A 144,179-nucleotide genomic window follows, 5' to 3' on the forward strand; every position below is an offset into this window, starting at 1 on the left:
CCAGTTTTGAGGTAGTTGTTGCCATGGGTCGAACAGTTATGTGGCTCGTTTCGTGTTGTTTTGCTTCATTCGCCTCCCACTTGTCATTGTTTCGTAACTTTGCCGATATGGTAGATTTCGGAGAACCTTTATCATTTAACGAGTCATCTTTGCCGGGTGCCTGATCCTGCTGCCAGGAATCGGGAGCGGTAGTTGTCCGCGAAACGGTGGGTTTAGGTTTGTTTTTGAATTTTCTTAGACGGTTCATTATCTTTGGTAAAATCCTTCCCCTACCAGGAAAGGTTTGTTTACGAACTGGCTCATTTGGCTGCTCCGTGGAACTTTTTTCACTTTGGTCAGCGTGTTTTCCCGAGTTCGTTTCCGATTTGGAGTTTGTTTGAACCGACTTTGGCTTAGCTTCGTCCGATTTATCACGAGCCAGTTTTTCATCTTTCAGTTTTTTCGGTTTGAAGGATTTCACAGATTTTGACGGATGCTTTTCAGTCTTCCCACTCTCAACTGTTTCCTGCGAAGTTGACGAGCTATAGTCACTTTCATGCTGTTCGTTCGAAGAACTTCCACAAAGCTCACACAGTTCACCACAGTCGGGATCTTCGCAGATCAGATGAAGAACGCATCGGTTGCGCGTCTCAGGCTCACTTCTATCCGGCTTTGCGGTGGTAAACAGCGGCCCTCGAGGTTTAACTTTGCGCATAGCCACTTCCGGTCCGTTCCTTAATTTCAGGTACACTTCAAACGGCTCACGGTTATCCCGATGGTCCCAGTGGTCCGTTTTCTCGTGGCTCGCGGAACCACTCTCCATACTATGCCACCACTCGCCGCTGCTATAGCAAACGTTCCACCAGAGCAAGGTTAAGGCCAGCCGCTTCCACATTATCGCACCATGAGCACTGAACGCCACCCAGCCGCTAGCTGGTTCACGCCAGTCCAAACGGCTCGAGTTTTATCGGTTTCGCCGGCATTGGTGCGCTACATACGTGATGTTTTACTGGACGCGGGTTTTGTAAACCTGCTCCAGGTCACTGTTTTTCGTGGCACAAGTTAGGCGGATTTTTGTTTTCCCAAGCGACGGAGTCATCGTCGCGTTGTTACTTAACGTTAAACCCGTTAGCATCGAATTGCATCGGAAATGTCACGCTCCACCCTACGTTACGGATGGTTCTTCCGAACTCCACCGGGTGAAACCGGCTGGTGTCTGGTGTATAAAATGAAAAAAATCCAACCTTGTAAACCACACTCCATTTGACCGTCGGAGCACTTTCTTCGCAAACCGGATGTTTTCGCGATGGCTTGCGTAATGGGCGAACCGAAGAGAAAACTTTTCCCATTTTCGATGGAAATTGGTGCAGCTGCAGATGGGACTTCCTCGGGCACACTCAACTGACACACACACACACTCGCGCACATACAGACAAACCCACACAGTTTTTCACATTTCCGTCTGGATGATGCGCAAACTGTGGCCAAATTTACGCCATGACCGCTAAAAGCTTCTGGTAAACGCAAAACTTTTGCTAAAGGAGACTAAAGGAAGTGCAACACACTAATACACAGATACGAACACGCGCTGGTGACCGGTTAGTAATTGCAGTAAATCAGAACACAATGACATCGATTGGGTTACCACGCGTGCTGGTCCATTTGGCTGACTTTCCCCGCGGGGACAGTTGGTGCCCGAAGGAAATTGTGCTATACCAATGGATTCGTCCCAAATAGATTCGATGTCTGTAAATGGAATATCAATAATAAGGATCAATTCTGTTGGGCTTCATAGAAAATTTAAACATTAAAACACGATCTAGCTAGTTCATTTATTCAGTTAAAACTTGAATCCAACTAAAGAGAAGTTCATTAAATTGAAAGTATAATACATTAAAAAAAATATTTTATCGCACCTTTAACAAAGCATTTTGCTTTACTTCCAATATTAAGTAGTAGTTAAATCCCATTGATGAATTTGTATGCGAGAAATATCGCATTGACAAAATATTTCGTATGAAACAGAGTAACGAAGCTAAAACACTTGCTGCACTACGAACGATCAACTGTTATAAAATGGAGATCGCATTTTCTAAAATAAATTATTTTGAATATTGTTGATGATTCTATCGAAAATAGTGATTTAAAAAGCCATCGGTAAGGCAGTAGACTTATAAATTTAAAAATTGTGCACCGGAGGTGAATCCCATCTGCAAAAAAACTCAAACAGGATGCAAGAACAAACTCTACGATCATACACGTAGTCTAGGAGAACTCGAAAGCAATTATTCGGAAGACAATCTCAAGAAACCCCTTTAGATCGATTTTTTTAGCGCCGTCTCGAATCACCGGACTTGAATAGCAAAGTTGTTCGAGAGCTCAGGTTTGGTACCAGATCAGGTAAGGTGCTTCAGGATTGTCATACAGCGGCGGATTTAACGGTGCGCGGACTGAGAAGCCGCGGGGGATCCCGAGCTTGCAAGGGGCCCCGAACCTTGGGCGGCCAAGTTTGTAAAATTTATACTTAAACACATACTCGATAGAATTCATTATTTTCCTCTTATAATAGACAAGTAATAAATGGTAACTGGTCAATAGTGCATTTTACTGTATCCTATAAAAGCTAATGCTAAGAACCATAATAAAATAAAGAAAGTTTGGTCCGGTATATAATCAGAGCTGAAGAGTAACAGAAGATACAATTTTTATAGTTTATTAATTGTAAACAAGCATCAATTACTATCATAGTAATTGCATCAAAACAACAAAATATTGGAATATATCAAGCATAAGAATAAAATAATGCGAATGAAAAACTTAAACAATTTCAATGTAAGCAATGCGTTTATTCTGCATACAATTGTTAATAAAAATTCTTTATCGCATAAGACTTGTTAAACAACATATAGATAGAACTTCTAGGAGCCAGCCAGAATACTTTTTGATGATAAAATAATATCTAACATTGATTTTATTGAAAAGCATATAAACAAGACGAAAATCTGTTACTTTTTACGGTAGTGCGGGGGGCCCCATTCATTTTACCGCTTGGGGCCCAAGAATGTAAATCCGCCACTGTTGTCATATCCAAGACACGGTGATCCATGGAGAAGAAAATGTAATTTCATACTGTGGAGGGTGTGACCTCATGCAAATCAATAACGGCAAATACCTACATCAACATCCTTCGGGAAAATCTTCCAGCTTGGCCAGATCAAAGCAACGTTATAGCCTCCAGTACGCTGAAGCCCCTGTAACGATCCTGGGAAGAGCTTTATACTCGCTAGAATAACATATGGCATCCGTGGCGAAAAGTATTCACATTTGGCAGGTTCTGAAAGCCAAACGAGAATAAAGAATTTACTTAAAAATTTTGTTCGTTCATTTTTTATTTAATTGAGTGATTACTTTTTTTCACATCTGATCTTTGTTTTCAAAATTCACAATTCAATTCGAATACACATTCAGTATACATGTGAAAAAGTTGGATAAAAGAAACGATGGAACTGAGGTTCCGGGCCTCGGAAAAACGAAGTTGAAAGTTTCACATACTGTTGAATAAATATACGGCACCTCTGAACTAATACATTCCAGTTGAATGAAAAATATTATACGATTTCGAAAGAATTAATTACCTTGTGGTACATTTGATTTATGTCCTTGATTATCTGTTGAAGACGCCAGAACTTGAATTCAAACTCATAAAATAATCATGTTTCCTTCCAACCTAATTAAAACAATTAGATAATAAAACATAAGCCCTCTAATCGACTTTGATACAGTTTTACTAATTGCGTGACACATTATACTCTCATAAAATACTCCTCCTGTTGTACTCCATCCCACCAGTCATTTACGCTGAAACTTTGTTTCCAAAACCGTTAAAAATCTAAGAAAAAACCTGCCAAGACCACACAACGATGCATTGCTCGATCGCCAGTTGCATGGTCGGGTATGTCACTGCTTTTCTCCGGAATGTGATGCATACGTACTCGCATCCCTTGAGCAGCCGCGCATTCCTCGGAGCAAACATGTTGCCAAAACTTTCAGAATTTATTGTCGCCAGCTTCCACGGTCGATGCGCTTCCGTTCCACGCCGTGTGCGAATGAGGTTAAAAATAGCCTCGTACAGCATGGATATACATAGGATGGAATAGGAAGCGGTGGTCGCGGACCAGCCATCGTGGCGGACCAATTATCAAAGGGTGGTATAGTGGTGATGAGTGATCTATACCGGCCCATTTCGCGTACACCCGGGATCCCACCCTCTCCACCAACCCTGGGGGAAAGAAGTCTTGTATGATGCTCCCAGCAGGACCAATTAGTTGGAACGTCGCCGTCAAAGGGCCTCACCATCGTCGGTACGATGGAAAAGAGTCAGACACTTCATATTGCCGACTTCAAAGCACGATGAACCTGCGGCGAACGGGCAGGCATATTTTCTGCGCTATTTATACAAAGTGCTGCGCATAATTCCCAAACTTATGACGGGTTCCTCACACACCCGGAGGGGACGCATCATGCCCCAAATGTGCATCGTTTTTCTCGGCCTGTGGAGGAAATGCGTCGACATTTGGATACATTTGCTCAAGGCAAACGCTAAGATCACGACGTTTCCACCCGTTTCGAGAACTTGACGAACATCGATTTAGACAGAGGCAACGTGGAACAGAGGCGAATCCAGAGTCCCATCAGAGGGTACCCCTTGCATTGAAGCAACTCTAGCCGAACCGAACGGAGGGCAGGTAATTAGCCGCGAAACAAATCATTCTGCTCCGTCAAAGTCGAGGTCAAAGTGCGCCCTGCGTACGGGCGGGTAATTAGAAGGCGCACACCTCACCGGGGTCGCCTAACGAAATGAGTCTCCCCGAGAGCTCGCTCCGCATTAAGTCGTAAGTCGCCATGCGTTCTGATGCGGTTGAGATGCACCACGGGTTCCCCGTAAAGGCGCCAAGACGGGCGGGCGTCAAACGATCAACGTTTTCGGAAAGGGCTAAATTTAGCACCACACCGCAAGCCGATTCCCCTCTCCTGGTCTCTACTTATCCCGCATTGGATGGATTGGACGTTGGAGGGAAGTTCCGGAGTCAGTCTGTTCGTTCGAAACCGGTGGGACAAGATGATGGGTACGAGTGTCACTATTTCTGGCAATGTGAGGCCGCACAGGACCGCGACAAAACAATTAAAAAGTGCACCAGTGTGTGGTCCATCTGGGCGATGTCTTTGAAGTTGACGGCGCAATGTCACGTCGGATTTCACGTGTTGACGTTCGTTTGGAGTTTAGCTGCGGTGGAGGACAAATTTCCTCACGAAACATTTTTAATCCTATAGGTTACCATTTTCTTGTGTTGATGGATTACTTCTTGGGGGTTTTGAACTATTACAAAAAATTAACAGTTCCCCGCTTTATATGTTTTATTTGAACGTTCACATTAGTGTATTTCACTTACATCGTCTCAATGTGGACAAAAGGAATAACATGCATGCAACTGATAAGTTTGTGAAATAAAAAATCATGTTGAATTCACGACTAATACTTGTATATTCGCATTGTAAAATAATTTCTTCGTCTCGATCCTTGATCCCACAAATGCAGGATAATCCTGAAACGATGGAAAGTGATCCAAACGGTTTAAACGCTTTCGAAGTAAATAACCTAATCAGGGAACCAAATGAATTATTTAACTTTAACAACCATCTAATACTCCTCACTAACTCGAGGGAACAACTGAAAACGAATCTACCGATTAAATGGCACTAATTACTGAAAGTGGAATCAACGTCACCCGTCCATCCCGACCGAACCGTACAAATGTTCGAACTTGTTGTACAGTCAACTCATAAAGCATCCGAGGCAGCCGCAGAAAGCTCCCGGAAAAGTTTTCTCTTCTCTTTCGCTACGCATCCATAAATCTCGAAGCGTCGAATTTCGCCGTGATTGGAAGTAGCCCTTTGCCAAAGTTTTTCCCAGGCAGTGTTTTATGGATGGCGGTCCTTCACAGACGTCCACGTGGCGCCAGACGCTTGCACCATGTGTGGCCCACCGCCAGTAATGGTGTGTGTGTGTGTATGAGTGAGAGAGAATGATGTGGTAACACAAAATATAAATGACGACAAGTAAAGAGTACTTTGTGGGTTTCAGTTAGTAATGATTTATCGATCAAGCGGTGGTGAATTATTATCACAAAAGTTATCAACACGAAAACTAAAACTTTATTTAACGTAGTATTTTGTTTTTATTTATACCATACTACAGCTTATGTAGATGTGCATCCAGCTTGTAAGAGTGGCATTTAATTTAAAAATAATTAGGCAACATTCATTCACTTTGTGTGAGATGGTTTAGCTCTCAAACATAATTCGAATAACACAATTAGGTGAAAGGTGAGCTGCGAAATTACTTCCAAACTGCATCATATCAGTTTCCGCGAAAAGTCGCTGATACCTCCACCGTAACATTTCGTAGGAGCGCAGTCGAACTTTGAAGCAACTACCGGATCTTTGGCTTCTGGAAGGAAGCGTATGATCCAAAACTTGTTCCATCTTCGCGATTACACAGCACCCACATGAAAACTTGCAGGCTGAGAAATAGTTGCGATGTCTTCCCGGTGAAAACTTATACCTCGCTGCGAAACGTTTGTAAAACATGAACCACATATCCGCAGCAACATAACACGAAACATGTCTTACATCGGGAGACGATTTTGTTATCCATCGAACAATTTTAATACAACCAGGTTTTGCCTTCAGTACCAAGATTTTTTTTTTATATTTTGATTCCAATCTTGTTAATGTAAAGGCAGCGATTTTGTAGAAAAACTTTTCAATGAACCAAACGAGACACAGCTCCTGTTTTTTTTAAATATTACAGTGGGTGTAAAACGGATACTAAAGATCTAAAATTGAATTGACTCAATACGTTGCAAATCTATAATGTTGAAAATTTGTGATCTTCTTAAATATTCAGAACATTAATAGTATTATAGTTTTTAACCAAATAAGTTGAAAAGACCTTCCATAGGCTAACTTCAATGCCCAATCGGATTCGTTTTACTGAAAAAATTAACGGTCTGTAATGAAAATGGAAACTATGGCCCAAAACTCATGGACTCCAAGAAGATCCACATGTGTATTCCCCTATAGTTTTGCGTAAAATTTCACCCGACACTGTAATTAATAAATTACACGCTCTGCTTAGGCGGACGGCAATAAGAGATCCCTTTTTCCATGCTCTCGTTAAAATACCGAGCTCGCCTTCCACGGACACTGACAATACGATCTATCACGGGATGGATTTGCTGGTGCTTAATTTTCCCCTTTCAACTAGAACAGAACAAGTAGGATAAAACAAGGGAGGACCACTGTTACCGCCGTTGACGTTAAGCCACAACAAGGAATGGTTTTATTTATACTGCACCGAGTGGATCCCGTACTTTTGCTACATTCACTGTGAACTGCTTTACTTAACGTGAAACAAGACCAACCTTTTTTTTATCTAAAGCATAAAACCACATTAACAAGGTTTCAGCGACTACAAAAAGTAAGTGAGTAGTAATGATTTAAAAAATTAAAGCTGACATACATCTTTTTTTCTTTGCTCTTCTTTGAACTCGGATGACGAATTGATAACGATATCATCTCTTGACTTTGTTTGAATTTACCATAACGATATGAAGAAGTCTTCAAAATAAAGTCCATCAACCAAAATTGATGCCATGTCATCGAAATTGAACAGTTAAAGTAAATTAGGGAAACATAAATAAGCAGATCTTATCTTACATATTTACATGTATCATACATACTTACGGCATCAACTAGCTCATATCATATAACTTATAAGTATCAGATCATACACTTTGTTCTTCACATTTGCGGTAGAAAAACTAATCCTACCAAATTTTATAATATTCCATTAACATCATTTTAATTCTAGTTTGCAAATGAGTTATCTTCGAAATACTTTGGAATGAACAGCTAAGTAAGGGCAAATTAATGGCAGTTTTTATCATCAAACACATAATAAAGTATGAGCTTACACAGTATTAATTTGTTAATTTTTCTCAAAACATATTATTTCGAAACCTCTAAATCCTTTTGTTTAACTATAAGTCAAAATTAACGTATGTTAGAAAATTTACTCTATAAAATTTTGAGCAAGCGACTCACTAAAGCGACTATTATCTTACTGTGTAATTAATACAGTAGCAACTTCATTATTATGAAGATTGCCAGCACTTATTTATTTTTTAAATAACTTTTTTCCGGGTTACTCCGAATTACCGGGTTGAACTAAAAACTTGATTATATTTAAGCTGCGTAAGATGTTGATTTTGAGGACCAAACTAGCGAATTTGTTTCGTGTTCAATTTGTGGAATCATTTTTACTCAAACCGGCCTTACTGAGCGACCGTACAGTTTCCTTCTTTATGCACTTCAATTTTCACATCGATGTTTTTCGCCCCCAGCTCCACCGCTGATGTTATTAAGGGAAGGTTTTCCCTCGACATCCTTTTTCGTTTCCAGCGGGTAAGTCCCCCCAGGTTCGCCCAAAAACATGATACAACTCGGTTCAAAAGTCCTTGGTCGGGGGTTAAATAGCGCTCTTGCTCCGACAATGTGTGCGTGTGTGTATCTGATTGTGTGTGTACCTATGGGCCTAAGTCCGTCGGCATAAGTAAGAATTAGAAACCACATCTCGACGTTCCCCCTTCCCCTCGCGTGCTCTCTTTTCTCTCACAATCTCGTTGCATTCTACGTTGCGGCACAGGACATCAGCGTGGGCAGAAAACCCATCCGGCAGCTCCATTGCCATTGCTTGAGACGAGTGCCGGCAGCGAGACAGGGAAGCTGGACTAAACAAATAAAACAAAAAAAAAGGTAAAATAATCCGCAAACCGAACGCATGGCAACGGCAAAGTATGGATTTTATTGTATCCTCCCGCTTTTCCGGCTGGCTATGGCTCTATTTTTCTGGCGATTTCTTTCATCATCTTTTTTCATTTCTTCTCATTTCCACCGGGGGAGTTCCATTTCCCGCGGTCAAGCTCAAGTGCGTTCCGTGGCCTTTCGGTTCATACCCGCATATGTATGACGTGTGTGTGTGTGTGTATGCATTTTTGTTTCTTTCTTTTTTGTGACCAAATCTGTGCACTGTCTCCAAAATTGCCCCTAAAAACTAAGGCAAGCGTGCCACTGCGTATCCTAAGCCATATTATCGCCCTCGTCACAGTATCATTAGGTAACGGTTATTACCACTCCCCCTCCAAACCTCCCCCCCCCCCCCCAACCACCCACCCCCAACACCCCCAACAACCTCTTCATCCTTCTGATTCCATTTTCTCAACAAACCTATGGTGGTGGCCAAGATAAACCCTGTAAACTTTTCCATGGTAAAGCGTATCCTTTCACTGACCGAAAAGTGACGAAGAGCACATGATCCTATGTGCGGGCAGCGAAAGAGGGTCATCCTTTGCCCGCACCGGCCGCCTTCGTATCGAGCTGTAATGAAGGTACATGTGGGATATCCCATAACAAGCTGCTTGTATTAAATTATTTATTGGCTACTTTTGTGCTCCCCCATCGACGGCTTCCCCCCACATGCACGCACACACACACAACGGAGCATTCCCCGGTCGGTTTTGCCCACCGAATCGTTCCAGAGGGGTAGGCTATATTGCCTTCTTTAGCCCACCCGTTGCAGTAAAAGCAACGCGAATATAAGGAAGCTGCACACCACTCGAAGGATAACGAACAGCCTCCGTTCGGTTTTGTTCTAACTTGTTTCGACGGGGAGGGTTGCAAAATTTCTCTGGTGGCTCGTTCCCGTCACCTTCATTGCTTTACCGTCTTGGCGCTGTTTTTTTTTACACCCCATAAAATGCACGCCTCGTCTCGGCGTCTTGCTTCATTCTGCCGGTCCCCCTTTCAGCAACTTTCTCTTCATGATTCGCATGGAAAATCAAGGAATAAAACGTACAAAATTGCTTCAAAAACACATATATGCGTTTTGCGTGTTTGGCGTGCCCCTTCCTGCGATATAACAGCGACGATGGAAGGAAGGTGAACGGAAAAACCATCACCGAAAATCCTGAAAAAATTTACTATCCCCATGATTCTTCAGCTTCGCCTTGCAATATGCTGCTGAAGTGGCGTTTCCGGAAAGGGGAGACACAAAGCCAAACAATGGAGCAGAAATGGGGCCCTTTGCACCGGGCGTAATGATAATTTATGGAAATGTGATTTCGCCGCTGTTTATGATAGCCCGCGCATTGGATTCATTTCCAACGGCACGTCAATATGCAGCGATGTAGTAAGGAAATATGTTTGATTGGTTTTCTCAATTTGCAGTTGAGCTTTAAAATCCTTTGGCCAGTTCTTTGGTAATTTTTGGAACACTTGGTGAAGTTTTAATTTAGGATAGGGAGAAATTAAATCTTCAACTCAACCTATAAATTGGCAAAGTAAGTATCCTTTTTAAATGTGTGGAGTATGAAAATGGTTGAATGCAATTTTCTAAAGCGAGGAGAACCATAAGCTCCTCTTGAGCGAAAAACTTTACTCCAAGCTTTCATATTTCGGTTCTCTGTTCCGTTAACAAAACAATTCAAAATAGCATTTAAAACCTCTAAAGTTTACTTAAACCAAGAGTTCTAAGCTCACTTATACTCAGATATCATAGATAATATGGATGCATCCGGATCCTGTTTTTATTATTCAACTAGCGAGGCGATATTTATATAGTTTTGATATTTTGTTTTTAGCATCTATGTTAGTATCTATGTTTCTTAACTTAATAAAAAATATATGCTGTTGTAACGAATTGTTCATCGTACGTTTGAATAAGACGCATCGAAAACTATTGGTTTATGATTATTACCAGGAGTTAATTTGATTGAGACAACAGTTTTGTAATTAATAAGCTGGAAAACCATCGATGTTTCGCTTCAACTTTCCACCGGTTCGTTCTGCCTCACATAGGCAGGTGCATATTTGCTCTTACTGTGATTTGTGACGTACCAATCTGCTGTTTTGAGATTTTGTAATGACCCATAATTTTTTTCCAAAACACCCATAACTATCCGTTTATTCTATGTTCTTGTTTTTACCACAATGGGAAACGGGTAGATCAGGCTTTGCAAAACAATCAATTAAGCTAGCGAGGTTGCCTTCAAATTTTGAACGGTAAACGGTTTTTTAAATACAAACATAACAGAACTGTACAATCCTTGGTTGGTTCTGTTCGAAACCAATGTCTATCCAAGACACCAGGTTCAGATATAATGCATAGAAAACAAATGAATAATAAACTCTCGGTAAAAGAGTAAATGAGGACCCGTCCACCATGTTTTCGATCGCGGCTACACCTCTTGTGGACGTTTAAACTGAATGTATGCAATTGGTGATACATTAATTCGTTAAATTCAACCTACGAGTATTTGAACCGTAGTGTGTACCGTTAATTTCGGCTACGCAATCAAACTCGGGGTGCGGTATGAGGGGGGCCCACGGGCCCCTCTTATTTCTCAAAACTATAACAAACTCTCTTTTTCGGTAGATCTAGCGCAGTCCGCTCGCTGCGCTCGCTGCGGGCGCGCCGCCGTTTCAAACTCATTTTTTCGACTAAACTCATTGTTTCATGCTGTCCATCATGTGTGATATAGTTTACTTACTAGTAACTTAACATGTAAAAGTATATTAACCCGCATTCAACATTCACTGCGTGATTAGTTTAAACCGTTATGTTCTTTTAAGCGAACCGTTAGCGATCAAATATTCGAAACGAATGCCAGCGCACTTTGCATAGCTTCAAAAGCTTAATGCGAACCAGTAGGAAGAGGAGAATCTAGCCCGGGGCCTCATTTACTCTTTTACCAAACTCTCTACAATCGCGGAAACGTAAAACTTAAAAGCTTTTCACAACAACTTCCGGCAAAGTTCCGGGGTTTTGATTACCGACTTTAACAAAAGGTAAAAGGGTAAAAAAGGCCCCGGCCTTGATGCTCTTCTTCCTACTGGTTCTCATTTGCGCCTGAAACTATGCAAAGTTTCATTATTCTCGGCAACTGAAGTGTCAAAACGTATACACTGATATAACCTCAATTTAACATTACTCGTGAAAATAATAAAAACATCCAGTTTGTCAAATCGCAATCCAGTTCATAAACAATGAAGCTGGTATTCAATCTTACCTGATAAAAGAGTCTCAGTGTGCCATCAATCATCTTTAGGATTAAACTATGGCCTTATTGAGAAGAGTATAACAACGATAAAAATAAAAGCCTAAGTGGTGTTCGATACCCGCATCTATGAATCGAAGATTTGCCTTGGTAATGCAAAGGAGTGAAGTTGTGATCCTCAATCAAATTATCTTATACTTACTAAATCTTTCGTTCTGTTTCAGGTCTGGAATATTATCCGATCGGATAAGGAATATTATATTGGAAAATAGCCTATTCGTAGATGTCACATCAGACTTAACAATCGGGCATATGGCCTTAGTTGCCGGTCCTTAATCCTCAGAGGTCTACATCACCAGGTTAGCTGGCGAAGGCCCAGGAAGCTGGATTCAACAGCCGTACTGGTATAAATCCTCGCAGACGAAGAATAAGAAGAAGAAGAAGACTTAACAATCGTGAGGTGAAATCCGTTCGTATAAATACCCTTAGCGATCGACGGAAGTGACTAAAAATGCAGGTAAGAATATTTGCTTTTATACAGAAGAAACTAAAATATTCCCTCGCCACTGCTTCTTGTGTTGCTCCATAGTCCAGTAACGAAAGCATCACACCCACGCCGATGGTTGACGCGACTGTGCTATGCCAACCAAAACAGGAACTGCCCACCAAACCCGAAAACGTACCAAACGAAACTATTTCTCCCCGTGGCTATCATCGGTACAATCCAGTTCCATTTACATCTCAAGTAGGTCTCTAAATTATCTAAACCTGAACCTTAAAAGGTATTAACATTACTGTTGTAAACCTTAGGTCTTATGCTTCCCGCGGAAAGTTCGCTTTTATGCACCGCACTTGCGAATGCGACCGTACTATGTACCCCATCGAACGCGAACAAAAAGCGAAAGTTCTGATCCTTCGAATCATACGATCGTTCAGGACCCCGGTTTGAATTCCATCCCCACAACGAGCACTTCCGGCACAGCCTCTTTGATGATGGAAACAGCAGAACCGCCGGCAATGATGGATATTTCAACGGTCAACGTGTGTCCGGGAGGAAGTAGTGGAAACGTCGCGATCCGTGGTAAATTCCCATTAGTGCTACTAACCAAATCCCGCTCCCTCGAGGATGTCCGGGCGGACAACTCGGTGGAAGGGTCGCAACCATCGCACGAGATGGAGTTCGTGTCTAGTCGCATTCAAAAGCTAAAAGTGCAGGAATGACCTGCATAATGCAGGTATGGTTTAAGTAACCCGCAATATTTTACAAGCAAAACTTCCAAGCCATAAGGACGCAATGTTTGGAATTCTTTCGACATGGGAAAGGTAGATTTTAACTTTTCGAACAAAGATAAACATTCGCAAAGGAGCGAAGCGATAACTTTAGTCCCACTATTCAACAATGATCCGCAGATACCATGAACGCAGACAAAGCAATGTTTCCTTGTGATCTGGTTTCCTCATAAAAGGAGGTTACGCTACATAAAGTAACTTTCTATATGTTTTTTTTTTCAACTTAGTAGGGAAAAGGCTGATTGGTTTTAACTTACGTGTATTTTTCTGTGTTGAAAATATATTTTCTTGTGTACAAACCTACATTGCTTCTCTTTTGTATGAGGATGAGGCTATCGTCAACGTTCACTTCACAGGACCTGCAGGCATTTTCCAATACTTGAAAAAAACAATAATATTTAACGAAAACGGTGTTTGACTTTGTGTACAATATAAACATGTTTTGTTTATTTTCTGTTAACACGTGCCATATTGTTGTTTTAATCAGTTTTGAACGTAGCTAAACTGGCCGGTTAACAAAATTTCAACCTTACCTGTGTTGGTAATATCACCTTTCAGGTGACTTGTTAATATGAAATCGAGTAGATTTTTCTTGCGGTTGTTTACTTTAGGTTTTGGTATAAAACGAGTTTAGTATCCAGATATTTTTTGTTTGCGGTGTATTATTTTAAGATGTAATTTTGTCACATAATTTGTACAAGCCACCTGTTTGCTATTGTAAAAAATACACTATTAAAATGTGTAATTTTTGCATAGCTGTTTCTAATCTTCATCGTTACTGTCACTATCCTTGGTACATTCCATTTTCACGTTAACGTTTTCGAAAACGTCATCATTGTGCATTGAATATTCGGGCATAGACTCCCAATTTTCTTCAGCCATTTCAAATTTGGCCAGGGTAGTAGTTTCTTTACTTCGACGGGATCTGTTGGGTCGGCAGGTCGACTTTCGTAATTGTTTGCTTAACGCTCTTTGTTTGGAATATCGGAATATTTTAGTCTTTAGAAAGTCTTCAAGATTGTTTTTGCAATATGAAGGATCTCCATTATGCACTACTTCAAAAATAAGTTGAAGGACATTCCCATATTCTCTAAAACCTTTTGTGGATTTATGCCCTTTGTTGATCCCTGTCCATGTCAATGACGTCCAAAACTGCCTCTTGAATAGGCAATCTGCCACCACGTAGCACGCAGAATCACCCGTTCCATTGTACGTATTTGTCGGTATTATTCTTTTGAAATAATTTATCTGTAAAATAATTATTTTTAATGTAGATGTCGTATTAAGTTTACGATAAATTATTAACTTACGTAATCAGTAAATAGTTCCTTGTTTGATAGTGACATATTAAACCTTGCCACTTCCTTCTCATTATTGATTAGTTTGTGTCTTTCGGCTGCAATGGAAGTATTTTGTTGCTGTGGTTCTGTTGCTTTTGAAGTGGACGCACTGGCCATCGAGGCAAAACGGGAGATATTCTTTTCAAAATAGCTTTCTACAGCATGTTCTATGCCCGCTCTGACGGAAATTAGTATGTCTGTTTTAAATTTTTCGAACACAGCTTCGAATTTCGTCGTATTTTCTGCATGGACGGCTTCGAGAATGTCTTGTTTCATTTTATGAATTGTAGATTGTATACAAGAAATCCCGTTCTTAATGTCCTCCATATCCGAACTATTCAACTGCATTGCTTGTGTTTCTAAAAGAAAGAGCTAGTAAATAAAGCTTATAGAAATTTGGGTGTGCACTTTGCTTCTTACGGCTGTTGGATTCCTTTTGACAGTGAAGACTTGATGAAACTGTTTTAATAGATTCCAAAGAAGCACCACCGATTTCTAGAAAATTAAGGATAATAATTAAATGTTGTTCATCAATAGGACCTGCAACCCGATTATTGCAATCACCTGGGTTATCCGCTATCGTTTTGCGACGCTTCAGTAAATAGCGATTTGCGCCTACGTTCGAGTTGTCCGGGCGCAGCATCTCTTTCACGACAGCTTCTGCTGCGCTCAGGTGCTTGAACTTGCGATGAGTTATGGCCGTATATTGTTTTGTTACGCCATGGTAAGCCGTACCCGATTTGCGTAGTTGTTCCGCTGCCTCGTTCCCGAGTTTTGGCCACTTGAGGAAGCCATCACGCACCCACGAAGCAGGAACGGCTAACAAACGTTGCTGTTGGTTTTCAAAAAATTCAACGATAGTAAACATCTAAAAGAAAATACATGATGTTATTACAAAAAGTCCATATCGTACATCCACCTGGTTAGAAGGCAATAGTGGAGCAAGCGTCGCCTTTGATACAAACCTGATAATTGTGTTTAACTTTCGCTGGAATGATTCTCACGGCACAACAAATGCATTATGTCGTTTCAGTAAATGCGCGCGTTTTATCAATAAGATGTTTCAATTTCCAATCTCTTTCACAATAACTCCTCACATAGTCACGAATATCTCGGTGAATACATTATCTTCTTATGCATTTGATACATCTTAGCAATTCCTTTCAATCACGCTACTTTACAAACCAGCAAAACAATACGCTTTGATAAAACACCTCTATTTTCCCGGCACCGATTTTGACGGCATTTCTCGCAGCTCAGATTTATTTAGCGGTTGCCAAAATTGGTTAAAGAGAGGGGTTTGCCGCATTCCACACAACCTGCGAAAATATATTTGACAGTTAGTTGTTATTTTGTTTTCTTTTTTTGCTCTATGCTAGCTAGTTTGTGGCGGGGTCCGACTAGTAGTATTGATTATGATTAAATATATTATATCTTTCTTGGCGTAATGACTGTTCAACCGCCTACCCGGGTAGTTTTAGAAGGTTTCGGTGAAAGAGTATATGATGCCTGGGCTAGATTCTCCTCTTCCTGCTGGTTCGCATTAAGCGCCTGAAGCTATGCAAAGCGCGACGCATGCATTCTTTTTATTTTTTTATTTTTTTTATTGGATTTTAGAGACTTTGACCCTTCCGGTCATTCGTAAATCCGGTCATTCGTAAAAATAAATTAATAAATAAATAAGTAAACCCAGTAGTGTGTGTAGAATGATATTGAATCGCCTAACTAACAACTTGAAGACCAAACGGGTCAAGTAGAAAAATCGTAACTTTAATCATTTTAAAGGCTGCTGGAAATTGAGCTAAAAACATACAAGAACATTTTAAGCCACTGGTGCATCTTGCCTCACTTTCCCCTACTCCTAAGTGCACTTCTGATTGCCGTTCTGGCCCCTTGATGTAGTTTTGATGCCTGAAGAGTATTTTTGTAAAGCAAGGGTCGTCATATATGTCCTTAAAACGGCCAGATGATATAAAGGAAACCGAAAGCGAGGGCCGAATACGTTAAACGATTATTTAATGTTATCAAAATAGTACCCTTTTCAATGGAGTATCAACTTTCTAAATAGTAAAGTTACATAAAAAGTAACAAAAGATAAAATATTTGAATTTTTATCGTTAAACTTTTTCATACTTATTTTCGTTGAAATTTGATTTTACTTTTCTACATATAACCACGGCGCCACATTACAACGTACCATACCAAAAAACTGATCACAAATTTTTAAAACATTTGTTGTTTAAAAGTAAATGGCCTTTGTTTCGGTTCTAGCCTGCTGTGTACTGACTTTATGGGAACAGTGTAGAGGTCTATATCTTCTGGTTGGCTTGCGAAGGCTCAGGAAGCTCGATTCAAAAGCCGTACTGGACTTAATCCTCGTTGAAGAAGAAGAATGAAGAATATTTCTGTAACTTTTATAAATTCAATAGTTTATTATTCATAGGAACTATTATTATCTATAGTACACAAAACACTTTCTCTTCTGCTTTAAACGACATATTTCCCCTGTTTCAACAGTTCAACTAACGATGTATTTCCAGGCTTTCAGGCACTTATCTCAGATCCAGTATCCATTCCTTGGATTACTCGAGTATTATATGATTTGCCTGTTTTAATATTTTTAAATTTTGTAATTCATCTCCATGTCATTTACAATTGGTCCTGAAGAAAACATCAATGAAAGAAATATGATAATTAACCACCAGAGAATGAATTCAACCAACCTACACTTGTTAAACCAGACATCTAGCGATTACCCTGTTGAGTTATTTCTTTTTTTCACACTGGCCTTTCTTTCGTCTTGAAGGCATACAATGCGCTTTTCTCGCTGGATTGCCGTTCACTCTATCTGTACTAAACTTCAATCTGGTACGCAACACATGTTCAACCATAGCAGCAGTCGCTTCATAGTGTAATGTACTAGCCACACGTTCCAACAATGTAAGAATATTTTTCAATTTACTCAATGGGAATTTCTGGCGATGCCAACCTAAGCCACGCCAAGTACAGTTGGCGAAGAGTTGACGTGTAAAGAGGCAATCAATCGAACGCGCAATGCTGGTTTTTGGGTCACATGGCGCTGTTTCAGCCTTAAGCCAAGCGACCAACTCATCGGCGAATGTAGCATCTTTGCCAAGGTTTTCTTCCAATTCCTTCAGCTGATTATGAGTATCAAGCGGTTTGAAGTCGAAGCATTTCGATGTACCGCCCGTGGACACTCCCAACGAGTCACGCAACCTACAATTTTGCTTCTTCAACAATGCTACTTCATTTTTAATGCGCTCCAGCTGAACGGTGATGTCAGACGGGATGGTCTGTTGAGGAACAGCACTGTTGTTCTGTGGCCATTGGTTATCCACACGTGACGAGGAGGATACCGTAGGTTGCAGGGGAATGGAAACGGGAGTGTCGCTCGAAAACGGTGCTAACGGAGGAGGGATAAGATCTATGGGCGTAGACTGTAAAGGTTGTAACGGGGCAGTATCAACAAACGTAGGATGGTGTGGTTTCAAGGCATCCTGAATTGAAGTTGGCAGTGAGTTACTCAGACCTGGAGGGGAAATAGTAAGCGGAACTAATGGAGGTGGGGAGATTAAGACTAAATCACATGCCAAGGGATCAAAATCGGCTTTGGAAATGGATGGTACATCCTCAACTTCAAGATTGGCTTTCCTTTTAGTTACCGGCGAGGTGCATGTGCCCTTAAATTGATGCGTTAGCAGGTCCAGAGTAGCATCATCTGAACGAATGCTGCTATCTACTTCCTTTTTCTCGGCGATAGGCATCTTTGGTGCTGGATTGAATTGCTCGTACACCTCTCGACACTTCTTTTGATGATTCGTCAATGTTTTATCGCTGTAGAATAGTAGGGAGCAATAGTTGCACCGCAAACGGCGATATTGTTGTTGGTTGTGCATTGCTTTTCCAAAAAATGATGATTCGGACTGGCTACTTTCTTCCGCCTTATTGGTAACATCCTTTGTTATCTTCTCACTAGGCGGGTGCCACCTAAGATCAGAGTCGTCACTAGGGTCTATTTTGATTTCCTCGATTGTAATTTCATCAACGCAGATATCGCCATTTGCCCCATCATTAAGCCATGAGCAAACCTGTTCCATCGACGGTTTAACCATCGAAATATCAGCACTTGCGGAAGTATCAGTATTGTTATGATTTGCGGGTGAATCCTTCATGCCATCGTTGACACTCGCAACCCCAAAACGTGAATCTAAAATGAAAAACGAATCAAGTATCATTTCTATTCCATATCCGTTAAAAAACAAAAGGTATGCTTATGATCTATTCTATTATATTAGTCTATTATTTTAACTTGTGCTTATACATATTTACTTTGCCAAAATTTTGAATTAAAAATTCACCAAATTCTTTCGCATACACAAATAATTTGTTCTCAATCGCCATTTGATAATACCTATACCTTAAACTAAGCCACATGTTTTTGTTCATTTGCAAAAAAAGCTAAACTTCTGGATTTTGAAATAATGCATTGATGTTTTCGTTTGGCATCTGAATTCGAAAGTTCAATATCTCAACCAATTGAACTCTATACATCGAGACTGCTCCTTTAGCGTTCCTATCTATTGGAAGCTAATGGCGAAACTCTGGTACCGAATGAGGTTTCCACCACACCAGCCTAATATAAATCATTTTTTCAGACTCAAATAAATCGATTAAAGACTAATCGATGAACAAAACGTTTGTTTGGAACTCTTTTGACGAAATTCTCATACTCGTTTCGATATCACAGTACCTTCACCTCGCAAATTGTTCTTTTGGGCAATTCACCGGTTACTTTAAGCCCTGACGTAGTAACTTGTACGCCAGTATAGGAAGGATTGTTTTGGGATACATTATTATTACTGTTCGTAGGGGGTGCCCATGGCGCAGCGCTAGCGCCATGTTTCGGTCGCAGTAACTATCTTCAGAGAGTGCCCTTGTCCCACTAGGGGATGTTGTCCCGCATAAAACAAGCATACATTTCGCTTCCCTTCATACAACCAGGAGGGGATCACCAGACGAGGTTAACAAACGTAACTTCATCTCCCTATTTGTACGCATTTTATAGTTTAAAAACGTAGCCTTACATACAGTTCAATAAATTTTGCAAATATCATAGCCTACTCTACTCGATCGAATCGCTATATCAGCTGTAAGAGCTGCGGTGATAAATTAAAGAAAATACACAATTTAAGTCCCCTCACACAGTGAAAATTAAGAAGCAGTGCACTACATACCGTCATTGTTTGGACTTCCGTTGCGTGATTCGTTCAGGCAAACCGTTTTGCGACCAGATTTGCGCTCAGCTATTTTCATTTTAGTTTTAGCATAAGCCAGCCTATGCCGCAGCAAATTTTCAACCATATCCGCTGGCTCTTTGCATCCCCGGATGTTTGCCAATCGCCGCAACAATTTGTGAATATTTTCAAACTTATTAAATGGGATATTCATGCCTGTACCAGACCAGCTACAACTAGCGAGCAGTTGGTAGCTAAAGAGGAGATTTAGCGAACGTACAACGCTCTTTTTTGGAGCGAAATTCGCATTTTTTATGCCAAGCCAGCTAATCATTTTATCTGCGAACGCAGCATCTTTGCCAAGGTTTTTCTCGAATTCCTCCAGCTGACCACACGAATCGAGCGGTTTGAAATCGAAGTCGTTTGAAGCTAAAATGAAAATAAATCAAGTTAAATGGTAAGTAGTATTATTATGATAGTCTGCAACTAGTCTGGTGGTTATGCGTCCTACACGTTTTGTGATATTAAAATTAATTCGATTAAAGTGATAATAAAAAATGAAAATTTTTAAGCAGTCCACTACGTACCGTCATTATTTCTGCTTGCGTTGCGAGATTTTTTCCTATTAAACGTTCTGCCTTTGAATTCTAATCTCTTATTGCCATACGATAACGTTTTCCTCAAAACTGCTTTAGTCATATCCACTGGCTCTTTGCATCCTTTTGCACTAGCCAATCGCCGCAACAAATTGAGAATATTTTTAAAGTTATAAAATGGGATTTTTGAACTGTTCCAACCATGGCCAGACCAGCTACAGCTAGCGAACAGTTGACGACTAAAAAGAAGATCCACTGAAAGCACGAGGCTTTTTTTCGGACCCAAACTCCCCGTTTCAATGCTGAGCCAGCTAACCATTTTATTGGTGAATGCAGCATCTCTGCCAAGGTTTTCGTTGAATGCTTCCAGCTGATCACGCGTATCAAGCGGTTCGAAATCGAAGTTATCCAAATCCCTGCCATCTTTGGCACCTGAATCTCCAAAATGAAAAGCTAAAATGAAAAAACGAATCAAGTATCATTTCTATCCGTTCCGTGGTAAAAAAAACCAAAAAAATTAATTGGTTTTAAAGAGTGAAATTTTTTAAGCAGTGCACTACATACCGCCATTGTTTGGACTTCCTTCAGGGTTTTTTTTCCTGCTGTACGTTTTACGCCCAGAAATCATTTTCGATCTCGCATTGACATCCTTTAGCCTTTTCTGCAATATAGCTCTAGTCATAGCTGCTGGCTCTTTGCATCCCTTTACACTAGCCAATCGCCGCAACAATTTGTGAATATTTTCAAATTTATAAAATGGGATTTTTGGGCCCAGAGGGCTATCGCCAGTCCAGGTACAGCTGGTGAACAGTTGGTAACTAAAGAGGAGATCCAGCGAACGCAGAAGGCTTTTTATCGGAAACCAAACTCCAGTTTCCCTGCTAAGCCAACAACACATTTTATCGGCGAACGCAGCATCTCTGCCAAGGTTTTCGTCGAACTCCTCCAGCTGATCACGTGTATCAAGCGGTTCGAAATCGAAGTTATCCAGATCACTGCGATCCAGAAGAATTGGCCGGTCCGTGGAAACTCCGAACGATTCGTGAAACTGACGATTCTCGTTTCTTAACTTCGTCACTTCATTCTGAATCTGCTCTAGCTGTACGGTGATTTCTGATGGGATGGCAGTGGCGTTTTTCTGCTGTCTCGATGGATAATCCGCACGTGACGCCAATGGAGAAATGGAAGCGGGAGAGCCAATTGAAAACGGTGCTAATGGAGGAGGGTTACAATTGATAGGGGTAGAAATTGATACGGGTGGTAGTGAAGCAATCTCCACACTCGCAGGATGATATGATTGCAAGGGATCGGGAAATAAAATTGGCAGTGAATTACTCAGAACTGGAGAGGAAATGGTCAGCGGAACTAATGGAGGTAAATCACATGCCAAGGGATCCGAATCGGCATTTGATACTGACGGTACAGCCTCTGCTTCGAGGTTGGCAATAAATTTCGCCACCGGCGTGGTACATACGTTCTTAAAATCTTGTGGTTGCAGATCCGGAGTAACATCGTCTGGACGGCTGCTGCTACCTACTTCCTTATTTTCAGCGATAGGCATCATTGATGCTGGATATACATGCTCGAACACTTGCTGGCACTTAGTTTGATGACTGGTCAGTGTTTTATCGCTGTAGAATAGTAGGGAGCAATAGTTGCACCGTGAACGTCGATACCGGTTTTCGTTGTGCGATGGAGTTCCAGAGAATGTTGGATCTGAGTGTCTACTTTCTTCCGCCTTATCGATTATATCCATGGTTATCTTCTCACTAGACGGCTGCCAATCGGTTGCACCAATACTAATCGATTGGCAAACCTGTTCCATCGACGGTTTAACTATCGAAATATCAGCACTTGCAGAAATATTGTTTAGATATGCGGGAGAATCCTTCGTGCCCGCAACATCAAAACGAGAAGCTGTAATGAAAAACGATCAAGTATGCTTCTATTCCGTATCGATCAAATGACAAGTAGTATGCTTATGATAGGCTGATGATAATTTCATTTGCGCTTAGCACATTGACGACTGTTGTAATACTAGCTATCTCACCTGTTGGACCTGTGTGAAATAAAAAGCAAAGAAAATACACAATACAACTTGTCAAAGAGTGAAATTTTGAAAACAAGGCACTACATACCGCCATTGTTAAGGCTTCCGATGCGAGATTTTTGCACCCTGCAATACGTTCTGCGGCCACCAATGCCTTTTAATCTGGTATAGGCAATCCTCAGCCTATTCTGCAATATAGCTCTAGTCATATCCGCTGGCTCTTTGCTTCCCTTTACACTAGCCAACCGCCGCAACAATTTGTGAACATTTTCAAATTTATAAAATGGGATTTTTGAGAGGCCCTGTCGCCCCTTGCCAGCCCAGCTACAGCTAGCGAACAGTCGGCGACTAAAAAGCAGATCCAGCGAACATGCAACACCTGTTTGCGGACCGCACGCCCCAGATTTAATGCTGAGCCAGCTAACCATTTTATTGGTGAATGCAGCATCTTTGCCAAGGTTTTCTTCGAATTCCTCCAGCTGATCACGCGTATCAAGCGGTTCGAAATCGAAGTCATCCAAATCACTGTGATCCAGAAGAATCTGTGGGTCCGTGGACACTTCCAACGATTCCTGTAATTGACGGTTCTCGTTTCTTAACTTCGTTACTTCATTCTGAATCTGCTCTAGCTGTACGGTGATTTCTAAGGGGATGGTGTGTTGCACGACCGGCGCGTTTTTCTGTTGCCTCGTTTGATAATCCGCACGTGACGCCAATTGGGAATTGGAAGCGGGAGAGCCCATCGAAAACGGTACTAAAGGAGGAGGGATACAATCGATGGGGATAGAAATTGATGCGGGTGGTAGTGGGGTAACAGCCACACTCGCAGGAAGCCGGGATTTCAAGGGATCGGGAAATGAATTTGCCACTGGGGAGGAAATGGTAAGCGGGACTAATGGAGGTGGGCCTGAGGCTAAATCACATGCCAAGGGATCTGAGTCGGCCTTAGAAATTGATGGTAAAACTTCAGCTTCCAGGTTGACTATAATTTTAGCCAATGGTGAGGTATGTGCACCCTTCAATTGAAGTGGTAGCAGATCCGGAGTTACATCGTCTGGGCGGCTGCTGCTACCTACTTCCTTATTCCCAACGATAAGCATCTTTGGTGCTGGATTCAATTGTTCATACACCTGCTGACACTTTTTTTGATGATTCGTCAATGTTGTATCGCTGAAGAATAGTAGAGAACAATAGTTGCATCGCAATCGTGGATACCGATTTTCGTTGTACGATGCTGTTCCAGAATATGATGGTTCCGACTGACTACTTTCTTCCGCCTTATCGAGTATATCCGTTGTTATCTTCTCACTAGACGGTTCCCAAACAGCATCCGAGTCGGAGGAAGGTTCTATCTTAATTTCTTCCATTTCAATTTTATCAACGCACATGTCGCCAATTGCACCATCACGAATCAATGAGCAAACCTGCTCCATCGAAATATCAGCCCTTGCGGAAGTACAAATGTTGTTTTGATTTCTTCGACTTTGTAAATCCTTCATACCATCGGTACCAAAGTGTGCACCTAAAATGAAAAATGAATCAAGCATCATTTATGTTCCGTATCCGTTAAATGAGAAGAGTTGTCTGTAATTTCAGTTTTGCTTATACGTCATTGCTTAGCACGAATTTTGAGATAGTCTCATTGTAAATTCTAGATCAAACATTTAAAATCGAAATTGATACACACAAATGATATGTTCTCAATCAAATTGACAAATATCTGCGTTGTTAAAAGCTTACGCTTAGTTCAATATTAATGTTACTTAGTGAACCTTCTACTATGTTTCTTAACACTAGAATACATTGCTTCGGAATCTGGCCCGAAGGCTTTTTGGGGGTCATTTTGACTCCTATTTTTAAAACGCTATAACTTCACTATTTTTGAAGATTTTTCATATCCGTAAACTGTTACTTTTTAGTACATTTGTTGACTACCTTTAAGCAAATACCGTAGCATAATTAACTCGTAACAATCGTGTAACTTACCTGTTGGAGCTGTGGTAGAAACAAAAAAAAACACAAATAGTTATTAAAGAGTGAAAATGGCAGTGAAGGCAAGGCTCTACACACCATTATAGTTTGGACTGCTGTCCATTGGTCGATCCATAGACATTCCTAATGATTCCTGCACTCTGCAATTCGTCTTGATCACATCCTTCTCAATCAGCTTCATCTGAACGGTTGCATCCGATAGGATAGTGTGTTGAAGGATAGGAACGCTTCTCTGTTGTCTCGATTCACAATCCGCACGTGGCGTAGAGGATACCGTTGGCCGAAGTTTAATGGAAACGGGAGAAAAAACTGATTGGCAAATCGGTGCCAATGGAGGGGGACCACGAGCAATGGGATTGGAAATTAATGAAGGTGGAACCGGAGCGGTAACAACAACCGCAGGAAGACTTGTTTTCAAAGTGTCAGAAGTCGGCATTGGAACCGAAATGCACAGAGCAGGAGCCGCTATAGAAAGCGGGTCCAATGGAGCTGGGATCGGAGCTATATCATCAGCCAAGGGATCAGAATCAGGGATTGAAATTGAAGATGAAGAGTCTGCTTCGAGCTTGACCTTAACCACTGTAGCGGTACATTCGGGCTTTACATGATGCGATTGCAGATTCGAAGTAACATCACTTGGACTGCTGCTGGTGCCAACTTGGTCATTCGCAACGACAGGCAATGTTGAATGTCGCATGCCTTTTTTCAGATTAACCACCGCAGCGGTACATTCGGGCATTGCATGATGCGATTGCAGATTCGAAGTAACATCATCTGGGCGGCTGCTGGTGCCAACTTGGTCATTCCCAACGATAGGCAATGTAGAGTGTCGTATTCCTTTTTCCAGATTTTCCACATTTGCATCTGAATATATTTGCTCAAATAACCGCTGGCACTTCTTTTGATGTTTCGCCAATACTTTCTCGTTGAAGAATAGAATAGAGCAAAACTTGCAACGCGAACGCTGTGCACTTCTTGTTTGATGTTTGTTGTCCGATGCTGTACCGATTAATGATACCGACTGGCCGGTTTCAACCACCTTATCGGGATCAGTTAAAGATATCTTCTTACTGGGTAGTAGCCTACTGTTACCAAATTCGTCAGAAGGTTCTATTTTGATTTCTTCGATTGCAATTTCATCAACGCACATACTTCCACAAGTACCATCACTTATCCATGAGCAAACCTGCCTTATCGACGGTGTACCCATGAAAATATCAGTATTTGGAGCAGTTCCAATGGTGTTTTCTTTTGCGAGTGGATCCTCATTGCCATAGTTTTCTTCCGCAAGCTCAATCTTGACGAGCGGCTTTTCCATTGTTTGACCGCAAGACAATCTACAAACGAAATTTCTTGGTAAAATAGAAATTTCACCTTGCTTGCAGAATCCTAGGCGCATATGGTACCTTACCTTTTTCAAGTTAAAATAGGTTCGCTAGGTTCAACGGTCGTATTTTACATTCTTCGCCACGTTTTTCGACACAAATAGTAATTTTATAAGATCGCTGCTTTTCGTTTTGTTGATACATATAGGATTTATTTACGTTCCAAGAAGATTGTTGTCAAATAGGATGCTACCCGGTGGAAATAATAAGCTTGATATTTTAAAACTAAGATCGATGCAAAGATAGGTCGGGTTAAAGCTATGTCATCTTCAATGGAAAAGAGGTCGCAGCATATCATGTAACGAGCCATAAACCGTGGAAAAATGTTTGACAGTTGGTTGAAATTTTGTTTACCTCTCATGAGCAGTCAAGAAAGTGTGGTAAAATTGCAAATTGAGTATGTTTCATCAGCAGAGCAAGGAACTGGATATGGATATGAGATGTGTTCATACTTCTTCTTCTTCTTCTTTCGGTATGCGAGTCGGGGTATATCCTCCTACGCTAAGTCGAACGTTTGTTCCCTTACTCGTAATCAGAGGCGTACCGACTCTGTCCGAACTCCTATGAAGGGGCTCGTCCTTTAGGACCGGATATAAAAGCCATATGTCCACCCGCCGTCCACGGGAGGGATAATTCCTTCCGTTGTCAGGACACAAGAACTCGTGGTCCGCTTGATTGACTCAAATAGCACGAGATGTGCGGCAGCTAGGATTTGTCTGACCTGAGCTCCAGCTCGGCGTGACCACGCGGTCGTGCCGTAACCTTACTTTTCCGCTAACCCTTTCAGGAAACTTGTGCACTGCTAACCTCCGCTCTGATTCACTACCGAACTGGAACTGGTGTTCATACTTAACACTTTGTTGACGGGAGACGAAGATCTTCGTCTGTTTTTGACTCAACGTTGCCGACGAAAAGACGGACATTTTCGTCCAATCGTTCGATTCATCGTTTCCGTTTCGATCGTTCGTTCGTTGCCGATTTATAAAGAAAATAAAAACAATTGGCGGAAAAGGTGGGTACAAGCATATCGTACACGCCGTGGCTAAACTCGGTGACAACAGCTAGTTTTGGGTAAAAGATGCCCGTCAACAAAGTGTTAATTTCGCCAGTCATGGCGACCAAAAGGATCCATATCTCATGACTTCACATAGAAGAGAAGTTTCTATCCGCGAGACAATGGACACTGTGATCTAGAATTACCAATTACCCATTCCGCGAAGATGTCCCACAAGTATGCAAGTATGTTTGTAACCACTTTTTAAACCAACTGTCACAACAATGGCGTAGCAGAAAATAGATTTGACTCGACATGTCTTTGAATTGATCTTGCGGAATGTGTTCTGAAGGAAGGCTGTGCATGAGGCAGACCGATACATTTAATTTCGCCAATCATGGCAACCAAAAGGATCAATTTCCCATGACTTCACATAGAAGCTTCTATCTACGAAACCATGGGTACTATGGTCTACAATTACCAATTAACTATTTCGTGAAGATGTGAAGATGTCCCACAAGTATGCAAGTATGTATGTTTGTAAACATTTTTAACTGCAACTGTCACAACAATGGCGCTCCTATCTCGGTGTAAATAAAAAAAGATCGTATTGAACCGAGTTTGAATCCTTTTCGATTTTTTATCGCTCAAAATGTAAAATTTAAATTAAAAAAAGTGCGCTAGGAAGATTCCCAAGTGTTTCTATTATTTTTTTAAATTCTAAGAAAATGAACTGAATTTTTTTATTTTTCGATTAGGGTTTGTCAGAACGCGCCGATCAAACTGACAGATCGCGCTGCTGTCTTCATAAAGTCGAGAATTGAGACAACTTGGTGGTGTGTGTAATGCTCCTTGATTGTTTTGTGTGGATTTTGCAAAAACTGTTTATGCTGTGGCTTACTGTACAACGATGGAAGAAAGGAGAATATATACTCAACTACTGCGAGAGTACCGGGAAAACCCTATTTTATGGAATAAAAACTTGCCAGAATACTTCAACAGAACGCGAAGATTTGACATGCAATGTAAATTAGCGAAAATATTGCGACCAATAGTGCCGACTGCGGATGGAAATTACGTTCGTAAAAAGTTGGCACGATTTCGTTCCGTTTTTGTGAGGGAACATCAAAAAGTCGTGCGATGCCGGAAAGCAGGCATTCATTATGAACCCTACCATTGGAGCTACAAGGAATTGCTTTTCCTACTCGATTCCCCGGAGGTAAGCGTGTGGGTAGCGAATACATAACTATATGAATTGCAATCTAAAATCTCTGTTGTGCAGCTGGCGTGCTTACGAATTGACGATCGCAGTTCTTCGTCGTCGGAACAAGCTGATGTTTCCATAGCCGAGTCCCAATCGCCGACTCCAAAACGGGCCCATGTGCGCCGAAAAGCTAGTAAACCCAAACGTTCAGATAAAAAACGGGCGGAAAGATTAGCCAAAAGTTCCGAGCCAACGGTACAGTACGATAACTTCCTCGAGTTGGTGGCAATCAAACTGAAGCAACTGACTACCTCACAGGGTAGATTAGCAGAGAAGATAATTAACGATGTGTTGTTTTACGCTGAAACTGGCGAACTGACGTTGGACCAATTGAAGAGCATAGCAGAAACGTTGCAAAAAAGCCAGATAACATAAGACATATTATTGATTATGGTTTTCTGCGGAAGAAGTCTTTCGTTCAGAGTTGCGACATGTTTTGTCTTACAATATTTTTCCTGTTGTTAATAGCTGAGTACTGGGAGTTTGAAAGGACAAGTGCCATCCAATAATTCAGTTCAGAAACTCTTGACGTCTAAAACACAAATGAAACTATCGATGTCATCGGTTTCAGTATAAAGATATACATTTTAGGCTATCTAGTTTAGTGTTCCCCTAAAGAAAAAGTGACGAAACGTATTGAAGGCATAGCTGTAACATCTATTGATGAACAGAACAGAATAAGACACAACAAGACTGCCCCAAATTTAATTTGTAGAAATAATCATCGATCTTTCTTATGCTCTCGAGCTGACTCTTTCTCGAATAGCTCCCTAATAATATTTAAATATAAAAAAATCTAAATCTGCACGAGTTGCAACGCTTTTTTTGTTTTGCTGTTATTCATTACACCCACGGTTGAGTTTTAGGGTATTGCCATGTATATTTTTCCTCTTTCTGTTTCTATATTGCTAGAAGTCCAAAAGAGTAAAATATGCATTTGCACATTTTTCTGTAGGCAGGATTTGATGCAGCGCATATAGCATTTAATTGTGGAATTTAATTTTGAAGCGTAATGTTTCTAAAGTTTCGTTGCGGAACTAAAAACTATCATTAGTAAGAATGTATAGTAGATAATGCTTTGGCGAACGCTGATTAAAAACTAATATGTGTTTGTGATTAACATAGATTTGGAAGACATTGTGAAAAAACAGCACACTACCTTTAGCCGATAATAAATTAACTGGAAGTAATAAAAGAGAAAAATTAAATTTCAGTTTTTATTTCTTTCGGCACATGCTTGACATTGCTGTAAGTTATTCCTCATTTTGTTTTGAAAAGATAACAGAACACGTTTGAAGAGCATGCATTAGGAAAAAATATTCGTTTATTTATCCAAAATAAAAAAAGTAGTGGAGTTTAAGGAAATTCACATTCATTAAAAACATGTCAGACTATGTGTCACAGCGTTTTTTTAATCAAAACCATGTAGTGCATGATGGTAGCAAAACCTGCACACGTGTTATTCTACCTAATTGTGCATCATTGAATTGATTATGGCTTGTTACAAAACCATTCGCCTATTCTAAATGGCAGTTAAGAGAGTGATCCGTCATTCCAGCATTTAAGCCACTCAGAGCTCTTCGTGATTCGCTCCAGCGCCTTTCGATTTTGGTGACGGTTTTTCTGGCGGGAAGGCCCAAAAGGAAGATGGAAATCCAACCGCATCACGTTCACGCTTAACGAACGCAGAATAGGACGATACACAGTTGCCGATGAAATGATTCGAACGCCCAAGTATGGCCAGATCCAGGTGGGGGTTTCCATCCGGATGGCGCACAACGATCACTTCCATGCGCTTCAGTGCATCATTCAGCTCCACCAGCATGTGGTTACTGTCCGAGGCGACGAATACCGCTCGGATGGGATTGTCCGGATTGGCTTCCCGGTGAAGCTTGATGCGACGTTTCAGCTGACGCACGATGGTGTCCCGCATAGGCATGCACATTTCTCCCGTCAGCTGACCGTGTTCGTTCCGATAGCCCAGGCACTGCGGGGATGAGAAGAGGTTCGAACTTTCCTTCACATGCTCACAGGCTCGGACCCAGTCGATGCCATTGCGGAGGTGAATGCCGATAAAAGCACCTCTCGGTAGTGCTTCCCGGATGAACTGTTTTGCATCGTTTTCGTACTTGGTAGACCATTTCAGGTATCGGTGGAGGTCGAGATTTTCACGCTGCGCTGGGAAGACAGCCGGTGCTCCGGTAAATGCTAGCACTGGCCATTTATCCGCCGGGTAGCGTTCGATCCACTTGCTGGCCATGTTTTCCCCGTGGTGTATGTCATAGTGCAGCTTGGGGCCGAAGAACTCCGACGCAACGAAATCTATATCGAACGTATCCCAGAACGATCCAAATGGGTTGCCACTTTTCGCGTTGCAACCGTGGCCGGCGCTACCATCAAGGCCCATGCGCTCGGTGTAGCAGAAGGAAATACGCTCCGCCGGTGGCCAGAGGGCTGGTGCTAGGTTTTTCATAAAGTTTTCCATCGTTATCACCCGATGGAAAGCTTGAAGAGGAGCCACCTGGAAGTAGGTGTCGAACGGTACCTGCACTGATCGGGGTTCGGCTTTGCGATATTCTACCCACGGCGGCAAAACGAGTGTTCTATTGATTGCCTTTGCAAACCCAAGTGAACCCAGAAAATGGTCTGCTTGATTCCCAAAACGGCCTGAAATTAAAAGAAAGAAACAACTACATTTTCATGAAAAAAAAATTCCCATACCGGGAATCGAACCCGGGCCTTCTGGGTGAAAGCCAGATATCCTAGCCACTAGACCATATGGGACCATGCGCTACACAACAATAATTAAAAAACAAAAGCGTGCTTACAAAATTATTCTAAGTACCATCATATTTATATTCAATTGACAAAATCAAGAAAAGGAAGGCTGTTATCAAATACAGTAGTAACTAGAACAATAAATATTCGTTGAGTCAATTAACAGCTCAGCAACAACATACGCCCCTTTCTCTGGGAATGCCGGAAAGCATGTGCAAAATTGTAGAAATATTCAATTTGTTTATAGAAACATCGATTATGCTTACCCATGCACGGACAGTACATTACGTATCCATTTTCGTCTACGGTGGTTGGATGAACTGTAGCCAAGAATGCTAAAAACAGCACTTTAGATACCAATCCGGTCGACCCCATTGCAGAAGAACCTCGATTTCAAGACGATAATAATTTAAAACTCTCCAAAACGCCAAACTAATTCAGAGTTGATCTCAGCCCGATTTATAGATAAACACAGTTTACGCAGTCTATTCATGGACAAGGACGCGATCCCAGATCATACGCCGGTAACAACAAAACGTTCGCACCCGTTTCCTGCAGGAACTTCGATAGGCGAGGTTGGGGTGATACGCACTACCATAGGTAAAAAAATCAATTTCACATGATCACAATTTCTGAAGTTCACATGATGATTTCACATTTTAAATTCCTAAATTCAAATCAATCGAAGAATTAACAAATCACTTATGATGAAATCCTCATCCAATTTTCCTTGAACAGGGACATCTAATCAATTTTCATGTATGTTTCAAAATGGGAGGAAACGCTTTAAAATCATGTAACATCAAAATACCGTTTTACAAAAAGAAAATAAGAGGGACCCAGTTCACACGTTAATTTATCTTCTGATTGGTACATTAAGCCCCTTAAGGTATGTATTGCCCCACTATTCGTTACTGCGTTTCCTTGGTTTGTTGTTGAAATATAAAAACAAACAAAGCAAATGTCAAACACGGCAGTGCTCCCAGTTTAAAACGTTAAAATGTGTATTAAAAATAGATTTTATCTATTTTAACCTTCAGGTCTACGACCAAAAATACCTACGTTAACATACGACCGCCTACCCGGGTAGGCCATACGTTTGGTATGGGGGTTTGCATTTTGCTGTGCTTCAAAACTAATATCTTTTGTTCTAGATGCCGTAGTGAGTTGAAATTTTCAGTAATGATACTTAAGAATGTTTTCTAACACATCCCATTCAAATAATAATATTAAAAATTCGATAAGTAAGTAATTTTTTCATTCAAATATATTTTATCCCATAGATCTACAATCGCCAACTCTGTAAACCATACATTTTCAATAAGTTATTGTGTTTGTTTATACTTCTTAAGTTTCTGGTGAAGTAACTTCTTGGTGCCTTCAACATTTTTGCTTATAAATTGAAATTTCAACGATGTAGAAATATTTTTCTATTAAATTTTACGTTTTGGAAATGTTCATGTTCCTCAGTAAATTCAGTGGCATATCTGGAGGAAATTCTTCATTATACATTGTTACATCTGATATTTAAGCCTTAACATTTTAAAACTTAGCTCATATACATAAATTCGATCGTTTTGTTTCAAACGATAACAGTTTCTTTTGTATTTAATTCAACCCGTTGCATCATGATTTTCTTGCAATTAATAAATTATTATTTTGTGTACCAAATTATGAAAGTTCACCTAGAATGCTTTCGTTGCCGCTGTGTGGTCCAAAATGTAGCATAATTTGCATATTTGTACATCGTCTTCGAGTTTATCTTATTACTAATTGTTCGAGGAGTTCGAGGAGTAAAACAGTTTTTCATAGTGTGTCTTAGATAAATTTGGATTGTTTTCAATATAAATATAAAAAGAAAAAACCCGAGGGGCACCTCCTTTCACCTACTGGTGGTTTGTCTTGGTACAGAAAAATATAAACTCTCGTACAAAACGTATGACTTACCCGGGTAGGCGGTTGTAGATTTAAGGGGTATAAATTGAAAAATGGTGTAAAAAATACTTAGAATAAAAATAAAAAGTCGGTTTTCGGCAGAATGATAGAGAACATGTTGCTTGAGGCATTCCAGGAATTTCGAGTCGATATAACTGTTCAATTCGAAGTAATTGCAAAATAAAAGCGCAAAACTTACCCAGGTAGGCGGTTGTAGATCTGAAGGTTAAATGTGTTCAACGGTATACAAAGTTTAAGTTGGGCTGAATTTAAAAAGTATTTATTTTCACTGGTAGTTTTTGAGTAACTTATTGTATCTGTTAAGAGTGATTGTACTGTTTTATATTTCGACTATTATTATGTATGTATATCAATGACTCAACATCCCCCAATGAAAAACTCTAGATTTTTCTACAGTTTTTTTTAAAGAATTACAAAATACACGCAAAAAACTAACAAAATTCCACAAACACATCATTAAAGTGAACTAATATTCCATTTTTATTTCATCGCTAGGCGTGTTCTATATTTCGATCGTACAAATAACGTTATACCAGGAATTAGATTAGATTTAAAAGAAACATAGGTTATAAAACATGCCTTTCGCGAAAAAAGACACAACGCACAAAAAACTATACCACAGCATTTGGGGATGGGGATGTGAGTAGGAAACGACATAATGCACCTAAAAGCCTACACCGTTTCCAAGCGCCCCGAGCAACAGGAGCAGTGTTGCACGCCACTACCGTACGGAATATTGGCCTCCTTGATGTCGGTCAAAAGCGAAAGGATGCGACCGGCCGTTTCATTCGCTTTGATTTGCACCTTTGGTAACAAGGGAGAGTGGTGACAGTCGTCCCCGTTTGTGTGCTGCTGTGATGCTGTCGTACCATCCAATGGACCATTTGGACTCGGTGTGCCACCGGCGGGACTAGGATTGCCTGCGAAGGGATGACCTTCAGGCGAATGTACCATATGTGCACTACCAGCCGGTGAGCGGAGTTCGTCCGTTCCACCGCCCTGTTCAAGCACCAATCGATGGACGAGATAGTTAAGCTCCTTCAGCTTCAGCTTCATCATTTCCCGATCGTCGGCCAGCTGCTGCAGCTGCAAATCCCGTTCCATATCCTTTTGCTTCAGAAGCCTCCGCTGCTGCTGGTAGAGTGTGATGTATTCGCCGATGGTTTCCGTTTCACCCTGCAACTGTAGCACCAGATGTTCGAGTCGCTGCTTTTCCTCCGTTAGTTCGGCCACCTCCAGCATGGTTCGTTTGAAGCGTTGCTGTAATTTTTCCATCGCTTCCATCGTCGGTATGCTGCTTACGATCGATGACTGGCGATCGAAGGCGTTCGGTTCGGGCCCGTTCGTGGTGGTTCTATCCTGCTGGAATCTATTCAACGCCTTCAGCAATTCTTCCTTTTCCTGGCGAAGGGTTTCAATTTCGTGCTGAAGATGATTGCTGGTCTCACAAGCCGCCGGCTCCGATATCTCCCCATTTACCGTGACCTTCTGTTCATCGGCGACTGTTCGTAACTGCCGCTGGAGATCCTCTACCGTGCGCTTGTGGCTTTCTAGTTCCCGCTGCAACGTAGATGCATCGTTCGAACGGGACTCGTAGTAGCGCAGACGATCAATCTCTTGGTTCTGCTGGTAGATTTGTTTGTTTAGTTCGGTATTTTCGTGTGCCAACCGAATCATTTCCTCGTCCTTGTAGTGTAGCTTCTCCCGTATGGCCGCCAGTTCCGCTTCCAGGTTACCATAGTTTGCTTTCATTTCCTTGCCCAGATGCAGCTCCGTTTGAAGCTTATCGGTGAGGTTTAGTTTATCGTTGCTCTACGGAGAGTTTCAAGATCGATTAAAATCCACGTACTCTATTTTCTCCCATCATAATCATTTTATACCCAAACTTACAATCTGTACGAAAGCACGTTGCATTTCTTCGAGCTGGGACTTAAGTTCCTGGTTCTGCGTGACGGCACGGGATGCACCCACCTTTCCGCTTTCAATTTCCGCCAACAGCTTCGCCACGTCAGGTTTGTCCAGCTGAAGACGATCCACCGTTAGCTGTAAGGTCGCTATTTGCTCTTCATACTGATTTAGTTTAGCTTCGAAATCGGTTTCCTGTTCTTTCTGTTGTGAAGCATCCTGAGTCTACAGAAAAGAAGAATGTACATTTTTAATTGCACAAGCAATGCAAAAGATTCGATCACTATGTTTGACGAAATAAATGTTATTGTTTTTATAATAATTGTTGTGTTGAACAATATCGAACAATATTCAACAACATAAGATATTAGGTCAAGCATTACATTTTATATACAGGGTTGCGTGAGAAATGTTTGCAGTATATTTAAATATTATTTTTCATCTTTGCGTACCAATATTTATATAAATTTGACAGAACTGGAAAGGTTTTTCTTTTAGGTATGAGAAAAAATACCTAGGGATAGACGAAACGATGGTGAAACGATAAAATGCCAGGGCCAACCGTTTGCTCTCTTAGTTCGATATTGTTGTGTTTAGTAATCCCTGGATAATTTTTACTTGATACTTAGTACGATGACCTTTCTAGTGCCGTCATATTGATGTGAATATTGTGACGAAAAAATGGCTAACTATAGTGTATTGACAAATAATTCCAAACAGTGTAGCATGTCGGTGCGAGGTCAACGAAAACTGGAGGTTAATAAAAACGCCTACCTTCAAATACTCGTTCTCATGTTCCAGCTCGGTGCACCTTTTTTGAAGCGCCTCTAGTTCTCGCTTGGTGTTTTCTTGCTCCTCTCTAGTTGCTGTCCCTGTTATAGGTGTTCCTGTAGCTTCCTGCTGAACAGTCTGCTGTTTGAGCATTTGCTGCTGTATCTGACGCTCTAGCTCGTTCGCGAACCGTACTGCCGACTCTTCGCTCTTTGCCAGCCGATTGTTCTCGTCCGTCAGCTCCTGAATCTTCTCCGCTAGGTTACCGATTTCCTTATTCAGATGTAACACATAGTTTTGGTATTGCTGGTTACTCTGGTCGCGCTCGGCACCGATCTGCTTCACAACCTCTTGAAGGTCCTTGATTTGTTGGGCCTTGATGAGGGTTTGCTGCGTGAGTGATTCGATCTTTGCGTTGTAATCCTGCCCATCGTCCGTGGTCAGCTGATCAATGCGCACCCTTGCCAGCCCGAGCTCGGAACGCGTCTGCTCGAGTGCTTGCTGCACCGTTTGATACTCTTCGTTGCGTACCGTTAGCTTCTGCCGTAGCTCGGCCAGGTCTTCCTGCAAATCCTCGTAAAGCTTCCGGAAGCGATCGGCTTCCCGCTGATATTCGCCGACCTGGGAGGTGATCGTTTGCTCCAGCTGTTCATACCGCTGACCGTGGCTTTTTGAGTCGGCCAACTCGTGTTCTAGTTTTTGCACTAGCGCGTTCGTTTCCTTCAGACGATCTTGCAGATCCTCGTTTTCGGCCGCCCGCTCCATCACCAGCGACTGGGACTTGGCCAGCGATGCCGTTAGTTCGGCTTTCTCGCCGACCAACACGCCGACGGCTTGGATTTGCATTTGCAGCTGTTCCTGCAGCGGACCCAGTTCGACCGTGACGCGAGTTTTGTTCTCCAGCCGCAGCTTTTCGATCTCAATCTTCAGCTCGTCCACCAACGACTGATGGTTACGTAGCCGGAGCCGTAATTCATCATTTTCCAGCTTTTCTGCGTTCAGCTGCCGACCCAAATCGGCCTTCTCCGATTCCAGCTCCAGGATTGTATTCTGCGGTCCGAGGTCGGCATTCGCGTTGGCGATTAAATTTCCAATCTCTTCCGAAATTTTGTTTATGTTAAACACATTCACATCAACTGGTGGTTCGACATGCCGGGGTTCCAGCACCGGTTGCGCAATTGGCACTGGTGGCTCGGATGGTGCCGGCTGTGGTTCTATGTGCCCGAAAAAATCGGAGCCTCCGGCTGGGAAGCGCGTGTCCGAGAATGGATTGCTTTCGTTGGCAAAATAGTTTGAAATGGAAACGATCGACCGCCCGTCTGTTTGTGGTTTTTGTGTGTCGAATATGGCGGAGGAGAAGTAATTGCTATTGAAGTCATCGTGTCGTGCCGTGCTTGGTTCGATAACACTGTTGGAATTCACGGTAGGTTGTGCCGGTGCGGACGTTTGTTCCACCGTCGCAGAACACTCAGACGAAGGTGGTGGCGATAAGGACTGTGATGTGGTGTCAACCGGGCCTGTAACGTCGGGAGTGTAAGATTCACTGAACAGCTCGGCCGTATGATTCCCTTCATGCTCACGATCCTTGTGCCGAGCTTGGTACTGTTTTAGCTGCAACGAAACCAACGGAACAATAAAGTAATCTAATGGGTAGATGACGTGTCAGGCTGTTTGCGTTTGTTGCCATTCTGTCAGAGAACACACGACAAGTACGTGTCAGCCGAGAAAACTATTGTATCTCAACACCACGACGTAGAATTCTAGCCCCCGCATGTATACCGATTTCAACAAGGCGGTGTTATGCTTCGGAAACAGTTTTCACTAGCAAACTAGTGCCCTAAACGATGTGTTTACCTTTTTTCTAGCAGCAGCAATTTTCTCTGCCTTGTCTGCCATGTTAACCTCGAACAACAACAGAAAGGTTACTTGCGAACCAAAACTTCAAGGTTGGCTCAGATAGAGCGGTGTGACAGAAAGCATAGCGCCATCTTGGATGGGCTCATTTGTGATACCAAAACACTCGATGATAGACAAGGAATTAATTCGATTCCAACAGCAAACAACAGTTGGGTAAACTCATAATGGTGGATCAACAAAATTAGAATTTTAAGAGCGCTTCAATTCACAAACAAAGTAAAACCATAAAATCTGATGCAATGTTGGTCTCAACAGTTGCTTTACCTTGGGTAAATGATACTCGCGCTGGCAACACTGTTGCCAACAGACTGTCAAAACTGGATGGCTCATAAAAACTAGTGATGGGGAAACTGAATCCCTACAGGGATTCGAGTCTTTCGATTCAAATCCATTCTTAGATCCGGATCTTCAAATCCGTGAATGTGCATGGAGCAGAGTTGGATGCGATTGTTCTGGAGAGTATTGCCCCAATGCCCCCTCTCGTTTGATGATTTCCCGGTTGACAGAAATTGACATTGTTGCTGGTACTATGTAGTTCCAGCAAGACTCCCAGCAATCTGCCATGGAAAAACTTGCTGGTACTACATGACAGCTGCAAAAAATTTGAATTTTTGTCAACCGGGTTATATTTAATATCGCAAGATACTTTCATCCCTCTCGAACCTATGTAGGGGTAAGCGGTGAGAATCATCATCATCATCATCATCATGTAAACAAATCAATGTCGGTCTGGAAATTGTTGATCCAAATCTGTATCCTCAGAATCCGATTCAGAATCCGGTAAAAATGGTCTGGTCCTGATGAAATGGGTTTGGTTGGGTAGAACAACTCGGATAATGGACATTCTACTATATTTGTTTGTAAAAAAATAGGTTCCAGGAATTTTTCTAGAGCCTAACTTGCGAATCGCGCATAAAACTCAATCTATGTCCATAGGACATTCTACCCAGCGTTCGATTTGAGTGAACTGAAATCAATTATATTGTCTCTAGATCGACTCGTTATGTGACTAATTCGACTCAAATCATTGTGAGTCGATTCAAACAGTTTAGTAATCCAATCAAATCTTTAGAATCTTTCAGATGGGATTCGAATCTTTAGAATCCGTCAAATGGGATTCGAATCTTTAGAATCCGTCTAGGGATCGAATCTTCGAATCTTCTGCCAACACTAAACTGGATGGCTCATAAAAACACACGAGAAAGAAGTTCCTCGCAAAGTGTACGTAGATGTTGGCCGCCTGGTCCGGTATACTGTGCAGAAAACGGGAGCAAATGAAAAGCCGGAACGTACCATCCACCGTGCATCGTCTGTACTCTAGTAAAACTTAGTATCGCCTTCCTCCCGTAGGCAAACGGTTTCCGATTACAACCTTTGTGCTTGTGCGACCGTTTGTGTGGATGATGCAATGTGTACGATTGAGCTTTAAACTCTGTGCCCGGATGATTCCCCGGATAAAAGGAAAAGAACGCAAATAGTGCCCCGAATAGCCGAGGGTCTTTGCGTGAATCACCGTCCATCTGGCAGGACACCTGGTTCACTGACCGTGTTTAATATTGGCGATGATAACGAGTTTCCGACGGCTTGTACCACGTCGCACTCCACGAGGAGAAATCCCTGTCATCGTAACTGCGACGGTATATTGAGACCAACCATCACAATCCGCCTCAAGAGGCAACTTTGAGTAAGTTTTACCAAGCCCCCCCTCAAGACACGACGAGCGTTCCGCAGTTGGATCGCTGCACACCGCGTGTATGTGAAGTGAAATTATGTAATTTTATATTGCCCTCTTTTTTTGCTCTCGTTCTCTGCAAGCGATAGTCAGCTGGCCAGCAAGAAGTTGAATGAACGCAACGCACCGCGGATGCCGGCGGTAGTGTAGTGCGCCATTTTACCGCGAGTCATGGTGAGGGGATGGCGTAAAAACAACGCGCTGCATCAGATAGTGCAATCGCAGCATCGAACGCAGCAGCCTGTGAAAATTCTATGTTAGTGACGCAGTACCGTAAACGGATGTAGCGAAGCCCTCCGTAGGCTTATGCATTGCGTGCAATGTTGAATTGATTGGTTTATCCTGCATTGGAAGATCGGTTTCATGCACACAGTTACTCAGCCTCACATCGCAGCTCGACAAAGTGTATCGAAATAAGTTTCCTCGACGGTTCGGTCGTACCACGATAATAAGGGCGTCTTCAGGATTGTTGGCCTCTCCTTTGTACCACCATTGTAGCCCAATTAAGGTATTCGAGCATGTACAAGGATTAAGTGTCTATGTGACCAAAGTGGGCGGTAAATAATAGTGATCGGAATCAGAACCAACAACGGCCAAATTGCGCAACTTGTTTTGTCGCCGTAGAGCGCTCCGTCCGACCGGTGTGGTGTGTGTAGTTCGAAATACTTGCATGCATTATTGCAATCGGTGCGCCTGCTAGTAAACCGTTGGGATAATGCCGACCGGAAGAAGATCGCGCAAGAAGTTTTATCAGGCCGAATGTGTGCTGTGCATGGAGTGGCTGACGATAGACGAACGGGGTGGTCCCAGCGTTGGTGCTAACAGTGATTCTACCCGTTACAACAGCAACGGTCAACACAGTGTTGCGGTGTGAGCTATATAAAGAGAGTGAAGTGAAAAAAAGAAAACAAGTTTCGTGATTATATTTTTATCGCATTTCAAGTGTAAACAAAGCGTGTGAAATTCGGCGGAGGTGTAGTATATCTACCTACCCCGCGATCAGCATGACGGCATCGGCCAGTGTCGAGTCGTTGTTTCCCTCTACGCCGGAGCAGCAGCACAACAATCACAACCACTACCACCACCAGCATCCGTCGGCATCAACACCAACGGCAAGCACATCACAGCAACCGGTGCGAAGATCGCAACCGCTGAATTCACTGTCATCACCGAAAGTATCCACCATGTCCGGTGGTTTTTCGCAGCAGCATCCGGCGCTGATGGTGGGCTCCCAAAAGCCACCACGGTCGTCTGTTGGAGGGGCATCGGTGGCCGCCGGAACTGGTGGGCGGGCCGGTGCGAAACAGTCCGATCGCCGGAGCGCCTCCACCACGTTACCGTCCCGCGTATCGCAAATGTACTACAAACATGGACTATTTCTGTCCAGCTATCCCACGACCGCCACCAGCATTGCTCTTGCCATCATCATCTTTTGCTGGTAAGTGCAATTGAGGCGGCTAGGGTGGGTTGGTGAATCGGAGGAGAACGAAGAACCTGAAATGTTTATTTCTACCATTCGATTTACAATTTGTTGCTTGTTGGTTGCCGGTCGAATGTTAATTTGCGTTATAAACGAGTTTGTTTAAACTATGTATTCCCTAGATCAGGGGTCGACAAACCTCTTCTGGGAAACTCGCGCATTGGAGAAAACTTCTAATCACTAAGAACAGAATTTATCGAAGTTTTTTTATTTTTGATTACGTTGTGACTAATGAAATAAAAACTATATGCTGTTGCGAAACTACAAGATTACCGTATTATGCTAAAGAGACGAGTGAGATCCACACACTTAAAATTTTTGCCTTAAAATCACAAATTGATACGAACATTATCTTATTTTTTTAAGGGTAACGATGTTTGAACCTTATGGAACAATGGTAGAATAGAGAAAATTGATTTCAATTTTTGTTGGTTGATTTGTCCATTACCGTTTTATTTGTTATGCTAGTAAATCATCTCAAATTCGATACCATTGTTGTGTTCAAATGCAGATTTATTTGTATCTGTTCTGTATTCTATCTCTTTAAATTTTATCGCAAATAATTTCTTTCATATGAAGAAAATTTATTTTATATTTTCGGTGGTTCCTTTCAAAACAGCCCAGGTTTTTCTTCTTTTGATTCTGAAAGAGTTGGATACAAAATTCATGTGGTTGTTGAACCACACATCTTTACAATGATTTGCCGTATGCTACAAGCCCAACGATATTTTCCAAATTAATCCCACCATGGATTTCTGTTAGGAAGACTGTTATTTGTTTGTCGTTCTTAGGGAGGATTGAAACCATCCTGCAATGTAATATGAACTTTATAGGTGTCTTGCAGTCGTGATTCCCAGTTTCCACCAGCAGCTCTCTATCGCAGCTGGTCTCTTATCAGAAACATACACCCAGTCGGTATCACTGCTGTTTGTTTCGTTGGTCGGACTGGCCGCGTGGAACTGACACAAGCACCCTGCCGTTTCCATTTATTATATTTACGCTTTGATTGCACACGTCAAACGCGCTGACATTCGAAAGATGCAAATTGCACACGCGTCGTTGCACCTGCGATTTTCTTTACGCAGAAGGAAAGCTTGGACGAAAAAAGGTGTGCCCATTGCGGGGGGGTGATTATATTTGCATAATTTCTTTAATGGTCATCCCGACGGCAAAGCCGAAATGGGTGACATTATATGATGGATGCGAATATGACCATTTACTCAAACAAAGTTTGTCATTTCACAGGGTTTGGAAATTATGTTTGATGAATTGGACAAGGAATCTTCCTACCATTTAATTTCCTACCATTTTAACGTTATAAACAAATACTCTATGCACTTGCCGATGGCCGAGCAAAATATTCAGTTCGAAACATAAGCGCTATAATAGCTCAAATATTGAGCCAAAATTATTTTTAATCAGTGCAGATTAGATTAGAATATGGTTTCCCGGGAGTAGCTTCATTCAGTCCAATCGCTCTCAAACCGGTTGAACCTTGCTTGCTGATAACGCTTGTTTTGGAGTTGGGTTTGAAAGCAAACTTTAGTACTTGCAGCACTATATATAACATAGCCTTTGAAACACGTGCTCGCTGACTCGAGATGATGCTAACAACATCATCGTGGATGATTCAAAACGTTTTCATTCCAGTCTTTGGAAGGTTTTCCATTTATCGTTATCATGCCCAACTCATCTGGCAAATTGATGCTAAAATCTTTCGCTTGACCATGACCATGATCGAGTACACACTTACACACCCTCAGCGATATTTGCAGCTAGAGCTTAAGCGTATCAATATTCGAAAAATGGCCAAGATAAGCTTTATCTTTTTCCTTCGTTTTCTCAAAGGAAACTTTACCTGCCACATCTTATCGTATGTCACCCTTTACAATGTTGTATCTTCCTTTTGACCACGGTGATGATTCAGTTGCCGGTGTTACGTCAAAGCGTTGGATAGAGACACACACAAAATTTATATTTTCAGCGTGATTTGCATTTCTTATTCGACGTCACAGAAGCAGACTTACTGTTAGCTCCTAATGTGCAGTCACAGCATCACCAAAATTAAATTTATTTTGTTTCATATTTTTTGAGGATAAAGTAATTTAAATGCCTTTGGCATTCCATGTTTCACACATCAAAGATTGAAGCGTTTTGCATGAGAATGTTAATTATCACAATGTCTATACTCACCGGTCACGACGATTGTACAGTTCATTTTGAGAAGATACAACACTTCTAGTAAAAATATTTCGTATGGAAATAAATTATTCTGTTTATTTATTTGGTTCAGCGTCTGGAACCACGAGATAACAATACAGGCTTTGCCAGCCAACTTTGCCTCGAAAGCGAGTGATTTTGTCTCTAACACACGTTATTTTGAAATAGTTCATCAACTGTTGTCTCTAAAGCAACTGGTATTGAAATAGCTCATTGACAGTTGTCTCTAACGCATCTCATTTTGTCTCTAACTCATCTGACTATGCCTCTAACGGAGGAAAGGATAAAAATAAGGAAAAACCAAAGTAATTGTGGTTATGATACATTGTAAGATTCCAAGAACAATAAACATTATTATTTTCAATATTTCACAATGCATAGTTGATACGTACGCAGGCACGTATAAAAATTAAACGCAAAATTGTTCAAAAATACATAAGAATAGCTTTGAAGCATACCAACATGATAATGTTTATTGTTCTTGGAGTCTTACAATGTATCATAACCATAATTACTTTGGTTTTTCCTTATTTTTCGGCTTGAGTGGGTTGCCTGCGTTATAGACATAGTCAGATGAGTTGGAGACAAAATGAGATGCGTTAGAGGCAACTGTCAATGAGCTATTTCAATACCAGTTGCTTTAGAGATAACAGTTGATGAGCTATTTCAATCATCGGTGGGTTAGAGCTGACCATAGGTGGCAAACCATGTAAACATCATGTGGAGTTCAACCTAAATAAACAAGAAAATAAATTAAAGGTTGAATCAAAATTGAACCTACAATTGAAGCTACAAGAAATATTAAAAATATTTTTCACTTTTTTAAATGCTTTTGTGTCCATGTTTTCGGCACAACATAGAATCGCACTCTATATGTTTGTGTTGCCCGTCTTTTCTAGCTACCCACTGCTGAATATTCCTCTCCCGGGAACGATACCGACCAAAGTTATTTTTCCGCACACGGAAAGCATCAGCGAAAACCTTCACCTCACCAACGCGAACCTCTCGAGCGAGTTCTACAATCCGTTCAGCTTTTCCGGTGGGAACATGTTTAACATCTACAACATCAGCATGGAGACACCGTTCCCCTGGGCCCGAATAGACCCGCTGCTGTACGTGCAGCAAGTAATCATGCGTACAAGTGTCGTGCCCTGGGAGGATGATCTGCTGCTGACCGATGCGTTCCGTGGCCCGCTGTATGAGGTGTTCAAGCTGGTTGAGATCATCCGCAACCACGAGGATAAAAGGTAGCTTATGGTTTAGCTTACTTTACGCTTGATACAGGAACTAATGTTCAATGAATGTTCTTCCTTTTTTCAGCAAAGTAACCCTAGGCCACCTTTGTCTGCACGTGGAAAATGTGAAACGTTCATCCCAGCAGGCGTTGTTTCCCGAGTACAACTGCTTGCTGCTCTCTCCGGCCAACCTTTGGCAGCAAAATATGCAAAACTTTAACAAGGATAGCAACCTTTTGAATACAATCTTCGTTAACCATGTACGTATATTTAAATACAAAATGCAAAATTCAAGTTCTGAATTGAGATCCTTGTAGATTATAGAAATCGATTTGCAAATAATGCAACATATTGCATACAATGTTATGTTCTAAACAAGCCATGGCAAGGGTTCCGTTTAAACATCGAACAAGCATGAAAAGTCATACAAATGTAATTTGTGGTCAGGTCAATAGACAATTGTTTATATTGAATCATTATTAATTATAATCATCATTATTTGCCAAAAATTTAGCCAAATTGGCCAACTTAAATTTGGTGTTAGTTTCATTCCTTTTTAATTTGTGCTTGTAATTTCATGCCTATCATGACAATTTTCCTCGTCACTTAGAGCTAAATGTGTGATACAACATTGTTGTATTATTCTTTTTTATGTGCTAAAAGTCTTTTATTTTAACGGAATCTTATTTGTTTGTTAAAAAAAAATACACTGATAAGATTAACTGGTATCTTCAGAAACAATCTTACTTCTATGTGCCAAACAAAAGTCGGAATTTTATAATTCGTAACAACCAGTACTTTCATTTATATAGTTTATTTGTATCTTTCACAGAACTTACAAAAGTCCAAGGTATCCAACGCGGAAATGTTATTTGGTATTCCACTACGGGACACCGGTGTTAAACGATATCCAATGCGAACGCGACCACGGATCATTCAGTACGCGGTCACGTTGATTCTGCGTGAGAATAACCCGGCCTACATCGAGTCGTTACGGTCGAAACTGGTACGGGCGTATCCGCTGCATCAGAAGAACGTAGTCGAGCCGGAAGATGGGACGGATGGCGATGGCGAGGCTGTAACGGAGACGAGCGCCAAAGAGCAGCCCATGGGACAGCAGTCAATCATGTATATTTTCTATCCGGGCGAGTTCAACTGGAAAGAGGTTTTGCCGCAGTGTGTCGCATTCGTGTTGCTTTTCATCTACGTATACTTTTCGGTGCGCAAAATAGAAGCGATCCGATCACGGCTGATGCTAGCGTCCTGCGCCGTACTGACCGTCCTTGGCAGCTTGCTGATGTCGCTGGGGTTGTGTTTCTTCTTCGGGCTAACTATCAGCTTTCAATCGAAAGGCGTATATCCGTATCTGGTCATTCTGGTGGGATTAGAGAACGTGCTCGTTATCACCAAGAGTATCCTCACGACGGACAACAATCTCGACGTGAAAATACGGGTGGCGCAGGGATTGAGCCGCGAGGGTTGGTCGATCACGAAGAATCTTCTCACGGAGATCACGATCCTGACCGGCGGTTTGGCGACGTTCGTGCCAGTAATACAGGAGTTCTGCATATTCGCCATGGTCGGGCTCGTGTCAGACTTCTTACTGCAGATGCTTTTCTTTGCAACCGTGTTGGCATTGGACATCAAGCGAGTCGAGTACAGTACCGAAGTACGACGTTTGCCCAAGATGCTGTACTTTAATAGCGAGTTTCGACGTGGCGCAGGAAACGTCACGGTATCCGGTTCAACGCTAGAGACCCGAAACGGGGCCGTCGGTTCGATCAACCGGTCCCGGTCGCACCCGAAGCTGACGGGGTTGGATCAAGCGACGGGACATCAGAAGAGCGCGGCAAGCCTCAGCGGAGGTACAGGTAGTGGGAAGGACGCCAAAATCCCGAAACGTTTGCGCATCGTCAACTTTTGGGCGCGGACGAGATTCTTTCAGCGAGGTTTCATGATTTGGATGGTGCTGTGGATCTCGAACATTATCTACAACGCGGGTCTCATCGAGGAACTGTTCGTGATTGACAAGAACATGACGGCGTACGGCGATATATCTTCCGTGGGGCTAGATAATACTGTTTCTCGGTTTGAACTTTCGCCCGGTAGCCACGAACCGCATGAGGTAAGCTCCGAATCAGTGAGTGCATTGGACATGGATCGTTTGAACTTCCAAAAGCTTCCCGATGGATTGCAAGTCGGGGGTGGGGCCACTCCGGCCCTGAACGTGACGGAACAGTTAAATCGGCTTAAACATCCCGACTACGAGACGGTGTATCAGCTGTCCAACTTCCACTGGTCGTCGATACTGAAGCAGTACAATGTGTCCCTCAGTGGACGGTACGTGACCATACTGCCACCGATTAAACTATCTCACGCCGTAAGCCCGCAGACGGCTCTGCAGTTGCGTAATGTTGACGAGAAGGCGCCGCACCACTTCCAGTGGAAGGCACTCGCGGTCGCATTGGATCCGCTAGACTTTAACGATGCCGATACGGGCGATGGATCACCCGTACCGATCGGAAACGCACCGTTTTACCCGAAAACACCGATGGAAATTCTGCTCACCTGCATGTTGCTTGCCGTGAGCACATTCGTCCTAACGTACACGATGATCGTGCTGTATCGGTGCGTCTGTACGCGCAACTACGCTGAATGGAGGGCTAGCTGGCACGAGAGCGACAGCGAAACGGACGCCAGCAGACCGGAACAGTGTCTGCTGGAAGGCGTCCCGATTCAGGTAAACGGCCACGCGCACCGAATTGAGTGTTTGGTCACCGACGGCAACATGATCGCTAGCTCGTGCCTCCAGGGACAGGTCAAAATCTGGGATGTAACCAATGGGGAGCAGATGGCGGAAATTGACCGCTGGCGGTACTTTGAGATGCAACAACGACGGGGCAGCACCGCATCGCCACAGACGCTACCACCCTCCCCCTCCGACACAACAGTTCCGTCCGGTGTGCTTTTGCGTAACGATGAGGCCAATTCGATTACAGGCATGCAGGAAGCATTCCTCGCCACCACGGACACCACTACAGCATCGACCACCAGTTCGCCACCCATCGGGGCATCCTTTAAGCTGAAGAAGAAACTTCACTTCAATTTCTCCAACACTAAAGAAACTTCCGCTGATGGAAAAGTAGTTTCCGATTCCAAACTATTCGACTTTCAGGCACAGTATGAACGTTTCTTCACACCATGCCCGGCGGTGCAACGATCCTTGAGTAACGATACCACCCCGGTAAGCACCGGTGGTAGTGATCTCCGAAATCGTTTCGCACCGAATGGATCGCATTTGCCAGGGACAACAGCTGCCACGGGCTCCTCGGAACAGAACAATCATTGGAAAGCACGACCAACAGTGCTATCGAACGAATGTCCACGACCACCCGGACCTCCGAGTCCCAATCAACAACTACAACAACAACAGCATCAGCAGCATCAAGTATCGCCTATATGGTGTTTAGACTTTCTAGACAATCTCATCGTGATCGGGTGTGCAGACGGTCGATTAGAATTTTGGGAAGGAAGTAGCGGTAATTTTAAGGTAAGTCTTATGCCATATATGTATGTGTTAACAATTTGATCAAGCAAAATGGGCATGTCGTGTGTTGTTTTAGAAAAAAAGGCGGGCAATCCGTACTATTATAGTTTTCCTCGAAATTCTGATGAAGACGATGTAATAAATTCACTAGATATTTTTCCAAAGTTAAGGTTTACAATACATTTTGCACTGTTAAAAACCGAAGGACCTGTTCGTTCGGTCAGGTTCCTATTTCAGTCAGGGACCGCAAGACATTTAATCTTCAAATGATGGAAAGATACAAAATTTAAATCCTTAGTTATCATTTAGAAACAACATTTCGACACATTCAGGGCATGAATTTATTTTACCGTGGCATTAACATTTTCATTCATTACTTGTTTCATACACAGTGCATCTACGAGGCAGAAAATTCACACAACAACGGTGTGACCAACATCAAACTGACCGGCGATCGCGTTATAGCGGCCCGGCTGAGCGGTCGAATCGACTTCTTCCGCCTTGAAACGTACACCCAGGGAAGGCAGATCGACTGGGGCTTCACTTCGGCATATCGGAGAAGTATGTAAAGTGGTTGAGCTGATGAGAGAGAAAACTAACGACTATCTGTTTGATGCATCAACAGCTCACATGCGAACAGGATCCGCTGGAAGTTTAAGCTCTTTTCAAGCAGCCATGACGCCTAGCGGGACTGCTGGGAGTTATCAGCAACACGGAACCGCAGACTCGGAAGAGCTGCGGTGTATACTGGAGTTTCAGCAGCAGGGACATCAGCAGCCAGTAACGTGCCTGGAGGTAGCCGGGAACACCGTGATGACCGGGAGTCAGGATCATACGCTGAAGGTGTTCCGTGTAGACAATCACCAGCTACTGTACACGCTGCACTCTCACTGCGGACCGATAACGTGCCTATTCATCGACCACTGGCAGTCGGGGATGGCCGGATCCGGCTCGCAGGACGGATTGCTATGCGTTTGGGACCTGACCACAGGTACGAGTGAACATATTGCGAAGATGTTTCTCTGTTCCTTATCGCGTTTTGTTTGCTACACCATTTTCAGGTGCTTGTATGTACAAAATACAGGCCCACGACGATTCGATCGTGGCGCTGGCCGGTTCACCCAGTTATGTAATATCGCTGGGATTGGACGAGCGGATACGTGTGTGGGATCGATTCCAAGGCCATCCACTCAACACCATCACCGTGAGCCATGCGTACTCGGCGCTGGTCATGCTCACGCCTTCCCTGCTTGTCACCGGAAAGCCAGGTAAAAAACCTAGGATTATCGAGGAGTATCTTTATTTTCGATTTAAAAAAATTCCCAGCAAATATAATGAAAATGTTTACATTTGTTCTATACAATTCTGTTTAGGATTCAAATCTCTGTGGCGACTAATAACTCATTTTTCACGTTTGAAATCGCAAATGAGTAACTAAAAGATTCGAATCATCGTTCAGTCTGTTAAAAATCTCAACAATTCAAAAAATGTTATAATTATCACAAATAGATAGTATACAATAAGTTACAGAGTTAGGGTATTCTAATGCATTAAGAATAATCAATAGTCAAAGCCATTCAAGGCAACATGTAAAAAATAGCAAGATGACTTTTTTTACTTTTTGACTAAAATAATGTTTGATTTATTTCTCCACAGGGGCACTAGTCGTATGGGATGCCCGAAGCGGCGAGGTTGCCCGAGAGGTCAAGCTGGACTGCTCCAATATGCAGCTTTGTCCAAAGATCATGCTGCCGGCGTGCGGTTCGGTGATATGCGACTACGGCAACCAGATGCGTGTTGTGCGGTTTCCACTCGTTGCGGCTGATAAATGCGACTAATTTACCCGCCTCAGCAAAGCTGTCGATCCAATTCATCAACTGATAGCTTCGTTTAGGGCACAATTTTTGACCACCTTCCTAAGGAAGCTTATTGGAAAGAAGAGAAAACATGCGGGGCAACACTTCTCAATGCGAGCAAATTCCGTGTGCGGCTCTCTAAACAAACCTATGTTCCTTTTCAAGCCTAAATCCTGCAGATTTCCGTGTGTTGCGTTAATGTTTTATATCCGTACGACAAGCTAAGTTTGCCCAGATATATCTTTACCGTGGTCGGTTTTGCTGTGTTTCGTGTTCTACGTGTTTACTCAGTCCAAGTGAGAATAATTAAATTGAACGCTCGATATAGTTGGGCACCTTCTTGAGTGTCCTCGTTTGAAAGCTTGTAATACAGTGTTAACTTATCGATACCTATTTAAGACATCAAATATCCTTCCCTGTGGGATCAATATCGGAAGGGGTAGGAGTGCAGCTTTTCAAACCGTTCCAAAGCAACGCCCTTTTTTGTGTTTATTTTAAATTCGAACTATTCAAACAGCTCAAACACCCACGCTTTAAGTGTATCACCTGATATTCTGATTTCCTATGTGGTTTCAATTATTTAAGTGTAGATTGTAAGGTTATACATGTAAGGATATTTTTGAGCACAAGCACCCATAAAGCATGTAAGAGCTATCCATCCCACACAATCGACGAACAATCGTGATTCCAATTGCATTGCTCGAACGATCCCTTATGACACGCCGTGTCGTACAATAGGTTTTTGCGCGTGCACCAGCCTATCGCTAACTGATACTAAACCAAATCAAAGCAAAACAAAAAAACATTGTAACAAGATCGTGATAAAATAAGATGCCTTCTGACACCGGCGCGTTCCTCGCACATGCATGGAATATCATGGAACAGCGCAATCCTAACTGGAATCATTAAAAATCAACTACAAAATATGGCTAAAGGTGGGCACATGCACATGCGCTGCGACGCGTTGGCAACTGTCTCATTTTCTCAGTGATCATGCTCAAAGCAACTATTTATGTTTGAAAGAATGTCGCGAAAGAGTGTCCAACGGTTGTGACGGGTGTGTCAATCGGAATGAACGTGAGGATCGAAACTGTTTGATATACATGTATGGAAAAGCAATAAAACTAAAGTTCATGCAAATATGGGCACACTTGAACAACTAATTAAAAAAAATGTGAACTAGCGATCGGTACGACAAAAACAAACAAACCAAACACGCGCGATACAAACGAGAGATTAGCACTATTTTCATTAAATTATTAAAACGCCTCGTATTAAGTAGTAGATCTGTGTAGACGCGTAACTAACCCAAACACAAATCACTGACACGTAACCGCAGATGCTGTTAAAGGCTAACACAACCAAACACCAACGAACATATACGTTTGAAAAAAGGACATGCAGAATAAACAACTATAGTTGAAAAAATGGCAATGTTCTAATATGAGAGAATAAAAGAATACATTGAACAATTCGATTGTGTGATTATCTTTAATAGAGTTTAAATAATTGGTCATGATTGTAATGATGACACAAACCTTCTAGATGAAAATATTCCTGGGTTATATTGCTGGAATGAGACGCGTGAAGTGTTTTTTATTGAGTTGCTTTTTTCTTTTTTTCGCTTCCGTAATTTAATAACCCCTAATCTTTTACTCTATTAGTCCTTATCAAATGCCGCTTTCATAAGGAGAAAAAATAATTAAAGCTATGGGAAACGATTAACCGGTTTTGCTCATGGCTTGCGATAGCGTGCAAAGTTTTTGCCTAGCTGTTTAACTATAGTATAATAATTTAATATTTTCGATCGCTAAAATAGCCTTTTTTTAACCTAGGAATTTAACATCAAATTCAAAAACACAATATGCTGACCGAGCGGAACGGTGACCCAATGCCGGAAAGGTTAATTACTAAGGTCTACGATTTCAATCGGGACGGGGTTAATATAATGGAATGTTTTCATAGTATGTAGTTTCTCATCGAACTCGTCGTTTCTTCGCACATCACGTGGTAAACTTAAAAAAACATTGCTCCTTTCCATGGTTTTCGGCTTAATTGATAATTATAATTATTGGTTTAAACCACCCCAAGAAAAAAATTTTTTTTTATTAATTTATTAAGTAATGCGATATCAATAATGATCAATAATAGAATAATCAGTCTTTCGATGATTTTTATTAGTCATATACATTTTTTTGTCTATATTGATGATTTTTCTAGCAAATTATCGACGCAAACACTAAACCAGAAAGGGACAGATACTACTATAAGCTCATACACGAATTGTATTTGCATTTTATGCATTCCTAAGTGCAGTTTGGATCGAGTACATTCTTTCACGTGCAATTAATAATATGGTATCCACCAGTAAGGGTCTCGAAACCTTTCAAATTGTGTAATGAATTGATGAGATAGGCAAAGGCAAATTTGCTGACTTGAATTGATAAACAATAACAATATTTTATCACGTTTTGTATTGGATGTTGTAGTTAGATTATTGCTGTATTTTGCAACACATCGAGGAAATGAGTAATTTCTTTATTTTTAGAAACTTATTTTGGTCACTTATTCATTTCGGTTAGGAATGTAGGAATCTGAGCAAAAGCAAAAAAACTTTAGTAAGCATTTATCCTCGGAAATGGTTCACTCCATTAAAATGAGGGCTTGGGAAAGGGTTTGAGTTTCAAACTCGTTAGGAACTATTGTGATTTGGTTAGCACCGGCATAATACTTCCATAACTGCAACCACGACCTTCGTAGCAGTTGAAATGATTGAAGTTAATTTAATTAATCACTTCATCATGCATGAGAAAATGTGATGCTACCCTCATTAGGAGTTAGGAAAAATGTCATCGATGGGGTTCAACTACAGGAAAACCAACGCCCATGCAAAGTAACTATTATGCTGAATCTATTAATTGATTGTTCGTAAATTTATTGTTATGATTTATTTTTCACGTTCTTGCACTATTCCTTTTACATGCAACATTTTTAATGTTTGGTGTTTGTGAACTTTTTGGGTTGAAAAAATAAGCGATTACTTGGGATTGTTGGTAGAGAGCTGCTTGGATTTGCTAAAGCAAATAAATAACTTTTTTAATTTCTAGTTATCAAGTTCATCAAGCGCCATCTAGTGTTTTTTTTTACTCCCCGTAGTCATTTTCATTGGATATGAATGTGACTATTTTCCCACTCTAGGTCGTTGCGCCAAGAAGAAGAATTTTTTACTCTATTTCTTACGTTCTTTTAACATAGGGTAAAAGTCTCATAAGCCTTTAACGGCTAGACATGATCCACAAGGTCGTAACGCCAAGAAGAAGAAATTCTTACTCCATTTCTTACGTGTTTTCCTTTTAATTATGTTAAAGTTATCGTTGGATCTTGGAAATTGACAATAAAAGGGAAAAACGCAAAAATATTTTGAATGTCGTTATAAATTTCCGGTCGTAACGGTCGTTATAAATTTCAATAATTTGAACAATTATTAGAGTTTTCCGATCAAAATGATAAACTGGCAACACGGTCGCGGTATGCCGCGCCCTACGCGTTGCTAGGCAACGGGAGCGAGCAGGACGGGTGCCTTAAGCAATCGGTAGTTGGAAAATCCATAAGCTGAAACGCTACGAATTGGTAGTTTTTATTTGGATTTACTTTTTATTTTACTGCACTGATTAACGTCGTTGAATATTCTTTCAATAACGTGAACAATATTCTCTTTAAATTGGCTGATTTTCTCGAAACAGCTTTACGTTTCGTTTACCCTCGCATCGTGTCGCGTTATACGCACACGACGACACCACCGCCCCTACCACTACACCGGCAGACCATCCGAGATGGTACATGAGTGTGTGTGCATTGTACGTGTGCGATTGGATTATGTTTTAATAAAAGTGACGCTGAAAAGCGTCGTTGTTGGCCATCCCTTTTTAACGCCCGTTCTATCTCGTACCGATTTTCTCCACCTTTGCTGCACACTACGGCGGCAGACACGAGTGTGCGGAGTTTTTCCATCGCACTCGATCGCAGTCTTTGTATTCCGTTGGCAACGGCAGCAGCATCAGCAGCAGCACTCGCGTTTCGCAGCAGCAGTAGCATCAGCGATTTCATAGTAGCAAGTTCGAAGCAGCTTCGGTCGCAGCAGAGAAAGAAGGTGGTGTAGTTGAATAAATCATTTCCAGTGTGATAGTTTTCAGGCTTTTAGCCTCTTGCCTACGAATTCACATCGGGCAGCAGTTTTCCGTTGGTGGATTTTGCTCCTTTCAGTAGCCTTGCGTGTGCTGCCATACCAGTCCTGGTGTTACAAAAGTGTACCGATGCAAGCGACGCGCGCGCTTGCTTTTCTTCTTGCAGTCGGCGGAAGGATTTGATGGTTTAGCTACCGTTGGAAAGAGTTTCCCGTTTATTTGAATCAATCATACTAGTGACAAAGGAACAGAAATATTCCCGTAGGATCGTGCATTGTTTGATCGCCTGGGACGGCACAGTGCGAATAACATTTGTAAGCGAACAGTGCAAGCTAATTAGAAGCGCGCATAAAATTTGAACATGATCCCATTCAATCATAGCACTCTTCTTGAGGCTTTTTTCGTGCACGCGTGTGTTGTGTGTGTGCCTGATATAGAAAGCGAAGTACAGTTTTCCGAATTTAAGGAGATAAAGGAAGGAAAACAGAACAACGAATATATTGGTGTACCGAAGAAATCAAGCATTTTGTGCAAACACAGGTCGAAACGAGTTCAACTATCAAGGAACCCTATCCCTTGCTATCCTCCCGCTGCTTTGCGCCCTGCGTGCCCTGGAAAGGAATTTTGTTCATTGAGAAGCAGACGAACCGATGTGTCCATCCAGGAGAGGGTGCACATGTGTGCGTGCGTTTGTGTTAGTGCGCTTAAAGGAAAAAAGGAACGGTCGCGCTTTTTCAATCTTTGTTCCGCACGCGCCAGAAGAGCTGCGCTTTTCTCTTGGAGAAAAATCTCTGTCGTGTCGGATTCGACATTCGTGATATAGGGAATAGTTCCACCCGCCTTTTTTTTCACGGTGCCTGTTCGGGCGGTAGCAAAATCCCCGCCAGTGCTGTGATTAAAAGGCTGCAATTCGTCACCCCATTTTGTACGGCAAAGGATTAGATTGAACGCTTTTTTATTAATTAAGTGGAAAAAAGTGGAACATTTTATAAAAATAGTAGTGCGATAATTACAAAAAAAGCAAACTCGTCTCGTGAACCAAAAATTCAATTTATGATTAAGCTGTTGACTTATCTTTGACGACATTTTTCTTTCTCTTGCAGGAATTTCTTCAGCCAACAGGCGGAATATATTTTTCCTACCGTGCTTTTTCGTCCCCGAGCGTGTTCTCAAACACCCCCCTGAAGTGCGTGCGTGAAACGTGTGCCTAGCGATAGCCCCGCACACTTTCTTTATCGTCAAAGTGCCCACAGTGAGCTTTTTTTATTCGGGTAGCCTGCCGGCCTGTAGCTAGGGTCGAGAAAAAAGAAAGCAAGAGTGTGCATTGCATTTGCCGTGTGTGAAATCAGTCGCTTATTTTTTTCGAAGCAAATCAAAACTTACGAAACCAATAGAATGGCCACCGAAGTCGAAAACAAGCCCGTTGCGGCCGTCAGCGAGGAGGAGAAGAAGGTAGAGCAACCGGCGGCAGCGGCGGTCGCCAGCACCACCGAGGCCCCGGCCGCCACCGATAAGCCGGCAGCCGCGGGAGGAGATGCTGGCGCGGCCGGCGGTGACGCCGATAAGAAAGCGGAGGAAAAACCGACCGCGGGTGGAGAGAACGCGGCGGCCGGTGGTGAAGGCGGGGGTGACGGAGCGACCAGTTCCGAGGCGACCGCACCGGCTAAGAAGGAAAAGGAAGTGAAACCGACGGTGCACAAAGTGAACTTCGAGAAGGATGTGGTGTATCTGTACCAGTTCACCCGCACGCCGATGCTGCCCTCGATTTCGCCCTTCTGCCTGAAGGTGGAGACCTGGTTGCGCCTGGCCGGACTGAAGTACGAGGTAAGTCAACTGTGGAGGTTGCTGAAGGAGGAACGGGGCATGCACCCAGTTATCGTTAAACTTTTTGTTTCGATTTCGTTAGCTAGTTTTCTATTTTTTCTCGGCGGCCAAAGAGAACCAACGATTGGTAATCAGTGTAATTGGTAGTTATCAAATCTGGTGTATAAACGTGTGCGGTGGACGCATTCGACCTTTGTGACCGGGAGCGGCTCTTTAAACTTTTTCTCGTCTCGCTTGACCATAGTTAAGCGGAAGGAAGGAAAAAAGACCGGAGAAACCCGACTGGAATCGCATTTTTGACAGACTTGCTTTTGCTTGCGAGTCGGCGGGAGATTTATTGCTCGGATCCGACCCCACGTTTTGGTGGAGAAAATCTCTGCTCAAGCTCAAACATCCTCTATTCCGTGGCGTCCAATCCATTCGGTACGCCTCGTCCCGCCACGGTCTGCACCACACCGCAAGGTGGAAGAAGGCGCGAGACGGAGGCGGTTAGCAGGACGTAGATGGCACAGTTTCTGTGCAAGTGTGCATCACGCACGCCCGCCCGCAGCTGCTGCGTTAGTATTGGTTTGCAGCGCGCATTGCAACTCCGAAGATGAAACCCGCGCCACACCGGCAGCACCCGACCGCAGATCCTTTTTTTTTGCAACCACAGACCGGTTGTCGGCGAGGGTTGTGGTCAGTGATGTACCAAATCGGGTTGTCGGAAAAGAGTCCTTTTTCTCTTTTCAATTGATGTACTCAAATTGTATACCGTCCCATGAAGTAAAAGTAAAACGATACACTATTCAAAGGTCTAAAAAGCCCCAGGGGGCAAGATTGGATAGCCGCACTGGTGTAAATCCTAGCAGAGGAAGAAGAAGGTCTTAAAAGTAGAAATTGTAATGTAGGAAAATCGAACTGGAATCTAAAACCAGCAAGGAAACAATTAAGCTTGAGCGAAGTACGAGCGAGAAGTAAAAAATGAAACAAGCGAGCAAGGATTGTTTTGCCGGAACTCGCCTTATTTTCCCCTTTAAATTGAATTACTTCAAAGTTTAGTATTTTAGGATTCAGACTGGTAGAATTTCCCACCCCAAAGGTACAACACTGGATGTGGGCTCTCCTTCGGTTTCAGCCGGGAAGCTGTGGCATCGAAGAATATTGCCCCTGCGCGCGACTGCTGTGTGCTGGTGTGTGTGACCGGGTGCCAGGAACCGACCCGAGATGATTGGCTCCTTGTTCGACGCGAGAGCATACAACAGCAGGTTCCGGTAGGGATGTTTCGCCATCACCAGCGAATCATGGGCTGGTGTGATGGTGTTGGTACGATAGCCGCTCAAACATGATGAAACACGGCGGACGATGGCTTGCAGACCAGAGGGAGAAGAGAGCATCGCAACATGTCGCGGGGCACGCGGGTTTCGTTTCATGCTGCTACCGATCGCGTTCCGGGGTTCTCGCTCGGTTGTTCTCGTTGGATTGGGCGCGGCGTCCCGTTGAGGGATGCTGTGTCGAGTTTCTCGATGGTGGGTGGATGGGTTGTTGGTTGGAGGAAAATGTTGCTTCTCCTCCAGACTTCTCCATGTTCGATTGTGTGTTGCGTTGAGTTCAATCCCTGCGAACACCAGTGTATGTGTGTGTGTAGAAAGACCGGCCGCCAAAGCACCATCCGATCGTTCTTTGTGTCGTGTGCTTCCCGTCGATACTCTCCACCCTTTGGAGTCACCCCTTCACTCGCTCCCATCGTCACCACTATCGGTCATCTCCATGACCAAGTGGCTGACAAACGGTTCGGTCGGGTTTTGGGTGTGGAGCATACTTTCTGCGGGCTTTAACGGTCCAACCATCATCGCTGCATATCGATCTTCTCCTATATTCTGCCCGTTTCCGTGCTTTTTGTTGTTGGTAGTTTAACGATCCACCATCAACCGACACATCTGTGTGGGCCAGCGTTTAAATGGCTCGCCTTCCCTGACCTGCGGCACTGGAATTTTCGAGCAGATTGCGAGGCTTGGGCCCGGACTTTGATAAATCCACTTAGATATTTGAACATTTGCTTGGCGTCCTTTGCCTACCAAACAGATGTGCGAAAAAAGCAGCGGTTTGATCCGAAATGTTTCTGTAAGAAATGCCAATAATTCAACATTTGTAAAATGTTTCACCATTATAATCATTTTCATTTTCCGATCATAGTTTTGACCTCTTCAATAACTCTGCTCCTCGCATTTTTTGTTATAAAGTGTTTGGATATTTATCAACTTTTTAGCTGCTTCGCTACAATAAGCTTCGAGTATTTTTTTTATCTCTTCAATATCCCAACGAATCTCATTCAGTGTATTTGTATGTAGTTTCTCGTCTTCTTTTTCGTAATTGCTAAACTTTTTGTCGGAATATTTAAACTTTCAATGGATATATCTTTTTATCAAGCGTAAATTACTGTTAAAAATTAAAAAAAAAACTGTTAAAATCCTGCTGTTTAATTCGTGCTCGTTCAAATAGTGCTCATATGTTTAGTTTCTTTTATCTTCTCAAAACTTATGTATGATAACAACATTCGAACTTCGAATAATAGCATTTCTTCGTAAATTTTATAATCCATTTAATTTGAAATTTGAAAACAATACTTTTGAAATCCACGTATCAAACAGAAACGATTATCAAACTTATTTGGTATATCAATCATTAGAATTAATGAAAATGGGTAAACTCATGAAATGATAGTCCTATTATTCAACACATCAGTATAATTAAAATAAGTCCCAACAGTCTCAAGACAGAAATAAACGGTCTTAAGTTGATATGAAAGTGCATTCTGTAACAACGTTGTACTAATTTAGTATTTTACCATGCAACTAAATGTTTCTTTTTTTTATTAACCCTACACTTGCTCTTGCTTTACATATGATAGATGCGAAAAATGAGTTGCAACCAAACAAATTATTTCTAAAATAGTACATGTTCGGATATTACCTACAATATCACACGCAACCTATCCAATAATTTACAGCGGAAGGTATCACATTTTTTTTCTTCGACCCTCTTTAAAAACAATCGAGCTACAATCGTCTTCTAAAGTTTTCACTTTTCATACCACGTGCCGCGCGGCCCAACATGTGCAACATCATCGTACCACGCATTTGTTTTTCGATCATTTCCATCCTCTCTGTCTCACCGCCTCTGCACATCCGCGCCTTGCTCCGAAAACTCATCCTCCTTTGCCTGGGCCGGGGGAGAGATCAATCGTCGATCGGCACAAAGCAATTTCACCGGCCGTTACCTTTTGCATTCCGGTGGGATGTTGTTCCACGCCCGCGTTAATAATTCACCGCGATACGAACGTGATGCGCGCATCCGCCGTGCTCGTCCGGGTGTGTTTGCTCGTCGTATTATCAGAGCGTGAAAAAGGGAAAGCCTGCCGTCACAAAGGCCCGAGGAAAAGGCCGAAGATACGAGGCACACACAAAAAGAAACAACTGGGCGAGGAAAATGTAATCATGCGCCCAATATCGGTGCCCCCGGTGGCCGACGTCGAGACGATTTTCATCGTGCATCGTTTAGCTGCGGACTGTTCGATTTCGAGTGCGATGAGAGTTGGCCTAGAGAAGGAAGCATAAAAACGGGAAAAATGTGTGCGTTGTGTGTCTCGGGGCCAAAACGATTGTTTTTTTTTTCCTTCCTTCATCCGTTTTTCCCTTTTCGCACGCACCAGCGTGTGCGGTTTAGCTTTTTCCTCGCTAACGGTACCTTTCGGCGAGACGTCTCTCAACGGGTAGAGCAAGTGCGGAATGATGAGGAGGACGGTCTGGTCCTATTCTTCCCGCTGGCTTAGCCCGCCATTAAACGCGCCATAATGGTCGCGTCTTCTACCTTGTGACGTATTGAGATATATCGCCAGTCACCCCCCCAGAGCTACCCCCGGAGCAGGAGAAGGAAAACCGGTAGAATTTTGGTAACGACCTTGAGAAGGTAGCGCATGGGACAAGCGCGAGCGAAACGAAGGGCCTCGGTGGTGCAGGTCGGGGCAGACAGGTTCGGTCGGAGACGGTTTTTATTGTTCCACTTCTCGGCGGTTTCTTCTAGACGATGGCCGCGGCGACTCCGCCATCGTCCGTACCACATTTAAACCACATAGGTTCTGCTGGCGACGTTGCCTGCATCAGGGGTTCTTTAGTCGTTAGCGACTCGTCTTTATTTATTTGGTACCTTTGAACCTCCGAAATTCCGCGCGCACCTTCTTTACCCGTGTTTGTATGGGTTTTAAAGAAGGGCCTTTGCGACAGAGATAGCGAGAAGGAGATAGAGAGCAGGCTGTAGTAAGCTGGAAGACCTTCACAACAAACGACAACCCTCTTCCTTGGCTGCTAGTAATAAAGAGCACTGTTCACCAAACTTGATGGACGAGATTTTCTGCGAACCATATGACCGCAACAAACATCAGGTTCATAGTTGCTGGTGGTTTGCCTTTGCTCTAATTTCCGGGACAGGTTCATATGCCTTTCCTTATGTCTTGTGGTCGCAAAGGTAAGGGTTCTCGCCTTAAGTCCAGTGAAAACATTGGAAATAAATTTTCTTTGCCTATGATTACCGCTCATCAGACCTGTCGAAATACGTATAACTTGATGTGCAATTTTCAAACAAATTGCTTGTCTATAATTGAAGGCTTAATATGATCCTAAACCCATTTAAAAAGGTAATTGACACAGAGTTCATTTCATTTTGTTCTGAAATATAAGTGTAATCCCGTGTAATAATTATTTCCTTTTTTGAAGAACAAACGCAGGCCTCCAAAAACGGAATCTTTATAACAGTCAGTGGTTGTAAACCAATGCAAATAAATCAAATATGCATGACTGACTAGGTTTACGTTGCTTTGTTTGGAAGAGGCTTCAGTTGAGGCTTCCTTTCGAGTATCCAAATTGGTGGTTTATATTTATTATCGATTCAACAACCACTCGATAACAAACCGGGTCCATCGTCCTGAAAGCGCGGGGTGGTTGATGAAGGAAAAACAATGGATCGCATTTTATGGACAAGATAGAGGGATAAGGTGTTTGGTTTTTTTTGATACCAAGCATAAGGTGTTTTTCGCGCACATTTTGAATTGAGGTCAACGGGGAGAGGTTAGGCAAGTATTTAAATCATTTCAAAAAAGGAGTCGGCATCGGGCTTCTACGCTGATTTCTATTCCCTTCGAAGTTTCGTAAAACACAGACGCAGCTTGGAAAACGGTTGTAAGCGTTTTAAACATACTCCTCCCTATCGAATCTGTAATGGTAGATTCAAGGCAAGGTTATTTATTGTGTCTTACTTTCTGCGACACTACTCACTACCGCCTCATTTGGGTATTTTGACATTTAAAAAGAACTTTTAAAGCGCTTAAGTATTGAAAATCCTGTTTAATAGTTTCACACCCAGTTTCACACTTAGCTTTCGCTCTTTTTGAATTATTTTTTCGTTTAAGTCCATTTATTTAGACCCACGTATTTTACACCGTTGCACTGATGCAACCAAACTGCAGCCTTTCGGCACGTAGGATATAAATCTTTGTAAACGACTCCTTTGCAAGGTAAGGTGTCGGCAGGACGAGAATTATGCCCCAGGTGTGCTACCTTTTACGTGGGACGTGGGAAGCTTTGGTCGTTATTTCATGCCACGAGATTCGTTATTTATTGTATTATCATGAAGTGAAGTTTTCGCGAAACAATGTGACTGTTACCAGTAGATGGTCTCTAGAAGTAGGGGTTATAGGGATTAAAATACTTAAAAAAACGTTATCGTTCATGTTGGCATGATTTTCTTTAAATTATCATGAATTGAAAGTTCATAATCATGGAGCCTTCTGTTATTCAGCAACGCGCAGTCCCGATCAAATGTAAAGAAAAGAGCTTTTTTTAACACTCCTAATCCATCCACTATCTTTGCTTTGAAGTGTGTCCTGCTCTCTATTGGTTGTCGAATGAGCCATAAAAGAAAGTCATCGTAACCGTCTTATCTTAAATGTTTCTTTTTTGGTATGTGACCCTTTGTGCTTGAAGTGTGCGAGGCTATCGCGTCGTTGACCCCACCCGACAAGGGAAGAGGATAGGATGGGAAGGGTTGCGTCCGATAATGGAGTGAAAAAGGCACACTTTCCGAACGCAGAACCCAAAAGAGACACAAATCCAAGTCAGAGCTACAAGTGGAAAAGTCAAACGATTTAACAGTAGACATTTTCCAGCCCGCTCAACGCGGGCATGGGTGTATGTGCGTTCTGTGGTATCTTTATCGAATGTCTTCACTCCGAACGTCTTTTCGGGCCCTCATGTTTGTTGGAAAAGGGTGTGCCCCATGTAACCGTTCGATCCCTTCCCGCCGACATGTGGGAAAGCATTCTAAAAGCAAATCACATATCTTCCGGTTGAAACGAAGAAGAAAGGCTGACAAAATCGGTTCGAATGTGTGCTGTGTTTCCCAGCACATGTTTGTTTTGTTGACGGGAACCACTTTTTTACGGCTCTTTAGATAACGGCATATACAGCGTTTGCGTTCGATTGGTTTTTAATGGCTATATTTTAGATTACACAACTGATGAAATACGAGATAAAGTTAAATTATAGAAAGAACTCTTTGGAGATGGCCGAAAAACATGCGTATGAACTATAAATTTTATAATACGCTCAAACGTGTATCATAAATGAGAATAGTATGAGTTACTTTGAAGCTCTACATTAACATACAGATTTGAAAATTCTTCTTCGTGCATATTTTTCGAAACTCTCACTTGTCTTTTTTTTTGGCTGGTTCTTGCAGTTCTAAACTGATAATGTTCTGCGCTAAATTACATGTTTAGGGAAAAATTGCCTCGGCTTACGACATCACCTAACTCAACTCCCATATTCATTACTTCTGTGGAACAGTGGGTTAGTACACCGTGAACAGTGTGTGCATTTGTTTTGCATGCAGCTTTCCCGAGTGTTCCTAGAATTTAATCATCGCTCTGTGACTGACGATTGGTTATACATTTGTAACAGTTTTTTCGTTCCTAGTAGGTCAGAAAGGGCTGTGCTCGTAAAATTGAAATTTGTTTAGACTATCCTCTCTCATGACTGACTCATGTGGATGGTACGTTTTTATTCCTACTCCATCAAATATTTACCAAGTCCTTTGCCAATTGTCGCTTTTATTTATGCTCCTTGGAGACAGTTTGTCATAAACAAAAACTCTGTGGTGATGCATGAACCTATTTTAGATGATGATTCTTTACTCGCTTGATATTTTCTTTTGACTATACCATTTGTCAAAACAAAGCATCACTCTGTGTCTGTGGCTAATGGGGAAAATGGCTTGTTGTTGAGATTACTTTTAGACAAGCGAACATAATTATTTAAATTAGTCAATAAGCGTTGTGCCATCTCGAATGACGCATGCCGGAGGGAATCCTTCGAATGAATTTTGATTATTTAATTATATTGAAGGCTTTGTGGGACGATGAGAGCTAAAGTTCTTGATACTTGAGCTAGACATGTCATAGTTTATGTTTGAAATGAATCTTTTTTGATCTCTTTCGATGTTTGATGGAAAACTTTCATCAGAAGAGAAAGCTGGAATGGATACTTTTTGATATACTTCGTCGCACACAATTCAAATTATTTCGTGGATACTTCTAACAGTAGACACCTTTCTTCCGAGTCAACAGAAAGTAACTGTATGGGCAAATTTCTCTTTCATTTGCCTATCATAATAATCAACATCTTGTAAACCGATCGCTGATCGCTGATCAATTCTGCCGAGCCTATTAGTAGCCCCTTCAAATTTGCTAAGTGGGAAGTTTATCGCACCACTTCAAAATTGTTTATCATTCGGCTTTCTCCAGGTCATTTGGGAGGGTTCACATTTCCGCGGGTTCACACATGACGTCAGTGTCTCGAAGCCTAACATTGCACAAGGGTGCATAAATACTGGTGGTGTCTAGTTTTCATTCGAGGGGAGATTTAGCTTCCGTCCGATGGTCCAACCTTATGGCCGCAGACACCGTATGATGCGGGAAAGTGGCGTTATAACAATGGAGCTCACTCCAACATTGCCGCCACCATAATAAATAATCGATATATGGTAGACAAAAAGAAGACGAAAACCAAGCATAAACGGTAGAATGGCCAACCGTGAGATATAGAGAGTCCAATTCCGGGTCGGAAGAGGACGGACATAAAGTTGAAAGTCCCGGCGAAAAGATCGAGTGAAGGCCTTCCAGGCCGCTCGGGTTCGTTCCGTGATAGTCGATTAATTTAATTTTGTTTCCAATAAATCAATCAATGCGATGCTCCGGAATTGACCGCCCCTGCTTCGGTTGCCGATAGTGGCCGGGGGTTTCGGAGGCTGGTCCCGTATCAACCCGCAGGAGTTGATGGAAACCCGTATAAATTATATATGTATCATCGAAGCGATACGCGAAACGGCAACAGCCACGGCACATGGGGACGCCATATCTTCCACTGGGCTGACCTTTTTCCCTCTTCCCTGCCATCTTTTGCGTTTAATGATAGAGCTAACTTGTGGGCAAAGTCTCTGCAACCCGCCGACCGACTTTGGGGTTGGAAGTTCACCCAAGTCAATGTGAGAGGGTGAAAGGCGATGTAATAATGTAACGCTATACACACATCAAAGCGTACGATGCCCTGGTACCGTTATCGAGAATTAAAATTTTATCAAAAACGATTTATATCAATATTTGTGTAAAGTTTGCCCCATTACTGATCCCTTGGTTATATCGTCCAACCTTGGATTGGTACTGTTCAGCGTAGCGTTGCTTAGGCAGCTGTGTTCAGAAACGTTTTATGAAACTGAATTCAAGACGCGAGACCAATGAAGGATTACTTTGGATTTTGACTGGAAGGTCCCACCAGACGTCAAGGTCTGGATGATTTTTGACGTGGACATGTTTTCGGAACAATTATTCAATTGATTCAATTCCCGGTTCTTGGGCTATTACTCCTTCCTTTACGAGTCGGAAATGTATGGTTTTGGGTACAAAGAATGTTTTCTGCTTGGCTGCATCTTATTCTGTATTTGGGTGCGGCTGTACGCAATGGTTGGACGTAAATTTAATACTTTTGTGTTTTGTTTTCTCAAAATTCTCATCACAAATCAGCTTCAATTAATTCTTAATGATACAATAAAGTAGTCAAAACTAATTGATGGGTAAAACGATGGAAAAGTGACATTTTTATGATTTAAAACAAAAAGTTGTAATAATTGTGGAAGAAAGAAAAGGAAAGCGCTGGAAGCGGAAGTGCATCAGTTTTATCTTCGTGTTCGTACGTAAACCAAACAATTTTCTATTGTTTCCGAGTGGCTGAGAAAATGCAATGCAGTCCTACTTGTTTGTGCAGGAGGGGCGGAGGGGAGAGTTGCACAGCTTGTGGGTTATTATGTTGCACTGAAGAAAGAGTGCATCGCATTCGCTCACTCTCGAACCGTTTCGAACAGCGCCATTAGGTGGTGAAAGTCGGCAAAGTGAAGGCATATTGTGATCCATCGCTCTCTGCCTTGCTTCTTCTGCGCGGCGTACGAATCAATTTTCCACAGCATCTGACAACGGTGGCTTTGGCTCTGCGGCTTCACCCGCGTTATTATGTATATTTATTTATTTGCGCTTGCGTCGTTTCGGAGTCATAATTATATTGTGTTTTTTTTTTTGCTTTTGCTGTTCGTTGCTCCATAGATTGAAGTTTTCCTTTTGCTGTAAATTCACTTTCTTCTTAATTTAGAGGCACAGAGAAAAAAAAAAACAGCACGGTGGAAGTGGTTTGGAGCGGTGATTGCTTCCTACTTCCCCGTGATGGAAGGTCAATACCCTCTTTTGGGTGAATTTCCTTTTGTTGCACATAAGGTTGTCAATTCTTTGATGGGCTAGACCGCTTTCTAGTGGTGTTTCTTATTTAAATTTCTGTCCAATTCTTTTTCTACGAAATAGATGGCTGCAATCCAAATAATACGCCGAAATCTTGGCAACATGTCAGTGTCTCCCTGACCATACTTTCATTCCTCTGTTTATACCATATGGTTGCATTCGTCGGTGGATGAGATGTGTAAAATAACAGAAACAGCTCGGCTTCCCTCAAGTGGTGCCCAAGAAGACGAGAGTGACCCCGCGTCTAAAGCTCGAGTACACGAAGCGTAACATGGAACGGTAGCAGCATTATACCACGCTCCCTTCTCCAGCATAATACCCGCTTCCTTCACCGCGGTCCTTCACTTGTTCCGATTCACGATATCTCGTCGCGTTGGGTCATCTTCGCAGAGATCCGTCCAATGTGCTGCGCTAATCCATGAATTGCAAATCGTTCGTCGCGTTACGCGGTCCTTCGGCGAAGGCGCAACAGACAGCGTTCGCCCGCATTCGAGCGTTCATCCTCCCGAAAAATAAGAAAGTGAAATTAAATTGAAGCATCGTCATCGCCGCACCGTGCAGAAGAGGCTGTTTTCTGTTTTGGCGTTGTTATAATCTTGCAAGAGGATAAAATGGATGGCACAATTGTGATAATATTGTTGGGCCAGCTTGTTTACTTCTTCGGTGCGCGGTCAAGTTTTGAACCATGAGGGAGAAAAAAGGCAACCAGATTGGATGTGAAGACGAGTCTTGGCCATTTTCTTGTCCATCTGTTTTCCAAAAGTCGACGACTATTCGCCAGCGCGACTCTGCTGTACATGTCATAACTGTTGATGGACGATACCCGCCAAAAGCCGTAGGGCAGCGTCGAAGCGAAGCGACAGCGAGGGATCTTTAACAAATAGGCCTTAACCAATGCGTTGTGCCTGCGAGAGTGAGCAGTAGGAAGACTACGATTTCGCGAGTCGCCTCAAAATATGGCCATCAATCACCCTGTCCGACCGTCGCGCTATTGCTTTCCCGCCGGAGATCCCGTTGTAATACTCTTGTTCGCACAACGCGTGGAATGCGTCAGGCGAAATTATGTTCGGAAACATCGCATGCGGGCACGCCTTCGGCTGGCTGTGGTGCTACTATTTGCGTGCTACGCTCCGGGAGTGTCTTTTCGATATGATGCCCCCCCTCCCGCCTTCACGATGCAATCCTCCTGCTGTTGCTGCTCCCAGTGACAAGCTTTATGTTGCGGATTGTCGTCGTGGTTGACAGATTGAAGAGAAAGCATTTATCAAACATCAACAACTGAAGGGAGGGGTGATACAGAAGAGGGCGAGCGATGGTTGGTGATTTGTATAATGAATGTCGGAGCATCTAAACATCTGTTTTAAAAATTGTGTCATGTACTCCCCCATAATTTGTTTTTTTTTTCGATTTGTATAAATATTTATACGGAAGCTTTTCTGGTTCAAGACGTCCTTAGGATTTTGTCCAATCTGCTTTTCAACGTGATTAATTCATCTATGTTTTTTTCCAGATTCGTTCGAATCATAAATCTTAATAACTATAAACTGAGCCTCGTTGAGTTTTAATAAATTTCTAAATTTAGATTTTTAATTTAAAAGTTTCAATCAACACTTTACAGATACTTCATTCCGGAGTTGTCTAGAAACGTGAAAAATTCATATATTCAGGCTATAGGTTTTCAACAAAATGTAAATTCACAGTTTTGTGAACCTGTTCTCTGAGCGACATAACAAGACGAATAAACCGCGCCCTTTGTTGAAACCACTTATTCTACATTGTATGCCGTACTTGCAGAAAAAAAGGGCTCCGCAATTAAATAACAATCAGTAGCTTCAATAATAGTTACTCCACGGAGAAGTCAAAATGGACGCTATCCCTCTGGGCATCCAGATTTGCGTACTACTCTACTGGTTACCGATTGTTATGGTTTGCCTTGGGACTTGCGACTTGGGTCTGCAAAGTCTTGGAGGTCGTTCCTGTGATTGCAAATCATTCCGGAACGGAACCGGGGTGGGCAGTTAATGTTCTGTGCGCTCCATAATGACTCAGCTTTCCTGTTCGAAAGCAACGAGCAGGTCGTCACAATTGAACTTGGCATAAACTGGGGGAAAAAATCTACATGCCACCAAATCCGAAGCGAATTTGAAAAACAAGTTGCAATTACGGTTCCAGATTATGATGGTAATCAGTGGCGATAATTATTGGAATTACAACCTCTCTTGTGTGCTTGTGTGACGTCTTCCGTTGCCCTCTTCACTTCAATTTTCAGTTTCTTGCATTATTTTGTGTAAGTTACATGAACTTGTGACGTGAAATTTACTAATTAATTTAAATTTTGCAAATTATTAGATCTGTTAAAAATTTCTGGGAAAATCTGCATCCCCATAATAAGGTTTGTCATGATGCTACGTCACTAGTTCCAATCTTTCATTCCATCGGATGAGCAGACAAGGTTGTGTAGGAAGCGCCAGCGGAAAATATTGTGAGATATTTCACTCACCACGGCGCCAACGGATGCAACAGAAATCGTAAGAAATACGTTTTCGGTAGTCTGACACACATTTTTGAACGTCGTTCCAGTTCTTGGTTTTGTTCGCGAGAGGAAGAGCGGATGGAAATCACACTTGTTTATTAACAGCATCAAAAATGTTTTCGGACTATTTATTTACTTGAACCAAAGTGGGATGGAGAGATGGAAGTTTTTCCACAGCTCGCCCGCAATTCTCAGTGGGAAGTGGCGGAAATAGAGATTTTTTTTCGAAAAACGCTTAAAAACCAAACAAAGAATCGCGACTGATTTATGGTAGCCGGCCGGCTCGTCGCGGTTGGGGGTTTCGGTTATGTTTCCGGTGCCACCGACAGTCGCGTTTATCTTTTCCCCCCATTTTCCCACCCCCAGAAAGAAAAGGCAACGTGAATGGGCTGGGGAAAATACATACATCACCATTTTCAAGCATTAGGCCGTTGGAAAAGAGCATAATTCGATATTTGAAAGATAATGTATCCGGTTGTTGGTGCAGCAGAAAGCGTTCCTCTCTCTATCGCCCTTCCACTTGTCCTGCGCCATCCAATCCATTTATTCGGTTAATTGACTGTTTCACGGTTTAAACACCGCAAAATTGCCATTACGGGTGGCAATTTTCGCCGCGCGATGTTTTCCTTTCGCTTTTCCCGTTTTGACAACATATTTGCCACGCGGTTTTATCTTCGCCAACAATTCTCCAATCATCCGGATGTGTGCGTTCAATGGTCTTGGGAACCGGTTACAGGGGAGAAGTGTTTCTCAATCGCGTGTTTCGTTACGTCGTGTCAGGTGAAATTAGAAGATGGAATTGCAGAACTGAGTGACGGCATGACTCTGACTTCAGTTTCACGCTTTTTTTTTCTATTTTTATTCAGCATCCCGTTGTGACACCAGCTCTCAAAGTGTACGTTTATTTCGCGGATTATTATTTCGATCGAACCCTGCCAATGTCAATAGTTACGTTCGTACCCAAAACATGGCGATTGTGATATGCATCGGAAGAAAAACTTTCATTTCGATGGCAATCAATCCTTTGCCATGGCAGCAAAAAATATTTTGGCGATCGGCGATAGTTATGTTCACGGGTAGCATCAGCCTTCAATTCAATGGAATTTGAGATCATTCGAGAAGAAAAAATGCTCTTATGCAGGGACGCACGATGGCCGGCAATGTTGTTCCTTATTTTTTTTCCATTTCTATTTGGTCAATTAAAGGGGTTCACTACGGGCAAAATAGAAAGTGACGGCATTCATCTCCGCTTTGTGGAGAGCTCTGCCGCACGCCTGACTTTGCTATGTTTATTATTTTTAAGCTGCCTTGTGACAGATAACATCAGCAGTTGACTGTCTCAATTCTGGCATTTCCTGAATGGTAAAACTGAATCTGTTAATGAATGCGCTCCGAGTTTGGTGGAAGTGCGATGAAAGTTGCGTCATTTTTCTGTGTCCTCCGGCAGCGGATGGACACAATAAACACTTCTTATCGCCATTTCTCGTGCGCGCGGTGGTCCCGTTGTTGCAGCTAGCTATGCAAAGAGATTATGGAGTACCGGATTACAAACGGATTCTGGTGGGTCTGAGAGTGTCGGAGGTGCCAGCGTGTGGTCCGACATTCAACCATTCCTCAGTTTTCTAGAAACTCCAAAAAATAAAACACGCTTGCGATTGGACGGCTCGTCGCTATCGCTTCTAATAATGCTGTCCACACATCGCACGCCTGCGTTCGTCCGATCATCACAACATTAATTTATAACCCAGTTGCATCATTTGAATATATGCGGCATGGGGGCCCCTCCGGGAACCGTTAGAACCTCGTTCGGTATTCTTATTGTTTTACTTTCGCCCAGCGAGCGTTAGTTAGGCAGCTTGTTAGCACAAAAGGCCGAGGATTAGATCATCGTTGGCTCGTCAGGCTGGCTTTGAGAGACGTACGAAACGGAGCAGGTTCTCCAGGGGATAAGCTGCCAGTAGTAGCCTGCCCCTATCAGTCGGCCAGTCCGCGAGCCTTTCGCGTTCGCGATCGACAACGAGGGAAGCTTAGGTGGTCCTGCTGTGCAGTTGCAGAAGTGAATGTCTGTATGTTTATGTGTTCGGCGTGCCCAACCATCATCCACTCGTACGGGAAGTGTCCACTGGGATCGCTTAGACAAGGAGATTAAAATTAGCCTCTGACTCATCACTGCCGCGTTCTGTTGCAGCACTTTTGTTATGTTTTCACGCTTCCCAGAAAGATCAACTGGTTGTGCGGAATGATTGTGCAACTTTTATTCATTTGTCAAAATGTTTTTTTTTTCCTGACAAATTGACTTCTTTCATTTATTGAGTTTCTCTGGCTCGTTTAATTTGGTATAGACGACAAATAAAATCTTTTAAGAGCTTAGGTCAATAGGAGCCTTGCAAGTCACAACGCAAGGGGGAGTTTTGATTGAAAGAGAAAAAATTGATCCAATTGAATTTCTATGGATATTTCAAGAATAGCATGGATAACAAAATAACACCAGCATTAGTAGTTTAGGATGACAGATTAGTTCTGTTTAAATTTTGAAATTTGAGCCTCTTTAACACTAGAACTACCGGACCAGTTATTTTGACTGGTACGGTACTTTTTCAATCACATTTATTTCTTTAAACATTTCTACCAAATGTTAATGCATGACTTTCACACATCCAATGGAATTTTAATTTTTATGTATTTCAAAATAACATTTTCTATCCACACTAATTAATTCATGAACAATAGTCTTGTTGCTATGTGTCTGAGCAAGTAAGCATGTGTTTTAAGTAACGAATTCCAAAACGGTTGCAACTATTTACTTAAGACACATTCCGTTCTTTCGCAATCGATTTAAATGGATGCCTTTGCGGGCTGGAGAACGCGAACGATTCTTTCGGGTTATGGTCGCCATACCCCCTTCCTATCTGCACACCTCGCGAGCACACGCGCTAAAGTCATCCATCGCACGACGCCTCCGGTTATGAATGTAAATAATCGTCGTCCGCAAGCTTTAGTGATTGTAGCAATATAAATAAATGTACGTTTGCATTCCTATCTTGACCTCCGCAGTGCTCTCCGGCAATTGTGGATGGATGTAGTTGGTACAGACCGAGGAGGTTAGCTGCCCGCCAGGGTAGAGAGAGGGTAGATTGGAGCGATTGAGGTGCATGAGCAGTCGTTGACCATGGTGCTGATGGCGGTGGTATGGCTGGAGTAGTAGCCGGTGCATCTCGAGCAGTCGACCGTACCCCGAGAGCCGTGGTGGAAGTTCCAAGCCCACTTGGTTTGAAATTCGGATCGAAGATAAGCATTCGCCTTCGTCCGAGAGATAGCCCATTGACCTGGCTCGTTCTCTTGTGCCACGATTGTGTGCCTGTTGGTGGAGGAATGTGATCCTATTTTGTGAGCACCACTGGGCGAAGATGGGACCAAAAATGAAAGGTTATCATTGGTCCGGCACCGCTTCATGCTGGTGGGTTCCAGCCGCCCGGCTCCTCGTTTCTACCCCCCCGCGGCTTTTGCTTATTTCAATATTAAACCCCTACCGCCAGTTTCTCCAGCGGCGGGCGCCGGTCATTTGAAGAAATTAGTCTCGAACTAATTGGCTCTCCCCTACACTCTCTAGTAGCTCTGGTGCTGCATATTCGCCAGTGCTGGCGGTGTTTCGATGAAGACGTGACACACACCGTTGGATGGCTAAGACGTCCCGGGGACTAGAGACGCAACGATCGTGGAGGGTCATCCCGTTGTCTGCAATATTTGGCCGTCGTGGTGTGGCTAAGGTTGACTGGAGTAATTTGTACTTTTTTTTTTACTGCCGGTAGTTTTCGACGCTTCATAACGCTAATCGTGGCGCACCGCATCGTGCTCTGTCAGACCTCACTCAGAGTGTGCGCCCGTCACAAGGGGGCGGAATTAATGGAAGTCAGCCAGGGAGGGAACGGGTTAGGAAGCTAGAGCTCTGAGTCTGTTGGGTCCGGTTCGGGCGGGGTGAGATTTTTGATTAATTAGTCACAGCAATTTTTCCATGCTCATGCTCTCTTCGGCGTCCGGTGGTCATCGTGGAGAAGGTTAACGGAGCAGTAATTAAGCATGTTTGCGTGGATCTCCAGGAGGAGCCGATCGGAGATGCTGATAGTGTGTTGTGTGCTGCGGTTCATGGTCTGCGCCATTTGTGGTCGGTTATTAGGAATGTGTTTTTTCTTTCTTTCGACAATTTAGACTTGACGCACTCATCACTCGATTTGAGAAGAGAGGAAGAAAAAGATTGACGATAGCGTTTGATGAGAATTTGCGTTTTTATACCAAAAGTAGCACCGGTATGCGAATTCTGCGTTCCAGGACTAGAGTTATACTTACAAAAAAAGGAACTTCCTTGAATTCCCTACCCCAGAATCGTTTGGGAGCGTGAAACACCCTTCCAGAACGTCATTAATTCGTTAAAACTCATCGTGGCCAACTCACCATGTTATTCCGGGGATTGCCCATGGACTTGCCTAGTGTAATTTCATCTGGACATATTTTCTTTTCGCCCTCAGACATGTCTCTTGTGGCTCCGCAATTATGATGCGATCATAAACTACTTCTAAGTATATATGCACGAACCGAAATACGCCACGGGCAATAGTTATATTTAGAAAGACCGCAAGTCGTTGATCTGTCCTATGAGGCGAGAAGTCGGCACGCACGAATCGTGACTCCTGGAAATAGTACACGCAATAGTTCCCGAGATGAAGGTCATTCACCCTTGGAGCAATTGGATTGCCGGACTCTCTTCCTCATGTTTGCCATATTTGTAGCAATACAAAGGTTTTTACGATACCAGCAGAAGATGGTGACGTGTGCCGGGCAGATGTGAAAATTGGTTAATTTTATCGCTGAGTATGCTGTGTGGATGAAATAGTTGGAACAGGTTCGATCGTGTTTCATCTCTCATCGCATGCATCAATGTTATCCGCTGGATGATGGCGACACAGACGTATCTTCCGCTCGTCGTCGTCGTACGCTAAACGTTCTTTCCCAAGCGGGATGTTGCTCCTTGTTGGGCAACGGGGATATAGCACCCTGTATCGCTGAAGTGGATCATAATGAGCCATGGCCCCGTAGGCATTTCTTATCTTGATGTACGACCACTTCAGAACTGATTTACTGTATGCGCGTCTCTAACTAGTGCCGTTCCGATACAGCTGAAGAAGTGTAGATTTTCTCAACTCTCGCCTTGAAACACCCCAGCCTTCCCTGTGATGGACGGAGGTTGTGTGGAAGTTGGAACTGCTGCCAACAACAAACTGGCGACCGATAGGACCTTGGGAACTGAGGCGCGCACAGTTCAAGTGCTCACGCAGATCAAGTGGTTCCCTTCCGACCAAGCACAGGGTTCCTGGGGTTGAATTGGAGTATTCCCTTTCCGGGAGTTAACATAGGAGCAAATGTGAGGCAGAGGGAGCTCTAGGACCAGGCGAGAAGTCTTCGTAATCGTCCATAGTTCACGTTGCAAGGGTATCGCCATCACAACTATACGGTGTGGTGTTCGCATGGCCATATCAATCATTTACGTTTCACATCAGCATCATAACCCCTTTCTCCCGCATACGGCTCTTAAAATGAGCTGAAGGTTGCCGACCATCATTTCCTCGGTAGTCGGCTTTCCCTCTTCGCTGCTCCCTTCATTTCAACTGCAACTCCGGGAGCGTTGTTGAAGTGTGCAGGCACACGCATCCCGCACCGCTTTTTCATGACGGTTTTAACCCGATGGCGTAAGTACCGGTCGATCTTCGGGGCATTATGCGCGTGCTGTAAGTAATATGTGCTATTTGGAAAATAATTTTAAAAATAACCTTTCTTTGGTTGCTATGGACGGGAATCCCAACGGGTGAAATGAAGATAACAACAACAACAAAAAAAACCCTAGAGCTCAAGGTTAAAAAACCTACGCGCACACATGTAACGTATCTTTACCACCTTTTTAAACATCGCTCTTCATTCTTCCCTTCCCCCAAGGGGCGGAGGAGAATAATCTGATCTTCTCTTGGGCCGAAGGCTACCACTTCGTCGCTATATTGCGGTTTCGTGCTCCCGGGAAAACTCATCCCCGTTCTCTTCGATAGAAAATTGTTTATAGCACAGGTGTCTTAGTGGGGCTTGAAATGAAATTGTTGCAAATAAATTATGAGTAATAGTACTTCGCACAATAACGTTGACTCAGTGTTGCATCTATGTATAACAATTTTGTTCTTTTCTTTCTTTTTTAGGTAAGTGGTTTACGACATCCCAACATCATGGCGGTTTGGTTGACATATTACGCATATGCTTGTTTATTAACAGTCGATAAGTAAGTGAACTCATGAGACCTTTTGCAAATTATGACTAATGTTTTTATACCCGATAGAACATATTTGTAGAATTAAATACAAACCGCTGTACATTTGGAAATATTCATGAATCGGCTCAATGGAGACAGCAGCAGCAGCAGGAACTGACAAACTACTTTAAATCCCAACAGGCATAAATATTTGCTCTCGATATTTGTGTTTGTTTTTCTACCCTGGGCAAACAAATTGGTATTTATGTTTGATAAAACGTTTGTTAATAGTATACGTTGGCTGTCGACTTCGTAAAGAGTCAAACCGGCTGCAAAACCGGCTGTTCATCTCGCTATGGATAACGCAGCGGAGCTAAGCAAGAATAAGGATTTTTTTTGTCTTCATTCCAAACATGTCTCGCGGAGGAGAGTGTGCCAAAGTACGAAAACCATATGGGTTAGAATCCGGCAGTTCGGTGTAACCATCATTAAAGCATTGGTCTCACTTCGCCCAGGGTTTGTTTGTAATCACTCTCTGTCGCTCATTCATGTTGATTGGCTGTTGGGATAGATTCACGAACTTATTCTACTATCAAAAACCTGAGGCACTAAACTCACTTACGGTTGTATAAAGAAGAGTATTCTTCAATTTAGAATTTCCCTCCAAATCATCTTTAAAAATTGAACTGGAATGAAATAACTTAAGGAGAATATCTCCATGTTCAGCTCCAAATGATATAAGCCGGCTTTGGAAAGTCGAACAGCTCGTACCCGGTCCTATTGACTTAGTAACGCCAAGCGCAAGAAAAGAGAAACATTTATGTTGCGTGCGCTCCGGATTGTTGTATTTCGTTCACTTTTTAACCTACTCTAATCGGACATGCTGCGTTACCTGTGTTTGCTAGGTACGCTCCCTCGCCGGCGTCTTAGCGTTCGAACCGGTGCGGTGCGGTGTACCATCACTTCGCCGACCCTCGTGGCTGGTGAGTCCAGAAAAGGATATCTGTGGCGCGGCCAGTGGCCAGTGGAAGTGCGTTAGCGAAGTGTGTATTTTTAGAAAATCGATACCAATCAAAATTGCGCGAAACCTACGCAATGTTCGAATTCACTCGAACATGGTTATTGGCCGGTGGTTGTTGGTGGGTCCGTTGCATCTTTATGGAATGTAACTAAGAAGCTAAGAAGCAAGGCGGCACGTTCGCGCGCCTTGGTGTGGGCATGTTCAAACAAAACGTTCGCGGCATCACCATTCCCGGGCGTTCGTCTCTCGTTCGTTCGAGACTAGCCTTAGTTAGTGTAGGGTGCGGTACGAAGGAATATCAGGTGTTGGTATCGTAATGATTCGCGCACCGGCTGGAAGGTAAACTGTGATAAACAGTGAAATTCGGTTGCGGTCTCATAATTTCACGTATCGAACGGGGCGCTTGTTGGTTGCACCCCCGATGCGATCCAACACGATCGAATCGGATGCCCGCGCGCCCTGCGACTTTCCTACGAGTTGCGTGCGGGGTAAGTTTCTAAAATTTTCCACCGATGTTGCGCGCACACACGTTCGTTGGGCGACGGACCGGCGACGGCGTGCTGAGCTGGTGCGCTTGGAATGCCATGCTGGAATGGGGTAGCTGAAATGTAAAGCCGGCCCCAGCAGTTGTTTGAAAGATTGGCCACGTGCTCGCTCGCATTACCGAGTCTGGAGTCGGTGGAACGGAAATTCGGCCAAATACCGTACGGTTGCTTTTACGCGGCTGCGTGGACTTCAATTGGGGATCTCCAAATCCAGGAGTCGTGTAAGTGCTGACGTCCCATCGTCGAGCTATACAAGAAGAGAAGGAGCTCATCCCGCATAGTGGCACAATAGTACGCCTTCCACGCTACGCCTGGTGAATGCTTGAGAGGTTCGTCCGAGAATGTAATTATCCATAATTATCGCACCAAAATCGGTATCCGCTTCCAGTGCTGGTACACAACACACGCCAGCGGAGCCGACGTACCGCGTACGCATACTATTCTCAAATGGGACAGTTGGGTGTGGATCAGCTGGCCAGCCGTGTCCCAAAAGTTGGCTACGCAAGTGGAATACATAATGGGGATATCGGTATGTGAAGCGAAACATGCTTATTACGCCACAGTATTTTGAGTATTACTTCGACAGGCAGACTTCGTAGTCGTGTGGCAAGAGGAAATTCACCCTTGTTTTTGGGAATAATTAAAGGTTTAATAAATGATTGTGTTTGACTAACAGCAAGTAACATTAACTTGCTAGCAATCACCTCTTGGTGGAATTTGTTTAGATATTTATCCTATTTTACCGTACATTTACATTATCCAGAATATTTAGTTGTCGCATTCAGCCGAGATATTCATTCACATGATTCATTTACAGCATGTTTTAGTTAATGAAATAAGCTAATATTTTTAAAATGATTTCCTGTCATTCCATATCAAAATGATGTCTTCTAAAATGTTCTTATGTAATATTGTAAAATGTGTGTCTCATACTTTTATTTCATTGTCTAATTTATTAAGCCTCTATCATTTCTATCTAGTATGGAAAGGTGAGTGTTTATAGCAAACGTTCGGTTTCGCTAATTTTTTAACAGTTAGGCGAATTTTTCCTACCATATCTGTAAAGGGAACCTTTTTCCAAGAGTACGAAGTATTTCGATAGCGATATTCTTTTGTTCACAAGAAAAAGTATTTCCACTAATAGGAAAAACACAAAAACAAAAAGTAACGTTTTCCACCAGTTTGATATCACTATGCACTAAAAGTAGTGCATTGAGTAAAAGAAACAAGGGTTGGTGTATCGTCTCTCCTCTTTGTTGATTGGTGTATTGTGTGCACAAAAAAGGCATATCGGTTGGGATTCAGAAGAGAAAAAATTATTCCAGTCCGATAAGGATGTACAACCGGGTAGGACAGCGATAAACGCACAAATATCAAGGAAATTGAATTTTCCTTGCCCGTCATGGCGCCATGATTCCACCCTGCGTTCTACACACCTAGCATACCATTCGCTTCACTTGCCACCAAATTGAGTCTCGATGGTTTAATATAAACGTGCCAGGGGGGGAGGCAGAAGGATGTATCAATCCACTGCCGTTCGGAAATTGCCTTTCGTGATCGAATCGGGCAAAATCTGTGGTGGTGTGTGGATACGCCGAGCCGAGGACTTTCGGGTGATCGATCGAGTGTCCTGATTGGATTTTTCCTTCAGCTCGGGCTTCCCGCAGCGACGCCGGGCTATGTTTTCGTTGTGCGAGTCTATAACCGCATTTGGGGTGTTGCTGTTGGGTAGTCTCACTATCAATATCGCTGCGCCGCCACATCCGAGGGATGTTATCGGATATTACCAGATTAGCGTATGTAGATTGTTTTTATCTGGTGACCGTAGGATGTCCCGTTTTGTGGGCTTACATTTTTTTCCGCTCCGGAAAGGTGGAAAATGTGTCGGACCGTCCAGATCGACCTTTTTCTACGGATGTTCATCATTGCTCGCCCATGGTACGGCAAGATTAATGCCTTATTATTACACAAGACGAGCGAGAGTGAGAGTATGGTTCGAGAAAGGAAGAATCTCGGTAGCTATTCCCCAAGAACATACAGCCTTGATTTCTCACTGCGAAGGTGAGGCTGTGCCGATTGTTTGAATAGTGGCGTGCATCGTCTTGTAAATATTTACGAGTGCTTTGTTTAACAAACCATCGTCGTACCGTCGGACACGTTTCATGAGCGCGCGTCTTAGATGCGACGAGATGATGTTCTCTCGCATTTCTTGGTCATCACCGCTCCCCGTCGTCAGCATTAGTTTGATGAATGGGGTTCGACCATCGGCTTGTCGTACTGCTGGACCGAAGGCCAATAAATGTAAACTCTGTAAGAGCAGGCGATGTGAGGTCTCCTCCCCGGGAGGGAGGAGGTAATAGAGGAGGGCACAGCGAGCAAAAGCCCGGAAGGCATTCAAACTTCACCGACTGTGCTAAAGTAAGATGTATCTTAGCTGACGGCATGCCGAGCATGACGGTTGGCCTCGCGTCGCTCTCCACATTGCGCCGATTGCACATTGGTGTATCAAACTGTGAAAACGACACTGATGAGCCCGTTGTTTGTTTATGACTGCATGCAGGGTGCAGCAACGATTAATGCATTGTGCAATGCATTTCTTCTTCGCTGTGTGGTACCCACATGTTGGTGCGCTGAGACGGCGAGTTGCTTGCTTTTGTTGTACACTTTTTGTGCTTCAGAGTTAGGGTATGGACGGGACAGCCCTTTCGACGTCGCTGTTCGACGCCTGTGGTCGTCAATGTTTTTCCTGCTAGTGTTCATGAATGTTTATGCCCTTCTAGGTGACTATTTTTGGACTGCAACTACTTTTCTTTCCATTCCTTGCCTAAATAAATCACTGTTCTGTACATCATCCCTTGAAGGTCATAAACCACCATGATGAAACCATATTTCTATGCAAAGAAAAAAAGCATAACATTTCTTGAGCCTGTATAAAATAATTAAACAGAGGAGTTTTTATCGCACTGAAAGTTACATAATTAGCTGATTTGTACTTAATGTCGCACAGTTTTGTTTTACGAATCGACACAAGCAAGTATCCACTCTGAATGTCGTATGAAATAAATATTGAAAAATCCTAAAATATTTTAACATGAAGTTAGGTTACAACGAGTTTCACAATGAAATATCAAATGTTTTAGTCAAAATTAAAACTCTTAAACTTAAAATATAGAATTAACATGAATTCTGCTTCTTGTCTTTTTTAATGATTACTTACCTTGTATAAAAGGAGAACAAAACCTGAAAAATACCAAAAGTTTTTTAACTGTATACGGTTGCCAAATGTTCTTATGCTGTAGATGAATAAAATAAGATGAGCTGATCTAAGGAAGCAAAAAAACTTTCAGTTGATAAAATTTATAAAAGTTAAAGCACATTTTCTTACAACTCCACAAAATCAATCTTTCATGTTTATGTAACAAATTTTAAGTTTTTCATATTTTTTTTTTTGCAGAAGATAAACCGTTGTTTTGATTTATATTTTACTATTAATTTATTGCGCTTAGGATTTGTTTATATGGATGTTTAAAGTACACATAAATGCGGCTTTGTAAGAGAAAAATTTCACCCTACATCTTCTCGTTGTGCATTGCCCAAAGTGGTGTTGTTCTAAGTGCATCGTACTACGTGACAAAATGAATGAATTTCAAGCGTTGGTTGCGGTTCCGTTCACGCACATCACTATCGGACCGTGAGAGTAAACGGCGGTATGAAAGACATTCATTCATTCGCTTGGCTGTGCCTTCAAAATCGATTGGTTTGAACACTCTGTGTATCCATCCTTCGCGAGAAACGGCGGGAAAGGAAATGCTATCAGGGCACGGACGTGCACTCTGCTGACGCTGCCGGAAAACGGTGCTCTCGTCGTCCATTGGGCGAGGTCGTTGTGCTCCGGTCGCGTTGGCACTGGCTGCGGAGGACACGATCTTCACGCCCGTAAACTTCACATGTGACCGAGTTCGATGATCATCATCGGGGCTCGGGCTGGGCTCGCGGAGAGCAGCGGAATGGAAACGGTGGGTAGGTGGTCGAACGGCGCGGAAAGTGTGCACTTGAGAGCGGAAAAGTCTTCTGGTTCTTTTTCCCTCGTTCGGTTTCAGCTTTCGAGTGGGTGGCTCTGGTGCATTCATAAGCAGCAGCTCTACGAGCGAGCGTTAATGAAAAGCGCGTCCACATGAAGATTGCCGGTGGTGTGTTGCTACTTGCGACATGCACATTGTATGTGCGAAAGACGGTGCAGCTGCACGCCGCGGTTGCAGCATCCAAATGCATCCACTAACGCATTCTTCCGACCTACGCAATGGAACAATCAACGGCATTCTTCTGTAACTCTGTTGGCGGTGGTGACTGCGCGCAGAGAATTCGAGGGGTTTTCCGCTGGTTAAAAATTGAACATACGTAGAAGGAAGGGAGGGGAAACAAATTATTAACTATGTGACCATTCTTGACCATCATATCACGCTTGGAGTGGTCGTTTGCTCGTCGTTGCCGTGTGGAATAAGTTGGTTAATAATTCATTACTGCAGTATCCTGTCTGCTGCAGTTGGACCGTTATGGTTGCATTTAAGTATGACAAAGAGGTATGCAATACGGGGGAACGGACATTAACACATGGTTTGTCTGGTGAAGGACATGAACGCCGACGCACGAGCACGAAGATGCATTGGAGAAGCATGATTTCATTTCACTCATAAATTAATTAATCTAGCAGTTGGTTGTTGCGAACAGATTTATTTGTTTTTGTTTTTAAGATAAACAAATTAATGTTTAGTCTGACGTGGATTAACCATTTTAATATTTGATATCATGGTTTTAAAACTGATGTATACTATTTTAAGCCAAAGTTATCCTTCGCAAGTTAATAGGTACCATGAACTAGATAAAAAAGAACAAAGTAGTAAAGATTTATGAATTTATTTTGCTGTAAATCAAATATTTGATTTTAACATTATACGGATCGGGTTTGGATTGAAAAAATAAATCTTTATAATTGATCTGGAAATAAAACATATTCTACCGTCGAGTTTCCGATGAATTGGTTTGGCTTAAAAGACAAAACAACCTACTGCTAATCTTTTTTTTTTGATGTAATAGACCTATTTCACATCGTGTTTCAAGTCTGAAGAAAGACATATTTTAATATCATGTGCATCTGCAGTTATGTGTAGTAAGCTAGGGCCTTCTCAAAACAAATGGACAACAGCGTTCAATCTTTATTTGAACATATACGGATAAACCCTAAAACAAATAGATTTTTGATAAGCTATGTAATGTATAGTGCGTAAGCCGTTTACTGCTTGTTATAGTTTGGTAGTTTGAGCGATACTTTCCTTTGGAAGATTAATGATGACATCTTAACTGCTTGATTTATAATAGCGATTAAACAGTTTTATGAATGTCCACATTTATATCGTATATCTTGCCCGGTGTCGCATGTTTCACGGGGATACTATAATGAACGATGTTTTACTTTTATTTGCCGTTTTTGTGCTCCCCGAATGGTTGCTTACGTGTACTAATTGCTGTCATTTTCACCCCGTAAAATTACCTGACGCCCCCTTTGCCGGTAATGCTACGGTAGGGGAGGCACCTCATTTCGGCCTCATGTCGATCCCGGTATCCCGGTGTCGGTCCGTGCGTGTATGCGGGGGAAGGGCCATATGTTTATGCCAACTTTCTCCTCCGAACATCAATTCGGTACCGGAGGGGGCAAGCTTTCGGTTTTCCGATTTTCTTCCCGCGTGAGTCCGGCACCCCAAATCCATGCTCGCTCTCTCCACCTTCGTATCACGCTTGTTTCCACGTCCCTTTGGTGTGGTGTGGTATTTGGCTGGGCGTGTAAGATTTTCAACGGTGTTGTACACGCGCGTGCACGCTGCATTCCCACGATCCCCGTAGTGGTGGCTCACGACGCCAAATGGAAGAGCCGCCAAGAAGAAGCTAGTACATCCCGTGGCGCCGCGAAAATGCAAGCGCCAGAAAAGGCAGAAGGAACGCGAAAGCACCCCTTGCTGACCCATGTCAAACGATACGACCCCGAAAATAGCGATCACTTAACTTTCTGAACTTTCTGCCGGCGGAACGAACGGCCGCGGAAACAGGCGGCCGGGCCTTACTAGAGGCCCCTCGAGTTGCTGGCTGATGATACTCATTTGTTTGCTTGCCGTTGACGCCTTTTTCAAACGCCAAAGACGCGAGAGGCCCATGGAGGGCTTCTCGTCGCCTGTGGATGGAGCGCAAACACAGCCGGCCGGCACTCCATCATATCCGCAGCCAGTCAGTCAAAATGTCTTTCTTCATCGCACTCCCCTGCCTCCGTTGTCGGTTGCTTTTTCCTATCAATTACCTAATGCTTTATTAATTGAAAGATTAATGGTTGATGATGTATTTGTGCGGAGCTGGGGTGGGGGCAGGGAAAAAACGGGGCGCATAACCGCCGGGGAATGTATGTATGCCTTGGTGAAACCGCGAGTGAGAGGAGGGGAGAGTGCATTACTGTTAACATCCCATGGGTGGGAAACACATTTGGGGAGCAATATTTGATGAACATAGAATAAGACAAATGTTTGAGTTGTTTGATCTGGGGAGGGAAAGTGAACAAAAAATGTAACACATCTTCTCCGAGCGTCATTTATTTTCACTTCGCTTAGAGATTTAATATTACAAAACATTTTATTGACTTGCCTGTATCGGCGGCAATACCCCATCTTTCTCCCTCTCTCTTTCTCATATCGTTCATTGACCCATCACTCCAGGGACAGGAATGCGTATCAGACATGAGCAACCTTTATCTTAAGGAAGAATTCTTCAAACACCGAACGAAGGCAATAATGTAGAAAGCAGAGGTCAGCGTTACAACATGATTGTGTCCTCAAAAGAGTAAAAACAAATTCGGGAAAGTGTCGAAAATTGTCCACATGCTTAGGAGTTTATGTTCCTCCTTTGTGATAAAGTAGAGGAGAACCGCAGAGGGGGATGGTACTGGCGTGTGGCGTTTGTTACTAGCAAACACATAAATATTAATAAAGTAATTAAGAGTGGAGCTTACCCCTTGTTCCAACTGCGTGAAAAGATGTGATCGATGGGGGGGAAACGGTGGTTCGGGTGAAAACAAAACATAACGAGGGCGGTCCAACTTCCCGGGCGCTGGGAAGTGAATGACAAGTTAATTCAACATTCTCGACCCATGCAATATTGGATGTTTGGGTCAAGCACTAAGATTGAGCATAGCAAATATCGTTTAAATTAACCGAACCCTCTCTAATTTCAGGGTGGCCACTCAACCGGGAAAACCGGGAAAACCGGGAATCAGCCTTGAATTTAATTTTACCGGGAAAAAACCGGGAAAACCGGGAATTTCGCCGAAAAAACCGGGAACTTTCGGATGTGATCTGATCGATTTCTATGATTGCAAAATAATTTCCGCTTTGGATAGAATTTCGGTCGCGGTGTGGTCGTTAATATTCGTATGGAAATAATTATGTATGTTTCATTCTATTTGTCAGCAATGGTTTGATATGGATAAAGTGTTTTTTTTACCTTTAACTGCTAACCACTCTCTGGCTGGTGTATCGGTTGCATTGGTATGGGATCTTATTGCATTGCGGCATTCGCTAGACGAGTGTACTGGTCAGTTTTTAATCTTGGTGAAATGTAGGTCATTTGAGTTGTTGGTGTGTTTGCTTGAAATTTTGATAACGTGAATCATTTGTATTGACGTGTTTATGAAAGTATCTTTCGATAGAAATATTAGAAGATGTACAACAGGTATGCTACATCTCCCTTCTTTTGTTGAATATGTTATGATTGAGAAAATTCTATGAGCAAAAGAAAAACATTATTCATTTCTATTTTTGAGCCTTTTTAAAATTTAATTTGTTTTTTTTATGTCAATAATGAAGTTGTTCTACAACATTTTTATATACATTTTCTTCTTCTATATACGCTCAAGAAATGTGTGTTGTTGCAATATAAGTTCAGTTTACGATTCTGTATAATCCCAACCCGTATATGTTGTCCTTGTTTTCCTTCAATTTTTCAAGGGTTTTTGTTTTTGAAAATTTCAAAGTTATTTTCTTAAAGTATTCCTTCCTTAGAAACCATAGAGACATACTAGGTGAGGCTATCATTTTGGGGCGCAGTGTATGTTTTCCTTTTTTTCCTTCAGTTTTTCAAAAGTTTTTGTTTTTGAAAATTTTGTTATTTCCTTAAAGTATTCTTTAACACATACATTGACCGGCAGGAAAAAGTGCCCACTTCGAATTTTGTAGATTTTCGCTCAATATTTTTTTCTCAATCCAACTAAATATACTGCAAGTATTTTTCGTATATTGATTTACATATTTCATATAAGATCCACTAATGAGTAAGCGAAAACAAACATATTTTGATTTTGAGAAAAAAATAATAAAAAAAAATTTCTAAAAAAACCGTGACAAGAAAAAGTGCCTACTTAAGTTATTCATTATTATACATAAAAATAAGAAATAATAAATGCATTTTGATATTTTATGTGTTCTCTTTTAGCTTTTAGAACCTGCTGAAGGCGCTTTGGCATGCTTTCTACAAGGATTTTTAGTTTTTGGGGATTTTATTCTTCTCAAGCGCGCATTAGAGCTTCAAAATTGTCGTTTTTATTCGATACATCAGTTTTGTCCACCCTGGCATCGAGAACTGCTCACAAATTCTTAATCTCCGGGCTCTGAGGAGGCCATTTCAACAGTTTTGTCCGACAAGACGGGAAGAAAGACTTCGTCTTCTTGGCAGTATGTCGAACTTGGCCCCGCAGGGCTGCGTGGAACTTGCCCCCGCCGGGAGAACGAACTTCTCTTCAAGGCCCGTCAGGATCAGTGAAATCTCCAGATTTTGTTGCAGGATGTTTATGTTTATGTTGTAATCTGCAGTTTTAACACCGTTAATGTTCCCAAGGCTCCCCACTCCAGTGGACGAAAAACAACACCAGACCACCATATTGCCTCCTTCATGGCATACTGTGCCCTGGATGTGGCGAACCTGCAGCATTGCCTTCTTCGATCTGCGCTGTATACGTTCATGCCATCTTCGATTGAAAAGTTCAAATTTTGATTGGTTAGGCCACAGAACCGTTTTCCAGTACTCTAGAGGCATAGCAGCATGTTCCTCAGCGAGCTTAAGATGCTTGGCCTTATTGGTCATGCTCGTATAAAGAAGCCTCCTAGCAAGTCTGCTCTGTAACCCGTATGCAACAAGCCGACGACGGATAGTTCTTTCGAAAACTGATGAGTGAAGTGTTTCCATGACCTCTCTGACAGTTACTTTTGGATTTTTTTGATCTCACGAATGCTCTTAGTGTCCATGCGTGCATCTGTTTTGCACATGTCTCCCCTACCAGGGCGATCCGCCTACGTTTAAAATTTCATTGTGATTTTTCCTACCGCTGCCTTGTGGATTTCGTGCTTTGAATGAATTACTTCAATGTAAATGAGTGTCATAAAACATATTTTATGCAAGGTAATTTCTTGTAACACTCAAATTAATGAGATACCAAAACCTGATATTAATAAATTGTATATCTACAACTAAATATGAATTAAACACGTGATCATACATGTATAAATATCAGAAATGGTGCTAACAAACCTAAAAAATATTAAAACGCAATAAATTGGTTAGCCCTCAATGGAAAAGTTTATGCAAAGCTCTAATTTTAAAAGTGGGCACTTTTTCTTGTCACTGGTTTTTTAGATACTTTTTTTTATTATTTTTTTCTCAAAATCAAAATATGTTTGTTTTCGCTTACTCATTAGTGGATCTTATATGAAATATGTAAATCAATATACGAAAAATACTTGCAGTATATTTAGTTGGATTGAGAAAAAAATATTGAGCGAAATTCTACAAAATTCGAAGTGGGCACTTTTTCCTGCCGGTCACTGTAACTTACATGCAGTTGTAAACTACCTTAGAAACCATAAAGACATATAACAGATAAGTTTATCTACTATGAGCAATCGAAATGTAGTGAACCTGCATAAACTAGAAAAAACCGGGAAAAGCTGAGAAAAAACCTGGAAAAACCGGGAAAAAACCGGGAATTTGAAATCATAATCTGAGTGGACACCCTGTAATTTATGTATTGCTTTTTGGTGTTCCTGTTTGAAAAAAATTTTCGCATAAAAATTTCATCGAAAATTATTTACTTTGTAATGCAAACTATTTTACATATGTTTTCGCTGTGATGCTTGTTTATAGACTGTATATGTTACAATGATTTTGAATAATAACGTTCAAGTTCAACCGACAAGCTTAAGTTACTAGCATTTGCCCAAACACCATACTTCATGTCAGCTAATATTTTTCCCAATACACATAATCGTTAACCGCTTATCATTTTCTCTTTCTTCTCATTACAGGTAAGCAAAAAATAAAAAATAATACTACTGCCGTAGCGGCGAACCCCAGCTGTCGAACCGCTATTAGGAGCCGTACCGCGCGAGGAACCGTTTTGCAAATGAGGTCGGCAATGTTCATCTGGGACGCGCGTATGTGTGAAGTCTGTAAAATCTGCAAACGAACATGTTAGGTTCGCGGTGAAAAATCAGCACAGTTCCCGCGCAGCCCACGGTTGCAGCATGGTTTTAAGCAGCCTCTAAATTATCCCACTGTAAAATGGGCGGCTTGGGTAAATTTGGGCACATTAGCACGGCCGCGGGGAACCGTAAACGAGGTAATTAAAGGGTGTGCCAACGTGCTTTTCACCGTCCACTTTCAATTCCGATTTCGACTAACGGCAGTGCAATGGAGCCCACCTCACACCCCCTGCGTACGTTTAGCAACATTATCGCGTCGGTTTGCTGATGGAAGCGTTTATAAATGCGGGCGGAGGTTCGAACACCTAACGGCTTTCGGGGAGTTGAAGGTTGTTTCGTTTCTTTCCTCCAGTGCTGTTGTGTGCCATTCACACGTGTGCACCATCGAACCATCGCTCGTGACCGGAGCTTAATTTTACCGCCAGCGCCACACGATTCCAGATGTTCCCGGGCGTCCTCTTTCGTTGCATTGCGAGTTACGGTTATCCGACGGAAGTTGATGACAATTAGTCAAAAATGGTGACAGCGACCGGTTGCCGTGTTGTGATTTGAATAATGAAGGGGTGGAGGGGTGGGGGTACGATAAAGCATTCGATGCCAAGCACACAAAAACAGAGAAATAGGAAAAGAGCTAGCGGATTTGAGACAACATACAGCGCTTGGAAGCTTTAACCTGCCTGTTGCCCTCACCGGAAACTGGGTGCAAACGGAAGAAAGAGTGCGAGGGACGAGTACGCGAACGGAGCTCTTCCTGTCGCTAAATTCAGCACGGAAAAAACACATAAATTTGATGCAAATGGAAAAGCGGTCGCGGAGAGGACGCAGGTGAACGGTGGGGCATCCGTTCGCGCAGTCCCTGTTGTGACTATTTTTGTCATTCCGCATTAGTCCATTTCCTACTTCCGAAACGACGACGGCTTGATGATCGGTTAGATGGCTCTGGTGGTGACCCATTGACTCGTGAGACTCGACCGACGGGGCCGCCCGTTTTGTCCGCCGCCAAACAATAGACTCTGCGCGCGACAAGCGACGAACCGGCTGTCCAGATGTCTGTCCATATGCGTTTCTCTATTTTTCCCGGCATCCGATGACTGTGCACAATAGAAAGATAGCGAATTGGTATGTGGCAAGTGTCGCGGACGAAGGGTATAGAGTGCACTCTCCCCTTCTCCACCGGGGAAGTAAAATATGCGACATGCCACACGCTTATGCAATTAATTTGCATACTGCGTACTGCGTTTGCATACTGCGTGGGAGGGAGGGAGCGAGGAAGAGCTGATAGATAACAAAAAAGCTACGTCCCATTGATACCGGTATGTGTGTGTTTGTTGGCGTGGATGAGTGTGGAATACTGGACCATTGCTATCAGTATGGCGTGCGGTGTAATGTGATTTCATTTGATGCCATTCACTTGATGAAATTACCTACACGGCATCCACCGCACCATGAGCTATACGGGGAGGCTGTTAGTGAACGTTTGCGGAAGTTGTTGGTGACGGCTGTTTACGATTTGCGCGTGTGTCGCACCTCGAAACTGCACACAGATGCAACGTTTCGCATCACTCACGGCAACGGTATGCCACCGTACAGATAGCAAGTAGGTGGCTGTGCTTTGCGACTGGATTAGAATTTTGTGGTATTAGCCCGACAGCGGTGCGCGCAACACATTAAAAGCGAGCGAGAAAGCATTAGACGTCTTGACGTCGCTCGGCGAGGCAGCGAGCGCCATCGTTCAAGGACGTGTGGGTAATTTAATCGGGACCAGCGACGGAGCAGGAATATAGACCAGGCCCGGAGATGGGCAACAGATAAGAATGCCAAGCCACATTCCAGCGTGGCGTCTGAACGCGCATCAATTACCTGTAAAGCCACGACGAGACGTCACACTGCGTTAAACGCAAAGCATGAATCGCATCGCGTTTTCTTTGTTCGGTTGTTCCATAAGATTAGGCAGAGCATTCGGATCGAACTTGAGGTACCAAATCGGATTCAATATTGAACGTGTTCGACGTGGAATAATGCTACAAAATTATCGCATCTTATCTCACTATTTTCAGTGTGTTGGTATCGACGGAGCAATTCAATATGGAAGCATTCATCGTGTGTCTTAAAAACGATAGCTTCGTTTGCCGTAATCTGAAACAATCATGCACCAAGAATGCAGCGAGTTCCGATCGTTATCGTTTGCTATTATTCATCCCGAAGGAGAGGAATGCAGCACGCGCGTTTGGTTTAAATTCGTTAGAATGCGCGGCAGGTTTGTTTCTTCCACGCCTCGTATCGCCACGTTAAGTACTCCCTAAAGGAAGGCTCGCTTCGTGATTGTATGCAGCAGCCCGAACATTAATTGAAGGTGTTGTCTAGGGCAACGCAGAAGGCAACTTCACGCTGGGAAACTTTGACAAATTGCACACTTGTGCGCTACCAAATGGAATGGAGATCGTCTGAAAATTATCAAACAAATGGCTCGCTCGGATAGGGATTGCGGCTTTGGTGGCGACGTTCCACCCAGCTGCGCAATTTATTTACCCGCCATCCACCTCGATCGATGCTACGATTGATTCGCCGTTCGCCTGAAGGCCACCCTTGTCGATGTGCTGTCGATGATGGGATATCATTAGAGCGTCGACAGCCACGGAAGCCTTATATAGGCGGATTTGGAAGCACGTTGCGTCGTGACAGTGAAATAAAAACAAACCGTAAAAGTCCCTTCCCGCCATAGATCATCCGATACCCAAGGGATAGCACGATGCGGTGAAAACCGAGAACAGCACCATTTATCTGTGGTTAGACACTGGTGGGAAGGTTGATTAAATCTGCTGGATTTGCAGCTTCTTCTAATTTGTGCCGATTAGTAACGTTGTCAAATGGAAACTTTTGAAATCTCGTTTGGGGTTAGCTATCAGATCTATCTTCCCACCTATTGAAGGTATTTGAGACTTAAAACCTCAATTTCACTAATGACAGTCATTTTTTAGTTTATATTTCAAATAGAATATAGTTAAAGCATTCTTAAAAATTCAATCTGAAAGCGATATTTACGATGGTGGAAAACAAATTAGATAACATTGTTTATGGCATCGAATCATTAATATGGCCAGTAAACGTCCAAGTCTATTGCGTTGTTACACGCTACATTTAGTCATGGTGTTTGTGTGTGGTGGGATGGAAATCGGCGAGGAGCTCTGATGTGGCGTAAGACATGAGGTACGGGGCAAGGCGACCTAACCGCTACAGAACGGCTTGGAACGGCTAAACACATGCATTGCACCGGCGTGCGATGCAATAATTTATGAAATTGCGCTCACAAACGGCTATTGGTTAATGCAGGCGGAGGCAGCGCGGAGTAGCGAGCGGGGAGGGACCGCACCGGAACGCGCAAAGAATGCAGTAATCTTGTTGAAATGTTTACTTAAATAGTCATCATTGACATGTCTATGGTGCGTCGAATCCCGTCGCTCGTACCGAGCCCCCTCGTGAATCCGTTGCAGGAAGTTTCGTGCTCGTCGACTTGAAGTAAGCAATGTGAATGTGTGTCGATGGTGGATCTATGCATATTTGCAAGAGCGTTTTTGCTAGGCAAGGAGAGGGGAGATGTCAGACCTACAGTATGGGAAAACTTCTCGTTGTGACGACGTGTGATGGTCCTCTTCCGGGATCATTTCAAGTCACGAACGTAGACGACCGGTACTACCGCAGGGGTCGGAACCGGGGAGTTTGGTGTTTGTTTTAATTTCATTTTCCGCTCGGCAGTTCTGTCACGTTGCAGAACGAGGAAAGTGCTGTCGCTTGAACTTTGGAATGGTTTTATCTTCCTGAAACGAAGCACATCCACATTTGTTTGTTATGGAAGTTTACTTGACGATTGGCACATTTTTTTAAATCCTCCATTATTTCACATTTTTTTAACTTTTCATAACTCTTACTCGTTCTTTGAATTCCAAATAGAGCTTTATCGATTCGTACAAAAAAGGCAAAACAATGTTAAACTCGCCTTGTTATTTGATCTTTCAAATCACTCGCACCGGTTTGTTTGAAAAGACCGATGTTCATAGGAAGAAGTGCAGAGAAAGTAGTAGCCATGTTTAATACCCTGCTGGTTCGAGTTCAAGTGGTAGTTTGGGGTGTGAAAAAAGGGATGGGACGGAGAGATGAAATATAAATTTAATTCGACAAAACAGATCGGCAACAATCGAGCATAACGCGATCATTAAGAAAAGGAGAAACTCCACGGTTCGCGGTGGCGTGGTTCCACCTTTACCCACCACGTGTACCGATGTTGCTGGCTAGTCGTCGACCCGCCAGCTCCGTCTGCCCTCGATTTTCTCCGCTTTCCTCCTTTTTTGGGTTTTCCAAACTATTGCGCGCAAAACACATCGCACACCGACAATTGGTGTTTGTGTTGCCGTTGCTCAAACTCAAAGTGGATAGATTTTCATCATCGAGTGTTTTGTGTGGATGAGCGCTAGTGGATCGATTTTTGGTTGGCATTCACGTTGTGGAAATGGTCCAGTCGGTCGGGGGGTCAGCATGTGGCACGGGGCTCTGATGGTGGTTTCCCTCTGGATCAAATCTCGATCGTTTCCATCGCGATATGATGGCACGATGGGGGCGTTTTGCAGCTGAGATATGGATCAGCACCGCTCGTAAAGGGTGATTTCAGCCCGCGGGGAAATTATTCTCCAGTGATCGCGTCCAAAACCGGTAGCCATAGCTGCGGATCTCGCTAATGGGTCTTTTTACGAGATATTTCACTCATCTTGTGAGAGGCTTTGGTGCATTAAAAGTGTACTTTCTTCGGGAAATGGAGTATGTTTTTGTTGTTTTATTTTTGTTGCTGGTGACGGGAACATTTTTTTTTATTGTACCTCTTCTCGTGAAGGTCAATGAACAACAGCTTTATGTGCGCGGGCTCTCGCTCCCCGTGGGCACCGCTAAACGACCCATTAATCCCGTCGATGGTATCGCTTTACATGCTGTGTTGGAGCCATGTTTTCCCCTTTCTCTTGTCTCGCCGATGGTCAGCAGGGCCGCCAGCTTTGGCAACCATAATATCGCTTCCGCTCGAGCCGCCGCCGTTGGTAGTGAAAGCGCGTTGTGCGGTGCTGTTGCGGCGGAAGTAACGGAATGGGTGGGGTGGAAAAAAAGGTGCTAACGAGCTGGAGAAGAGCTAATTAATTTTCTGCGCCCTGCGTGCGCGCCCCCATGTGGCCCAAAACCCATTGGGCAGCTCATCGAGTTTCGAACGCGCCACCATGATTTCGACCCATAATTTCTAATGCTCCGTCCGTCCCGACGGTGCTTTGTCGTCGTGTTGACCAATCGCCCAGCGTCGTAACCCGCCCGGTAAAGTGGAAAATTGTGGTTTATTAGGCCGAAGCAACTGCACACCGTTTTCATGGGCGGACTGAATAATGCTCTTTTGCGGCGCGAGTTCAGGGGCGAAAGTTCGCGCTTAGTTCATCGCCATTATCCCACGAAAAAGTGTACCAAAAGGGTTTTGCGAACGGCTGCTAGAACTTGCCACTGTGATTATCACAGTTAAATTTACCGGTAGCGCATCATTATCGCGGCCGAAAATGTTCTGCTCTACTCGTTATGATGAAAATTAACTCTTGGTGTTTATTTCCGTTGGTTAATTTCATCGTTTTAACATTTTATGGCCCGAAAAAGGGTGTCCAACATAAAACCCCATTGACCTAATTTGTGTGTAACAATAATCGAAAGCCAGCATTACTGTTTGGAATAAATTAACAAAAGGGCATTTCAATAATACTATAATACTTCGAAACTACATGATGTTATGCATACTCTTCCATTTCAGCATATTTTTCTATTTTTGGGATTATCTTTAATCATTCTGTTATGTAGAAAAATTATTTCCCAATTAGAATCAAAATTGATTTATCATAATTTATTATTGCACAAAGTTTCATATTGCTTTTGAAACAAGGGCTTTATCTTGAAAATGTATAGTCCGCAAATAACTACTTGCATTGAACCTTATTTATTTTCTATTTTGTGTTCTATGTTATACTCTCTTACGTCAAAGTATGCACAAAAATTCACTAATGTTTGTTCTTTTCCACCGATTTTTTGTGGATTTGTAATTATTTATTTTTGACTGCTCATAGTATTTTGACTGATTTGAAAATATTTGACTGTTCAAAGTGATTGTCGAGAAGGAAAAATAAAAATTCACAAAAAATTGTGGTGTTCAAAATTAATAATTTTAACTTTCTGGGCTAAAGTGGTTGCTTTTGCTGATGGTAAAACAGCAAGTAAATATAAGTTATGTTTTCCAATGAATTTGAGTTTACTTTTATCAGCAGAGTTAAAAATACTTAATTTTTCAATTGTTTCAAAACGTAATAACTAGAGCTGAACATGTTTGTTCACTTACCGATACGATAAAACGGTTTAGCAAGTACATTTTTCAATCATGTCTGTAGCATTACATGCTTTTAAGGTTTACTTGTCTATCATAGCAATTATCATTTTGAAGCTATTTTCTATTTTTAATTGAAAAATAGTTTTTGTACATAACCGATGCGATAAAACTTTATGACACTTTTTTCCGTCGTACAAATAAAGTTTGAATACCATATCGCATTTTCTTAACATAAATATACATCAGCTTGTTACCATCGTTGTTCCGGTTGATTTTAAACTGTTTTAAACATTCCCCTTCTGAGGATGATGTTTCAGCATTAATTGCCATCTAATGTCACTAGCGAGTCCCCTTTATGTGTGTGTAACCAGCAGGTCATGGCCCAACCCCGGGTCGCGCTACGATGCTTGTGCGCGAGAGTCAAGGTTGAGCGGACGGGAGCTGCTCAATGGGGCTTAACCAAATATTGAACCTTTTTTCCCCCCTCTCTCCACAAGCCATGGTTCCACACTTCTGTGCGAAGGGCAGAGCAAACAGAAACCCGAACCATCTCGGGTTGACCCTCGCGCTATGAGGGACTACATGGGAGTGTTGTTAACGTACGCACTGAAGGATCCCCCCGAGAAAGCGCCACCCAACCCAAGTGATCGAGATGGTCTCAAGTGGGGTGGGTGTGTTCCTCCTCCGTCCTCCGGGGTCAATCGGAGTCGGGATGGTCGTCGTCGGTGCGAAGGGGTGTTGTGTTAGGGCAAACAACAAACCATCCAACTATCCTTTTCCAGTGATCCCGCCGAACGCCTCTCGAGGGTCCCGGGTGGAAGTGGTTAAACAAAAGCACACACAACTAGAGGAAAGGTATGACGCTGGGAAATTGCTTTCTTCTTGTGTAGCGTTCGGGCCCTATTGAGACATAATGAAGGGGTGCTCTTTTTTATGCAAAAGGCTGAAGAAGAAATGAAAGCTTTTTGCCTTTTGCAAGGATACTTCGCGAAAAAAGGCAACCCACTTCACTTCTGCCTGAACTGAAAGCTCCCTAATGAGCTAGAAGAATGAAAATCGTCATCATCAAGTCCTAGGGCCTTCCCAAGTATTTTGGCTCAATACAAAACATCTTCGTTCTATCCCAAGTGCTCGAGCGTCGGGTGCATCGGTTTGCAAATTGGAGTGCATTGCGCAGAATACCTGCTGAATGTTAGGGATTGAAGACCTTTGCGACGGTCATCTGTGAACGAAACCGTTGCAATACTTCGGGATAAAGCTTCATTTCTCTGCAGTAATGCAGGGTTGTAACGAGTAACAGCTCAAGAGCAGCTTGTCTGCATCTCGGATATTGTGAGTTGGATGGAAAGTTGTGCTCGTTATGTTTTTCCTCGTGCGCCATCGAACGAAATGCCAAGTGTACTTTTTACATGTCTTTCTCTAACTTCTTTGAAAGAGAGTTTGGAATCCGTTAGTCATGTTTGATGTCTTGTTAAACACGATTGATTGTTATCTCTTAGATGTTTGCATTGGATAAATTGACTGGAGGGTGAAGTTTATCCTTTCCTTTCTTCTGAAATTCGAAGTAAGCCTCAACTTTGGAGGATCCCAATGAAAAAACAGCGAAAGTCATGCACATCAGGAAGTTCCTTCGTCGAGCAAGTCACGTAAAAACCGATACCTTCGAAATTCCATCGAACAGGTTAGGTTGAGCGGGGGGTCTTTCCGTCACAAACAACCCAACGTTCACTCCACCGTTGCATTCCAATGACGAAAAGGAATGTCGCCATCAGCTCGACGTGAGGCCACGATCAACAAGAAAGGGACCCTTGCCTGGCACACGCGACTCGCAGGAATCTGATGAGCCTACAAATCTCACCGGGAGTGTTTCTTTCACTCTCCCTTTCGACGGTGATGAAATCCTGAAATGTACGGCCCCAAGGCAAAATGGGGGTCCTCATTCCGGTCGGTATACAACACACGCGCGCATCAACCACACCCAGCTTGACACGATTTACGTGAGTTGATTAAAATTACCTAATCCGTTCGGATGATGTCGCGAGGTCCACAGCAGCATGGTTAACCTTACCCCCTGCCTGTCCTATCGTCCACAACCAAGGAGACGGGAACTGCCTAATATTTTGCCACGGGTCCATTGACTTCGGGCGTGCTTTTCCCCACCCTTTTGTTTCAGTTTCGTGCCTCGCTTACCATAACCGAATGTCCGGTTGTGGACGCAGGCGGCAGCGGCAGCAAACAGGTTGGTGGAATCTAATCTACGAATCTTGGCGCGCGCGCTCGCTTTCCTTCGACAGGCCGAGCAGAACATTCCACTCATTCCAACGCCGAACTTTCTTTGCCTCGCGCGGTCGAGAAGAGTGGAAATGTTGTCACTTTCTACCGGGGATGCAAAGGCTCGAACGGCCTCTTACTTTCCGTGTGTCGTTCCCAGTGAAGTTGTCCGTTTCAGGCCGACTGGACCCCCGGCTCGTGTTTTTCTTCTTCGATGCTTCGATACGGCGTTATGCTTCTAATTATGCGTTTCTCGCTCCTTCTTCGCTCTTTGACACGCTTCGCTTCGAAGTCCGGTTCGACACGCATTAGAAGAAATCTTAAGCGACGATAATGAGAGTTCGTTTGGGGGTGCTGTGACTTTGTTTTTCCGGCCGTCTGGTGTCGCTCTGTCTTGCTTGCTTTCGGCGGCCTGTTTGTATAGTCCGGTGGTTTGCGTGTTTCCACGCTCTTTTGCTCATTAAACAACTTTTCGCCACGCGCTCCGCAGGGGGTTGCCCTGAAAAAAGGAGGTTGGTGTGTAGGTGGTGTTCGCCTTCAATTATGCAAATCATCTCTCCGTTGTTCGCGCATAACTGTGTTGAACTGCGGAAGAAACAAGGATTACAAGAAGGTGATGCGGATGCTTGTGGCAGCGGGGTGTGCAGCTACTCAACAAGTTACAGAATGCGGAAGAAGTTCCAACCCTGGCTGTGGCAGGTGTTCTGCCAGACGACAACAAGTGACGGCTAAACACTTTGGATTTGTTGCCGCAAGATGGCGCTACCGATTATCTAGTATACGAAAATAGTATATGCGGCGGCGATCGGCTTTGGAACGACGACGACATTCCTGATCGGCTCGTGCTTTGAATGCACCGCCGCGGCCAATGTTGGGCTGGCCTCATCATCATCTTAATCGTCATAATCATCATATTCCACGTCTACACCACAACCGTCCGATCGTCGCATCACGTTTGCGTCGTTTTGATCTGGAACCAGCCCGACCGGTTTCCTTCTTCGGGGATGTGGAGGTAAAAACAGGCAGGGTACGTCGCGGGGTCGGTGTTTGGTCGGATTCCTTTCGCTGCTGTTGGCCTTCCGTCCTTCCGATATGAGATAACGCCAACCGTTGCATCATACTCCCCCCCCCCCCTCGAACCGATCGAACATCGCAAGGCCAGGTTTGTCCACTTCCTCCTGACCGTCCGGTGGATGTTGTAGTTTGTTTGCATCGATAATGAGGTGCTGTTGTTTTGTGCTAGTGCTGGCGAAGCCCTAGGACCTTAACGTTGTGAGAACAATTCAATTTGCATTTTTTATACATTCCACGTTTCCACGGGCGGCGGCGGAGGAATTTGTGCTGATCGTTGCTAAACTCGGATGAATCAGTCCATTCGGCTGTAGCGCCATCTACGGGGAAATCATGAAACGGCCCCTTTATGGATGTCTCGTCTGTACGTCACAGGACAGGACTACTAACGAGTTACGGCAGCGAAGTACTACGCTTCGAAACGAAATGGACGAGTGCGTCCATTTAAATGTTGGGATGATTGGCGCGCTCAATGAAGCGTTATAAATTAATTGAGCTCGACGACATTAGCATTATTGCAGCGTTTAACGGGTACTTCTTGTGGGTGCTTTTTGGTGTTATGTATCAGAGTGTTGAGACGACATAGTTGGGATTCATTTCACCGGAAAAAAATTGAAAATTTGATCAACTCTTATTACTTCTGGAAATACTTCTGGAAATCAAAAATGGTTCAAAATTTAACTTTCTCAATTAAACTACAACTAATTGGTATTTTAATTCCAAGCCCTTATCCAACACAAAAGTACGCGTAAGATTTAATGTTTTAAAATGCAAGCTGTAAATGTTCCAATTTAAAGCATATGCTCAATAATTGGCTCTACATTTTTATTATAAAACTCAATTAAATAAAATAGTGGCATATTTACACTAATCGAAAATTCTTTATTGTATCGTTAGCATAGGAAAATATATGTAGTCAAAAAAACCATTTAATTGATAAAAATTGACGGATTTATTCACCCTGGTGGACAAATAACCTTTTTTCAATTTGTCGTAATGTATCAAAAACTTCTTTCTTATCAGCTCAGTCAGCATTGCTTCTCAAAAATAGATTGATAAAAACTGAAACCGGATTCGTTGAATGTAGGCCGAAAGTGCCTCTTTGAAAGCTGATCCGATTCGGTGAATGCGATTTGACTTTTTCCGGTGGGCGCATTCGGCAATGGTTGTTCTAGCCGCCGGACATCCCTGCCGATGAGTCGAATGCGAGAGCAAACAAGTAGGCTTATTACTTGTAGCGGTGTTTGACCAGCTATCAAAACCCCAGAAAAACAGAAATGTTCCTATAGATTGGACAACTTTTTTGCTAATTTTGTTTTCTTTCCTTCCATTTTTAGAATCTGTGTTGAACAAACAAAGTAGAAGCAAAATAGATTAAAAGAATAGAGTGAGGGAGATAAAAACCAAGCCGAGGGATGCCGAGATTGGACAAATCGGGCACCATTTGCGTTGATATTATAGGCGAAAGGAAATGGGAGCAACAGCATCAAGAAAAATCTGTTCAAATAAGAGAACGCTGTTCGCAGAAACCGTTGCTTGGGGATACGAAGGAGGGCGCACAGAATGACAAGCAAAAGTGTTATAGTGTAAAAAATAGTCTCCAACGTCATGGAAAATAGCCTGGACACGGGCAAAGCTCGGTGCAAAAAACAAAAAAAAAACAAAATCTGGAAAATGGTAAAGAAAGCCCCAACATCAGACCTTTTCTCGACAGCTCCCATTTTGTTTTTCAGCTTCCGATCATAGCGCCATGTGGGGGAAAGGTTGTGCACACGGGCAGGACTTTTGGGGTTGGCGATACCGTCGAGACATTTTCTACCATTAGAAAACCCAGCCCACACACCGCAAAACGACGCCCAGTCGCTTACGAGATGAAGCAATCGAACCGGATGACGTGGTGCTCGATTGACGGGCAGGTGGTGGTGGAGCGGGCGGCTGATGGCTGTTTGGTGGGAAGTTGGCCGGGGAGCAGATTGAACACTCCAAGTGCGTGGAACTGGAAGGAAAATCGAGCCCCACATTCCGTTTGATGTGTGTCGTATTCGGTCGTTCCGGCTGTCGGAAACCCGAACGCCCGAACCCATTAGTGGCCCTAGCAGCCGCCGTGCCGTCGAGCACACAGCGCGATTTTCCACCGATTTTCACGGCTGAAGAAGAAAACGGCACGCTGAACGGTAGGGCGCACCGCTTCTGTTCCTATGTTTCGACATGCCAACATTCGCTCACCGGCGTTAGGCAGGCTTTTCCTTCGGAGGACTCAAACCGAAATGGTGCCGCTGTTGCTAAGGGTACCACTACTAGCACGTCCGCGCTTTTCCATCCATCCAGACGCACACATACAGGCATACGCATGTACCGGCTAACGGCGGCAACGCCTGGATCTGCAAAGAGCGCCGGAGCCCAACTTGTTCGAATCCTAGCTAGCGTCCCCTGAATCAATAAAACGCGCCCGCTTTTTGCAGTGGTGAGCGTGTGTCCACAGTTCCGGGCGGGAGACCCGGCAAGCCGCTTTTCCATGTGCGCCAGTATGGGTGAACGTTTCGGGGCAATGGCTCGTCACGAGCTGCCGCTGATGATGCTGATAAGAAAACACCCTGACATAGATTTGTGTGCGTGAGTGTGTGTGTGTGTGTGCATGAAAAGTACAAAAGGATTTTCCGCCCGTAGCCCCGTTTTCTAGCAAAACGGAATAATGTTACACGGTGGAACAGTATTGGTGTCGCACACTTGGACGTTTCATGGTGTGCGCGAGCACACAATGACAGCTTTGCCAACACGCTGTTTTTTCCGACACGAAGGGGAAAAAGGACGCTTTTCATTTGCTCTGTTGTTGGGTGGTTCTGCACATGAAGTGCAAACCTCTTTCGTTGTCGCGACTACCCTTGCCCCGGCTTGATCGCCTTAGTTGGTCGGATCTTGGTTAATCGGATTGTTTATTTTATATTTTCCAGCGCATTTAACAAAATCCTTCAAAATGCAGCTTTGAAATATATTACAAGAAGCGAAACGTTCAATTAATAAAAGGGAAAAGCGATAACTCGGCCTGAGCATGGAGACATCCGGTGTTTCCTTTATGTTGGGCGTGGGTGCTAATTGCCCGGGGCGTATTGGAAAGCGCGCCCACCGCCGGTCCCTTATTCCTTGCTAGGCCGCTCTCGAGAAACCAACACAAAGGGATTCTTTGATGGATAAAATTAGATTTCAGGGGAGTTATCCAACCGTGGCCCAGATGGAGAAGAGCCTGTATTATGCGTGTGTATGTACAGGACCTCTGTCCGGAACGCTGGAACGGTGAAGAAAAGAGGGGTCGTTGGGGGTATCACGTCGAGGGTGGGTGGTAGAAGAAGGACCTCCTTTGGCTTGGAGGGCACACCTCACTCGGGAGCGATTTCGTTTGCGCGCGCAACAAACCACAGTACGAAGCTGTCACGATGCGTCCACCACCGGAAAAAGGATGCAACTGTGTTAGTGTGACAGCAGACGGCTGCACGCACGCCGGTCCAGCCCAAATGCAAGCTACACCGGACGGGGATCCCGCCGAAGGGCGACGACCATAGATACATGGTCCAGATTTTGTTTCTCCTGTGTGTCTTTTGGAAAGCCTTCCGCTCTTCGTTTTCTTTTGGTTGCAGTTTGTTTTTTTTCTCGCAATTTTCTATCAATTCCCAGAGATTAGCCTATCCTAGAGAACCGACTGGATGATAAATTGGGCTTTGGGATAATGTTCTTCTGTCACAGAAATGTGTGAACTGGTGATTTTTAAACTAAGCCAGTAAATCTTTGTTGGGCATTTTCACCATACCTTAACCAAAAACTGACCTAATGTCCTACTGTCGTGAAATTCATCAAATATTATATATTTAAAATACATTTTTCATTGTAAAAAATTAAACCATTCCACAAAAATATTATATCTTCTTTTTCTGGGAAGTTTTAATCTAAGTTGAATTAATTAAAATAAGCTTTGTGCTTACACGCTTAATACGATTTACATATTCCAAATAGTGTGTAAATTCATTATAGAATATGATTTAGAGGCAACAAACAGGACAGGCGAATACATTTATAATTATAGCCAAAAGATTTTGCAGAAAAAGAATTTCTTTTCAAGTCGAAACAGCCCTTTCCAAATTTCAAAACAACATTTTGAATATATAGTCTCAAAAAAGAAAATTGTTCTTTTTTTATTTTCGAAGATTATATGCTAAATTATTTGTTTTCTTCTTCTATATTTACAGAACATTGACCACAAGCTGAAGCTGCGCTCGAAGAAGGGACAGCTGCCGTTCGTCGAGGTCAATGGGGAGGAGATCGCCGATTCGACCATCATCATGGCCGAGCTGGCTCAGCGTTTCGAGAAGGATCTGGACGTCGCCCTCACCCAGGAGCAGCGTAACATCGCGCACGCCATGATCTCGATGCTGGAGAACCATCTCGTGTGGGTGGTGCTGTCGTGGCGCATTAAGAACACGGAACAGATGGTCAAGGGATACAAAATCAACCTGCAGCACGCCCTCGGAAGCCGTCTGCCGAATGCCCTGTTGAGTTTCTTCTTCAAATTCCAGTTCAGTCGCAAGGTATGCGCACCACTTTCTCCTACCGCCCTGAATGTTGGTGTTTATGGTTTGTTTGTCTTGTTGTTATGCCGTTGCATGCATCACCCACTTAGATAGTTTTTGGCAATCATACAATTTCGTTACACCAGTAAACCACAGAAGAGGCTACACGAAAATTATGAAAAACATGTTTCCTTTGATAGAAAGGCTAAACTTGCCCTGGGACATTATTCTTAGCGAACGAATCACTCTGCATGACTGCACACACCTCTTACTATTCCATCTTCATGTGTTTTGGGGTCAGGTAACATTGCGACACCATTTGGAAATCACTTCTTTTGGACTCTCCGGTAACAGGAGACAACGAAACCTTGTCGAACATTCATCAAAAACCATACCATGTAGTGTGCACTCGTTTGTTAATCGGAACAATCCGTCCTCTAACGTCTCTAGTGTTTCCAGGGTGCTAAAAAGGTGAAAGCTCAAGGACTGGGAGTCCACAAGCCAGAGGAGATCGAGGAGTTCGGTCGCAAGGATCTGAAGGTGCTGTCCGAGCTGTTGGCCGATAAGCCATTCTTCTTCGGTGACGAACCAACCACGGTGAGTCAAGAGTTTATATGCTCCTGATGGAATGGACATCTTTTAATATACATATTTATCTTCTTTCCCTACCCATAGCTCGACTGTGTTGCATTCTCCGTTCTGGCACAAATCCATTTCATCCTGGACGAGGTTAAGTACGGTCTGAAGGAGTTCATGCAGGAGAACTGTCCAAATCTGGTCGGACACGTTTCGCGAATCAAGGAGCGTTGCTTCCCAGACTGGGAGGACATCTGCACCAAACTGGACCTGAACGCGCACATCCCCAAGCCAGAGTAAGTACCATATTCTATCAGCTTTCGTGAAAGCTGTATCGAACCGAGAATATTTATTATTATTTAAATTGTGTGTTTACATTTTGTGTCCACCAGGCCAGAAACCAAGGAAAACAAGGAGGGTGCCGATACGGAAAAAACGGCCGAACAGGACAAGAACGAGTCGGAGAAGGAGCTGGAAAAGGATAACTCGAACGAGAAGACCGAAAAGAAGGAGGAAAAAACCGAGAAGGTGGAAGAAAACAAAGAAAAAGAGGAGGCAGCCGCTAAATAAGTCAGCCCGCCAACGTAAATGTGCAACGTTTTCCGCGCGTGTACGGTGTTTTTTCACTACGATTCGTAACCATTAATGCCGCTAGCAGTAGTGTGTGCCAGCAAAGCAGACGTACCACCATCACCAAACACCACTATCACAACCGACACGGACACGGACACACGCTAGCAGCAACAGGGGTAGCCACTAGAAGCAAGTTTCTCGCGACGAGAAGTAGAAGGAGGAGGAAGACCGTCAAAATTCCAATCGCGCCCGCGTTTGCAGAGATATATTATTTTGTAGAAAAGAAAAGAAAATCTTACCGAAATCTTGAACTTCGGCCACCGATTGGAAGCGGATGGGTGGAACCGACGTAAGAAGGAATGTTTTGTTTTCCTTGTATTCGTTGTTTATTAGTGCTCTGCGTTTTTCGTCTGTCATTTTAAATATCGTTTTTCGTTTTCGTAGTTTTTTTTTTCTTTCCCATGCCCGTTCTTAACATGCGTAACACAGCGAAGAACTACTTTACCTGCTGATTTAGTATGCAGCGGAAAAAGAAATAATTACAATCTATGTAGTAAAATAGTAAAGCAAAAACGAATCAGTAAGGATCAACGAACTCTATGTGCGTTCCAACACAAAGATCAAATGATGGAAGCACACAAAAGAAACAGAGAAAGGCAAAGGTAATAGGAAATCGAGGACAAAACACGGTTAGACGAATGTGCCAGCAATGCAGATGATGATAGCGAGCGGATGCAGTAGAAAAGCTTAAATAAGAAACAAACCGCGTGGATGTTGGGGATTACAAGTTGCCACGAGTAATATTTGTCAGTGCAAGAGAATGGAGGGGGAGGGGGTTGAGGTACGATTAGAAACCGGGGAGGAAGACCTAGGACACAAAGAAAGGAGACGTGTGAAGTTATGTGAAACAAACGACGTCAAACGGAAATGGCCACTGCCGAGTAGTGTTGTTTGGTTTTTTTTCGTACGTACGGAGCTGTTTCCTTCTTCTTTCTACACAAATTATGAATACACAACTCTTATAACCAAGGTAAATCAGAACGAGAGGAAAACAAACTATTTGAAGGAAATAGATTTTTTCATATGGGATAAGAGGCAAGCAAAAAAAAATAATAAGAAGGAACGTAAAATAAAAAGATCGGCAAAAGTTAGGGGGACACGTGCGAGAGCCAACCGGAATATGGTATATGAATACAATACTCAAAAACTTTTCATTTTTTGTAAAGATTTTTTGCAGGCATAACATATAAGTGTAGACTCAAAGAAGCGAAAGTAGTAGGTTAAAAGTAAGGAGTATAAAAATCAAATAAAACTTTCGTCTGCTCAGCATTTCGGTTGAACAGAAAACGACGACTACGACGACAGCGAGTTTAATCGGTCAATCGTGCCCGATAACGCTGGAATGGCGGGGAAGATGCATGAGAAACGACCGGGGAAGCATGGACGCATGATGGAACTAGCTAGATAGCGATTGAATTTTGGCAGATGGTCATTTATTCTTACATGATTTGCACGTGTCTTCTCGCACACATGACCCTTTGCTGCAGTGGAGGATGTCAATAGTTCGGCCATTTCTTTTCATCTCAATACAGCTCTCTCTCTTTCCCTCTCTCTCCCTCTGACGAGCTTCGTAGATATGGCTAAGATTGTACTCCCAGAACCGATTGATAGTAGTAATTGTACAATTGCTATCGGATTTTTTTTTCTTTTATATTTTATATTTATAGTATTTTACGCCAGAATAAAAGGCGAACAATAACGCAAAGGTAATGTATAATAAACGATAGCAGCATATGTCTTATATTTACCTATCAATATTGATTTTACGTGCGTATAGTATTTAGATGGCTTTTTGCGCATTGCAACTGCAGAATAGAGAAAATGTTCACCCTCCTGAGAGGTTCATTCTCCTGTTTTGTAAAGCTTTTGATTTTTTTTGCCGTTCTTTCAACATGTTACGTTGATGATTCGTTCACTACACAGCAAACAATGCACTTTACCGCAGTTTCAACAATAACGCGGATAACACGATGGTTGCAATGTAATTGGGTTTAAGTTAATGTAAACGTATGCTGAGGAGAAAATATGAGGGAGAGAAAGAGATGTCGAGTTTCTAGCCTGGATTGGAATCCTGTCTACGTAGTCGGTAGTCGATATGTTGCAGTATGCTTCTAAACATCCTATTGTAAGTTATTGCTAGCTTTGCGGGAACTGAAGTAGATGGTTGATTTTTTTTCTATTCGTCTGAAGATGAAAATTTGAGCTATTTCTCTTTTTGTAAATGTATGAGCGAAGATATGTTGGACTGTAGGGTACGATGCTTCGTATGGTCAGCGGTTTTTGGTATGGTTTATGTTTAGAAACTGTAAGTTCGTTAGACCATGGAAAAGGAAATCAAACTCAAAACTCATGAAAGAAAAGTAAAAACTCGGAAACGAAATAGAAACAGCTCCCGGTTAGAAAGCCGACAGGAATTTTGAGGAAAAAGAAAAGGAAAATATTAAACAATTCAAAATCAAACCCATAGTCATGTCACACAATAGTGAAGCAGCTTGTCGAAGTTGTTAAAAACCACACTAGTTTCACATACAAGTAAACATACTAGCCATACATACATTAAAAAGAAAATCCATTGCATCCATATAAATGCGTACATTTAGGCGTAAAACATTGATGAACATCATCCAATAAAGGAACAAAAAGGAAAGCGAAATAAATTGATATGAACCACAAAACAACAAAACTAAATGGAAGCCTTTGAAATGGACTAGAGAAAACAAAAGATTTTTTAACAAATGATGTTTGACCATGGTGGGATCTCACGGTGCACCTTCGCGACTAGTTGTGAGCAGCAAGATAAGGTTAGTATCCTCGAGTTGAATTCGTGTATTGCACTAACATGAACATGCGATCCTGCTGCTTGAGTCGGTTTTTTAGTTGTAATGGAAAAGGTAGACAGGATATGAAAATGCACTGCCAAAGTATCAGCAACACAAACGTCTAAAGTTTGTAGCAAGATTTTTTGGAGCAAGCGTGTTGAACGCCGTGTACGGGAAAAAACGGTGATAGTTTCGTGTATGATCTATTAAATACATTAAACAATTTTTTCACCTTTCACCTGAACGAATGGGTTTCAGGTTGTACTGAGACTTGGTCGGTCGTAAAAACTTCTTAACGATTATTTCATTCTTCTTCTATGGACTATCAGGAAAATAACAGCGACAGTTCAGACTTGCAATTTTACTTAAAGGGAACACAGTTTGAAAACTTGATAGGAATAAATGTGAAGATCTGCAGTACTTCTGTGGCATGTGGAAAAATAGCAAAAACGAATCTACCGAAACTAATCAGATGACATGAACCTAACCGCAACAAATAGGAGCACAAACAGTGCGAAGTAATCAAACGTGAGTAAATCGTGTTTGAAGACTTAGAAATGCAGTGGCGTACCTTAAAATACTCATTATACCGTTGTAAGAAACTTAATCAAAAGAACAATTCCATGTTGGCCACGATGACCCGTAAGCAACTCACACATCAAACAGCTCAAATCAATAAACTATGTTTATTACAACAATAGATTTAACGACCGTAACGTATGATGGGAGTGAACAAAAGAAACAAATAAACTGTTTGAATCACTCCCGTAAAGTTCTAACAACATTTTATGAACAGATTTTGCACATTACGTTCAGTTTCTATTACACTTGAATGTCGCAAAAAGATCAGCAAACATAACCAACACGATTGAAATGTGTATAGTTGCGGGAAGTGGGCCATAAATATGATAAACAGGACCACTTGTTCCAAAGAACAGGGGATAAACTATTAGAAAAATACCGGAAGCATAATATACGCATAAAATACTGATGATTGAACGATACTGATAAGTAGGTAATACAAAGGGTAATTATTTTCTCAAACAACAAAATATTGAAGAATGTGAAGGAAAATTTGAAAATTGGCAAAACAAGAAAGGCTCAACGAACAAGATTCCCAAATAAAATAATTAAAAATAGTAAAATACTAATGCATTAGGATTTTGTATGGAAAAACCCCGTAAATTTTGTTCATACATATTTAGCTAAACCATTGCGTATATCGTATACTTATAATTTTATTTTTAAATTCTGCTACACGGAAAATACATTTCGTCCGGTGATAACATTTGGAAATTGCTTTTCCATATTGACGTAATTTCTTTGAGGCCACGTGGTGAAAAGTGGTTATTAAAAATTAAACAGTTTGATCTTTCTATGATTATACGAGGTAAATTGGGAAAAAACGATTGTTTTTCTTGTTCATGAAATGATGCTTGTTGCAAAATGTAAGTGATGAGCCGTAGATTACAAATGGCAGAACATTACAGTTTAGATGTGAGCTTGACTTTGTATATCTAAATATAACAAATGTAAAACAAATGGATGAAGGCGATTGATAGCAAAACACAAAAGTAATTGAAAAGAGAAGTTGATCTCATCGTATACCTAGACATAGGATATTGGAATCGCACAAAAAGGGATATGGAGGCTTAGGTCATTCATCCACAGCAGTAAGTCATACCTTCAATGCTACCACCGCCATCGTCGTTGGGATATGGAAAACTAACGCGAAGACAAAAAGAATTGTATGTAATCTGTATTACAATGAATATTGTCAATAAAGGTATTAAAAGTAATGTATTTTATTGCAGTTAAGATAACTTGCGGAAAAAACTTGGGAAAATTCGATAATCGATAGCTTCCTGACGATCGCTCGTACCTCAAATCCCAAATGAGCGTGTGCAAGAACGTGGTAGAACGATCATAGAGCATGAGGAGGAGGAGGAGGATGAGCATGAGGAGGAGAAGGAGAAAGAAGAAGAGGCAGGGGTGCATAAGAGAATGTACATTTTTGCTGCTGAGGAAAGGGCTTGGCGAGGCTTTTCCTTCTACTTTTCTTGGCTAGAAGCGACGTTTGGACCGGTGTTTGGACGACATTTTTCATTGAAGTAGACATTTATATGTAAGGAAGATACCTTACAGCAAAGGTGAGTTTTCCAACAATCAACTAGTTGACAATGCAAATATTTATCAACAGTTTCATTTTGAATAGGATCCAACTATTTTTTCGAATGCATTAACGTTTGTTTTAAGTACGTAATGTGCCACAGTATATCGACCGTACGTCATGATATTTTATCGATTAGCCCGTGTTGTATAAACCGTGTTGTATAACTTTAGGTGAGCACACCTTGGCATATGTCACTGTCTTTGGATTATAGTAGTAGCCAGCATATATACTCGGGATGGAGGTTATTTTCATTATTGCCGCGCATGGGGCTAAATTTAGGTTTAGATTAATGAAAACCCCGCAATTGCTACGATTTATTATTGTAAAACTTACCGAAAATTGTAGACAATCTTTGTTTTGTGCAACACAAACGAAGGTTTTGTACATTTTTATGATGTGTAGATTTTTTCACAAGAAAAGGTGAACGTGTACATCTTTTTTCGATCGTGATCTACACCGCTTGTGCGGTGATATAACTGAATGTATGCAAAAGGTGGTACACCAATTCGTTTATTTAGACCTACGAGTGTGGGATCGAATCTCGAATCTGGCACCTCCCGGTATTACGAACGGCCGACTACCGATCTATAATATACCGTCTTTCGGTTACAGAAAACTCTATTCGGAGAGAGGCCTTGTTTCACTAGGGGATGCCGTGCCATATAAATAAAAGGGTTAATGAGGCCCCGGTATAGATCCTTCTACTGGTTCACAGTTGTCTCTGAAGATATCAAAAGTGCCACGCATGCATTCTTTTCGAATATTTAATGCTTACGGTTCGATTAAAAGGACATAACGGATTAAACTAATCATCCAGCTTTGGTTGAATGCAGGGTTATAGACTTTTACATATAAAACAACCTCTTAAATTATACAACACAGGCTAGGTCTACCAAAAAACGAAGTTTGTCATACTTTTGTAAAATAAGGGGGAGCCACCCAAGGAGAACCGTGCTGCACTTTCCTACCAAAGGTGTGCATGCCTACCAAAAAAACGCCTTTCAAGTGTATTATTGGTAGGCTTTTTTGACATTTACACCTCATAACCTACCTACATTCGGCACAATCACCGTGCGAAACGTCATGTGGCTTCGATTACCAAAATTTGTTTTCTTTTTAATGAAATCGGTGCTACTTGTTCGGGAGCGCGAGTTAATAATAACGCTTTCGCGGGCTTGGGTGTCGGAATCGGAGTGAAGTTTATAGAACAAGTTTTAAACAACATCATGGAACATGGTAGGAAAAGGGCAGGAAAGGAAACAGGATGAGACGATGACCCTTAGCGACAGGTGCCGAAACTGCAACTCACCGTTAATACCTGGTCGGTGGCGGTTGGACATCGCGGCGATCATCGGTTGTTACCGGGTGTAATATAGCATCGGTGGCCAGTGTCCGATAGCAGCTCTTGGATCGACCGACTCGGGGTGGTTAATCGGGACCAGGTTAACTCGCACCAGACAGTAAGTACGTGTGTAAGAACCCACAGCGCGTCCGCGCTTTTCACACATTTCAGTGTCTCGGCAAGGAGGAAGAAGCGGCTTAAAGTGAACATCAACGCGTTCTACGTGTTTTCACTGGCCATGACGGAGTGGTGCAGCATATCGTACATCGAAGGAGGCTGATACGATCCTTGGTCGCTGTTTGCCAACACGAACCAGAGGAGAGGTCGGACCATTTCTGGATGTTTCTCCTGATCGCCTTCCGAACCGGACGATAATATATTATTATTATCGATACATCAAAACAACATATTTATTTAAACAAAATAAATCAAACAAACATATTTTCCTGCATGAAAATAATTATTATGGGAAAGAAAAGATATCCTGAACTCAGCTCATAATCTACTACGAATGGGTATACGTTTTTTGCGCGTATAGTCAGAAATAGGTATTATTATTATTATTATTATTATTATTATTTTATTTTCAAATTGTTTGCCATGTAGGCTATACAAAGTCCGAGCTTAGAATTTAAACAGATGGACAAACATGGGCGAAGGGAGTAAAAAGGGACAGGGGCCGAGGAAAGGGATTAGGAGACAGTGGATAAGAGACGCGAACGGAAACTGGCAAAGGACGTGTTGTGATCGAACAGGTGACCAACGGCGTTGAAGTCCGATATAAACGCACAGTCACGTCAAAAGCGTTCTCTTTTGAGGTGTACCGTAAGTGTAAAGAGAATTGTTTTACACTTCTTTTCAGAAGTCGGTTTACGCCTAGAATGCATAGGAAATCTGCTGCAAAAGAAGGGGTAAAAGAATTCTGAAAAGAACAGCGGGCAGTTGTGGAGAGAATTCTTTTACCCCAAAATAACGCCAAAATTTCTCGTTGGGGAATTAATATATCACCTATTGCATAAATTCATGTATATCGTCGCACGATATACCACGATATAGTTGAAATTCGAATGTTTACAATTCATTCAAATATCTGCGTAAATTTTTACATTAATTGTTTTATTGATTGATTGATTTAAAATTGCCTATTTGTACCAACCTGCCTAGAGTATGAAATCCTGGTTTTACAGGGTTTTACAAATCGAATGTTGCATTCAGCAAAATTTGACATTTGCAGGCCAATAATACCAAGGTGGGTCCTGAGAGAGGTGAGCTCAATGCGAATAAATCACAATCGGGCTTACAAGACTTTTTCCCATTGAATACGTGGATAGTCAGTCCTCTCGTACAGGGGAGGGTTCGGTCTCGGTTGGGATTCGAACCCAGGCCGTCGAGGTGGTGAGCCCCGGCGCTCATGGGTCGATTTTCTAACCGGCGCTACCGCTCGGCGGTCGCAAACCCCCCATATAACTATAAAAGACGGGAAGATCTTTTCTAGAACAAAGTTGTGTGTCCTGCAAGGACTTTTCTTTTGAGGGGTCACATGTACAAATAGGTTCAGCAATTATAAAGTTATCAACAAATTTGTTATTTCAGCAGAAAATACCGACCAAGGTATCTGTACCTAAATCCCATTCAAATGTTTATTTCATAAACTAAGAACCTAGGTAGAATATTTGTTGCATCAAGATAGAAGACCTTTCATATTAGGGGTCTGTTGATGAAATTTACTGAGGCACCAAAAAGTTATTAACAAATTATCTATTTCAGTCATTATTTCAAGCTGTAACCAAGGTTTTTGAAGCTTGTTGGCGCGCTGCTTCTTCGTTCCTAGTGGTGGGTACATTGAATCCCCAAATCCGAATCCAAATGCATCAGACAGTCTCGCAGACGATGTAAACCAATCATTCTTTGTTAAAATATGTTCATGAATGTTTTTTGAACTTAAGCTAAATCGTACAAAAACCTCTATCTATGTCCAATCCATTCTAACCAACACCCGAGTCAAGGAAACTGAAATCAATAAAATATTTTGTTTTGAATCCGTCATATGGGATTCGAATCATTGGAATCCGTCTAGTGGGATTCGAATCCGTGGAATGCGTCTAGGGATCGAATCTTCAAGTCTTCCAAATCCCAATTCTGCCGACACTAGTCTGCGAGTAGAACTAGTCGTGAAAGGGTGGTTCGCCCGTTGTTTGGTCGCGAAGACGGTCTTCGAAACGGATTGGCGCCCAACAATTCTCAATCTTTGTGACAAAATACTAAAGTATACGGTAATATTATCTATTCAGCTGTTAGTACGGGATACGTTTGTGAGGTGCAGTGAAGATATGATGCAAATATAAAAACACAAGTTGTGCTATCGATCCGTGTGGTTGATAAGGTGCCCGAAGTGTGATGATGCACGGTAATATTTTTTTATAATAGAAAGATTTATGGTACTGTACGCACGGTGAAGTGTTTTGTATGCTGTTTTGTTTACTAATGTTTAACAATTTGGTACCTTTTCCTCCTTGGGATCGCATTTCGTAGCAATCCTTATGCACTCCCGTATTCGCTTGCCGTGGAGTTGGTAGTGCAGGTTCTTTGTGTTTTCTGCAATCCATCCAGTGGTGCATTATATTTTCTATTCTGAAGAAGGTACCGCACGGTATCGAATAGTTTGTTTGTCCTCTGTGGTTATTTAACTCCCTTGTAAAAGAGTTGTGTTTTTCATTACTCTGCTCGATCTTCCATCCTGTTGCCATTCCTTTTTCTCGCATTATTTTCTCGCGAACCCGTACGAAAAAGAACGAGATTGTGGTGTATCTTGCATCGGGAATTAAAAAAAGCAAATCAACGCGACGCGAAGAGAGCAAGTGCAAGATAAAAAGAAAGAACAGACAAGCAAATGTTAAAAGTCTTTTAAAACTCCGTTCGTCAACACCTTCTTAGTCGATCGCTCAGTTGAAGAAAAAGTAAATGTTGCCCTTTTCATATTGTTAAGCAAACACGGATATCACTGTGACAACCAGGCTAGTTGTTTGTGTAAGTGAAACTGTGCGCCTGGAGGCAATACAATTCTCAATTCCGGGCGCCACAGAAAACATCCTTTTTTGCGAAATCGGAAGCTGCGGTCTTTCGGTCTAGTGGTCTTGACATACGTGTGTATGTCAGGAGGTAAAAAGATACACATAGATTCGTTCTTTGATCGCTTAATTTGCGCGTGTTGTAGTCCAAGAAAAAGGATTTCAAAGGACCTGTGATAAAAGTTGGAGCAATCAAAAGGATTCACCACAACGGGAACAACCCTGAGCAGTGCAGCAGGAAGTGGCAGCAGCAATTACCGTAGTAGTAGTAGTGGTACCGACGTCCGGTCTTGGGCGAGGTGTAAATTGCGTGTGCGTGTTTGTGCACTGTTCACAATAAAATCGCATCGGGAAGATTGAAGAAGTAAACTAACCGTGGGAGTGCATTTTTCCATAATTTGTTTTCTTCCCGCAGCAGCGGCAAGTGCTAGCGACCCCGAGTGAAAGTGGCCATTTGAATGGGAGGCGTTTGCTCCGGCTCCCCAAAGCAGCATCCCAGGCTTAGCGGGATTCCGGATCGATTGAATGTTGTGTCAGGTTTTCCTGGTGTTGCCTGCATTTAACCCTCGAGTGATTTTGCGGTGCGGCCGAAGTCCGTGAAGATTGGTTGTACGTGTGCGAGTGAGTGAGAGTGTTTGTATGTGTGTATGTGCGTGTTGGTGATCCTGTAAGAAGCCGGAAGTGTTGAAATACCTCGGCCTGTGGGGTGTGTGTTACGGGGAATAGAAAATTTGCCAAACCTCCGATCTCCCCCGTACGTCGACCCTGTTGGGTGTTTGATTTCCGGTCAGCCGGAAGTGTGCCCGTGTGCCCAAGTGAGGATTCGCAACACTCAGTGCCCACCGAAGGGAGAAAAAGAAACGTAAACCCGGTGGCCAACGCGAGACCGCGACGAAGAGTGCATCACGGCGGACCGGTTTTCGGGTTTTCCTCGTCGGTCGTTGAACGGGAAAAGGCGGCCGTAGAAAGGCGAGACGGCAGGAACGGCGTTTCACCGTCATCGAGCAACCATGAGCGATATCATCGTCGACTACGGGAGTCTCCCGGATGACGTCCGGGAGAAGCTGGCCGAGCTGGAGTTGGAACTTTCCGAAGGTAGGTGTTTGGTCGATTGAATATTTTCCCTGTACAAATGGTTTTTTTTGACAACATTTATCGGCCCATTTCTTCAACCTGCCAGCGACCCCGCAAAGCCGAGGAAAGCAGGAGGAAATTTTAGCAGACGGATCGATATTTTGCCGTCGTTTGGAGTTTCCCGGTTTTGCTCCCAAAATGCTCTCCCACAGTTCTCTCGTACGCTCGCTTTTCGCTCTGTTTTTCCGTGCAACGTCCATCCCATCCACACCCCAGCGCCTTCGGGGGATTTTCCGGGCCGGAATACACCGGCACGGCTAGGTTGAAATTTTTCTGACACTTGTGGGGGAAATTTACTTTCCCTTCTCAGTGTTTCGCACCGTCGAGGAAAGGCACGAGCATGAGAGTAAAGTGTGTGAATTTTCCTCAGAGTATCCCTTTTCCTTGCTCTTGAATTGTCCCGTTTAGGATTGCTGTCAAAAAGAACGAGAGAGAGAGAGAGCAAACCTTTTTGGATATTCGTTCTCACCAGACGACGGCATCAGGATTTTCGTTTTCTCGGTTCTCCGCAATCTGTTAAAAAAAGATATGTTCTTGCAACACAACACCACGAGCAAGTTCTAAAGCACTTGAATAGTAGGGTATGTCTGCAAAATAGAAAATGATGTGCAACATCATTCGTCTACTCAATTGCTTTGCAGATGCTTCACCACTTTGCGTGCATTATTCTGTCTATTTTCTTTTTTGTTTCCCTATACTTTAACCAAACTTTGGGTTCCAAAAATGATGCTTAGATCAAATGAATTAAGCGAAAAATGAAATCAATGTGAAATATTTAGAAATACAAATTCAAAGTCACCTAAGAAGCATTTCAGGAATTGAATTGTGTATGGAAATTATGCGTTTATTTTTAGTCTCTAAAGAGTTATTTCCACATTCTTATCAGTAACTTACAGTACGAAGTGATTAGTGATAAAAAACATCACACTTTTTTATATCCTATTTTAGTTTTTGTTTTGTTTTTTAAACCAAGCGTACAAAGTTCATGCAATTGTTACTGCAATCAACCTTCTTGTGAAGTATCGATAGTTACCATAATACATTATATTGAATGTCTAGCAAAAGTTTTGGAGCACTTGCTTCATATAAATTTGCTTGGCAGCAGTGCTTATAATTTTTTTAAGAAAAGTAATTAAAAAGCGTGAGACAAAAAATCTTTTCATATTTTTAGACTTCACTACGAATAAGATTAGTTGACCTCTTAAAAAATCAATTCGAAACGAGGTATAGGAACGTTGTTTTAGAAAAATCCATGCGATTAAATCAAATAGTAGGAAATATTACTGCTACGAATACATTATTGCTTCCAAAGTTACACATATGTAGCATTGCAGTGTTGTAGTTATCTTTCAAAAATATCTTAACTTAACTTTGGGCAATTTGAATAATTGAATAATAGCAATTTGATGAAATAATATGTGTTCACATAGTGCACCGTATTATTTCATCATAGTTCGCCGACAAAAGACACTAGGATTTCGGAAAAATCTTGGATAAGCTTTTGCTTGATCATGGAAAGTTTTCTGAGTTTCATTACCACTCCCGTGGCGTGCAGCGATTTGAAAACCAGACACTGGCGGTTGCAAACATTTCGTGCAGTGTTTGCAGAAGTAAACAAAAGAAAAGGAAAACGCCTTCCACCGGCAGCAGGGACGTTGATCCGCCCTGCGGCCGGAAATTGCCGAGAACAAAAGTGTTTCTCGCCGTGGCAGGCCGAGTCAACATAGCGCTCTAATTGAAGGATTCTGGGAGAAGTTCGGCGGAAAGGACTGTGTTATGCTCGGCAGGGTAGGGTTTTGCGGACGCAGCGGAGTGGAGCTTGTGCGCGAAATGTGCGAAAGTAGGAAGCGCAAAGGTCACCTCCTCGTTGTCGTCGTTTGTCATCGTGATGATTGCTGATGGTTCGGTTTGGTTTGTTGGCGGTCGGGAGAAGGTGGTTGAAATGGAACGGACCTGAACGCGGTTGCCTGAAATCCAGTAGTTACAGTATGCTTGACGATTGATGGACAGGTTAACTGTTCTCATCATGTTGAGAGGAGAGTTGAGTGGAGGAACGAAAAAATTATATCCTCTGTTTTGATTGTCATAGTTCCATATTTTTGAATATTTTTATAAATACACAACATTCTCACGTGGTTTGTAAATATTGGTAAACTTTTTCAACAACCTGTATCTCATAACACACTTAATTTACATTTCTCTTCTGTAATATTGTCTAGACCAAAAGAGGTTATGTCAAAGTACCAACTCATTTTAGATTTCAAAGAGTTCAAAAGCAATCGGCTTGTCATGACATTGTCTCGAATACGCAAAAGTGCAGACATAATGTAACATTCAGCACTCGCCTTCAAGTGCGACGCAAGAGAGCATGAGAAAATCAACATTTCCCCAAGTGCACCGAATGCTGCCGGGTGAGTGCGTTCTCCAATACGTGCACATTTCGCTGCACATCGGGTTTGCAGTGGAGGAAGCGAGGTCGTGGAAGCAACGTGTGCACGATTGTTGCGATAATGAATGTTTGTCTGACGGGATGCGAAGCAGAAGACGGCGAGAGCATCATCCACGACGACGACGACGACGATGACGGGATTCTGCACACCGACATCTTCCGCCGATGTCGGTGCGTCGGCAAAGGGTAAGCATAACGGCAGCATAACCATGCCGCCAGCGTCATCCCGGTGCTCCCGGCGAATGCATGGTGCATCGTTCGACGACACCGAGCTCAAGCGAACTCGAGACGACTGCTCTCTTTCTCTCTCGCGGTGCAGCTGCACCGGCCGGTCGCATCGCCGTCATATCGCCCGCACTGCATTCGACGTTGATTGCTCGATGTGTGCCATTCCACGAGTGAGTGTTGGTCCCCTCATCATCATCGTCATCAGTATCATTGTTGGCGTCATCTTCGTCAGCATCCTTGAGCGTTTGCTGATGCCGATGTACGCGTGCGCATCAACCCACCACAACAAAACAAGATTTGGCGTCCGGGAGGCCTGCGAAGTAATGCTGCTACCACCTGCCAATGTCAATGATGGACGGACTCTAGGTTGGAAGCGCAATGCGAAGCGCATAAACGCGTTGCCATGTGTGCGTTAGTAGTGTGTTTATTTGGTGGGCCGAAATACAAAAAAAAAATGGCAACTAAGCAAAAACGTCCGCTTTTACGATCAAGTCCATGTTGGCCAGAAAAGTTGCTGACTTTCATTGCCGAATACAAATGCCGAACTATCACTGCCTAAGGTTTGGAAGCTGAAATTTGTAGAGAAATCTGTAATGTAAATGTGTCCATAAAACAGTCTTGAAGCGGAATTTTTCAAACAAAAGTTAAAAAAGGGTTTAGACATTTAGGATTACGTTGCACTATAAAATGTTGCAGTGCATAAAAGAATACTTCTCATAAAATCATTTATAATCTGAATTTTTGTAAATGATTTTTAAAACTATTTGCAATCATTCTGTTCGCTCGGGTGTTCTTTGGCCAACGATTCATCACTATATTTTTTCTCAAACTTTAATGTTATGCCATGTTTAAAAGATTTTTTGGTAATTCAATGGCATAATTAAACTGAGTATAAGCACACAAAATGAAGCTTAAATAGTTGAAATTACCGTGGTATCAAAATTTATGGTTTATTCAGTCGTACTGGCATCAAGGTTTATAGTTTTAGTAGACGAATTTTATTGTATGTTAACGAAAACTACTAAATGTGGTCTATTATTTTTTTTATTCGGTTTAATAACTCATTTCAAACGTATCTAATTATGATGCGGGCATTAGCCTAATCATTGTTACCCATTTTTTTTAAATTGTGCTTACATGGCCTTTGGAACAGTACCACCGATTTTTTTACCAGTAAAATACTCTTTTTACCACCTTCAATATCCGTCCACTGTCTAAACTTTGTCCAGTGCGAAACTGTAAGATACGACTGGAGGCTTGGGGGGCGGGTAGGGGTTGCCTCTTATCCTTGAGGGCGCGAAGCAACTTTGACGATGCTGACGCGCTCGCACGATGTCGGAGACGTTTATTTGTTTTACCTTGAAGCAATGGGTGCTTGCTAGACAACGAGCTTCTGTTGGATTGGTCAGCAGAAACGACGGAAAGAAACAAAATCTTGCAGTAAAAACCGTCACAAAGACGATGGAACCAACTAGAAACGCACTCTCACTCACCAGCAATAGCTCGTCTCGTTCTCCGCCGAGGACAGCGCCGAAGTGAAGTGGTGAATGGCTAAATGGCCTGAGATCAGCTTCCAAGTTGATGAGCTTACAGATTCCAGACCGCGCGAGCCTAGCCTTGCCCAGTGTTCTGAAGCCGCCAGAACATGGTGGCTTGTTAGACATTGCCGGCAAATTCTTTCGCGACTTCATAAGCGGTACGCATTTCCTGTCTTAGCAATTCGAGGCCAGTCTTATTTGCAATGCTTTTGAAATAATTCTGCGCCATCCTTGGCGTTCTCTTAGCAACTGCTGAAGAAGAGATAGATGCAATTCTTGGAGGCTCTCAGTACAATTGAGTCGGTATGGGTAGCTTGTCGTCATCCGTGGGATAGGTATCTTAAGTCTAATTATGTGCCTTACAATTACTGGATGGCAACGTCTTGTATCAGTGAAAATAAATGGTTCGGTTCTTCTTACTTTTTTATGCCTTATAATTAAAAATTTAAATATCGCGACTTGTTCAAGGTGCCTGTATGATTTAATATTGGGGTTGCTTATGTAACAATGTAAAACAACTTGTTTAACCTAATGGTAGGAACCATTTTATGTATCTTATACAAGGTATTAGTTGTGTGCTTACTGCTGCTTAATGTACTTACTGCTAATACTTACTCGCTTAAATTTAGTCAATGCAACACTTACTTGAATTCTTCTACATTTTCCATATGAGATGGCTTTGTGTGTTTACTTGAAGCGTTTCAATAATTTTTCAATCAGCTATGTTTGACGGAATGCAGACACTTAAAGGCAACAGGGAAATGTTATCTGATAAATTATCGTAGATAAGCGATTGCAAACACCCGCAACCCATATATTGCATTTCAGCAACACCTTTTTGCAGTAAGCGCAAACAGTTAATCGCCTTTGTGGTTTTGTTGTCATTGAATGGTTTCTAATGCAGCTTTGTATAATTTATTATACTAATCGTAGGTTTTAAGAGCAAACCTGCGGAGGTGTTTATAATGTTTCTTGGTATATGTTCCAAAGTTCTTATTGAAAGAGCGCAACGCCAAATGATTTTTTGTTCTGTTTTGTTACATTTATGGAATGAAAATTATTTCATCTATTCTATCATGTATCATCAACATCAGAATATAATTTAAAAAAGTTGTTGTTTTAGTTTGATAATTTGTTAATTTTTACATAAGTCAAAAATGTGTTCTCAAAACTCTTCACCTGGATTTAGACATTTGAAAATGAATAACGAAGCTTATCTTCTTTACATTACTTCAATACGGTATATGGTATGATGAAACATTGCAATTCCAGGTAATCGGCAAAATTCCTGATCAATTTTCCAGGAACTGGATTTCTTCATACTTTTATCGTTGTAATTCAATCCACAAGACGCTAGGGATTATCAGAGGAGTCATAAAAACGTGTTTTACCAGTCCTCTGCCTCAGATTATGTAATCGGAATGGAAACTGCTCCAATGCAATGCTCGCCGTATTTGTTTTCATTTGATATGAAAATTGCACAAACATTTCCTTGAGCAAATATTACTCTATTAAATGCGTCCAATCTCGCAGCTGACGGCGGGCTGAATCAACGAAGAGTACCTCACCTGTGGCAGTTAAATCATCGAAACCGACGTGGACGTAGGTGTTTCGCAAATAAAAACCCACCGTTCGTTCGGGTCGTTTCTGAGCGGCTGTCTTCCGGCTGATAAGAAGACGGACGGGTCGTGTTGCGTGGCGCTGTGTGTCACGGCTTATCGTCCAAAAATTGGCACACCACCAACGGTCGCGCGCTGGTGGTCATGGTACGTGAACTTGGAGTTTGTGTTTGGGGTTTTGCTATGGTGCGAGGGATTTATAGATATCGTGGTGATTTTTGCTTCTGCTCGTGTTACAAAAGTGGCTGATCTGTGGATGGTTGCGAAACGTTTATCCATTCCATCACCTCGGCCGTACTCGAGCAGAGTAAAAGCCACCCAGACACGACACGGATGGCGCAGCATACGGAAGATCTATCATCAGCGTAATTGAAGAAATGAATATTTACCGAAGCGTGTTATTGAGATAATTACTTTTCGCGGGGTTTGCCGGCCCAACGGCAACTAGGTGCCTCATTCGCCTAGTTTTCCTTCGCCAGCAGCTGAGAAAAAAGGGAAAGAAATTGTGTAATTGTGTGCTCGTTGGTCGGATGCACTTTTCCCGCTTCTCCCGTGGCTTTTATCGCGACGATCTTCGACGTGAGATCCATCGAGGAATCGAGGCACGCCTCTGCGACGGGTTCAACTCGATGATAGAGACGCTGCCCTGTGGGCGTCTCGGAACAAATCGATCACGGAAAGGAGCGGAAAAGTAGTCTCGAAAAAACGGACCAGGCGTGTGGCTTTAAAAACTACCCTCAGACTGCTTCGTTTTTCCCTCCATCGGGTTCTTTGCTTCAACGATGCTAAAAACGTCATTTTTTGCTTCCTTTGGCTTGATTGAACATTTTTTACCCGATACCTCGGGTGCCGTTTTTGACTTCAACTTGGTTAAAAACTGTACGGAAATCACTCTTGCTTCTTTCTTTCTTCAATTTATTTAAATATGCTGCTCCTCGAAGTAATGCATCGCATGTTTAACCAAACAGTTCACTGGTGGGCTGAGTGGGAGGTAGAACTGTGGTCGGCAAGTGATCTGTTTCATTTTCTTGCTCATTGGAGAGGATAGAATAATTAAGCCATCATCGCACGAGCGTCATCAGCCGCCGAGCGTTAAGTTCGGTTTGAGTTTATCGCGATTTAGCATCGACAATGCTGCAACGGTGATGGGAAACTGTAGTTTGCTTTTTCTTTTTTTTTTTTTGCTCTCCTGTACTACGCTACAGTAACTTTGCCCATGGGGAATGATAATTGGTTTGAATATTGTATTGCATTGGTCTGGTTGATAAGAGGAAATCATCACATGCGGGATGAGTTATAACTTATTGGAAGGCGGTAAAACCGAATGGGAGTAATAAATTAGAATTTATAATCAGTATTTTTTTTAATACCAATAGGATTCAATTTTCTACTGCACTTCCAACTATCTACACTTTATATACTAAGTTGTTAAAGTATTAAACAAACACGTGTTACGTACTACGTACTGTAAACGTACGTAATCGTCATGCTGTTAAAAATAACTTTGTATTTGTTAATGTTTTCTAAAAAAGTATTCATGATTCTTTCAAATAGATTATAATTGACTCTGACTAACATGTTTAGGGAAATTGTTCCTTAGGCCTTCAAAATCATGTTTAAGATGAATATATAAATAATCTATCGTATTCTCTTGAAAACTGAATAATATATTGTAGTTGGTAGTATATAGAGTTTTGTCTAAAATAATTTCTAAATAAACAGGTTGTATGCAGCAGTCAATTACAACAATGGAAGATTATTCGTATTTATTGAAAACTGGAATGTAAACACATGAAAAAATTACACTTTTCTAAAGGAGCTTGTTTTTAAACATACAACTATTATTGTTTTAAATGAAAGCTGGTATTTCATTTCTATTCTATTTTTTAAAATAAAACATATTATTTATTACACATTCCTAAAGAAATTTCGATTTAAATACTTAACTTAAACTTAAAATGAACGTTGGCATCTCATGTCTAATCTAATTGGTTAAATCTTTAGAGTACAGATTGAAACTCGTATAGCATTAACAATTGTTGCTGTTTCAGCACTTTAATTTTAGTAGTATGAATTCCATAATATGTTAAATCATCCAAAATTGTAAAAAAGTATTTCGATTTAAATTCGTAAATAAAGTTTTTTTTTACTGTTTTCTACAGTCTGAAAGTATCTAAATGCTTATCAATATCATAACCTGACGCTTACTTTTCTGCCCAGAAAACATAAAACCGAACGAAATGAGCATGATAATCACGTTTCACTAGATGGAAGATAAATTCACCGTGTAACCCTTTTTCCTGGTAAGAGGTAGGGTCGTATATTCTTCCGGGAGTACTATCGCAGATTATGTTGCCCTCCGGACACGAAGGGAATATAGGAATAAAAGATCGTTGGGCGAGTAAAAGAAAGGGAGACAACCGCACCGATAACGATATTCGATGAAAAGCTTTATCATAATCCAAACAAACTGTCATGAGCCCTCTTCAGATAGCCGAAAAGTAAACGGCCTAAAGTTTTCCACAGCCAAACGTAGTGTTTGGCAACCGTATTGGAGATAGCGTTTTGGGAGCAAAAGGGGAAATAATAGTGGTTAGTTAGCTGTGTGGAACATATCCAAATACTCAACCACCAAAGCGTCTGGGTTCGTGGTCAGTTGTTTCTCCCATCGCTTTTTGGACCGCTTGTTATCGCTAGGAAAAATCCGTAGGTCCATATGTTGGATATTTGTTGGAAAAAGGCGGTCCGGTTTCCGAAGACGGTCCAATCTTAATTGTTGACCAAAATCGCCTTCAAACTCAACGTTTTGCTCTGGCGAATGGAATTGATAGGTCAAAAGCAAAACGACGCAGATAAAAGACAACCCGCATAAGCTCGTTTGGTCAGCGTTTAAATTCCGCGATACACATGGGTGTATTTTATAGGCATTGGGTCCTCTCAATTGCTCCTTTTGGAAGGTTAGTCTACTCTTGCATATGGCCATATTTGTTGTTCGCTTGTTCTGCTTTCCACATGTAAAGCCTATTTTATTGTTTTTTTTGCGGATGTTTGGAAGACAGAAGGCTTATATTTGTGGTTTATAGTCTTAACGTCACTTTACGTCTATTTGTTAAAATAACTGGTTACTGTTTGAAGCAGTTGTTCGGAAAAAATGAGCATAGTGAAATAATGGAAAAAGTTAAAAATGCTGTTATTTTTAACGGATAAAAATCAACAGTGTCAAATAATGGTGTTATAGAAGTTTTATTATGAATATCCAATATTTAAACAAACTTTTATGTAAAACTATCATGTAGGTGAACTTTTCATCTATAAACTTCATCCAGCAATTAAGAATTTGTTGATTGAAAGAACATGATATGTATATAAACTCACATAATAAATGAGGGTCATTCATTCGCGATAGACAGACCCTGATTCAGGTTGTAGAGGATTTCTAGTCCAACCTGCTCACCTTTTCGCGGCTTTATTGTTTTCTTAATTGCCTAGTTTTTAAATGGATCGCTATCGAGTGGCGATTGAAGGTTGTCCAGTAGGACAGTTTATTAGTTTTTAGAGAAAGAGTGTTATTATAAAGAGTGTTTTGTTGTAATTTTGTTGTTCAAAAGCATTTCGTATCATTTGAGAATCTTTTTATTTTTCTTTAATCCAAGAATGGTACTCATCGGAAAAATTGTTGCATAACAAGGTTCCCCAGTGTGTTGCCTCGAGTTAACATTCAGCTGAAGAGTCCTCCCCCCGTTTAATCTCAAGATTGATGGATGTGAGCTAAAGATCAAAATCATATTTTTACCACAAATTAACTCACGACAACCTTTTGGGGCGATGGGTTTTTGATGGAAAACACTTTCAACGGCCCCTTCCGCGGACGGTGCGTTGAAAGATCACATACCGTCGCGTCATTTCCATAGTCGTTTTCGCTGCCATCACACCGTTGTCATAATGGTCCGAGCCAAGCCGTGACACCCCCACGCGGCAGGCGATCGGAACCATTTGTTGACAGCCCGTGCCGATGGCCATTATTTCCGGTTAACGAAAGCCACGTTTGGAGCTGTGCGCTATCGCCTGAAGAGATCATCAGTATATCGTAAACGAAATCCGGAATGGTGTTCGGTGAACCAGTGTGTTGTGTAAATAGTTTGCTCACACCTTGACTTGAACTTGAAAAGTTTACAAAAATACTCACAAGGTTTGTTATATCTTCTTTTTATTATTTTTATTACCTTCATTGTGCTTTACACAGGTTCATTTAGCTTTCACATTTGTTTACTTAGAAAAATACAATTTTACCTCATTTATAGAGCGCATGTCAGACCAAATCGTTGCACAATAGTGGGTAGCGTGTTCGTTTTGGGAATTATTGCATATTCTATTGTAAGCATTTAAGTTTACATAAGTTTAAATATGGAATCATTTTCAATATTCACGGAAACACAATTGAAACATTCATTCTACCAGCCACGTTTCATTCATCCGGTTGGATCCGTGTTTTCCGTAAAACACAGTTTTCCTTATTATAAATGAAAGTGGTAGAGACTTTTAAGATATAAACGGTAGAATTCGTTGCTGAAAATTAAACAAAAATAGTTGAAAATAATAATTTTTTCATCTTTATATCTAACATTTGCTGCTTGCACTAACTTTAATGTCTCGTATTGATGTCACTATGTATAATAGTTCATGTAAAATTTATACTTTTTTCAATGTGTTATATATTATATTGAATGAATACTTTTTTTTCCTTGAATTTCATACTCTGTGGTATTATTACATGTGTTTTAAATACAAAATACATCTCAGGCACTCTGGCAAATGCATTCGAGCATCGAGTAAAACTATCCTGCCTTCGGTTTATATGCTGCCTATTTGCGTGCACCTAACGCTCTGCCTCAGGCTTTATCTTGTACTTATGCGACCGCAACTGTTAGATGACAGTCCCGGAGGCTCGAGCCCCAAGAAGGTAGTCGAAATGGACGTCACGATGCCACTTTCCGGGATGACGCGTAGAGGTCACAGTCACTCGAAGCCATTAAATCGGATCGGATCGCATTGCCCCATCGCGCTTCCATTCCGTTGCAGTAGATCGAGGTTTCGGATCGGTCTTTATCGTTATAATGCCGTCCAACGTGGGCCCATCCGCCGGGTTGTGTGCACACGCGCACCAACAACCGTATGCGTTGACACTTGATTCACCATTTCCGGCGAAAACGCCGCCCGCCGCTCGAGGTGTGTAACGGGAGATATCAAAATGTGTCACCGTGTGGTTTGCGGACGGTGCGGGAGAACGGTCGTTAGAAAACGAAAAAAGAAAGGCGGAAAGAAGCAACTGCATCGCCACCCGATGGTCGGTGAAAGTGGTAACGGTTTTGCGGGAGTGGGGCGTGGTGTGATATGGCGAAGGGTCATGGATTTTTCGGAGTGTGCATTTCCGTTGAGTGTGTCCGGCCATTGCCGGACTAGAATAGGGTAGCCGTTCCGTGGATGCATTTTATTTTGATCCAGTTTCCACTTACGATGCACATTTATCTTTTTTTACACGTTGCGTTTGTCCATTTTTTGCATGAATGGCCCCATTTGATTGCGAAGGGCGCTTTGCATAAACGGTGTTTGTCTGCATATACTCGGGTGGCTTTTGTTTGCGCATGTATCAATTTTTTTTCGCAACGCAGCGTTTTGCATTTAAAATGCATAGTAATAGAACGGTGAAAAGAGATAACGACGTAATATAATTTAGTATCCTGTTCGGATTCAGTTAGAAAATATGTGAAAGCCAACGATGTTTAGAACAATCGAAGCTTGTAGAAAACTATTAACTAGTATTTTTTATTACTCGTCACATGTTTTATAAAAAATGTAAAATTGTTGCCATAACTTAATTTCAATTGAAATTGATTAGAAAGTATCTGTAGCCTTTTGATGATACACATACATTTTTACATATTTTTTTCGTTCCTTTTTTCGCCTTAAGGACTAAGAACTTAGTAAACTATAAAGGATAGAAAAAAGTTTGTTCGTTTCATACTTTTAAACCATACATACTAAGTTCAATCATTTTTATTTTAAATAGATTTTCGCATGAGTACAGTGTTATTATGTTTCGATTTTGTTTGTAAGTTTGTGGTGTTAACATATTTATTTATTGTAAATTTAATAATTTAATTTTTTTTCTTTAAAAATACAGAGTTCTTGTTTGCACCAAACACGAAAATTATCGTGAAGGTTGCAGAGGGTGCTTAGAGGGATGATGTTGCTTTTCTGCTTGTTTGAAATATCCTGCATTCTATGGTTTGTTCATTTCAATGAGATCTTCAAACTTTTTGTTCATTTCCGATACGGAGTCAAAAGTTGGGATGCTAATGGTTTGACTTAAGATTTTGTAAATTTTCTTTCAATTGGGGTTTTAAAAATCAAGTAAATCCTACTTCTCGATTGAAGTATCAAGCTTTTGTGGCCCAAACGACAGGGTGTGTTGCTTTAAGCGTCTAAGCCATCTTACGCTCATTGAGCATTATGAAAATAAATCGTTTTACTTTATTAGCAATTTGTCTTTCTTTTTGCACCCGAAAAATGTGTCACCGAAAAGAGTTAAGTGGGTCGCAGTAAACTGAAACCTTACTGAAGGCAATTTAGGCACGGCCCCCGCACGAGCTATTCCTATGATGCATGTAAAGAAGGTATTCTTCGATGTTGCTATGTTCCGAGGGTGGAGTTCCATTTTACGGAGCGAACCGGAGGAAGATCTGTTTGACCGAGGCTGATTGTCGTGTCGATGGTCGAATTTTGAGCTGCCCGGAGTTGATGCGGTGTATCAACTTACTTCGTCTTTCCACATGCACTCATATTCGAACACACCGGGGTTTTCCCCTGTTTGGCTTCGGAAATGCTCAGAAGAATGTGGCCGCTGGCTGGCTGGCTGGCGATATCGGTGTGCCGTAAGCCTTTCAACTGAGCTGCCGTTAAGCATGCGTTTCAAGCTTGTCGTGTGTCACCTTCACCATCCCTCGGGGTCCGGTGTAGAGTTACTAGAAGGAGAGACCACCCGCAGCTGCCTTCGAGGATGTTTTAACGAATCCGAACTACCGGAAGCAGTCATGTGTTACGGAAGCACCCTGAAGTCAATCGGTGAAATCGCAGTCGTTCCAGGGTACAAAACGCTCCCTTCCTACCCTCGTGGGTGGGTGGATTAAGGTGGTCAACTAACACCTGCTTTACATCCGGAGTAACAGACGAAAATAGAAAACATGCATTTGTTGCCTGTAATTCCACTCAACCGAACAAAAGTTCTCGGCCTCAAATAGGGTAACTTAAAAAAGTGATTTAAACTACTAGTTTTGTATCTCACAGTGTTTTTTCAAGCAAAGCCAAACACATTTTCTTACTTTTCAATTGATTGTTTGTTACATGATTCATCCATTCGTGTTTGAAACTCATCTTCAAACATCTGCAAACGCAAGTGGGCACTCCTTTTTCTGGTCACGTGACTAACGTGTTCCCATTTTTTAAGCCACTGTATTTTCTTTTCCACAAACAATCGCTTGTTACAGTGGCGTTAACAATTGAGTCGTTTGTTGGTTGTTGTTTTCATTGCTCTCCGCCAGTCAATATCTTATACAAATGAGGAAGAAAAGGAATGGTCTTTAAATGCCTGGTTGTGTTTGCCATTGCTTCTAATCGTTACTTTTTTATGCGTACGATTGTGTTGTACTTTTCGTTGATTTATTTTCGAATTCTAGGCTTGGAGACACAATTTCATTCTTGACGCGTTGTGAGATGCGGGTTAAAAAACAGAAACTGTGTCGAGCGACGGGGTGTGTTGCGGTTGGTTCCTGTTTACCGAACTATGACAATGACACAGTTTGACATGATGGTTTATGTCAGCCGGGAGAGACATTTGGGCAAACTACATGACAAGAGGCTTCGAAAAACAAAACGTAGCGCAAGTTGAGGTAAATTTGGGCACTGTATGTTCTCAAAACAAAAAAATTAAACAACTTAATTATTTGTAAAAAGATACGTTTTAGTATTTTACAGCTAAAACTAAATGTAATTTTTCTTATATTCTTACAAAATTTTATAATTTATTTATTTATTTATTTTATTGTTCGATTACGATTGAATGGATTGATTGATTTCATTTTCAATTAGATGGAAATATGTTATTTCTGATAGTGAAAGCATATGACGAAGATCATAATTAAAATTTGATAACGTAGACTCGGTAATGCTAGAATATTGTACTTGTTTGACTGTTCAGGAAAATACAAAAATAGACTCTGCGTTGGTTTTGAATTGCAATATTGTTGACTTCTTCGTTGGCGTTTGTAGGATAACGTAACTGCAAGAGTTAAATTCGTTTAAATTAGTCTGGTCTGTAATCAAAGATTGAATTTTTTGAATTTTTAGTATGTTTGAATGTCGTGGCATGGATTTAAGTTCAATTTTATCCAACCTTACACTAAACAAAAATAAACAGGCGCAACTCACGAGCGCTAGAGAACGTCACATTGGAGCTGCACTTCGAAAATAAAAGAAACATACTGGCAGCTGAAAAAATGTTAGGTTTTCGTTAAACACGACATTGAAAAAGCAGCAGCAACCGTAAAGAGGCATAGAATAAAAATCTTGTTTTTTAGACCAGATTCGTCAACATAGTTCACGGTGTCGCTCTGGCGGTTTTGAGTGCGACGGCATATTTATGCTCGTATTGGGAACAAGAATTTAATTTTTTCGGCGTGTTTGGGCACGATCGGGGTCGGAACGGTTTCGATTGGAATGTGCTTTTATGGAGCCGATCGATCGGATGGAAATACTTTTCGTCACATAATTTATGCCGTTCTACCCGTGACGCAAGTGTGACCGCGCAAAATATTATATACATGGGCCGGGAATACCGGTGGACGAAATAGAAAAAAAAAAGATATAAATCGCTTTTTAACGGTATTGATTGGAAGGGCGGATTCACGCGTCACTTTGCCAATTTTCGGCAGATTGAGTTTGTACAACGTTTGTCAATTTACAGTCGTCCTCATCGTTTTGTGGGTTTGTCATGAATGAATGTGAATCGACCGTTGTGCTTTACCGTGACGTGTTTCCGAAACTTGCTGATGACGCGCGATTTGGTGATGTTATTTTGAGTCCAATAAATCAATCGTTCGTTTCTTTGGAGATTTATTTTCAAAACTGATGATTGGAAGTGATTTTCAATCAAATTGTGTTCTTAAACCACTTAAACACTGTTATGTTTTCCTTTCCGTTTGACATCTGTTGTTGTTAGACTAGTAAAAAAGTTGCATACTTCAGAATTAATGCAAATATTGTTAAAAATTTGTCATATTTTTTGTTCCTCGCTTATGTTTTAACATTGTGAAGAAATATTTAACGTTTCGGATCACTGATCAGGTAGAGATTGATGTGTTGAAATCGGCATGTTAGATGTTTAACCTATCCTCGTTCGTTTACTGAACAATTTTCCAATACGCAGGCCTCGGATGAACCGACACAGTTCCCGCTAACCTAGAAATTGAACTGTGAAGCGTATAATTTTCTTCCCGTTCATTTGAGTTATTTACCAAACGGGTAGAATATTAGTTTTAGTAACGCATTGGATATGTGCTGGTTAGTTTTTTCTATTTACCATTCGAAAACAAACGGACACATGTGTGTGTGAGTTTGTTTCATTTAGTTTTATTCGAATAATGTAAGTCACCCAGTTACGGATCTTCGTTCGGAACTTATTGAACTGTAACCAGTGAGGGTTTGGTTTCCGCTTGACGGCCTTCCGGAGGCGGTTAAGGTTAGCTTTTCGTTGTTTCCTCTGCCTCCAGTGTTTGTCCATCTCGAATCCCCGGCAACCATGCAACCAATCGATCCGTTAGGAACAACGTTGCCATATGGGTTCGATTCGCGTAGTGCCGTTGTTTTATCCCTATCCGTGATCTGTTAATTCCTATTTATTGAATCGCGATCGAAGCAGCAATTAGTATTGGCGGATATTTTAGTATGGCTGTATTTTCATATCCCGTTGTATGCACTGTTGTTTCTTCTTCAGTTGGTGCGCAACTGAGCGCATGTAAATGTTTCCCCTTAAGAGCACACGATAGCTCACCCCGCAGACCATTTGGTGGATTGACCCGGTTCGAAAATTAGGAGCAAACTGATGGAAGTGTGCTAGATGTTAGCGATGGGGAAAAGGAAAACGAAATCACCAGCGCCCAACTTCCGCTCGGCAAAGGGTGAAGTTTTTTCGCTGAAAGAACTGGCCCCGATGGCCATCACCAGCAGCGGAGTGGGCTATCACCGCGCGTCTTTACTTGTCCCGGAGGTGAAGCCTCTGAAGCCTTGTTGTGCATAAAACCTGTTCCTCCAAAAAACCTTCGTCGCCGGAGCATGGCTACCGGTCGAACGGACGAACTGTGTTGTTTTTTTGGTTGGAGAAAAAGAGCGCGAAATGGAACGAGGAAGGGAGATAGAGAGGTGTTGCCGAGGCGTTCCCGAAAACCGGTTCCACTGGTACCAGGTGCCTTCTAAGCAAAATCGCTTGCATCGCACACTGCCGGTCGCGAGTAGTGGAGCCTTGGGCTCTTTTTTTTGTTTTTTGGATTAGTTCCTACGGTGGATATATTTGGGAATAAGAGTTTAGACGTTCGAAATTAGAAGTACCACATCGCAGCAGCACGAGGCGACGATCAGGTCTGTGGAACCAGCTGGAATGAAATCGAAATTTGTCTTCGGACGTAAAGACTAGCGAAGGCGTGCGTTTAATGATCCTTCTGGGTCCTGCGGGGTTCCAATCGTTGAGAATAGGTCTGCAGTTATTTCCACCCTTTTTCACACCATTCGAGGAATTTATGCTGAAGTAAGGTCTGACCTTCAAAAGAAAAACTCAAACAAGCTGAATGACATTTCCTGGGGAACTGCTCGAAACAGCGAATAAGAAATTAAAATGTTTCTGCAGCCGAAATGGGTTTGGGATTCTGGAAAATATAACAGTGATGATCTCATTTTTAACAATTGAAATATTTTCCAGTTCGAACTTGTGTGTTCCTTTCGCTTTACTGAATGTTCCGAAGGTGGATTTGATATTTAAAGACAGGATTCTTCGAAAGTAATCTAATAATTATATATCAAAGGAGATTCAAAATGACTTCTTACTTCAAAACTGTACAGTCTGATGCCTTTTGATCAACTCTATCTAAGTGATGCACATAAGAACAGACATCTGGAAATTCGTTGAACGATTTTACATGAAAAGTGCATTCTCTTTTCCTTTGTGAACCTGCACCTAAGCTCACTTAGGTTGGCGTGAGCGTGCAAAATGTTCACCACGAGAAAGCCACCCAGACCAGAGACAGATGCAAATGTTTTGCAGAAATAAGTCGCTGAATACTACAGCAGCACTAAAGCGGCGCTGACTGATGATGTTACACGGTGTGTCTTCTTCTCTCGTTTTTGGTTGTGCTGTTTTGACGCTTATCAACGACGTCAATGTCAGTGTCGAATTCGTGCGGCAAATGGAACCGCGAAGCGCATTTCGTCTTAACAAGCATGAATCATCCGCCCGAGCAGAGGCTGCGAAAGTCGGCAACGATCCGGCAGTTTTAATGCCCGGATTAGAGCTTCCCGGGCAGAAAAACATGAAACCTGGAACGAATGCTGGGTGCATAGGCGGCTGAACATGGTGTTCCTCGTTCTTTTGTGGTTCGGAGAGAGATTTGAAAGTAAGAAACTGCAGCCCCCGTTCACGGTTTCCATCGTAGACGTGAAGATTAAGAAAGGAAAAAAGTACTGAAATGAGTGTTGGCTTTGTCTTGCCTCTGGTATCTTCATGTGGTTTTGCGATGGTAGCACAATCGACGAATGTGCTCCAAACGCTGTATCGAGTAGAACGGGCTAACGGCTCTGTAGCGTACGTTCTCTTCTTGATAGAGGTTAATGTGTAGAAAGGGTTCCTTTGCAGTCCATTGAAAATAAAAAAAGGTTAATTGAGAGGGTTCCTAAGTTAGGAGCAATTTTGTACATCTTCTACGATGGCATTTTTACCTTGACTTGTGGGTTCGAATTATTTTTTATCATTTTATGGTTAGTTTTAACAAAATGAAATTTTTGTCTAAAAAATAACTAAACACAATGTTAATTGTCAGTTCCAGGTTGGTTCCGAAATAAATACAATTTAAATAAACTTATACAATTAAAAAAAAAGAAAACCATACAAAACTGATTATTGAGGTTATCATGAGAAACATACGCGATCTGTCAGTTTTCTCGATACGATCCGTTAAATCAACAAGAACTTGAACCGCGCCGTTTGGTATCCGTTTAGACTCTCGACACATCGTTTCAAATGACGATAAGTTCTCAGCACGACAGTCCATTTTCTCGCTTTTGTCCATACGTTGTTTACTTCTGCTATGGAAGTTTGACGAGTCGCGTTGAAAACTCATATGTTTAAAATCACCTGATAACTTTTAAAACGTTGACTAATAAATTCAAGTCACGAGGCTACAATGATGAATAATAGAATGTCAGTTAGCCTTGTTACGTTTTTTTTCTGTTAATTTTGAACATGCTTTTGGGCGCTTCTTTTATGTTGTTGTCCAATATTTTTCCTTCAAATAATATTTTTATTTGTGTTTTATTGAACTTGAAATGATTTAAGAGTTTATTCAGCAGCGTACACAATTGTGGGCAATAAAATTCATAGTTTTGTTTAAAAATTTGTATCAGCATCCATAAACACTTTCACTGTCATGCTGTCTCAAGCAATTCTTTTTTGTTGTAATCATTGTTTATAACATATTTCTATAAAAAAAAGGTAGGACTTGTTTATAAACAAATAACAGTTTCGTGACGGTATATTAGTTTCGTGATGAAATCATAATTTTCTGTTTACCATTATGTGGGCCGTCAAATTATTAAATACGTTACATTTTTAGTTATTTTGTTTTGCTTTTTAGTATTTCCGTAATAATTTGAAAATACTTTGTATGCACTCTTGTTACTAATTTGTGTAAATTATTTCATAAAAATTACCATAGCAAGCAGCGAAGGGAATGGAACAATAACAAAATAGTTCATCTTAGATGGGCTATATTTCCTTTCCACTCCTAGAGCGGTCGTTTGTATGCAGATGTAAATGTATCGTAAACAAGCTAATTCTGCGCAGATTAACTAGTTGTTACTCATTCAACGGCTTAATGACTGCTGTTGTTTTGTGTATTTTATCATAAATTAGAACCATTGAAACCGAAAGGCTCGATGCTAGGCGTCGCGTGATAGATATTCATCAGACACGAAGTAACTAAGTAAACGATGGTAGTCACCCAGTTCAGACCACGGTGCGAAGCATTAGTCGCTAAAATATCGTTCACCCACAATTTGCATTTGTCTCTCAGCGCTTTTCTTGAAAAGGCAGTTTTCACACTGCCACCCGAAACCATTGGCAAACCGGTGAAACCGTAACTGAACGAGGAGTTTGGAGAGCACGATCTATCTGCTTCCATTAGGGTAATTTACTGCTCGCCCGTTGGCCCACCTGCAGCAGCCATGCAAAATGTGCTTCCTTCCAGAGACTTCGGAGTGTAAGTCACCGCTTTTTTGCGAAATGAGTCGTACGAGTCGCGGTAAGGCCTCTAGGCGACGTCACGATGCCGTTACTTATTGGCGAGGGAGAAGTAGGGAGAGTTGATGCAGTTTGCGACTGTTCTCTATGCGATTTTTCTACCGCACTCTATACCGTCTGGTCCGGGCTAATCACTTGTGTAGCCAAGAAAGGGATAGAGTCTCCGAATGCACCTACAGTGACATTTAAGTTGTGTAGCCCGTTCGATCTGGGATTAGTCAGTGTGATCAATCGTACAAGAATACAGGCGCAAGATATCAAGCAGGAAGTAGTATGATGCATGATTGCAAGTGGCACAAGTGATTGCAAAGGTGTGTCCCCGAGTCAGGTTCCTGATTCAGGTTGGTAAAGGTTTTACCTTGGTCTCGTATCTTTCAGACATTAAATATGGGAGTTATGGAGGCACATTTCCTGATGTACTAAATGTGTGAGCTCCGGCTGCTAAAATGTGCAAAAATAATTTAAACTGAGACAAAACAACTTTTAGCTCCTGGTTCTCCATTTTTTTTTTAATTACATTCCGTGTCTTATTTCAATACACACTATGCCGTTGGCTGTACGGAGCAATATGGGAAACGGGAAAATAGCGCTCCACATCTGCCCAGACGTTTTCTTGTTGTTTTTTCTTATGCTGCACGTGAATGTGCACACGGACGAATGGGTTTGTCACTTCCAATGGCATGCAAAACAGAGTGCATTTGCCGGGAGGGATAAATAACGGGGTCGATGTTTAAAGTGAACTTTTTTTTACCTCTCACCATTTCCAAGAAAATTGTAAGCTGCGTCTCCGTCGTCTTGCGTCCTTGTGTGGCTCCATGTGGCGTACGAGGAAAAAGGGAAACCATGAAATGGAAGTACTTACGCACTGTAGGCAAAGAAGGGGAAGGTATTATAAAATAATACGCTGTATCGTTAGCGTTTAAAAATGTGCGCATGCTTAAGCAGAAGGCATGCCCAAAGAAATGCTCTTTCGGGACGGGAGAGAGTCTTGTGGTTTATTATTATTTCCCTCCCATATTTGTGTGTCATTTTTTTTTTCGGGTGCGCATAATTTAATTGGGTAGTTTTTACCCTTAAGACTGTCTGACGTTAAGCTGCTGCAATAGCGTCTGAACAGATGAAATTGCATTTGCAATGTGGAGCGAAAGAAGTGCAACACCGAACGGGAGGCAATGTTACGGTAGCCGGGAAAACCAACCAGCCAGCCACTGTACGATGTTCCAAACAAGGAACAGGAAGTTTTTCTCTATGATGATGTTTTGTTTTTGTACATGCATTCGTGCTCTCTTACGACTCGGGCATATCCGTCTCGAGAAGGAAAATTTAAGGAAAACCGTTGATTGTGAGATTCCCCCTTGTGGTTTATTAAATTATGTTTCTGTGGCGATATGCGGTATGCTATGGTACACGAACAAATATGATATTTTTTCGCATTAATCAACGTTGAATTACGTCTGCTACTATTTAATCTTAGTATGGCATGATTTTCATGGCATATTTTTTAACATTAACGTTTTATTTCATTTTAAATGCTGTGATGCTTCCTGACTTTTAAATGTTTGGGCTGTGGGCCAAGGTTTATGAAAGTTGGCACAAATGATCAGTTGTATTGTTTTAGATTTACATGTACAACAAACAATTTAACCAAAAAAGATCATACTTTTAATCTTGGTTCAATTTTTAATCAATTTTGTTCACAAATATGCTGATGGTGGCCATGAAATAGTTGATATTTTATCTATTCATCTATGCCCACACAAAACTCCATACGTAAAAAAGCTAAAAAAATATAATAGATAATCAGACGTATTCCTGGCATTTAAAATAAAATAAGTTGGAATTTTAAATAAGGTGAAATGGTGCATAACAAAGATAAAAAATATTGTGTTTTGTTTTGCATCTCACTTGATAGAGTTTGCTTTGTTGTGAGATAATAAAAAGAGGGAATAAAAACCAAGCACATTTGCCTCATGAAAAGTTAAAAAGCGTTTGCACCAAACTTTAGACCACATCGGGCTTGAGAATAATAATTTCAGCCTTAAACACCCAAACTCGTGTGCGGTATTTAAGGTAAATGTGTTTTTCTCCATAAAAAAGTTTTAGTCAATCAAAATAAGAAATTGGGATTCCATAACAAGATTGTGGATTCTCTTTTTACAAAATCAAAAAATATTATTGATTAAAACGCATCTCACTGGTAGAGATTAAATTAAATTTGATTTTATCGATACAATATTGTTTGTCTTGATTGTTTTACTTTGTGAACAGAACTTTCAATTGCTAATGATGTTATAGTTATTTTAACCTTGTTTCAAACTACTTGCTTGTGCAATATTCGGCCATAATTTACTGTTAAACATGTTTCTTCGATGTTTAGCCATTTCTTGACCACCGTTATTACAAAATTTACACCGAACCTGGCTGCGGCTTTCTGTGGTTGCTTAAGTAAGAGATTTTACCACCATAAGAAATCTGAGAGAACCTCAACCACGACAATCGTTGGGAGATCAGATCGAAGCAAGCCCTCCCCCGATCGGGAAACCCTCTGTCTTCTCTTCTGCGATGTTGCATGAGTTATTTTTAGACACTCGTTCGCCCTTCGGGTAACGCAAATGCAACGACATCACGCCGCGAGTCGTTTCGTCCAACGGTGGTGGGTTAGTTTTTTCACGAAATGGCAAATAAACCGATTAGCAAATCTTCGTTCGCTGGCAGCGGTGTTGGACTGGGTTTCGTTTCGACCAAAGTGTGTGTGGATGCACTCGGTGCAATTGGCTTGCTCCGGATGCGCATAAATCGTTTTCAAATACGTCCCGGAGGTGTACGAACGAAGCAAAATATTTCAATGCCAATCGGTGCATTCGTTGTGGTTGCGGAAACCACGGAGTCGAGCGGGTTTCCTCGGAGTGTTGAAGAATTCAAGGTCGTAAGATAAAACGAGGCTTAGAGCACCAGTGGCTTACAAATTTAACGCTTTAGGAACGTCGTTTGAATCTCGTTAGCACATAGTAGTATTGTCTATGTGTAATCAGCTAAGGATGCAAAGTATTCATCGTAGTTTTGAGTTCACTTTGTTGTACTAAAATTTAAAAGAAAGGTCAATTTGAGTATTACGGATGTTTTACATTACAAGACAAAAATCTCAAAGAATTACTTGGGTAAACATTACAATGACAATATGAAATATAAAATTATATTTGAAGTAAATATCCTCGAAATTAATTTTTCTTATTTATGTTCCTTTCATTACAGGTAAGAAACACAACCATCTTCATGATGATTGAATCATGATCAACTCGGAGAGCAGAGTATGTTGTTTTGGAAAGTAGGTATATGGATGTATCTATTGAATACGTTTGTCTGCTCTGACTCATCAGTTTATATACAAGTGTTTTTGTGGGACGAAAAACATGGTAGAATATAACGAGGTTGGTAGCAAACAAAACAGCATAACTAACAACGATGAGGTGTTTGTTATTTTTTGAGACTTACGAAGAGGATTGAGAGTAGATTATCTTACAAAGTTTTTACCATATTTGTTGTATTATATAAAATGGAAATCTTGCATATTGTTTTGTTTCACACTGTTTCACCTTTATATTCTGATTTAAAAAGTGTATGCATCAATGTTTCATTCACAATGTCACATGTTATATTCTTCCATGGGCAGTAGAAGCTCACGCTATACATTAATGCGAGCATATAATTTGGCAAACAAAACCTTAAAAACTGTACTGAAAAATAACAGTCTAGTCGAAGGATCCGTTGCAGATTTCGATTGTACCTCAACCCGTCAATAACCGGAATGGAAATACCAAACTGTGTCCGTCCGGAACGACAGGCTGTGGTTTATTCCTTTTCGGGAATGTATCAGATCGATCGATGCGCGTTGCGCCTGTCCTTGCACTGTTTGCTTGGTTTATTTATTATCCGGTATGATGTGACGATGGCGGTGATGGCATGACTGGGATGGCAGTCGCTGTTTGCAGGATGATCTCATCGAAATAAAATAAAAGAAACTTGCGCAAGATACCCGAGGGCCCCTTTTTGGAAAGGGTGCGTGTGGGACCAGTGGAATGGATTGGTAGCCGAGAGTACAATCGGACGGAGAGTATGACGTTTTTGACAACTTGCCTGTTGCCGTTCGGTATTTGCAAATAACGGTAACTCTTGGCTCGTGTCAGATGTACTTATAAAAGAATCCAACTTGTTGGCATTTATGTGATAGGGCAATGAATAATACTGCAAAAGTCATGGAGTGTAATGGAAGCAGGGTTTAACACTGAATTTCTTTTCGATATCATTTTCCTTGTTTCGAAAATCAGAAACGTCTCTTAAACGAGCGAACTGGATTGAACCATGTTCTTCTGCAAACAGTGTTGAAGAAACATCACACTTACTCACGTCCGTCGTTGACATTCTCCAGCAACGCACATAGAGGCATACTACAAACTGGAAAACTGCGTGCAGAATGCAGCGGTCGTTGGCGTTGCCGAGAAGTGTGATCGATGTCGGTCTTAAAACCGTTACCGCACGGGGAAAAATAATGCCCTTGCCACGCTTCGTGTAGGTTTAAATGTGCAACTGAGGGCCTCTGACCATCTCAACCCCGCCAGATTGGGAGCATACGGGTGGAATAGGAGTGCTACTGTGAACGTTTCATTTTGCAGCGCGCGACGATCCTCGAGCTGGAAACGGGATGACGCTCCGATAGAGTGTACGCGCAATAATTTAGAACCAGTTTTGACGTTGATGTGCCCCGGTGCAGGGAGGAGCATCGAACGCCTCTCAAATGGCGGTGAATAGACACGGTGAAAGGAAAGGGCCGGAAAACTGGGAGTGCAATGGAGCAATTCTTGAGAATTCGATCAAACTCAATTCCGGTTCGGTGGACCATGAACTCCAACGTATTTACTTCTAGCAAGTGACGGATCTTCATCCATCAGCACTAACTAGAAGCCAAAGAAGGGCGAAAAGTTTAGATATGTCAAATGGTCGTGTTTTGATCCTTGATTTTCCTTGATATAGGTTGTCATTTCCAGATGCCCGTTTTGGATGCTCTAAAATAAATCAATGGCTGTTATAGTTTTTAACACGTTCAATGACCCACAGTGGGTGTCAGGCATTTTGGAACATGTCACGAAACTTATGTAGCATTGTACTAATAAAGCGGTAGGTTGTAGTATTTGACAATAGACTTAGGAAAGCTTTGTTTATTTGTCGTTAGTTTAAAAACAAGTCTTAGAATTTGTTGAAACACCAAGCAAAGATAAGACTTCCCAGAGGAAATCTATATATATAAAATGATTGTGTCGTGTTAGTTTTTAAACTCCTCCTAAACGGCTGAACCATTTTTAATCAAACTTAGGACACATGTTTCTTGGACAAGAGAATAGGTTTTGAACTATATCTCATATCTGGAAACTACATACTTTTTTAATAAACTTCTATTTTCTATTGTCATACATTGATTTGTTTTTGTTCATTCTGGACTAACATATGAAGTGCAATCTCAACTCGCAAGTATAAACGATCACAACAGCATGTCTTTTCACAGAGCGTGGTGAGTTGATTTCGAACAAATCTTTTCTTTTCAATATGAAGAAAAATGATTTGTCGGTAAATTTTTTTTTTAATTTTAAAGTTTTGATACTTATGAGTGAATGCAAACGTTGAAGCAAAAACATGCATACGTCAGAGCTAAATTTTAAAATGCAAAACATGGGCTAGATTTGCTATCATATATTTCATCGATTTCCAATCCCCACGTTGCTGTAAGTTATCCGACGGAGAACTCGAACTCTTTGATTTTTATAGAGCATGGCACCTGTAGAATGCTCAATCAAAATGTGTAGGTAAAAACCAATTGTTTTCAACAGTTGTACGTCGTTCAAAAATGTTTAATCGACTCAGTATGTTAGTACTTTATATAAGTGCATTATTATAATGTATAATCAGTACAAAAGCCCGAAAAACAAGTTATTTGGAAAATTCCATTTAATAAAAACAAATTTGAATCAAGGAATGATTTTGTCCACACTCTCCATAGACAGTTCGATTGAAACATCACCTGAAACAATACGACATTTGTTTGCTGATATGACTCATCCATGATGACTGCTAGTCAAGGCTTTCCAATTCAACAAAAAATTGAAAACCACCCCGAGTTTAATTGGGCCCCGGGCCTTAGATTACCTGTTCCTGAGTGCCATCGTGTGTCCGCGCCATCTCTGCGGCATAATGATTTCTGCACACTCACGATCCACTCTTCAGAAGGGAATGTTCTTTACTTCCCTTCGCTTCTGTTTTGTTGTACCTGGTTATTCCTTTATTTGTTCCCATTTGAGAGTATTTCCTCTCGAGACCGCCGTTTCGGGCAGGCAGGTACACCGGCAGCATGATTCATCGGTGAAACTGGACGCCCCGGTTTGTGGAGAGGTTGTTCTTTGTTTTGCCTTGGTCATTTGTAGGAGAAACCATTAGGCGAAGATCCATCGGGCATGCTTCATACCGATATGCACAGCCTTTGCCGCTCCCTTTGCCGAACGAGACAAAAGCTCGCCTTCGTTGGAGAAGAGAAGTCGTTCGATGCTTTTGCATCACCGATGCGCGATAGGCTTCATCCTCTTTATGTCGAAGTTATCGCACTACAGATGAGGGTGTGGGTGGTGTAGTGGCGCTCTTAGAAGGTGCTCGAGGTAGAGTTAGAAGCTCCGAATCGGGGAGGAAAAAGAAAGCACGTTTGTAACGGACGAAAGAGGGTCCAAATGCAGTACTAAATATTTGCCGGATGAATCATGCAGAAGGGAACGAGGTAAAAGTACAGCCCACTCAGGTTTGGTTGCGCTAGTGGTTGTGAAAATAACCAACTGTACGTAATAAGTATGTTTTTAATGGCGAAGTGTTTGGATTTTAGCGAATTGGATGCACTTGGTAAAACTTCACTTCCATTGGGAGTAGAATTAATTAGCATCAAGCACCTGTAGCATAAGTTCAGGAATGTGTTGCACGAACTAGGCTGTGGTCTGTTAGAAAAGTAATTTTTTTAATGCAAAAGTTCCGAACCGTTGTTCAACCGGAACACGTACATCTCGAAAACTATTCGAAAACATGGAGGATCTGAACATTTTTCATGCATGCAATTCTTTTATTTTCAACCGCACGCAATAGTGTCAATAAATATTATCCAACTTGTCTGACCGTGTGTACCTGCAATAATGGATTGTAATTGGTTTGGCGAAGCCATGGTGAATTATGGTGGTCAATTATGCTCCCTCATCGATTCACGCCTTCACAAGCTGGAATATAAAAGTATCAATATTCTATGAGATCTCGCGCTGTCATTACGGACCGACGAATGGATGCCAATTTGGGTCAGCACTGAAAGCAAATAACCAGCTTCGCTGGAGGAGAGGAAAAGGCGTTTCCAAAATGGGTAAGTTGAACAGAAATGCACTTCGCGTTCGTCGAGCACCGAACGATCGATACCAAACCGAGCGATACAGTTCTATGTATGAGCTTTTTGGCAGTTTTCTGAGGCATTTCTCTGTGGGCGACAAGCTGCTTTAGGTACTGGGGTTCATATCTTTATGATGCTATGTTGGTTATGCTCCCCTCGACAAAAGTGGATAAATGCTCAAACAACACACTGGTGTTGGGAAAAAATAGAACAATGTTCGAATTCATAGCGATGGAGTGCCCGGGGTAGAGATAGAGTAGTTTAAGCCCTAGACCACAGCTGACAGTTGGGAAAAGTTAGTTCAGCTCTGACACTTACTTGCCCCTCGGAGCAGATGAAAGTCAGCAAAGTATCTGCTCCTCCACCACTTCCCACCGACACCCGCCCGCGAAAGTGTGCTGTCCGATGTGGAGTTGATACTGTTTGCGCCTCGCTCGTTTACGTCGAGCTGGCGAAGAATCTCCACCATAAAAGTGGGTCAGATCTATTATTTATTTATTGGAGTTAAATTTTCTGATAAAAAAGTTATTTGTGCTGCAGCTGGTTCGGGTTTGGTTAAGTTTGTGTGTGTGTGTGTGTGTGTGTGTATCTGTCTCAGACAGCTCCCCGACTGCTGCATCGTCAGCTGAAACACATTCCCCTCCGTTCGTTGGAAATGCAATCCATGCGGTCGAGTGCATCGTGCCCGAGATTATGTGAGCGATCCGGTAGAAAAAATGAGAAAGTTTTTTGCGACATGTACTTCGGGGCGACACTTTGAGCTGGTAATGTGACGGGAGGTTCGGTTGATGATGTTGGACGTGATTTTGTACCTTTGTTCGTGTGCATCTGAAAAACATAGAATACTGTTTTGCAAGATCACTAGTATGTTGAGAGAAATAACATTACTTTTCCAAACGTGTCTTATCTTGCGGGAATCTGCAAATTTGATCTTTTTCGTGCAGTGGCAAACCGCTTTTAGATTACGGAAATTTCCAGCAAAAGTTGTATTCTTCTTGCTTGTTTAACAAGTGTTGAAATAAACAAGTAAATTCCTCAGGCAGCTGTTAGGAAATCCAAATCGATACGATTTGAAAAATATAGTTAAAATAGTCTCGTTTAAACCAATTATAACTGACAAGCATATTTATGCTGACATATGTGTAACATTTTGTCAGTATTGCTATCTATTTATTTTATTAAGGCTATTTACTATTGAATTGGAAAATTTAAATAATATCAAATTCGGAGATGTGATTCAAATAAACTGGAATGTTGTCATATAGCTTTTATTTAGCGATTATTTTAGTTTTGATAGCTTGAAAAGTTGATGGATCTACATTTTATTGTAATGGCTTTCGTCTCTTGTGTATATTTTTTTTCACCAAAAATAGTCAAACTGTTATTGAGTTCTTTGTACATTACAGTTATCTCTCGTATGGAGCTCGAATGATTAGAAAAATGTGGTGCGGTCCGCTGCCAAAGAGTTAAGATCTTTTTCGCTATAGATTGTTGTCCGTCAAACATCTGACGTTTAAGACGATTTTTGAAACCAATTGTCTTTTTCCAGTATTTGTTCTAGAAACGCCAGACTTCGATTAAAACTACGACAATCGATGATCAACTTTCCCACAGTTTATTAACTGTTTCTATTATTTCCTTTTTCTATGGATTTTGTTTGTTAAATCCGGTTTTTGTCCTGTTGGTAAACCAGCAGTGCACACATATTTAATTGAGTTAGTATAGTTACGTTAATTGACAATGCATCTCGATGACATGGTAAAAACTACCATAAGTTCATAATACGTGTCCGTCGTTTGGAACTATCGTTGTGGTCATCAAAACTATATTTTAACTCTTTATGTTATAACATGAATACAAGTACTTGTTTTCCTCGGTTTTCTGAAAGTTTTTTTATTATATTATACAATATTTTATTATAACTTTGTGCGTTTATTTATATCCAAAAGAAACGTACAGCGTCCGAATTGTGGCAGTCTTGTCAATCCGGCTCGTGCCCTCGAGTGCACTTGACACTCAGCGTCGGCAGGGTGGTAGATTATAAAAAAACAGGGTGTTTTGAGGGTGGTGGGCCTTTGAGTCATCAAAACAAAAGAGCATACTGCGCGACGGTTGCCGTTATTCGGTTTTGCCCGGCGGTCGTTTTCGTCCAAGGTCTGTCATCTGACTGTTTTTTGTGTGGGGCCCCTCCGTGACAAACGCACACAACAGCACAAAAGGCATAAACTAAGTTAATAGCGCCACCGGGACGAGGAAAATTGGCCGTCTTCATCTTCCTCTCCTCAGGGTGTGTGGACCCAGAAATAACTCCGCATCATGCTGCGTGAAGCGTTTACTCGCGTTCGTTCATTCGTCCATACGTTTGTTTTTCAGTGACATCCGTCGTTGGCAAGCCCACAAACCATGGGATGCTTACGGCGACGGCACAAGGTGGGGAAACGAATTAGAGAGGAAAAGCACCGTGCGAATAAGAACACTTTCCCGGTCATCACCGTTTCCACCCACAAATCACACGTTACCGGCGTCAATGTCAAGTGTCCGTCCTTCCGCTACTCCACCTCTCGAAAACAAAACCTAGGAAAGTACGTTTTAGGTTGGCTTGCGCCTGATAGGTTCATAAATATTGGGCAATACCCTCTGCCGGCAGCAGGGGGCCGATAAATCCATCCAAGAATTGGGAATTCGGAGATATGTCACAATAGATCTTGCTGCAACCTTCTGTTAGCCACTGGTCATGGCTTGAAGAGTGGCTCGATGTGGGTGGCTTTTAGGTCAGTCGGTTCAATTTGTTGAAATGTGAATAATTTGCCCGCCGTTGATCTTCAGTCCGTTGCTCGGAGCAGGTTAAATTTGCATTTAATATTACCTTTCTTTTCACATTGAATGCAATAAACTGAAAGCTTTATGTAAACAAGCATATTAAAATATTTTATGTAGCGGGAAAAGTACCTTGAACATACAATGCAGGAGTGCTTTCCGTCGTTTGCAGTCCATTTAAAAGATTGAAATTGAACTGAAGTGGCGATCGCTCTTAAAAACCACTTTACTGAATATTCAATGATAAAGTAAGGAACCTATGTTCCCATCTATCTTAAAGATGCGTTTTGTTACGGTGAGGTTTTTAACACCTTGCCCGTTCGAAGTCGAACTATACTCAGATCATTAATGGGTGATTTTATTTGTTATTCTACTCAAAATAACCTTTTATTAGTGCTGATTTTTTGTTGGAGTAAAGAAAAGTATACAAAATATGAATTAGAAGTAAATGATACCATAAGAAGCAAAGTGAGAGAAGCATGTAATATTGTAATTGATTTCAGCTAGGATACTGATACCGGAATTGATATAGTGTGACGAAAAAAAATCAAGTTTACTCATTGAAAATATTAATTTAATTTAATGGTAATTTCAAACGTAGTCTTAGACAATATGCACCAACGTTTTGTTTGTTTCCATTTATTGAAAGACGCATGGTACCGTATTTTAGCTTTTCTAACAACGCCCTGATAAATTATTCAATGTTTATGAAAAAGTGCTTTTTATATGTTTTCTACCAATTGTTAACATAGTAATAATCAACATTGCTATTCATATTATTGTTCCATTTCATCTTTACTGGATTTCAAGCACAACATTATGAATCGTACAATCGTCAATGTTGTCATCCTCGTCATCACTTTCTGCATAAATCTGATTAATTCTTGCTTAAATTTACTGAGCTTAAACCGAAAAACTACTAACCCGCTTAGTTTGGTCCATTTTGAACTCATCGCTATACACTCGGGGTCGTTGTACGGGCTTTAATAAATACCGGTATTTAATACAGCTAGTTCAAAATTTTACATTGCATTAGAATATAACCATTTTCAATTTTTGATTTGAACATTTGTTTTATTCTGACAGCATGTCCAAACAAACCGTTATGATAATTTAGTTTCCAATTGAGTTAAGTGATGTTTGATCGAAAACGCTCCCCGAGCTGAATGTTTAACATTGTAATTCGGTTTTAATTTTATTTATCCTAACAAACCACACTCCATATTCGATCCAGTTACCTGATGTATTATGAAGTCGATCTGTAAACATTGCATCGCATCTCGATGTAAACCGGCCCAGAATATGTATGTATTTCCGGGCGGACGCGCATGCAACCGTTGATGCTGCGGTGTGCATTTGCGCCGACTCGATGCATAGATTTGGCAGAGTGTGGTACGAACGGATGCATCGCCCGGCGTCGCGGAGGGTCCGACGCAAATGGAAGCGTAAAACCGTGGTGGTCAACGCTCTGAGCGCTCGAGCTTGGGTTTGCGTTGGCGGCCCAACATAATAATGCTGCAGCAGCAAGCAGAAGTCCAACGAACGACGAAACGAATCACTTAACGAATCGCTCGTTCCGGTAATTTGTGTGGCTTCTCCGCAGCTCGAACGTGAACACGGACACACACACACACACACACAAAGACCGGGTTTGCTCAGCTGTGCTACTCAAAGATTTGCTTCTCTCCTCACGATATGGCGAGGAAACCCGACGTGGAAGACGCCGCCAAGTCGGAGGTGAGGCACGTCCGTCTGACGTCGGAGCGTGATTTTCATGTGGTTTTCAGGCAGAGATCGCTTTTGAGCGTGCATCTAAATCTACCACCTCATATTCAGCTGTCGGTCTATGGTAAATGGGCTAAAT

The 144,179-nt window shown here is 42.1% G+C and overlaps 8 protein-coding genes and 1 non-coding gene across 9 annotated transcripts; 4 read left to right on the top strand and 5 right to left on the bottom strand.

The window, feature by feature from the left end:
- Positions 1-12,387: 12,387 nt before the first annotated feature.
- LOC131288222 (uncharacterized) lies at positions 12,388-13,471 on the top strand. Its single transcript, XM_058317339.1, has 3 exons — positions 12,388-12,672; positions 12,745-12,900; positions 12,966-13,471. Exons 1-3 carry the CDS (start codon positions 12,667-12,669, stop codon positions 13,374-13,376), a joined length of 573 nt encoding a protein of 190 aa, XP_058173322.1. The 5' UTR covers positions 12,388-12,666; the 3' UTR covers positions 13,377-13,471.
- A 600-nt stretch (positions 13,472-14,071) lies between these two features.
- Positions 14,072-15,829, bottom strand: LOC131287658 (uncharacterized). Its single transcript, XM_058316729.1, has 5 exons — positions 15,751-15,829; positions 15,350-15,653; positions 15,206-15,280; positions 14,756-15,144; positions 14,072-14,693 (listed from the first exon to the last, which is right to left on the bottom strand). The coding sequence occupies exons 2-5, from the start codon at positions 15,651-15,653 to the stop codon at positions 14,208-14,210; spliced, it is 1,254 nt and encodes a 417-aa protein (XP_058172712.1). The 5' UTR covers positions 15,751-15,829; the 3' UTR covers positions 14,072-14,207.
- A 1,377-nt stretch (positions 15,830-17,206) lies between these two features.
- On the bottom strand, positions 17,207-20,366 carry LOC131287781 (uncharacterized). The gene is made up of 2 exons (XM_058316865.1): positions 20,041-20,366; positions 17,207-19,013 (listed from the first exon to the last, which is right to left on the bottom strand). The coding sequence occupies exons 1-2, from the start codon at positions 20,252-20,254 to the stop codon at positions 17,551-17,553; spliced, it is 1,677 nt and encodes a 558-aa protein (XP_058172848.1). The 5' UTR covers positions 20,255-20,366; the 3' UTR covers positions 17,207-17,550.
- Positions 20,367-27,881: 7,515 nt separating this feature from the next.
- Positions 27,882-28,916, top strand: LOC131287834 (uncharacterized). Its single transcript, XM_058316920.1, has 2 exons — positions 27,882-28,276; positions 28,340-28,916. The coding sequence occupies exons 1-2, from the start codon at positions 27,968-27,970 to the stop codon at positions 28,694-28,696; spliced, it is 666 nt and encodes a 221-aa protein (XP_058172903.1). The 5' UTR covers positions 27,882-27,967; the 3' UTR covers positions 28,697-28,916.
- A 710-nt stretch (positions 28,917-29,626) lies between these two features.
- LOC131285705 (GDP-fucose protein O-fucosyltransferase 1) lies at positions 29,627-31,474 on the bottom strand. Its single transcript, XM_058314561.1, has 2 exons — positions 31,366-31,474; positions 29,627-30,988 (listed from the first exon to the last, which is right to left on the bottom strand). Exons 1-2 carry the CDS (start codon positions 31,472-31,474, stop codon positions 29,892-29,894), a joined length of 1,206 nt encoding a protein of 401 aa, XP_058170544.1. The 3' UTR covers positions 29,627-29,891.
- On the bottom strand, positions 31,034-31,105 carry Trnae-uuc (transfer RNA glutamic acid (anticodon UUC)). Its single transcript has one exon. It is a non-coding gene; the product is annotated as a tRNA-Glu (tRNA).
- A 2,064-nt stretch (positions 31,475-33,538) lies between the features above and the next one.
- LOC131288651 (golgin subfamily A member 2) lies at positions 33,539-37,630 on the bottom strand. Its single transcript, XM_058317803.1, has 4 exons — positions 37,586-37,630; positions 35,735-37,342; positions 34,946-35,185; positions 33,539-34,867 (listed from the first exon to the last, which is right to left on the bottom strand). The coding sequence occupies exons 1-4, from the start codon at positions 37,625-37,627 to the stop codon at positions 33,728-33,730; spliced, it is 3,030 nt and encodes a 1,009-aa protein (XP_058173786.1). The 5' UTR covers positions 37,628-37,630; the 3' UTR covers positions 33,539-33,727.
- A 2,408-nt stretch (positions 37,631-40,038) lies between these two features.
- Positions 40,039-49,981, top strand: LOC131285630 (sterol regulatory element-binding protein cleavage-activating protein). Its single transcript, XM_058314489.1, has 8 exons — positions 40,039-40,818; positions 43,980-44,327; positions 44,401-44,575; positions 45,148-47,865; positions 48,255-48,423; positions 48,488-48,853; positions 48,924-49,130; positions 49,519-49,981. Exons 1-8 carry the CDS (start codon positions 40,385-40,387, stop codon positions 49,698-49,700), a joined length of 4,599 nt encoding a protein of 1,532 aa, XP_058170472.1. The 5' UTR covers positions 40,039-40,384; the 3' UTR covers positions 49,701-49,981.
- Positions 49,982-55,297: 5,316 nt separating this feature from the next.
- LOC131287561 (failed axon connections) lies at positions 55,298-102,009 on the top strand. Its single transcript, XM_058316618.1, has 5 exons — positions 55,298-55,726; positions 100,522-100,860; positions 101,293-101,439; positions 101,518-101,714; positions 101,811-102,009. Exons 1-5 carry the CDS (start codon positions 55,298-55,300, stop codon positions 101,986-101,988), a joined length of 1,290 nt encoding a protein of 429 aa, XP_058172601.1. The 3' UTR covers positions 101,989-102,009.
- The last annotated feature ends 42,170 nt before the right edge of the window (positions 102,010-144,179 follow it).

The sequence above is a fragment of the Anopheles ziemanni genome, chromosome 3, assembly GCF_943734765.1.
Source record: "Anopheles ziemanni chromosome 3, idAnoZiCoDA_A2_x.2, whole genome shotgun sequence".
NCBI lineage: Eukaryota > Metazoa > Arthropoda > Insecta > Diptera > Culicidae > Anopheles > Anopheles ziemanni.

Excerpts from the sequence above, each read along its gene's own strand:
- LOC131288222 (XM_058317339.1), top strand. Across the intron at positions 12,901-12,965 it reads CAGTTCCATTTACATCTCAA|GTCTTATGCTTCCCGCGGAA; the intron begins GTAGGTCTCTAA and ends TGTAAACCTTAG.
- LOC131287658 (XM_058316729.1), bottom strand. The coding sequence starts at position 15,653 with ATGTTTACTATCGTTGAATTTTTTGAAAACCAACAGCAACGTTTGTTA. Across the intron at positions 15,281-15,349 it reads AACGATAGCGGATAACCCAG|AAATCGGTGGTGCTTCTTTG; the intron begins GTGATTGCAATA and ends TTAATTTTCTAG. Across the intron at positions 15,145-15,205 it reads TCAAAAGGAATCCAACAGCC|AAACACAAGCAATGCAGTTG; the intron begins GTAAGAAGCAAA and ends TCTTTCTTTTAG.
- LOC131287781 (XM_058316865.1), bottom strand. The coding sequence starts at position 20,254 with ATGAATATCCCATTTAATAAGTTTGAAAATATTCACAAATTGTTGCGG. Across the intron at positions 19,014-20,040 it reads CGGAAGTCCAAACAATGACG|ATTCACGTTTTGGGGTTGCG; the intron begins GTATGTAGTGCA and ends TTTTCATTTTAG.
- LOC131287834 (XM_058316920.1), top strand. The coding sequence starts at position 27,968 with ATGGAAGAAAGGAGAATATATACTCAACTACTGCGAGAGTACCGGGAA. Across the intron at positions 28,277-28,339 it reads TCCTACTCGATTCCCCGGAG|CTGGCGTGCTTACGAATTGA; the intron begins GTAAGCGTGTGG and ends TCTGTTGTGCAG.
- LOC131285705 (XM_058314561.1), bottom strand. The coding sequence starts at position 31,474 with ATGGGGTCGACCGGATTGGTATCTAAAGTGCTGTTTTTAGCATTCTTG. Across the intron at positions 30,989-31,365 it reads AATGTACTGTCCGTGCATGG|GCCGTTTTGGGAATCAAGCA; the intron begins GTAAGCATAATC and ends TTTTAATTTCAG.
- LOC131288651 (XM_058317803.1), bottom strand. The coding sequence starts at position 37,627 with ATGGCAGACAAGGCAGAGAAAATTGCTGCTGCTAGAAAAAAG. Across the intron at positions 37,343-37,585 it reads TTGCTGCTGCTAGAAAAAAG|CTAAAACAGTACCAAGCTCG; the intron begins GTAAACACATCG and ends GTTTCGTTGCAG. Across the intron at positions 34,868-34,945 it reads AACGTGCTTTCGTACAGATT|AGCAACGATAAACTAAACCT; the intron begins GTAAGTTTGGGT and ends AACTCTCCGTAG.
- LOC131285630 (XM_058314489.1), top strand. The coding sequence starts at position 40,385 with ATGACGGCATCGGCCAGTGTCGAGTCGTTGTTTCCCTCTACGCCGGAG. Across the intron at positions 44,576-45,147 it reads ATACAATCTTCGTTAACCAT|AACTTACAAAAGTCCAAGGT; the intron begins GTACGTATATTT and ends TATCTTTCACAG. Across the intron at positions 47,866-48,254 it reads GAAGTAGCGGTAATTTTAAG|TGCATCTACGAGGCAGAAAA; the intron begins GTAAGTCTTATG and ends TTTCATACACAG.
- LOC131287561 (XM_058316618.1), top strand. The coding sequence starts at position 55,298 with ATGGCCACCGAAGTCGAAAACAAGCCCGTTGCGGCCGTCAGCGAGGAG. Across the intron at positions 55,727-100,521 it reads TGGCCGGACTGAAGTACGAG|AACATTGACCACAAGCTGAA; the intron begins GTAAGTCAACTG and ends CTATATTTACAG. Across the intron at positions 101,440-101,517 it reads TCGGTGACGAACCAACCACG|CTCGACTGTGTTGCATTCTC; the intron begins GTGAGTCAAGAG and ends CCCTACCCATAG.